This window comes from Ostrea edulis, chromosome 6, assembly GCF_947568905.1.
Source record: "Ostrea edulis chromosome 6, xbOstEdul1.1, whole genome shotgun sequence".
Lineage (NCBI taxonomy): Eukaryota > Metazoa > Mollusca > Bivalvia > Ostreida > Ostreidae > Ostrea > Ostrea edulis.
This window is the reverse complement of record NC_079169.1, coordinates 58,880,675-59,024,853: the sequence shown is the minus strand read 5'-3', so window position 1 is coordinate 59,024,853 and position 144,179 is coordinate 58,880,675. Positions and strand designations below refer to the sequence as shown.

Below are 144,179 nucleotides of genomic sequence, written 5' to 3'. Positions count from 1 at the left end.
TGTCCCTCTGGACTGTGTACAGTAACCACCTTTGAGATCACGGGATAAATTGATTTACCTGAAACCAACACATTATTGAAACTGCTACAAGATAATTCCATTCCTGACGAGGTACTGCCAATGTCTTCTAATTAGTGGTGTGATCAGGTGCTAAATCACTGTCGTCTGCGCCCAATACACGCATGTACATAACGAATGTACGCAGGCATGTATCTTCCTTATTATCACCAAACGTGTTACACTGTAATGGTAAGATATAGCTACTCAAATTCACCGCAGAAGAGCAAGTTACAGTATGTTGCAATATATTACAACTCAGCACAAGCAAGTTTGAGCTGTCCTTTTTAATTCCAGTAAATTTTTCACAGCACTGATTTAATTGCAACTGACCTCGTGAAATCTGAATGTAGTATATGAACACTTCAGTACAAAGCTATGTTTTTACACTGGAAGGCCGTTGTTCTCTTAGAAAGTAGACTCACTGTCTTCGTTCAGATTTATCAATTTCCATAACTAAGGACGTATAGTGCTTTTTCGGATTCTGTCGCTTTCATCTGTTCTATAGTAATGGGAATTTACGTAATTGAAGCTATAAAAATTTCTATCATTGCATGTAAAATGCAAGTGCACCAGACGAATACACATAATCATTCAAGTATTAAGAATTAGTTAACTGGCTGCCTTGATAACAGCAACAAGGCTTTGTTCGTGTTGCTTATTTGCCTTTGAAGCTTATAGATCACACTTGGCTACTCGAGATCTTCAGTAAAACTTTAAAGATACGCAGTATTGAAGCTCATTGTACATTGGGATTCGTCTCATTTACACGAAATGATATCCGTGCATACGCCATTTTCTCTAGACAGCAAAATTGTAAGCGTGCCGTACAATAATAAAAATCATTCTCAATGTTCCTAGACATGGTTCACAAATTGTTTTTAATTGTGTTCTTCATTTTCTATTATACGTTTTGTTTGCATGTGTGTTGTAGGTTAATTGAAATATGAAGCTGTCAGCAACAATAAATCAAAATTACCCTTCTGTATAAAATTCAATTTAGATATTGACGATGATGATATATTGTTTTCTTCGTGCCCTCCATTAAAGAAAAAACAACAAATATATTTTTGCATTTCACTTACTTTATTTCATAGCTTATTTGTGAAGGCAGAGTACAGACTGTAAAGTGGAGGTGATAGTCTTAGATATTCAATACAAATCTTCATAAAGTGGATTTACAACGTACATCCATGTGCAAGCGTTCCCAAAGCAACAGAACTAAACCACAAATATTCATCATCGTACCTCTTAATACATGTACCTAGTTTTTCAAATATCAATACTTGGTAAAGTTGGAGTTATGCAGGTTCTTCAGGATTTCTCCTTTCTATGAATGACCAACCCTCCATTTGGGCTGTGAAGGGTTAGGGGTTCGCATATTTGTTTCACCATGATTGACAACACTTTAATAGCCAAAAAGCAGGGAGTATTGATTTCCAAGAAAAGGGATTTATATCATCTACAATGTTCAAGTATAATGTCATGAAGAAGATTGATTACTGTTATAAACAGATAAATAAAATTTGACTGTCTTTTATGATTGCGACGGGACATGGAGAGCCCGCAGCGAGCAGTCGGCTTACCACCGAGTCTTATTGATGTTATCTAACGCTAGTGATACGAGAATGAAATAGCAATATTGATATTTGATCTTCTTAACTCTTGTACAAATACAGCATCATTTTGCTCCGGAAACTTCGTGGACGGAAGTAAACTCGTTACTTTATCCTGATCATGGCTGATGAACATCTATCTATCGCGTGCAATATACACAGAACTATACCTATAATTTGCAAAACCATATATTTGAAGCTTACAATACCCATGTGTGCACAAACATATTTTACACATTGCTTGACTTACATGTAACTAAATGCTGTAAATCACTAATCTATCGATTGATAGATAAACGGTCCCGTATCTTGTAAAAGATAATCGCTTATGTAACTGTCAAGTTAACATTCTGTGTCAGCATCAGAGTAAGCATACTCTGGATGTCACATCCACGGAACGTACATCAAAAAATTTAGGTGTATACATTGAAAATCTCTGCATAACTGATAACGAATCCGTACTGTATCCCAAAGCATTATAAATTTAGTTGTGCATTTGATACTGTAGCAGGGGACAGTTTTGCATTATAGGTCCGGTCAACTTTTAAAAAAAAAAAAATGGAAATACCCCATATTTGAAGTGATATTACATGTGTAAAAATGTATACAATAATTTTAGGATGTGTATGAAATGTAGCTGAGTGCTTAATAAAAATGTTGATATACAACATGTAGGTGTCACCATGATTCCTAGCATATAGATGGGTGCAAATACGAAATTAAGACACGTGGTCAGTTGCTGAAGAAATTCCTGTGAAAACATGCATGGTCCAGCAAAAGGTCTGTAGCTGAGGGGGAAGGTGGATGGCCCCATATGAAAGGTAGATTTTTAAGAAGGGTAAATAGGGTTCTTGATTGTGCACAGTGTCTAAATCCCCATGATGTTTGATACTGTGATGGTGTGGGGGTGGTGCGGATTAGCCGAAATAAGATAAAATCAAAGCAAAAAGGGGGCACCTGCTCAGAGCATGTTTTGTGCACCAGCACCAGTATGTATAGATTACATGTAATTTAAGGTCATAATTCATTAACTACACCAATATGAAATACAAGTATTGACATAAAAGGGAAATATGATTTTTTCATTAGTCTGTCATAATCTGACTTTGATGCATACCCCCTACCCACATGTTTCAGAACCAAAGAAACTCCCCTGCCGCCTAAATATATTTCATTTTTGAAAATACACGAGGGCATGAACTGCGACGCTTTACGCCAACATCCTTCAGCGCTTCGTGAAATGAATGCTGACGTGAAGCGTTACAGTTCATACCCTGTAGCTGAGGGGTATACATACAATAGCTTCGTGAAATGAATGCTGACGTGAAGCGGTACAGTTCATACCCTGTAGCTGAGGGGTATACATACAATAGCTTTAGAAACTTTTAAAATTATCAACAAAATGTCCCCATTTTTTTTTTTACAAGATCTAGTTGTTATAAAAAACCATTCATACAATTTTAGATATACAAATACAGCGGAAGTACCAAGACCTAGAACAACCAGGTACGGGATGAAATCTTTTAGATATGAGGCAGCAAAGCTCTGGAACTCTTTGCCAAACGAAGCAAGAAATATTACATCATATAATCTATTCTCAAATTATATTCAAAATTGGTGTGGGGAATTAAATTGTAAATGCAGCTCATGCAGATTCCAGCCTCTCCTGCCTAAATCTTAAAGTTTTGATCTAACTTCAAACTATGCTTCTAAGCTTACATGTACAAATTTAACTGTATTATTTTTACTCCGCTCTGTCTCTTAGGTATGCATATTTATTTAGTCTATGTATATATCCATAGTTTTATATTTGTGTTGCAAACTGTTTTCAGTGCTGCATGCGCATCTTAATATAGCTAGTCCCTGTGTATATATATGCATGACTTGTGATGTCTGTATACATGTATGCGTCCTGTTTTATTTCAAATTTCTGTTTTTATGTCTATGCATGCAATTATATATCATAAGTGCTTTGTGGGTTTTTTTTTAATGCTATATAGTCGGTTAAAGAGTTCTTAGCTCATGTTTATTGATTACCTGTATATAGTTCCGACTTTAAATAAAAATTACTTACTTACTTACCCTCATGTATTTTCAAAAATGAAATATATTCATTTTTTATATTTACCCTTCTGTCGGAATTCCTAGCCGTTGGAATAGATGAACTATATTTATCAAGATTCATTCGCACATTGTTCACATGTGTATCGCATTCATGAGGAAATGACCATCCTTACTAATAAAGATACCGAAGGCAAATATATTGCAAATGTAAATAAAATTGGATGGATGGATAGATAGGTGTGTTTGTTTGAAATGTCTTTCATTGAATTTAAACTACAAATTGCGCAGACTGTTGTACATACCTTTTACAAGTAGCAACTATACAATACAATATAGAGAGGGGGGTGGAGATTTAAAGTACCACAATTTTAGACCTATTCTTAACTCATAGGACCTTAGCAGTGAGGGTTCTTTAACGTGCCAACACGGGACCACCGTTTTAAGGTCGGCGAAGCTCACTGCTAAATGTCCAGTGTCTGGCAAACTTAAGGGTTGAGGCGGCCAAGGCACACACGTGGCTTGAACTCATGACTTCCCGATTACAAAGCGAACACTCTACCACTGAACTACCATATCTGTGTGTTAATTCTCATTTGCATTAGTTTCGGTAAATTCCTTATTAATCATCTACCCTCTAATGCAACAGTGTATCATTAGTCTTTATTTCACCATTAGTAGTTGCTTCTAGGACACACTTCGCGATAATAGATTCGAATTGGCAGTGTCAAGAATATAGCTTGAATGCAACTATATATTCTGATTTGAAATGATTGCAATTTCATTGAGAGGAAGGTTAGAATGAGATCAAAAGCGACTGACTTTAAGTAGCGATTTCTGCTTAAAAGAGGACATTTTAATATATAATGGCAATTTGTTTTCCGCTTTTCCACAAGCGCAATTAAGACTATCGATGATATTTCTTGCAAATAGACGAGAGCTTTAAGAAATGCAATCGAGCCGAAGTCTGTAGAAAGTAATGCTTTTAGTTGTTAGTCCTTGTTACCAGTGTATACTATTGCGATGGTTTCTTGTTGCCGAGAACTATTCCATTTTTATCAAGTATTGATAAATATTGATTTTATTTGATATTATATCGTAATACGTTACGGGTCGTAGTAAGAATGTTTCATTTTAATGGTTTGTTTTACGATTTATTTGCTTGATGCTTTGGATTGTCTTGCAGTGTTTACATGTTGTTCTTTTTCTTTCGTTTGTTTGGTTGTTTTTTTTTAAAGTGGCACGGATTCCAACATGAATTCAGGAGTGAATCTGTAAACCCTTTTTATAAAATGCATATGGTAAACATTACGTATAAATCTTCTGTGTTTTGAGTTATCAACCAGTTTAGTTATAAAGACTATGTAAGCGAGCTTGTTTGGTCACTGAAAGAGCTGGCTCCATATTCTTAGCACTGGATTACTTTCCCTACGATGTCCCCATCTTTCAGTACAACTTTAATAAATGAGAAATATAATTTCTCAAGTGAATTGTGAAGAATTCGAAATTATAGTTTTCTAGGGATATAGAGACATTGAGCGATAATGATAATGAGACTCGTGGGCTGTCTTTAGAGAAATAAAAACTTGGATATTTATGACTATTGACTTCTTTTAGAACTAAAGATGTGGAGAACACTGACGACAATGTACGCCTGGTACTGTAAATTATTGACTGTACTACATATATATATACACTTGGCATTAAGAGTAACAATTGTACTATAAGATTGGTACTAAAAGTTAGTTTATTGAAACCTTGAGAAACATCTCATTGGTATGGTACAGTTATATGATAATCAAGTAACAATTTACTAGTGAGTATAACCATGTGAAAAGAATCATGTGACCAAATATGGAGGATGGACAAACATATAATACCCTATAAGTTTCTTAGGCTCAGTGCCGTTATCAAAAACGTTGCTAAATTACAAAATGCTTTTCTGTTTCTTATTGAAAAAAGTTGCACAAATTTGAACATGGATGGTAAAAGTAACAATATACTATTAGATTGGTACTCAAATGCAATGCTTCGATTTTTGATGGATTGAAATCCACAAACCATTGATTACCTCGCTTAAATTACCTGTGTTTTACGGTCGATATTCATAATTTTCTTAGAATGATATAATATTCTTGTTCACTAGATTGTCTAACAATGTCTGACTCCTCAGAGAACATCTTTAATCATATATACTTTTGGAGTCTCATTACTAGGAAACAAATAGTACTATCTAGAAAGATAATAATAAAAATTGGGCACCGTTAAACCGGTACATGATACGCCCGCATACATTATTGACCCAGCAATTTGAACAAGTAAATCCATATCCAAAGATGATAATTTGGATCAATATAAAATGTTCTATGAGTTGCAAAATCAAAGTATTTACAAAGACAAATAATTTTTATCTAAACCCATGGGCTATAACTTCTTCATACACGTGGCTAAGGTTGAAATTTTTTCACAGATAAACAGACAGACCACAAACTACATGTATATGCAACCAAATGTTTGAGTCTGTTGGCATAAGAAATTACAAGTAACAATAAAATACATGATGAGTTGCATTTTCATTTACAGTCCAAGGGCTGTTACAGCTTCAAAAATAGTGGGACAGCATTTCCCTTGTAATATGTACATCTACACATTGTGGTCTTCCTTTGTACTAAGTTTCATTGAAATCCCCAAAGGGTTTAAGAGGAGTTGCGAAGACAAGGTACTGCCCTAACCCCTTCCAAAATAGTGATGCAGCATTCCCCTTGTAATATGCACATCTCAACATTGTGATCTTTCTTTGTACCAAATTTCATCCAAATCCCCCAGAAGGTTTAGGAGGAATTGCGAAGGCAAAATATTTTGAATAGAAAAAAACCCAAGTCCAAGAGCCGTGACTCCTTTAAAAACATTGGACAGCATTCCCCTTGCAACATGCACAGCTCCACACTGTGATCTTTCTTTGTACCAAGTTTCATCAAAATCCCCCTAGGGTTTAGGAGGAGTTGCGAAGACAAAGTTAAAGGGACAGACGGACAACAGTGGTATAGCATAATACGCCCGCATTTTTATGCGGGCGTATAAAATGTCATTAGTTGCAATATTGAATTGTTCAATTTAATTCCCTAAAAGGTTTAGCCATACATGTACATATAACATGACACATAAACAGACAGAAACGGTATAAGATAGTGAAGAAAAAGAAATGAAAAAAGTATGACGGTATGAATTTTTGTAATTCATCTTTTGCATTTGTGTCACATCATTTAAGACTTGAAGTATGCTTTTCAGTGAATATAACCTCATGAACTGCATTTGCTCTGCGGGCATATTCCATTTACCAGCATATAAATCACAATTCATGATGTCTTGTTCGATCATTCAATACCTCCATTTGTATTTTGGTTTTCCTTTCGAGGCCCTCGTATACGTCCTTCACATTGCATATATAGTATCTTTTGAACACAGTATATGCACTCTGTATGTGTACGTTTAGTATCAAGTGACTTGTATGATAGGCTGGTGATAGTAGCGTAGTGATTAGGGCGTTCGCTTTGTAACCGGGAAGCCCGGGTGTGATCCGGGGCTGCGTCAAACCTAACACGTTTAACATACATAATGACTGATCAATCGCCAAGCGCTCGGCATCCAAAATGAAAGCCACGGGTCTTATGGATACAACCTTAAGAACGGAGGTACCATGTCACAGTTGATGTTGGCACAATATTTAAAGCACCTTCTCTGGACTATTTCTCATTGCCTTAAGTAAACCAGCTTTGCAATAATTAAAATGACTCTTTTATTTATTAGTGCTATTTAATTTTTTCGTGGTTAGAGGATCTATTGGAATTTCCCCTCTGTATCAGTACGCACAACTTCAGGATTCTTAAAGGGTTAGGCTTCTTATTTGAAATTCTGCAATATATAAATTTAGCATGAGGTATAAATCTTATAATCCTGTGTCCCGACGCAAATCAAAGGCAACATGAGTATCAATGGGCATCGCTTCAGTTGTGAAGGGTGCTTGCATATTATTCTGGCAAATTCTTTTTATCTCTTTTTTCCACTTCGTTTTAAATTTCTGCAAGAATACCTCATATTTCCTCCCATAAACTCCCTGCAAGGAAATCTTGGCTTTCGCAAATTTCTTGGAGCAGAACTTTGCACCTTTCCCGAAGACCCACCCTGGCCCCGGGATTCAAACAACGCTAAATCTACAGTCATCTTCATCAGTGGATGTTTCATCTTGAGCATGGTTTGATAGCCTTGTGAAGATTTTAAGAGATTTTGTCCCATAAATTTCTTGAAAACTTTGCATTTCTACTTAAACAAACACAATTAACACTTTAAACGTATTATATCTTGTCCTTGAGAAGATTGGTAGTATAATGGCTACTTAATCTTTTACAAACCCAATGCAGTATGCCAAATCTAATAATCATGCACATATATTTCTCTTCCAAACTCGGCATCAATAATTGATCGTTTTTGGTCAGGATTTCCGTTTTTAATCTAATTGAAGGTTTAAGCTATTCCATAAGGAATTCCAAGATTTTTAACGTAATGTCAAATCACTACTTTCCTATATATAGACGGAAGAGTAGAATAATGTATTGTCAAGGGATCAGGTGAGATTTATTCTTCGATCTCGCAGAAAACATTGGAAGTGTCTCTCTTAACTAGCTGCAATTAATGGCAAGGAAAAGATCCCACAAAATATAAAACATCTGCATTACCGCTGGTGTCTTTTCATTAACTGAACTTTCAAGAAAATAGCTAGAGACAAGTTGTGCTAATTGCCATTGTGACTAATATCTTATATGGTGGCGTATTAATACATGGGACGAACTGTACTTTGCGGAACTGGTCTTGCACGGTCCAAACTCTGTGGTATATATGTAGAACAATTGCAGATGTATCATCTTTGTCCATATTTAGGCTTCTAAGTCATTTGTCATGAATTTCAGAATCTCATCTATACAATCAATGCTAATTTTGAACATTGATTTATCAAGCAGAGGAACTATTTTAAGCGTAAATTCTGTAATATAATACGGAAGAGAATTCCACTTAACTACAAAATCATTTCTCCCCATACACATCGCTCGCGAAGACATCACTTCTCAAAATATCAAAGTTTCTGTTTTTGAATTCCTAGACGTAATAAGCATTTACAAAATGCATTACTTACTTGGGCTTGCTTTCTATGCACAATATATATTCATCGTATGCGGGAAGCCTATCAGACATATTTCCTTTAAGCTGGATTGGATTTCTACGGTTGATTTGTTTTGACACCAGTTTATACTTCTAGTTTGTGTGTGAACACGTTATTGGAATAATGCAACATCACTAACCACTACAGCTGGTGACGTCTCAGTATGAGTGAAAAATCATCGACGGGTCGTAAACAAATAAATAACCAGCTGACCACTGCGTACGACATATTGATTTTTTTCTGCCACTATTTGAAATATTATATTTTTGGAATATACGCAGATTTATTTAAGAAATGAACAGTTCATTTCTTATATTTATTTTCATCTACTAAATCACCATTTGTTTACATTGCTTGAATAAGTCAGAAAATATTTTGTTGCCTAAAACGAACTCCTAAGATCCACCTATGTCACAGTCGTATTGTGACGTACGTCAAAACAGAGATTTACACTGCCTTTAATGTCAACATTGCACGGTGCACTGTATTTTGGAGCTAGGATACCACAAGATTGGGGTGATGATCCACGTAAGTTAACAATCTTAATCCGGGGTGTGACTTTGCGAGATCTTTGTAACACATGTTGTATTTTTTTCAAATCATTACGCTCTCTCGGTCGCGTGCTTTAAACTAGTTCATAATCCGTTCATAGTCAATATGAACGGATTGTGTCGCGTGCTGAAATTGGTTGGTTATAGAGGAAAATGCGATTTGTAATATAAATATATATGATGTAGATTACAACTATAGCGATGAATGTATGTAAAAACAAGAATATAAAGACACATTAGTACCATGCATATTCAACAGCAATGCAAATGTTTGGCACTAAGCGAGAGACAATGGAAACAACGGTATACACTTTCAGAAATCTAAATGTGCCACATTTTACAAAGGCAAAACCAGATTTTCAACCAAGAGAGCTACGAATACGAATCCGGAAAAGAACCAACGCGTGACATATGAGTACTAAAATCAGAGAAAGGGATCTGGAATGGTTGAACGGCATGCAAAGAAGATCAGCTGTAATTGTGAGACATGCCTTTGATTGGAGCTCACAGTGGGAAAGGAAGAGAACGATTAACCACAGCAAGGAGAGCTCATGCTGTAAGCAGAGATGAAGAGCATAGGCAAACTAGAGGGTGAAACAAAGAGTGTGGTACAAGATAGTATCCATTAGAGAGGGACTGTCAACGTCCTGTGTTTGGAAGAGGACAGTAAGAGGTGTGTAGGGAGAAAATTTGTTTAAGGCTCGACATTGTCTCCATTTTGTTTCCGTATCATGTTTCTATATTTAGACCAAATAGTATTAGGAGCTCGGTGTGCGCTGTATCTTACAATGAAGAGCCTTCAACGCTTTAAAGAATTCTAATCTTTTAACTAACTAAAACTTATTAACAATTCTTTTTTTCAGATATGTATCACATTACTTCCACGAGGCTGAACGTCCATTAATTAAACACAAAATACTTCTTCTATCCAATTTACAATTCCATTTTGATATCTTTCTGACTGATATGTATACCTCCTCATTGATCTGTTTACAAAAATCACAGCACATGTAAATTTTAAGAATAAAATTTGATGAACGTTGGAAAGGATATGAAATTGATTACCATCTCACACTGCAAGTACATAGCATTATTAACTTTTTCGTTACTACGATTTCCAAAGACCACGACAACAGAAATATTCAACGTTTTTTTAAATTCTATGGAGCTCGCCGAATTGTAATGAAGAACACAGTTTATAAGACAGTCTTTTTCTGTATAACGTGAAAAATAGCACAGCGCTAAGAATACTAGGGAATGGAAGAAACATGTTTTGGACTTTCTAGAATTTACGTAATGCGTAATACGTGTTCGGTAACTGGGTATACTTAAGTATAACACATCAGCACCCTGCGCAAGCACGTTATCATCCATTTATACAACGCCCTGGGTGATTCTAGAATGTACATCTCCTTAATTAAATAATGTTAATTTGTAATCAGTCATGACAAACTTTGTATAACCTCTCCAAAGCAAATGGTGTAGAATCAAGTGTGATGTGGTATTATTTTACATGACTAGGGGGTACCATATTTCTCCAACAGATAATTAAGTTGCGGTTGTCAAGGATAGAGTTACCCGCTATCGAAAATAGAGGTACCTCAGCCGCTGTCAAAAATAGAAGTGGCGGTTGTAAATAATAAAAGTGGCATCACGCAAGTCGGAGATAGAAGTGACAGTTGTCAAAGATAGAAGTGACAGTTGTCAAAGAAGAAGATGTGACGTCACAGTTGTCAGGGATAGAAGTGACAGTTGTCAAGGATACAGTTGTTAGAGTTTGAAGTGACAGTTGTCAAGGATAGAAGTGACAGTTGTCAAGGATAGAAGTGAGTTGTCAAGGATAGAAGTGACAGTTGTCAAGGATAGAAGTTACTGTCAAGGATAAAAGTGACTGCTGTCAAGAACGGAAGTGGCAGCTATCAGATAGAAGTGACAGTTTTCAAGGACAGAAATGACAGTTGTGAAGGATAGAAGTGATAGTCGTAAAGGATCAAAGTGACAGCTGTGAAAGATCGAAATGACACTGTGAAAGATAGAAGTGATGCTGGTACAGTTTACAAGGATAAAAGTGGCCGTTGTCAAGGATAAATGTGACGTCAAAGTTGTCAGTGATATAAGTGACAGTTGTCAAGGAGAGGTAACAGTTGTCAGGGATTGAAGTGACAGTTGTCAAGGATAGAAGTGACAGATGTCAAGGATACAGTTGTTAGGGATTGAAGTGACAATTGTCAGGGATAGAAGAAAGTTGTCAAGGACAGAAATGACAGTTGTCAAGAATAGAGGGGAAAGTTATTAAGAATAGAAGTGACCACTGTCAAGGGCAGAAGTGTTAGTTTTGAAGGATAGAAGTGACAGCTGTCAGGCATATAAGTAATGTCAAGGATAGACGGGAGAGTTCTCAAGGATAGACGTGACGCTGTTACAGTTGTCAAGGGTACAAGTAACAGTAGTAAAGGATAAAAGTGACAACTGTGAATGATAGAAGTGGTGCTGGTACAGTTGTCAAGGATAAAAGTGCCCATCGTCAAGGATAGAAGATTGATTGTACAATGTTGTATACTGTTTAACCTCCTTCTTGAGAATATTTCACTCATATGGAGACGTCACCATTGCTGGTGAAGGACTGCAAAACTTAGGCCTATGATCGGCGTTTATGGCCATTGAACAGGGAGGGATCTTTATCGTACCACACGTACTGTGACAAGGGACCTCCAATTTTGTGGTCTCAACCGAAGGCCCGCCCCATTTAGTTGCCTCTTACGACAAGTAAGGGGTTCTGAGGAACTATTCTAACTCAGATCCGCACGGGGAGTCAAGGATAGAAGTGACAACTGTTAGGGATAGACGTGGCGGCTGTAAAATAATTACATTATATGGTGCCGTCAAATAAACGAGTGACGGTCAACATTTAGCGAGCGAACATTGCAGATACAGATAATCATATGGCGGTCAAAAGATGAAATATTTCTATTACATGATATCAATAAGACTCGGTTCTTTCTTTTTCTAGACTGAATGAAGTGTCTGTAAATGATATATTAGAAATTATTAAAACACGAAAAAATCAACAAATGATACATTCTACCGTAACTTTATTTTAGTTGAACAAATGACCAACAGGCATATTTAAACATTTATCATGACAACATATACTCGGTGGTGGCGAAACAATAAGTCTGAAGTGATTTTCTCCACTAGATAACAATCTTGATTTCAATAATGCATGCAACACGATCATATACAATATATGTACCGCAGACGATGATCGACCGTTCTTATATCAGGTTTTCAACAGTAATTCAGACAAAATAAAACAAAATTGACAGGGTGTCGTGAGAAAGTGGCATTTTACTTTTAACAGAACTTACATTAGATACTTTATTGAAAAACTGCATTATTTTGATGTGATACAACACAGTAATTCTTTGACCTTCTGTTACACAGCACGAGGCTATAAACCAGGCGGGTTTTATTAATTATTTATCTACGGCCATATAAAAATGATATTGTCTTTCTCCTTTTTGAAGTTAATGATATTTGTATGGATTTGATATGTCATATTAGTAAAGGTTTCAATCAATTTGAGAAGAGGTTGTGGTCATACAAACATCGGAAGATTTACCGCCTGTTACAGAATCCCCCTGTATCATATTCTGTACTTCAGCGCCTGTTACAGAATCCCCTGTATCATATTCTATGCTTCAGCTGTTGTGTCTAACAACAGAAACGAACACGATAAGATATTAATAGTTCTAAACAAAACAAAGCGGTACCGTCCCCCATATTTCCCTGTCTAACAAATTTTAAAGGTAACTTACTCGCCATTTCTGAGCAGAATAATGATGCGCTTGATTGACTTTGTCGATTGCACCTCTCCTGTTATGATGCACGTGCTAAACGCAAGAGCTATTTCAAATGACGCACATTATGACAAGAGATGTGTACTTCGAAAAAAGTCAACCAAGCGTAACACACTGATTAGACCTGAATTTTTTGTAAACACTTCCCCGAAACTTGGGGCGAGGTCAATAATTGGATGTGGTTATAAACACTCAAAAGAACTTGATTTTCTTTACTTTTTAGCTTTATCGCTTGTTTTTTTTTTTTTTTTTTACGAAAATAGTTACGTGAATATCGAGCCTAATCAAAAGTTCGAGGAATGTTACAAGCACTAAGCTTTTTTAAAATATAAAAAAATAACGTTACTTTGTATCTTTTAGCTATCGATATATACATTGTCTTAAACTGTTTATATTTATATGTGAAGTAACAATTTTAGGTGCGAGGATACATCACACAGTGATTTCCACTTTTATGACAAATATTTATTTGCTGAATAAATAGATAAGAGTCACTCCCCAGTGCCTTATGTTAAGGAGAGGGACTTGTAAGTTGTCAGAACTTGTTTCTAATCCTTTTGATTTCATCAATAAAATATGTTCAAAACAAATCTTATGTTAATCAGCCGTCAGACTTTTATCAGTTGTTATGCATATAATTCATACTAAAATTGTTAATATAATATTTTTAATAGTTTTACCTTAACTCTCGCCTGGGCCCACTTGAAGCTAGACCCCCCCCCCCCTTTTTTTTTCTTCTTTTTTTTTTTTTTGCTCCTTTAATTCAATTTTTTCAAATGCCATATTAAACGGAAACCGTGCACATAAGACTTTAACTAGTACTTAATGTATTCGGAATGGTGTGGTAAAATTTGAGATACACTGGCCAGTATTTGCACTATATGAGAATGGATTTAATTATACATTGACGTACAGTTGTTTATAAAAACCCATGTTAAACCGCAGGCCTTTGGGCATAGGTCATGCAACGCTAACCCCATTCCCATTTTTATTTATTTTTTCTGATCTGGGATCAACACATTTATTTTCTTTTTACTTAAGCTTTGTAAATATGCATGAAAGATTTTCGTTTCTGTTTCGTATTAGTATGGGTCTCGTTATCGTCGAATGCTATTTTTGTTAACAATCGCTGAAAATTTCATTTTACTAATATATAACATAGACGGAAAATACATTTTAGATAATCCTTGATATATATTTACAATTCAAAAGTAACAAAAAAGTGTGTAGATCCCAGATCAGAAAAGGTTAGGGGGCGTGTTGCATGATCTATGCCCCTAATGCCTATGCATATAACAAAATACCCCTCGTGTAACCCCACCACGTGGTGAAATATCGAGCCCGAAACGTACGATTAAAAATAAGCGATAAATTTTCTGCAGAAAAATTGTGACGCGCAAACGCGCCGAATACAACTAGCCAAACTTGGACTTAAGTCCGAGATTTTGCTCAAATTTTGACTGCTCAAATAAAAGAAAACTCAAACTTAGGTTTGAGATTTTTTCGAGAAATCCAGTGTATATATGCAGTAGTAACTTAGTCATACATTATACAATACAATCAATGTTACAATAAAACTTGTCATTATTATTACGGATGCATGTATATTTCTTCATCGCATTCATGAGCAATGCTACAATGTATAGATTTTGTTTAGCGGAATGTGCTACAATATATATAGATTTTGTTTAGCGGAATGTGCTACAAGATATATAGATTTTGTTTAGCGGAATGTGCTACAATATATATAGATTTTGTTTAGTGGAATGTGCTACAATATATATAGATTTTGTTTAGCGGAATGTGCTACAATGTATATAGATTTTGTTCAGCAGAGTACTATTTTTTGCCTATTTGGCGATATAAAACCTACTTTATGTTATCTCAGATTTACTATCGTAGTACATCGTAATTCGTTTAACAGATTAAGGGACGTGTCCACGTTTGTAATAAAACAGCTGATGATAGTTATTACAGTTATTGAGATCGTTCGGGGTTTTCTTTTCCTCTCTATATACTTTTGACATGCTATCATATGGCTCTGAAAAATTGCAAATCTAATTCAATTTACAGCTTCTTGAAATTACAAAAAACAAAAACAAATAGCAGTTCAGCATCCGTTGAAAACACATTCCACCAACAATGACATATCAATTCAGAATCGGTATATCTATCTTTAAGACTAGCCGCAAGAAAAAATATTTCATACTTCATTTTGCTAATAGCCTCTGAAGCTACCTTGACTGTTTGAAATAGAATAGCTTCATACACGGTAAATCAAGCGCGTTGTCGACTTTATTAGGATTCAACTGTGTACCTATATCCAGATTGAAATCAAACGCTTGTGAGATGCTGCCACAGATAGCTTGATGAGGAAGCAAGATCAATCAAACATTGAGACTGCTGGCTGGATGTACGAGCGGCTTTGTATGCATAAACATATAAGGTATGTAATTTTTATCTCATATCAGATTCGTTTCAATGACAAAATGTTCTCTTTTTTTAGTTTAGAATAAATGTTTCAAGGAGAGGTTGATATTTCTAATGAACACCTGAGACATGCTCTTATAATTAAGTGTAGAGGTTTTAAGGGTATAAATCGATAGCACTTTATCTCGCCTAAAATCCTAAAAGGTAAGTGTCAATTTTAAAATTATGATTAAATTCAAACTTTTCACCAAAAGATTGTCGATTTTTTAAAAGTGTAATTCCATAAAAGGAGAATCATAATGAATTGCACAATCATATAAAAAATGGAAAGGGTGGATTTTTTTAATGCTAAAATGTTACTATCACGTTTACACGAATCATTGAAAGAAACAACGATCTACAAATTTCAGTTTGGGTAGCTACTGATGTTATCTTGCATTATTTGCATGATTACATTAGAAATGCAATTAGAATTTTGATTTCACTAATTCCTCAATAAGCGTATTATAACGCACGAGACTTATAGGGTCAGAACTTTTAAAGCCAGTGAACGCTTAGAGTAACGTTAAGAAAACTCTGAGATTAATTTCCATATTAAAAGCTCTATGCGGGAGGAGTTGATGCTCTCAGTCAATAGCCGGATGCTCCGATATAGCCTCTCATCATTATGTCAGGGAAGAAGATTTTTGAGGAAAATATCAAGGAACGATTGGGTCGGTAGCTGATTTGTTGCAGAAATTCAATTACAAAACAATGCAAGCAGTAAATAAGGCGGTTGGCCTTTGTCAATTTCAGCAACTTAGTTCTATATAATTTTACGATTTACCATCATGCAATCCTGCTATAATTTGGAAGATGACGTTGATAGTGTTCAAGTGCCTATCGTTTTAGAAACTACAAGTGAGAAGAGATGAGGAAACTTAATTAGGAGATTTTCAGGAAATTTATAACGGATCCATATCTACGGGGACTTTTGAGATTTTCTTACGTGTGGGAGAAAAACTAAATAATTTAAACGAAAAGGAAGAACCTTATAAACTGGATACACTTGGGAACTCCAGAAGGTATGTCATGTTTTGATTGTTCATCGGATAATTACTTCATTCATTGATTTTCATATTGTTTTTAATTAAGTTACATAAAATTCTGGGATTCGTAAATTCGAATCCTATTAAAAATATGTTAAGGCACAACCTTCATTTAACTATACAATATTATAGATTCGGTTTTCTCAATAGCACCATCATTGAATCGGTTTTTTTTCTTAATAGCACCATTATTGATTCGGGTTTTTTCTCAATAGTACAATATGTAACTTCAAATTCTTCTATTCTTTAAAGATTGTTATCGATTGCATGTATCAAATATTCCTATAGTCCTGATTTTTTTTAAACTTCTGTTTTTATCTTTTATTTTTGTTTTTACTGTGTCAACGGACAATGAAAATCCATAATACACCACTGTTAATCCATGTACATGTACTCCATCAAAACCATACTTATGAATTTAAATCCAATATAGATACCTGTACTTTCCTCACAGTACACATTACATCACGTACCAAATGTAACTGCTGAACAAAAATCAGAAAAATATTTAAAAGTTAACTCTTCTGAGGCATTTACAATCCACAATTAACACCCTTGTTAAGTGACACATATTCTTTAAGAATATAATTTTCAGCTGGGAGAAAATAACAACATTATTATGGTCTTATGGGGGGAAATCATGACCCCCCCCCCCCCCCCTGAGTGGTAAAGAACAAAACTAATCTTATACAAAATTATGTATGAAAGTTCTATAATCCTTTAAAAAACATATTTCTATAATTTAACTTATGTGCACTTTTTAAAATATCTCTAATACGTGTAGACTTCATTGCATAACAGGAGGGACAAATGCATTTACATGTATAAAAGTATTTGTTTAACAAAGATTATAATTATACATATATCCAGACTGCCTTTATATATAAAAAAGAGAGAACTTGCGTATAAATGATTTTTTTTTATGCTTACAGTGAACTTGACACTTTGAAAATCATCAGGTATTATCTCATTTCCACCGAGTTTCATCATGAAGTCATAAAGACCAATGGAGTCAGTATTATAAACAATTACGAAGTTTTCCATTCTTTGTGGTAAATGTAAATCAAACCATGTCTCTTCAGCTAAATATCAGCATGCATCCGTTTTTCCTTTTTACATTCATTTCAATCAAGATATTGTGGGAAGTTTTGTGTTAAGTTAGCAATTGTCGACCAGATCATATCTCAACAGAGAAAATTCTGATTCATAACATATCTCATATCATATAATTAAAATTTTGATCAGCATTTAAAATCAACTCCCCAATATGATAATAGTGTCATTTTACAATCAATAACATTTACGACATTATGCGTTACTTAAAGTTCAGCTGAATACATGTACCTCGTTGATGAACGGTGAAGATAACGAACAGTGATCTATCTCATAACTCCTAGAAGCAATACAAAATAGAGCGTTGGGCAAACACGGACCCCTGGATATACCACATGTGGGATCAGGTGCCTAGGCGGAGTAAGCACCCCCTGTCGACCGGTCACACCCGCCGTGAGCCCTATATCTTGACCAGGTAAACGGAGTTATCCGTTGTCAAAATCAGTGTGCCAAGAACGGTCTAACAATCGATATGAAACATGTCAGACAGCATTTGACACAATGATAGGTTGAATTGGCAAACTAGATCTTTATAACGATCATATAATTTGCGAAATGCTGACTTTAAACGAAACTGTTGGAACCCTTGCACCATCAACTTGTTTGTCAGTAGCCTGCTTTGATTTTTTTTTTTTTAAAAATGACCATAAGCAGAACAAGCTCTTGCGTATCGAATCAGTTGAGCGATATATACACCATATGCAGGTGATAATGGAATATTGCTACATAAATGTGGGAAGTTGACGATAAAGAAGCTGAAATCATCCCGTTTGTCATAAAGTTGAGTAGTCAGTTTGTCCTTAATATCCACTTTCAATAAAATATCTAAGTATGAAGCAGAAGTGGACGACTCTGTGGTTTCTTTTATTTCGAGTTCACTACGATATATCGAATCGACATATGAATGAAAATTATTGTTAATAGATAATACGTCATCGATATATCTAAACGTCGAATTGAAGGCCACAGCAAGAGATTTTTTCTTCTCACGTAATTTTTTTTTAATAAATTCTGCGTCATAGGCATATAAAAACAGGTCAACTAACAAAGGAGCACAATTCGTGCCCATGGGGATTCCAACAAACTGTTGGAAGAGATGATCATCAAAGACCACGAAGATATTGTAAATGAGGAACTCCAGCATATTTTTTATTTCAACTTCAGAGTACTTGTGCGTGGATTCAGAGTGGCATTTAACAAAGTAATTTTATGGATGACTGATCACTAGATAAGAATATTTCTGTTTTCCATTTTTGTTGAAGAAGCAACTGTCTATGATGTCAACAAGAGGTACTGTGAGAAATGCTCACTAAGAATACCCCCCGCTTACCCCAATCTCCCAAAGGGTGTTGGTAATAGGTATAAACTACCTCTTTTCTGAGTGTAAAAACAAATGGCATGACAAACCGAACCATATTGCTACTTCGATGTCCAGTGCGTGTGACCTTTGACCTTTTGACCCCAAAATCGATAGGGAACATCTTCATCCCATGGGTAGTCCATATGTATGATATGGTGACTGTAGGTGGAAAGGATAATGCTTTAGAGCCCGGAAACCATTGCGTCTACAGACAGATGGACGGACAGACAGACAGACAACCCGATTCCAGTATAACAACCCCCCCCCCCCCAACTTGTTGCGGGGGTATAAAAAGTCTAGTCATTAATTTATCGTGAGGAATGGTCGTGTAAAGTGTTGAAAAGTCATACGTTTTGATGTTGTTGATTTGAGAAAAGTTTTGCGATTTCAAGTTTACTAAACGTTCTTTAGAATTTGTTTTAGAATCTACATTTGATTAATACCACTTCTGGTATATGTAGTCGCACAGTACATTAAAGTTTCTCCTTCAAGGCTGTTAATATTTTCGTGAGGAGCAAAGATAGCGGCTTGGTAGAACATATACTGGATCCAGCAATGTATCTTTGTTTGTAAGGGTTTTTATGAAGTTTGGGAATCCAGTAAAGGTACGGTAAATCATATTCATCCGACCCATTGACTGGGATATTAAATGTGTCTAAAACTGAAACATGCTTTTGAAGAATTTCGTCTTTTAAAAGGGCAGTTGGAGTATAAATACGATTTCCAAAAGTGGAATTAATGACAATTTCGTTTAATATACTGTTGTATTACTAAGCCTTACAAACAAAGACAAAATGTTGTTACAAGCTTTGTCAGCCGGAACCAAAACATATTCTTCATGTAACCCATCTAATTCTTTTATCACTTCTGGTTTACTAAACACAGAAGGATAGATGGTTTTAATATTCCTCTTATACTTTTAATTCATTCTGACAATGTATCAAGTTCTTTTTCATATTTAGCCCTTGTATATCTATATTAATGCTACTGGGATCATTTCCTATGATGCGAAAATCTAAGTGGTTTAGTATATAGCTTCGTATTTGGCATTATAGTCTTCTGCCTGCAATGTACACCATAGTAATGACTGTATGATAAAGATATTAGAAGTATCAGTCTGGGGTTTTATTCTTGCACGAAATTTTCCAAGCACAATCCAAGAGACACGTAAATTGAATGAGAAAAATCTCCACCTAGCTTTCCTTCCTTCGTTGGTATTGACTAGCGGCATGACTTAAAATGCAAATCCCACGAACAATGACATGGAGTCATTGTAATGGCGAGGAATTGTTATGCTAAATTTCTATTATTCATTTTACACTCGCCCGGACGTTACTTAAGTTTCATTTGGTAGCACTCATTCTAGATGATTATCAAACATGGACTATTTCTTTAATAAATTAATGATTTTTGTCAGATCATGACAGTACACATAAGACCACCATTATCAAAATATAATTATACTTAACATGTTTGTTAGAAGGGAAACAAACCCTCCATAACTTCATCAATAAGTGTACATAAAAGACAAAATCAATCAATCGAACATTTCAGAGAAATTGTTAAGTGAATACAAAGGTTTATGTCTTGTATCAAAAGCTATATAACAAGACTCTGAAACGTCCCGATACTAATTGTCTTTGAATGTTGACATCATCAAAATTGGTACCGTGTAAGTTTTAGATTTGGAAGTTATCTGAATGCTACTTCATCCTCCTGTCTAACAAGATTTAGATCAAATGTGTCTCCTCCTTTTTGACATCAATGTATTAGTGTGCAATAGTGCGAAATAAATACAACTAGATGCTGTCATAAGACAGTGATACCCCCATGCAAGAGTGTGCCTTTAAATATACTCTCCGTTGTAATTGTGTAACTAGCAAAGAATCGACGCCACACTAGTTATTCTATAATTAACTTATAATATACATGATCAAATTTAGCATGAAATGCCCAGGAGAATATGACCTTTGGGAGGAAAATATTACCGCTATGTTGCCAGAAATTGTATTCAGGTGTAGTTTATACATGAAAGGTGAAGGTAACGAACAGTGATCAATCTCGTAACTCTTATAAGGAATACGAAACAAAGAGTTGGGCAAACACGGACCCAATTTACAAACATAAGGTCTGGCTAACAGTAGCGATAATGTATACTATTTAGCTGTGGTAATGATCATGTGTTGGTGATTTTGAAAATTCGTTGTAATTCGATACAACCTGGTTTCATGTTATTAATCTATGACGTAATAAAGAATAAATTCATACCGTTGTAAATAATAAATTATGTTTGAAAAGGAGTTGTGGATGGAAGTGTTTGTTTGGTGGGTTTTTTTTAAAAGTCCCTATTTCCACCACAAATACATTCTTGTTGTACATGACACAATGCACTAAGCACCAGGTTTTTGTTCGTCTTTTTTCTATCCCATTGCCCCTTAAGGTGATATTAAAAAATCTGAAAACGCATTGCACATTAAAAGGACACCACCAATCATCTCCCAAAATATGATTTATCGGCTAATGCATGAAATGTAAGAGGAGTTATAGGAACCAGGTTTTACTTTGAAAAAAACGTCGTTCTTTAACCCCCAATTGGCCCCCAGTGAAAATGAACATTCTCAAACATTGCGCATCTATAGGACACCGCCTTCCAAAGATTTGTCTACTGTGTAAATTGTAAGAAGAGTTCTGGTATATATTGCATATGATATCGATATTAGTGTAGTACAATATATTAGTATCATAAATCATAGGATGGTTCTCATCTTAATTAAGAGAATGCCTCACATTTTACTTTTACCTTTTTAAATTCATACAAGAAAGACTTAGTTATATTCGTCTCCCCCTGACAATGACGTACACCCAAGTTCAGCATGCGCAACACGTAACTTTCACAATACACTTAGTAGTCCTGTTTCACAATTACGATTCTGCAGGATCCGCCTTCCAGCTGCGAGGATAATATCATCCTCCCCTGAACTTTTCTTTTTAAATAGCAGCAGGAAATCGGTCTTGATTAAATTGATGTTCTAAACGTCGTACAATCAAACTATTGCTACATAAGTATAGGAACCTAATGATAGAGAAGCTGAAGTCATCCCGTTTGTCATGAAGTTGATTCTTAGTTTGCCGTTAACATGAAAAGGTGAATATAACGAACAGTGATCAATCTCGTAACTCCTATAAGAAATACAAAATAGAGAGTTGGGCAAATACAAACACGGAACCCTGGATATACCAGAGGTAGGATCAGGTGCCTAGGAGGAGTAAGCATCCCCTATCGATCGGTCACACCCGCCGTGAGTCCTATATTTTGATCAGGTAAACGGAGTATTTCGTAGTCAGAATCAGTGTGCCAGGAATAGCCCAACAACTGGTATGAAACACGTCAGACAACACTTGCCTCAATGATAGGTTGTATTGACGAACTAGATCGTTATAACGTCATAGAATTTGCGAAAAACATCAACTTGTTTGTCAGTAGTCTTCCTCGATTTAAAAACATACATCTCTTATCTATCTATTTTTATCTATCAACTGTCTATTTTGTATTGCTTAAAGGAGTTATGAGATTGATCACTGTTCGTTATCTTCACCTATATTTAATTCAGTATCCAAATATGAAGCAGATATGGAAGAATCTCTGGTGTCTTTTATTTTTAGTTCACAAGGATATATCGAATCGCCATCTGAATGAAAATGAAACACTGTTAATAGATAAAACGTCATCAATATATCTAACTGTCGAGTTGAAGGCAACAGCATGATATTTTTTCTTATCATGTAAAAGCTTTTGAATAAATTCTGCCTCATAAAAATACAATAAACAGGTCAGCTAATAAAAGAACACAATACGGTACACGGTAACCTTTTTAAAATGTTTATGTACTTTGATTCATAGTTCCATCGTGTGGCCTGGATTTCTCGAGAGAAAAAAACGGGCCATGGTTTCACAATATTGATGGAGTGCACAGGTTGTATTCTATATGTTCATAGTATGTAAATGCAGTTTATACCGTATTCAATATATGATCCGTAATGCCCGATGCTTTGGCTCAAACTTTGACCCAGGATTGGGCAATTTCCATTTGAACAATACATCCAATTTGTGTGTAATATGTTAAAGATTTTAATATGTTTTCACTGTATGGTCCATTTAACCCTGTCCGGGGGTCTGAACACCAGCTTCGGGGATCAGAAACACTTATTTCAGAGCATGGTGTTAGAGATTTCGAAGCAATGTAGAAAGACATTGCTAACGTATTACATGTATGTCAATTTATTTACTTTAATGGCAATTAATTAAAATTTGTGCTGGTATTGCTGTTTATGGACAACATCTTTTCCCAATTTGATAAAATGCTGGAACATTTTTTGAGTCGATAACCCTGGTTTATGAACTGGGAAACATAGTTTTCAAACTAGTTTCCAGGCTGTAAAATTAAGTAAACGATTTGTAAACTGCTGTTTTCGTCTGTGAAACCATGACATTCTATAAGGTATTGATTACGAATGCAAAGCTAAGTTCTCACGCTGTGAACTCCATTGCTCGTACACTATACCTTCACAATGGAATGGCTGCTTTAAGGGAAAATAGTTAAACGTTTTACCATTCCGTAACCACGATTTATCGTGATGGACTCTAGTTAGCGACGTCACAAAACTACAATATAGATTTAGAATTTATATCTAAATAAGTAAATTATCATTTGTTATTATACTTTAAGTAAAACAAAAACTATTGGTATAATCAATATTTGCTTGTTTTATTTTTCAAAATGTATGTTATATAGTATCCGTGTTGTAAAACGAAAGAGTTATTAATTAAATTTAACACTTGTAAATTCTAGTTGACGTCTGAATCTAATTGGTCTTAAGGAAATTATAAATTATGAAAATGTTCTGATAGATGTAGTTTGGGAAATGTAAACTGTAATTATCTGTAGCTCACACTACAAGAACGAAATATACATGACCTTTTCCCCTTATTAATAAATCTAATTTAGCGAAGGCAAGATAATGTTTCACACGTTTGTGGTATCCGCATGCCACAGTTTCTTCCTCATTGGTTTACCATCTTTCCCCTACATCCATACTGTACCTAAGTATCTATACCACAGTACGTCCCTCTACTTTTCATTGAGTCCACAGCCTCCCATTGTATTCAGAAACAATAAAGCGGCATCGATGTGTAAAAATTGTTACCTCATTATTGTGTCAATCTTGCATATTATTCCAGTATAGAGTTAGATACATCCGCCGGAATTACTCGTGATTCAATAACACATTCCCATACAGAGATTTCTATGGTACATTTTAAATGTATTGATTTTTATTCATGAGGATATTACTGAAAATTTGTGATCGTGTTCCTCTTAACACACGTAATTTGAACATTAGTAATTGTGAATTGTACCGTGGTAGATTTGGTAATCAAGAGATAATATTGAGTTTATTCCCTATATCCAGTGGCTGACTTGAAATAAGTAAATTTCCTATCTCCGTGTTCATATTATTTTGTAGTCTTTTGTGAAAGAGAACGCTATTAGCCTTTCTTCTTGAAAAAAGCCTTCATTCAACCGCAGCCAGCACTGAAATCCCCTAAAGAAGAATGTAATTTTACAGCATAGAGAAAATACGGCCATATGTCGATAACGGTACTGCGTAACTTGAAATGTTTCCTCTCTGTTTACCTCAACAAGATTACCACAGTATCGTTATAAAACATCTCGTTAAAACAAAATATACCCAAAGAATATAAAGGATACTTAGAATAGATCAACAAGGGCACCTATTCGCGACGACCAAACTTCGCGATGATTTACAAGAGTGATTTGCTTTATGACGACAAACGTTCGCGACCGCGAGGAATGCGCAAATTTTCTAGCCTTGAAACTAGGTTCAGAATAAGACAATGACACTATTTGTCATTTGTCTTGCATAGTAATATGACACTCTTTGATATTAAAAAAAATATTCATCAGTAACTGTGCCTATTCATTATGTGCGTTTTTTCTCATTAAAAAATTGTAACGGTCATTAGAATACTTGACCCTGTAAATGTAATTCTGATTAGAATACTTGACCCTGTGAAGTGTAATTGTAAAATTCATTAGAACACTTGACCCTGTAAATGTAACATTCATTAGAATACTTGATTTTGTAATTGTAATATTCATTAGAACACTTGACCCTGTAAATGTAACATTCATTAGATTACTTGATCTTGTAATTGTAATATTCATTAGAATACTTGACCCTGTAAATGTAATACTGATTGGAATACTTGACCCTCTAAAGTGTAATATTAATTAGAATACTTGACCTTGTTATTGTAATATTAATTAGAATACTTGACCTTGTAATTGCAATATTAATTAGAATACTTGGCCTTGTAATTGTAATATCCATTACAATACTTGACCTTGTAATTGTAATATCCATTAGAATACTTGACCTTGTAATTGTAATATCCATTAGAATACTTGTAATTGTAATATCCATTACAATACTTGACCTTGTAATTGTAATATCGATTAGAATACTTGTAATTGTAATATCCATTAGAATACTTGTAATTGTAATATCGATTAGAATACTTGTAATTGTAATATCCATTAGAATACTTGTAATTGTAATATCCATTAGAATACTTGTAATTGTAATATCCATTACAATACTTGACCTTGTAATTGTAATATCCATTAGAATACTTGACCTTGTAATTGTAATATCCATTAGAATACTTGTAATTGTAATATCCATTACAATACTTGACCTTGTAATTGTAATATCGATTAGAATACTTGTAATTGTAATATCCATTAGAATACTTGACCTTGTAATTGTAATATCCATTAGAATACTTGACCTTGTAATATCCATTAGAATACTTGACCTTGTAATTGTAACATTCATTACAATACTTGACCTTGTAATGGTGATGTTCATTACAATATCAGACCTTAAATTGTAATATTCCAGACCTTGTAATTGTAAATTCATAACAATTCTAGACCTTTAATTATAATGTTCATTACAATTCCAAACCTATAATTGTAATACAAATGGTAGCATTGGAAAGTACTGACCAAAACATGTTTTTCTCCAGTTCAAGAATTTTATATTTACAAAAGGTCATTAATTGGCAAAGCAGAACTGTATCTTATCTAACAATGTTTTAAAACGTCATAATGAAAAAACGCGACATTTTTTGTCCTGCATACTTGTAAAGAAAGACGTCATGGTTACTAATCACCCGTTAGATGTTGTCTCTGATTGGCTGTTATATCTTCACGACAATCAATATTGCTCTAATATTTTAAGGGATTGTTCTCTATAGTTCATACATAACCATTAAATTACTTAAGGACTCAGAACGGCTCAATTTTGATAATGAAATACTGATTCCGAACAGTAAGAGAAATAAATAACACATTGGTGTGTTTAATCAATTTTGATTTTGGTTTAGAAACAGAAATTCGACGTATCCAATGATATTAACACATTCCCTTTACGCTACAAGTCCTTTGAATAGTATTTCCACTTCTGACGACTTTTGAATTACAAATTCACAATTCATGGTATGTTTGGCAGTGATATTTGTCAATATTCTTTTGTCCAAACTGCACGTCAGCATAACCAGTTATAACATATCAATCATTGAATCTAAGGGGAAATGATTTACTTCTTTGGTATTTCGTTATTTAGTTATTATTTGTGTTCAGTAAATCATGAATGCATCCAGCGTATTTGTTCCTGTATGAAAAGTTCTATCATTGGTATATATCATTTAGTTTAATCTATCGTACCGCATGCTATTTGTCTTCAGCAAATCACCAAAATTGTACTAATTCCAACTGTATGAAAATCTAGGATATATCAAATTGTGTCATTTCTATGCATCTTCAACTTACCTTTGTTTTATCATTGATATATTAAACATCATTCTCTGTCTTCACGAAATCATTATTTCAATGTTTTCACAGTGAACATACTACTGCGCACGTTAATCTTTTCACAAATTTAACTAAAATTGACTTTTGCTAAGCATAAAAGTGGGACTCATTTCAAGGTTTTGAAGGATTAATAACTGTTGCCAATTTCAATAAAGATCACGACAAACACGGTATACACACTAAATGAATCGTATTGCCATTCTTCGATTAGGATATACACTTTACCTTTCTATGAACTGTGCCTAATTATTGGCGGAATCATGAGCTACATGTCCTAGAATCTCCCATATATAGTATTTACAATATATCTTTGTCTACAGTTTTCGATCATCTAAGGGAATTCATGCCATGCCTGTAAAATACATAAACAGAATTTGAAACTACCAAGCACATCGATGCTGCTTAATGTCAACATCTATTTGCTGTCAAAACGGATTCATCGTACCCAGTATCAAGTAATTGTACGTGACGTATTGAAGTGAGCTCTATTTCATGCAGATTATATGCAAAGGACGTTGGTGAGCCTAGTTGTTAAGGCTTTCTCTATAAATCATTTCAGACTTCCAAATCATCCTCATTTACAGGTGTTTTCCCCATCATGTGAGGTGGATATCGGATCGGTAAGTAAATCTTAGTGGAATATTAAAATCAAGGCATTGGAATAGATAGATAGATAGATAAAATAGATAGAGAGATATGGGTATAAGAGTGTTGTTGGTTTACTTTAGAGTGCATCTATCTATCTATCTATATGTGTGTGTTTATGTATGTGTGTTTGTGTGTGAAAACACGATATGAGATTATTCAAGTTTTTGTTTAGGAATTTTATTATTTTGATGTTACTCAGAATCTCATACAGATGAAGGTCGTCCTTATTCAGCGTGTCATGATGAATTTGAAATAGCATGTTAGAATACTTAATAAATAAACACGACGGCGAGGAACTGAGATGCTTTACTCCAGCTTAATAATAAGTATGCTGGCGTGAACAGTTACAGCTCATACACTCATGTATTTTCAAAAGGGAAATTTATCTTTTATATTTACATTATAGTTTACTTTCTTTTCCGGATTCCCAACGATTAAAATAGACGTTCTATATTCATCAAAATTCATACGCACGTTGTTTACATCTGCGTTGCATTTATGAGGAAATGGCTGTCATTACAATTTGTAAAGATATTCAAGGCAAAAACATTGGAAATGTAAATATTATTTGATAATGATAGATATGTTTGCACAAACACCCAATATCATTACGGAAAACTTGTTGTTACACGTTATCGATTTCATAATTAATTAGTAGCATCGGTTCTTCCAAAGGATCATTATTAGGTCACCTGAATTCATTCAGATGACCTATTGCTATCTGTTTTTGTCCGTCGTCGTTCGTCGTGCGTTAACATTTGAACATTTTCAGCTTCTTCTCTGAAACCCCTGAACCAATTTCAACCAATTTTGGCATATAGCATCTGTGGGTGGAGGGGAACAAAAATTGTGAAATTCGTGGTCCCTGCCCCCCTGGGGCCTGAGGGATGGGGCACAAACCATCAAAATGAGTGTAATTTTAAAAAATCTTCTTTACTCCTGGACATCAAGAAGCCAAACTGTGGGCATAATTATAATGAGCGTTGAGCCCTCTACCAAAATTGTGAAATTCATGGCCCCTGGGGCAGGGGTTCTTGTGTTAGGGTGGGGCTCTATTGGTCATATAGTGAAAATGTAGAAATTCATTGAAAATCTTCTTATATTGGTTTTATCTAAGGAGTAAATAACACTTTTCTTTATGATGTCTCAGACCTAGGTTTTTTAAAAAGGATTATTGATTGAACATAAAAATGACACATGTACTTCATGACCACATAGCTATTCAATGTTTCTTCCATCCAAAAGTAAAATTCTTATATTTAAACACAAACCTAATTCAAACATTGGAAGGTTGTTACATGATACTCAGGTGACCTATAAGGCCCCTGTGCCCCTTGTCGCAATTCAACGCAAAGATCTATGATTAAACATATTTGAACACAAACACCTCCAAATGATAAACAAATTAATTAATTATGCATTTGATTTATTTACTTCATTATAATTTGTGTTATGAAATTGAAATCAAATAAAAATTTCTTGACGTGGTACAAATGTAAATGACGATCCTGTGATGTTATCAAAGAAAAGGTTATACCTAATTTTTATTTTTAAATCGTTAGAGTTTTTAGGGGGGGGGGGGTGTGCAACATCGACTTCCAATGACGAATATTCACGAATGTACACAACAAGGAAAGGTATTATTTTTAATTATTTACTCACTAATGATGTCACGTGCATTAAATAAGATGACCTCCCATTCATCAATTAGCTATATTTGGAATGGTCATTTTGCAAGTATGCCTATCATTTTAAGAAATAATAAATGACGAATATCTTTTGTGAATTGTTTTGAAATGTAATAATGGATTATCAATATACAAATATAGAGATACCCATTATAGATAACGAAGTCAGTAGCTTACGGGTCTTATTATTGAGACAATCTCCTTATTTTACTTTCTATCGACGTTTTTGGGTAAAACTTGGTAGATACGTTAAACAGATACTAACAATAAATACAATCAAAAATCATTTGAGATACAATTCATCAATTTCTCAAAACGGTATATTTATGTCACGAAATCAGATATGTTATGAGGTTGATCACTGTTCGTTATCTTCGCCTTTCGTGGTGGAAATCAATACATTTTCGGTATTTCCAAAGAAAGAAGTGGGAAAAGAATTCAAATTTTCTACGGCATTTTTCAATACCATAGTGACCTTCTTTTGTGAAAAGAACCTGAGGGTGTTGCACGTCTCATGTTAATTTCCCTAACGGTGTTGCATGAAAGATCGAAAAAATTAAGTTATTCAAATATATGATTAAACCAATTGGAACGTAGGTCTTGATTCAATAATTTTTGAAAATAAGTTTAAAAGACGTGTATTGACAAAATTAGCCAAAATATTTCGAGTTTGAATCAAGCAATAAGCGATTTATATGATTTTTAGCGTTAAAATGGAGGGGTATCCTCGAATTTCAGAAAAACTGCCTCCGTGAAACAAAATAAAAGCATGAACATGTTCTTCGAGTTTTCCTCTAAAAAAAACTGTTGCTTTGAAATTTTGTTTCACGAGGGCATTTTCTTTCTTTTTTTTTTTTGTAAATTTATAAAAATGGAAACGACTTCACTGTTATTTTTAACTTCACCTGTACGTTAATTTTCCTTAGTAATGTATGGCATACTGCTTGGTTCAGTGGACATGGTCGTCAACTCATATGTGTAAAGACGTTTTCTATTTTTAAAACGACCGGGTTCGACTCCTTCACGAACACATTTTTTTTTTCATATTACGTTTTCCATCTAGATTTTTTTTTTCTTAATTGAAACACGCTTCTAGTTTTTATAAATGTTTCATGTCAATTTTTTTTTTATTATCATGTGCCGAGTTTGAAATAAGCTTCCAACCTGGACACTGTTTAGTTGGTGAATAGGACTCTCAACAAACACGCCGAATACAGCATGCAATACCTGTGTTTTAATAGTCAAGGCTGCTAACGAGAACTTGTATGTTTTTCTGAATGAAAGTTGTTGACAAATGCATGGTGCCTTTTACGAAAAACCATTGTGAACTATGGAAAGCTTTGGAAAAATTTTTTTAAGTCTAAACAAGGTAAATTACCGTTAAACAGTTTGAGTTTATATGTATTCCAGTAGCAAATTGCTATGTTGAATCAATTTTTACAGATGAATGTACTTAGAATAATGTTGAACTTTATTAATGCGTATCAAACTTCCCATATTTTGTTTTGTGGTCAGAGTCATATGCAGTTGCCAACTGTTGGTTGTAGAGAATAATACATACGAGTATAAGAGCGTTTGGACTGTAGTAGTATAGACTATTAAATATTGATACACTCGTAACATGTAGCCGTACACATTGTATCTGATAGCAGATACTCAGAAAAAAAGAAGACAATTTAATTTTCACAATTTCAAAATTTATCTTTAGACTACATGTATAATGTATTGACACATAAAATGTATTAGGCTTGTCCCTAGTACTGGGGAATCCTTCAGGTATTTAAAAGGCAAATACGCAATGAGTATAAATATGAATGAAGGTCAGTTCTACGTCACGAGTGTTGGCACGGAGCTCCGATTAGGGAAAATTCCCTCTTTGGTAGAATATCAATGACAAATACGAAAATCGTTTACCTTTGTTATCAAGCTATAGAAATCTATATACGATGGTGAGAACGAAGTTTGACGTCAAGGCGGAATAGTGGTCGTATATCAAATTATGTTTGGAGCTTGATAGGACTTCCGTTCAGACTAAAGATTGATTGATTGAATATTGTTTAACGTCCCTTTCGAGAATATTTCACTCATATGGAGACGTCACCACTGCTGGTGAAGGGCTGCAAAATTTAGGCCTATATCCCTGTGAACTCGAAATAAAAGACACTACAGAGTCGTCCACTTCTGCTTCATACTTTGATATTTCATTGCAAGTAGATATCTACGGCAAAGTAACAACTTAACTTTATGACAAACGGGATGATTTCAGCTTCTCCATCGTCAACTTTTCATATTTATGTAGCAATATTTCATTATCACCTGCATATGGTGTATATATCTCTCAACTGATTCCATACGCAAGAGCTTGTTCTGCTTATGATCAGTTTTTAAATCGAATCAGGCTACTGACAAACAAGTTGATGGTGCAGGGGTTCCAACAGTCTCGTTTTAAGTCAACATTTCGCAAATTCTATGGTCGTTATAACTATCTAGGTTACTAATACAACCTATCATTGGGTCAAATGCTGTCTGACGTGTTTCATACCGATTGTTAGGCAGTTCTTGGTGCACTGATTTTGACTACGGAAGAAATCCGTTTACTTGATCAAGATATAGGGCTCACGTCGGGTGTCGACAGGGGATGTTTACTCCTCCACATCATATTCAGGTGATAATGGAATATTTTTACATAAACATGGGAAGTGGACGATAGAGAAGCTGAACTCATCCTGTTTGTCATAAAGTTGTCATGAGTTGTTAGTCTGCCGTTAATATCCATTTCCCATAATATATCTAAGTACGAAGCAGATGTGGAGGAATCTGTGGTGTCTTTTATCTCGAGTTCACAGGGATATATCGGTAACATTAGTAGGTGTAATACTCTAGTATTTTTCACAAGCAATTCTAAATGCGCAATCCATCATAAACTCGATACACATAAACAGGAAATCGTGTTTGTTTTTACGAACACAATGTTTTCTTAGAGACCGTTTTCTGTAAGGTTAGGTCTGATCGGTATCGGCAAAGTGAATGGTTAACGACAATGGCTGAAAGAGTGAATTACACATTTAATACATCCGGCTAGACTGGTCCCCTATCTCCCTCAGGAGATAGAAGACTGGTAGGCTTGTTTACATAGTCAGCTCATAGGTTACAATTATCCGAAAACGCAAAAACGAAAGTAGAAATCCAACTGATGACCAAAATGGGCAATTGTCACAACTCGGACAATTAATCGCTTGCGGAAATGGCCGAGTAGTTACGATTGCAAAAAAAAAAGCGCCAAGTAAAGTGCGCAAGTGGTAAGGACCCTCTGCGTAAACATTGTAAAACAACCTATTTCTTTACTAGAAATGGCGATAATATATTTCGTATTTCATTACTGGTCCATAGAGGTCGTTATACAAATGACCCCCGTTATATGATAGACTCTAATAAGCGCTAGCGCATGTGCTTAAAAAGCAGGAAAATAGAAGGAATAGAAATTCTCCTCACATGTTTTCTGTACACTTTTGTCTGATTTTAACAATCAGAACTACGTCTATTCTAAAACACATTGAAATGCATAAATGGTTGTGATTAAAAGGCCTTTTTCTACTTTTGCAAGTTAGCAGCTTCTGGGTTTTGACTCCACACGTTCTTAAAGTTTTCGTCATTTTATTGATTGATAATGACGACGAGAAATACAGTAGGAATAAGGTCTAGTTAGAAGATTTAATTCCTTCCCTGCAAAATTTCTAGAATCCTTGCCTCCAATCTAGCCCAACCTGGTACCTGAGCCCTGGGATAATGAATTTCACAGTTTCGGTAGAGGGTTAAATGACCAATCTAATCAGGTAAACATTTTGCCTCCTTGATGTCCAGAAGTAAAGAAGAATATTTTCTTAGATATAATGCATTTTCAATATATCACGAACTTAGCCAAACCCAAGGGCATGAACCCAGGGTCATGGATTTCACAATTTTGGTATAGGGTGCATTACTTATTGTAATCATGCAAATACTTTGACTGCTCCATGTCCTGATGTAAAGAAGATTTTTGAAGATTACATAATTTTGGTGTTTTGACAATAACCATCAGGCCCCAGGAAGACGGAGACCATGATATTAACAATTTTTATTCCCTTTGACCCATAGATGTTATATACCACAATTGTCTGAAACTGGTCCAGCTGTTTTAAAGAAGAAGCTGAGAATGTTTCAAATGTTTACGAACAACGACAGACGAAAACATAACAATAAGTCATCTGAGGGACCCAGGTGACCTAACCATGAAGGTGGTACCTGCATATATTTGTAATACAGAACATAGAGTCGATAATACTGCATGTAGTAACATGAGGTTGACTCACAATATTAGACCAGTATACAATGTAACAGTGATGGGGGCTTTTTTGGCGGGGGGGGGGGGGGGGGGGGGGGCATTTCAGACTGGGTGTGTGATAAAAAGGTTCTATATTTGGATGGTTTACGTAAATGGTTGCATTAATATCGGGTTTGGTCTCAGCGTCGTCAGCTGTGAAATGATATATTCATGGTGTGGTATAAGTGGAATAGTGTTACCTTAAAGAACAAAGTAACTGTTTTCATATGATAGTCGTGACGTAAACATGAACTGTTTACGTTCTTTTATGATTATACTATTTCCTATAGTTAATAGGCTGTCTAAGGCAAAAAGTTGAAGCGGACAAGAAATTCAGTTTAACCCATTTTAATCGCAACAAGCGGCCGAAGTTCAGACAAGATTTCCCGAATCACTTTGTGTGACACTGGTCTGAGATTCGGAAGAGGCGTCAGTTCAAATATCCAGCCTTGACGAATCTCGCTGAGATTATCTAATGGGACGTAAAGCAGCACACACAAATCAAATACTTACCGAGATTAATGATGTCATCACTGGCGACCCATGTGTTCCTTAAAAGTGACACACCCAAGAACTTAGTCTAAAGATAGTTCTTTAATATTATATATTTAGGGTTATCAAATATCATGTCATCGCAGGAAGCATGTAGACGTCCTATAACACTCTCGGTTATTGGTTATATTATCAATAGATGTGATTGAAAGTTCTCGGACCGCACGTTTCTGTTACAGCGACCTATAATAACACAAGCCGCTGGAAAGTGCGGACAAACCCATGTCGATAGATCAAAAGATCAATGGCGTTAACATATTAGAATAAAGCAAACAGGGGGCTTATAGGCAATGTAAATAGTAACTAATACAAGGCAGAAACCACTGCCCTGTAAATGAAATTGTAGCAGCAATTTATAGCATAAGAGGGCAGGAGATGGAACGTGATTACGAGCTCGATATTTTGGTCGGCAATACTTAGCTGTTGGTAGAAGGTAACATAACGTAAATTTTGTTTGTTTATTGACATATTCTGACGTGTTAAAGGAAAAGGCAACTCTAACCACATTGTTGGTTTTATGAATGAAGTATTACTAACTGATATCGTAAATGACAGTCTTTAAAAACAAAAATCCTTGCTTAACAATTAAATCAATATTGATCTATCATGTATTTTAAATTACCCGCCGCTAAGAGAGCGGCCATTAATGTTTAATTTATGACGTCACACCGTCTGTTCCGGTTTATTTCATCAGTAGCACTGTAAACATAACAGGTCACGAACAGTTAAGTTTTCAGCCGTATAGATTTGAGCCCGTTCTTTCGCAAGAAGAAATTGAGAAAGGAAGACGTTCAATCGAGTCGCAGACTAGGCAGACGGTAAATGTTTCTTCATACAAATGTCTCGAACCTCAACTTGTCATTACGCAAATGATGGATCCACAGTTTACGTAGTCTTTACTTTTCAAATGACTTGGTTGGGTCGGGAATTTCGGGGGGGGGGGGGGGGGCTTTTTTCACGTCTCCCCTTCACATTAGTGTAATTAACTGCTTGGCAGGAAAGCATCAACCTATTTATTCGTAAGATCTACCACATGCACATCTTTGATGATCTTAGAATCTCATCAAAACCGGAACAGACGGTATGACGTCAAAATTATTGATTTTCGTGGCCTTGAATACAAAAGAGTTCCACATCATGGCAGCCTCTTTAGATCGCGGGAATTTCAATTCTTAACGTTTTCAAATTAGTACTGAAGCTTATCTAGGCCGTATACCAACAGAATAGTATGACAAATCTTTATCATATAACTAATCCTATCATTTATCATGTACAAATGTTTTGGGTTGCCTTTTCCTTTAAATGTTTTATTGTAAAGTAGTTCTTCCAGGTCAAATAGAAAAGAAAAGAAAAAGAAATACGGTATATTAATCTGTTTAAAGTTACTGCTCAATAATATTTTCCAGGTCAAATAGAAACTAAACGTTACTGCTCAGTAATATCTTCCAGATCAAATAGAAATATTGTACATAAACCTAAAAGTTACTGTTCAATAACATCTTCCAGGTAAAATAGAAACTAAAAGTTACTGCACAATATCTTCCAGGTCAATAGAAAATAAAGGTTACTGATCAATAATATTTTCCATGTGAAATAGAACCTAAAGGTTTTACTGCTTAATAATATCTTAAGTAATAGTTATTGTATACATGTATTTATATCGGTGTATCTTGATTTATTTGGACGAAGGGTGGTGACGAATGCGAAGCACGAGTCTCCGTCCTTCGTCCAAATAAATCAAGATACACCGAAATAAATATTCAATAACTTACTTGTATCATGACCAATTAGAAATGTAATATTTGTTAGGTGGCCAGTGGTTATTGCATGATTTTTTCAATTATCCCAATGAAAAGTAAAGTTTTTGTCAGGTGATCGCTTGGGTATTTTCCTCTTCCCACCATGCATGCTCATCGCGCACTTATCGTCCGATAGTTGGTGAGAGCGGATGTGCAGAATGTGTCTGATCAGATCACATCAACTATGATCATTGACGATTTACTCGATTTAGGTTTACAGTTTTTATTTAATGATGACCATGAGGATCTTCTCACAAGCATGTGAGGATCACACATTTCGTGAAATTAAACTGGGAGATGATAAAATGGATATCGACACTAGATCTAGTGAATTCTAATTTGAACTTCACCACGCGTTGAAATTGTCAGGTGGTGTTCAATAATTTATTTGCACAGCACAGTTTTAAAAAAATATGCAAATGATGGTTCCGCCCACTGGTGTATCTCCAGTTATTGTACACTTTTTATAAAGGGAAAAACACCACAGCCATGATACAAGTATTGATATTTATATTTCGAAGTGTTTTTTTTCTTCAGGAAATCTTCAAACTTTCAATGATTTCGTAAGAAAACGTGGGGGTCCGGCTTAAAATAGGTCCTCGGTACCCCTTGCTTGTCTTAAGAGGCGACTGAATGGGGCGGTCCTCCAGATGAGACCGCAAAAACCGAGACCCCGTGTCATAGCAGGTATGGCACGATAAAGATCCCTCCCTGCTTAAAGGCCGTAAGCGCCAGCCATAGGCCTAAAGTTTTCAGCCCTTCACCGGCAATGGTGACATCTCCATATCGGTGAAAAATTCTCGAGAGGGACGTTAAACAATATACAATCAATCAGTCATAAGATAACATCAGGGACCTGCTGTTCAGAGGAAGCTAACCTTAACATGGTATGATCTCAGTGATATCGTGTGTGTTAATATTAATACATGTTATGGTTTTTTTCTTCAAAAGCAAGTTCGTGGTAACTTTAGTTAAGTTTAACCCCCTCCCTCCTCCCCGTTAATAGTGTAAAATGTTAACACTATAATTGAAAATGGTCTCGTGTAATGTGAGCCACACTGCACAGTACACAAATTAGCACTACCGGAGGATTGATATGACTAATCATGTCTCTGTTCCTTTGGGAAAAAGATTTTTTAAAAGTATTTCCTTATACATTCTTATAAAAACTTTCCCCTGTTGTGACCCTCTCCCATCAGCCATGATATTTAAACAAACGTGAATTTACACTACCTGAGGATGCTTCGTTAACTTTTTATACCTTAACACACTGGTCATCTTTTGGGTGCATGCACTGTATTGGAAAATATCCTCATTAACATTATTATCGGTTCTCATATAATGTAGCACAATGAACAACTGATGATCAATTAGTTTATTATTCAATCCCTTTATTAATACATTTGCATACATTTTGAGAAAATATAATATGTATCGTGGAAAGGGAATAAGTGCATCTGAAAGAACTTATCTTAAATCCTACTTTGTTAGTTTTTTAGGGAATAATTAAATATTGTACATGCGAGGGAGATGAGATGAAACAAAAATCGTTACCTGTAGCAGTACTTAATAGCAAATATTGAGATACAGAAATTGATATGACTGAACACTGAATGATAATAGTATTTAAATATGACTTGGAGTTCATTAATCTGCCCAGACTTGCACGCACGTGTACTAGATTCATGTGCAATAGCAACCTAAAGATTCTGCATCAATCCAAAACACACGAACGCACACATAGCATTAAGAATACATAAGATAAAACCCTCTGAATTAACTCTAATAGTGTCACTGTCTGAATGTTCTCTATGTGCTGTATTCAGTGACCTTTGGGTTCAGGTCCAGATGAAATCGGTTCATCACTTTGATGTCGTTTCCAGCCAAGAAACCACAATACGCTGGATACGTGTGCACAACAGCCAACCATTCTTGCACCACATTTGCAACTGCAGTACCCCATACAAATGGCTTCCACGCCTTCTTTTTCAGAATCATACTTAACCCAAAGTCTGTTAAAATGTCTTGACCGACTCTTAGCTCTCAAAAGATTAGGGAAATCATGGCATTTCATAACTTCATAACTGCCTCCATGTTTAAGGTACTCGTAGGTGTAATTCTCGGCTTGTTTGTCTTCATAAATTTCTAATGTGAGAGTACGCAAGTCCTCAAGTGATGAGATTGGGAAATTAACCACCTCATTAGAGGCAGCAATAACTGAGTACACAGCATGACGTGCCAACATACGAACAACTAATAAAATACTGCTGTAGTATATAGTGTAAGCTCGCTCGGTATAGAGTGCTGGTATGTCCATCTATTTGTGTCCAGTTAACACCCTGTGTGTGCCGATGTTATATCTACAGTTCCTCAGCTTAATAAATCATTCTTGCCGATTTTAAATAATCTAACAATAGGCTTCGTGGTTGACTGGGATACATAAACTCCATAGTGGCCTGGAATATTTCTTCATGGATCTTAGATGGGAATTCCAATTATTTCATATATATCTAATCAAGATAAAGCTTCTTTTTACATTACGTTACACTTTTTTTTATATCAAAAATGTAAACCTGTGAATACGGTAAATATTAGGGAAATTGTATTTTTCTCTAAAGGCTGTAAAGTAAATGTGTATGATTATAAAGGCTGTAAAGTAAATGTGTATGATTAACCCATTAATCAGCATAGATTCTCTAAAGGCTGTAAAGTAAATGTGTATGATTAACCCATTAATCAGCATAGATTCTCTAAAGGCTGTAAAGTAAATGCGTATGATTAACCCATTAGTCAGCATAGATTTTGAAATAAGTATTGTACTGTAGCCATTTTCTATCATAGTGTTTGTTAACAAAAGAATGATTGCATGTTGTGAGGCGCATACTGGTAATAGATAGGTCTGGGGGCCGCATTGGGGCCCCCAGTGGCTCCTACCCGTGTCGGAACCGTTAGGAGTCAAGTATGGGGGTTACTATTTCTTGTTGTCATTATTAATCAGAAATAACATTAAAATGATGAAAATGTTAAGACCTTGAGGAGTCAAAACCCATAAACTCCTGCCATACAAAAGTAGAAACAATGCCTTTTAATTACACCCGCATTATTTGTTCTCTACATTTTAAGTGTTATTGGATAGACAATATGTTTGAGTTCTAATTGTGAAATTCAGTCAAGGACAAGTACAGGACAAGTGTGCAAAATATTCATTCTTTTTCCTTCATTTAAAAAAAATCATGCAAAATACACACGGATTTAAAAAAACAAAACAATAACTCATGATTACATGTGTGGTGGTCAGACCGGATCGAACTCCAGAATCCAGTTAGCTTAGTTGGTAGAGCGCGTGACTAGAGATTCAGATGCACTGGATTCAAATACTACGCTGGTCAGACTCCTTTTTATAGCTCCACTGACTCCAGCTATGCATGCAAATCTTGGTATTGACATTAAATCAAACTTCTGACTAGTGACTCTTTACTTACATGTAAAATGGTTATCTGTATATTGATAAAGCATGTAAATAGATATTATGTTAAACGAATATACGAATAAATATTCTGCATTTATGATTTTCGTACTGAGTGGGGTTTTTAAGTCGGTGTAATAATCATCATTAATTGATACATGGCTGCAAAATCGCCATTCTGAGACACATACTTAGTTCATTAAAGTATCAACAGAATATACATTAACTTATCCAGACCACGTGCATGTATTTGAATAAATATTTTGTGACATAACATACTCTCGTTTATATTTTTAAAGGGTGGTGTAAAAACCCTTTCCCGCCATCATCCGGTGCTTTTAAATTTAGTTTTGACAAATAATCCACGATTTCCCGTTTCTTCATAATCGGAAATGGTATATCTGTAGATATCGATGTAATTGCGGAAACGTTTTGATCTACGAATTAAGAAATAAAGACATCTTACATAAACAAGATTTGATGATTGTGGTTTGGAGATAACTATGTTTAACCTGTTCCGCTTATTAAATTTTCTTATCGAAACGTTTAATTTCTATTTACACATATATATAATGTACCAGAACTTACCAGTTATATTGAACTGATTTGTTCTGTATTAAAATAGAGAAAACGTCTTCACTTAAATTACATCCAAGAAACAACGTGAAAACTTACTCACAAAGCATTTAAACTTTGCTACTTTATATCACAATGTGTGTATGTCATACATAGATACAATTACTATTTATAGTAATGTCATTTATAGATATAATTACTATTTATAGAAAGTGCATACCAAGTGAGTACTAGGGCATAAAGTTACCATCTTCTGAGAATGGGCCAAATTTGACCCCTTCTGTACCTTCTTCTTTGACAGAAGCCTCCATGCTAAAAATATAGCAATGCACCTACTTTGTTTCCTACATTGTTTTATAGATGTTGAGAAGTAAAGAACATATTTACCGCTTTCTCATTATTACATTCCTATAGCCTCGACCTCTCATATGAACCCCCAAACCCAGGGACCATGAATTTCACATCAATTGTTTTTATGCCAAAATTTTAAACATTTCATCCCTACCCTAGGTCCCAAACGACAGGAATTCCGAAATTCACAATTTCGTTCCCATACTCGAAAAAAATGTTCCACAACAATGTTTGTGAAAATTGGACACGCAGTTTCTAAGGCATCAAATTATTCAAAAGTTAACGACAGACGACCCACGGCAACAGACAGGCACGGATAGCAATATCATTGAGTGGATTGGATGTCATAAAATTAGGGAGTAAATTAAACAAGGATTTTACAGCCTTTCGTAATTCTTCACTAGCATGAAAAGCATATAGAGAACAATGTTTTTTATATTGTCTGTGCAGCAAGAATATTTCCATGTACAGGAAAAGGTCGTTATTTTATAGGATGGACACTAGCGGTAACATCAGACTGTTTACTAACCGTTCTTAAGTATTTTTTATGAGACCACAAAAAAAGGAGGCCCCATGACACAGTTGGTGTGGCACGTTCAAGAACCCTCCCTGCTCAAAGGCCATAAACGCCGAACATAGGCCCAAATTTTGCAGCCCTTTACCGGCAATGGTGACGTCTCCATATGAGTGAAAAATTCTCGAGCGGGACGTTAAACAACATACAATCAATTAATCGTAACCAAGAGGGACAGGTTCGATCGCGCTGCGTTTAATATAGATAGTGATTGTTCCTTCCCTAAGAAGTGTATTTAAAAAAAAAAAGCACGGGTCTTTCGGACCTGACCTTAAAAATCGGAGGTCCCAAGGTTGGCATGATAAATCCTCACTACCGCGAGCGCAATACGTAGGTCAAACTTTGTGGCACTTCACCTCTAGCTGGTGACGTCTCTATATGGGTAAAACAAAAATGAATCCCGTAAAACAAAATCCAAACGAAACATGGAATCGCAGGTTCAAGTTCATTTCAAGGGAATTTAAAAAAAAATCACGTTATCTCTTTAAAAACAACAATACTATTATCAAATACTAGTTTAATCGTTGCTTGTGTTCAGATCACCCAAGCTTCGCTAACAGTCTAAATGTACAAGTAGCAGGCATATCTTATTGCTATCATACGTGTATGTTATTCAGGAAAGATCAAAAATAGGCGCTTTGTACATTCAGCTTTCACAAGACTAAGCGACAATACTCGCTAAACATTCCGGAATAGGAAAAATCAATTGTTTACGATTATCCCTCCTGCCATTTCTGGAAATGGTTTGGGGGTTTCTTTTCTGTTGCTCACAGAGTCAATTTCATTATTGTTAGTATCTTTCTGAAATATAGCTATATTAAAACCCCATAATGTTCTATAGTTATACATGTAGTCAATATCCGGTTGTGTAAATTTATATCATATTTTTCAATTTTTACACCCACCCAGTATATTAGATGAATTGAAGCATAGTATTTCTTGTGCTTGCGATCCTTCAAAATATCGCCAATTCTAATCTATGTATATGTAGAATGTGTAATGGATATCCAGGTATAAATTTTTATGAACAGTTTGTCTTGAATTTTGGGAGAACCAAATGCCAATGGATTGTTTAACTTCATTTGAAAAATTTCAAGATACATCTTAATCCGAAATTCGCACTCTGTATAATACTTCCACAACTTCTTTCAAGATGCAGGATTACACATTTAGAAATTCACCCCATTATTTTTCAAAACCTTCTGAATTCATAGACGACATCACAAAATAAACATCTTATTAACTATGGATATGAATATGCCTCAAGACAATTCAGTGAGCCATGCTATAACTGATTGGCCGCCTCTGAAGACTTCTGACGGTTAGAAGTATCAGCTAAGTGGCGGACTTAATTACTATAATGGTGTCGCGTTGAACTGAACTTGTCTACGCTGACCTCGTGAACCTGACTTACTTACTCTGGCCTCGTTAACCTGACTTACTTATACTAACTCGGACCTCGTGAACCTGACTTACTTATACTAATACTTATACTAACTCGGACCTCGTGAACCTGACTTACTTTGACTTCGTGAACCTGACTTACTTATACTTACTCTGGCCTCGTGAACCTGACTTACTTTGACTTCGTGAACCTGACTTACTTACTCTGGCCTTGTGAACTTGACTTACTTATACTAGCCTCGTGAACCTGACTTACTTTGACTTCGTGAACCTGATTTACTTACTCTGACCTCGTAAACCTGACTTACTTATACTTACTCGGACCTCGTGAACCTGATTTACTTCGACTTCGTGAACCTGACTTACTTACTCGGACCTCGTGAACCTGACTTACTTTGACGTCGTGAACCTGATTTACTTAGTCGGACCTCGTAAACCTGACTTACTTATACTTACTCGGGCCTCGTGAACCTGACTTACTTTGACTTCGTGAACCTGACTTACTTACTCGGGCCTCGTGAACCTGACTTACTTATACTTACCCGGACCTCGTGAACCTGACTTACTTTGACTTCGTGAACCTGATTTACTTACTCTGACCTCGTGAACCTGATTTACTTTGACTTCGTGAGCCTGATTTACTTTGACTTCGTGAACCTGATTTACTTACTCGGACCTCGTGAACCTGACTTACTTATACTTACTCGGACCTCGTGAACCTGACTTACTTTGACTTCGTGAACCTGATTTATTTACTCGGACCTCGTGAACCTGACTTACTTATACTTACTCGGACCTCGTGAACCTGACTTACTTTGACTTCGTGAACCTGCCTTACTTACTTGGGCCTCGTGAACCTGACTTACTTAATCGGACCTAGCGAACTGGACTTACTTACTCGGACATAGCGAACTGGACTTACTTACTTGGACTTAGCGAACAGGACTTCGATTCTTCTTTTAGACACAATATGTGAATTGTCATCGTTATAACGAAATCGATCACTAAATATTGATCTGTGAAATAACTTTGAAGTTTTTAATCTTTCTTACAAGTTTCAAATTACTCTTAGCTTTCTCGTAAATGTTCGATCATAAGAAAGACGGTAATTTTGTATTAGGTATATATCGCAAGATACATGTGGAATATCGCGAGGAGACTTACATTATGAACAATTTGCTACATAGAATCGTATTTTCAGTTTTTTAAAATAGAAAATTAAGACACTAAAGTTTTGACTATAATAAACTATTACCGTATCTTACTATCAATCTGCAGTAAATCAAAATATTTACTATAGTGAGTACATTTTACTGAAATTACTCTATTCCTTCATTTTAACGCTTGACTGTAATACATGTATTAGATTCACAAATGATATCATTCACGAAGATTGGACTTTGTTTAGCTACATGTATCTATGGTGGTTTAGCAACAATTATAGGGAGGTGAAAATTTTCTATTCAGTGTATGCAAGAATTATATGTACAATACAGCTTGGTTGATTAAATTTGCTTGAAAGAAAATCTTAGAAAATTACCTACGTGCAACTCCCTTGCATCATTAAAACATTCAAAACTGTTGGTGTGTAGCTTGTATGATATTTTCAATCAAAATTGCACAATAGCTTCAGGTATATCAAATTGGAATGCAATCTTGAATCTCCGTAACAAAGAATGGAAATATTGCATTATTTTCAGATAAACAATTTCACACTGCAATGGTTTCCGTATTGGATAAAGCAGAAGCTACAAATTCCTATTTTATTCAAAAAGCGAATTTCACATTCATTACTTATTGGAATATGAAAGAAGAATTTATGGAACATGAAAAAGAACCCCCACTGCTACCACCGTATGCGCCATGCGCATGCCCGGAATTGTGACACTTCACCCAAAAACTAATGACGTCCATATACGAATGAAAAAAACCTCGAATTTGGCTTAAAACGACATTCTAGCAAGTCAAAATAGATAACCAATCCTTCCATCTTTGATATTTTCGCAATAGAGTGACAATATCAATTATAGGTGAACCAGTAGTCTTATCACCATGATATATTGATTTCACAATCTTATAAACTTTCTTTACCTTCGATTCAGTTTCTCATTTTGTTAGTTCTATGTTAGATTATCTATACAGGCTTTCTAGCTAATGAAAGTAACATTAGGAAACCAGAGACAGCGCCAGTGTTTCCTTCCTAGCCACACACGCATGCGCCGTCTCTATATCACACCACCTTTTTCTTCTTCCGAGGACAATATGGGAAGATATTGCATATACCATTCAGTCAACACTATACGTAGGAAACTGATCTCGTGCAGTGTTGTACTTTCTGTTGGCAACTTATTTGAAATTGATAAGTGTTTCATAATTTTTCTTTTAAGAAATGAAAAAAAAAACCGATTCCAGGATTGGAAAAAAATATGGCAATGATCTTTGATGCCTGTGTAGTGGTATGATTTGCTTAATGTGATGTAATATAAATTGTCAAGTATAGATGATTGATTTAGATTTAATATTCCTGATATTTTGTATCCAATAAAACCAAAATTAAGCTTCCCATCTATACTATTATATTCCTTTTACGATGAAATATTTGAGATTCCAGCCGACATGGTAAGCTTGTTGGGAAATCACGTGACAAATGAAATGGAAATCGCGGACTCAAATGTGAATCGTTGCATTACACTTCAAAGAAAATACACTCCGAATATTACTATTTCCCTCGACGGACTACTCTCAGATTAGTTGTTGTAATCTTCAATGTAGTCTACATAAACACATACATACACGCATACATGCACGCATACTCTTGATAGGAAGGTATAGTGGATGCATACCACAATTATACTACTTCTCTTTTTTTCGTTACCACACGAACTTAATCTGATGTGTAAACAATTCTGATGAAATACATACACCATGCATGTAAACACTATTAAAGTAAAACTTTCTGACCAAAACATGGAGAGAGTAGATAGGATATATCCCCATTAAATACATTAAACACGATCAATCAGATGTCTCCAGCCATACGGCACCCCTACGTATGTTGAAGTCTGATTTTGCTGTATTTACGCTTTATTTATTCAGAAAATCACACGTAGAATTCTCTTCGATGATTAATTATAGAGACTAATATCATAACTGACAAATTAGAACTGGTTGTGTTTTTCATTAATGGATCGTGTTTTATCTATACGAATCCCCGAAGGCTTTCAGAACCATGAGAGCGTTATGCACTCTTGATCCCAACCTCGTAGATTCTGGAGCATTTGTATTGTTCACAGTCAAGTAATATTCTTAATCCAGACACTGTTTAAGAAATGTATTTATGAAATGTAGATATACACAAATATTGACCATCTTTAAGAGGTATTCATTAATGCAAAAATCATCCATGTAGCCTCTGGTGGTTAGATAATACACCTTTGTTCTCAGCTCTAATTTTTACAGGTTTCGTGTTTATCTCCGCTTGTTTTATTTATTTTTCAGCGTCTGTATTGAAGGTATATCCTACTTGTCTAACACCGGCACTGCGAGGCGTGATAATGAGCAGAAAATCGAACGTCAAGCTGACAATCAGTGTAGCGGGCGGAGGAGGTCCGAATAGCATCTATCGTGATCCAAGTTATCTAGACTGGGTACCAAACAGCCCGAGCGAATCCGACTCACCTTCGCCCTCTCCGAAAGGAGAGGTGAAAAAGTTCCTCAGAGTTGGATTTATGGATATGGAAGAAGGGAGTGACAGTAATTACAACAGAACGAAGAGAGATGTGGAAATTGATATAAACCGATTGTCGGGTAAAGGAACAAGGAGTAAAAGATTTGTAGAACCCAGGATGTCGTTATTAGGGAAACCATTAAATTATCGTCAGCACAGGAAAGATGCACGGATGCGAAGATTGCAAGCGAAAATATATAATTTCTTGGAAAGACCAAAGCAGTGCTTATCAGTCGTCTATCATATACTTATGTAAGTATCTTACGTTTTCAATTGAATTTTTATTGCCGAGTGTTATTGTCCCTTCTGGTGCTATTTTATATTATAAAATATAATATTTAATGACTACTTTGTCATATTGCAAATTTTATTTGATAAAATATGATATGTCAGAAAGGACAGTATGTTTGATTTCGTATTGAATTATCGCAATGGTAATACTTATATTTTGCATAACGTAGAATACTATGTAGCGAAGTTGGTTTACTGCATTCCTACATCAAATCAAGCAAACGACACAATATGCTATCTGTTTTCTGTGCATCATTTGATTTTCATTGGAAAGGTTTCTTACATGCCTGAAGACATGTAAAGCCAATGCCCTATTTCAAAATGCTACTGTGACATTTCCTTTCCTCTGTGTTAAAAGGCAGCGCCGTGTATTGGATGACATTAACGTACATGTATTCGTTATAACAAATCGCATGCTTGAAATTTCCCCCCAGATGGGTATACAGGCACTATTTTTCTCGCTGGATATGAAAACGATAACATTTTCTGACGACAAAATCATCACATGACCTACATTGAAGTAGACCTTTATTAGTATTCGTCGTTTCTGATCAGTTCCTTTGATTATGAAATGCTCATATTTCCTCCTACCGCAAGGATACAGATAAAAGTCAGCTTCAATGGCATCTTTTTTTCCACTTCTTAAATTGTTGTCTCAATATAAAAATGATGATTGTTAGCTTCATAATGTTCACAAAAATATAACAGTGGTAATGTCAGTATTTCAATATTATTTTGTTAATCTATTTTAATCGCAAAGGAGATGAAAAAAAAATCCACACTAGATAAGCTACTTCTGTAAACGTATTACATACATGTATTCTATTTAGCGTCTTCCGCGAGAGAGAGAGAGAGAGAGAGAGAGAGAGAGAGAGAGAGAGAGAGAGAGAGAGAGAGAGCATGTAGAAAGCGCTAAACTATATCTTTGCTAACTTGTTGACAAATCAATTTCCGCCATATACATGTATCGTAAACACTAAATATAATAAATTTACAGTTTAATACTGTTTACGAACAGATGATATTTGCTAAATAATCAGTGTTTGATTATTGAAGTCTTCCCATGAAGCCAAGATTCTGATCGCCGTTTCTATTTCACCTCAGCATCCTTTGCTTTGGTTAGACGCGTCCTATATAAAGATAATAAAATTGTATTTCTTCGTTGTATGTGGTACTTTAATTTTAAATACATCTTCAGTTCCTTTTATAGATTTATAGTACATTTCACAGTGAGGAGACCAGTTTTCAGGAATATCGGTTATCAAGTAGGATTTGTAAAGAGATAGTCAATCTGCAAATGGCCAATATGGCGCTTGCATTCAATTACTTCAGTGCCATCAAACGTGTAATTCTCGATTAATTTGACATGAAAGACTAAAACCTGCTTGATCCAAAGCAGACGACTGACGCGGTCTAGGTTTCTATGTCTCAGACATGGATACTGAACGCCATCTGGGACACCATAGTTCCGTGTATCTACCGGAAGTGTATCTTTATACTCCCGTTGTTACCCGTGGGGAGAGATAACGTTGAGGTTCACACTCAGGCTGTGTAATTTCTCCAGATTTAAGTGGTTTTAATCAACATATTTGAAGTATTCTTCATTTTTGAAAATATGAAATGTCATAGTCTAACTAAATGTATCGTCTGCACTGCTAAAGGTAATGGTTAAGTCATCAATTATTTGGTACTCTCCTTTTTTTCTGCACTCGAACGAAACAATTAATAAACCGGTTCATGCATGTAGTCCTTATTTTCATTCAGAATTTTAATCCTACAGACAATATGAGTTATTGTTATTTTCTTAGTTTTATATATATACTGATGCATGGGGTACTGGTATACCTGTGGGCAATATGTATCCCTTACACATAATGAATTAAATCTTGGTCGTGAAAAAAAGATAGGCCTTTTAAAAGATATGAAAAAGATATAAAAACGTATAAATATCGTTAGCATTGATATGACAATCGCCCCTGATATCAATATTACAGTTAACATAGAAAATGTCTCTTAGTGTACCATGTGCAGATATAATATCTGAAATAAGCATACACGAAAGGAAAAGGTGATACGAATCCAACAATACATACTGTAAGTCGAAAGATATATGTGTGTCTCTTATTAAATTGATATTGAACACCGATATATCAATGACATTTAGATTTATTACCTCACGAATTCTCTGACTGCAGAAATGCTAGCTCGCTGGGGAAAAGGATTGGGATATACCGGAGAGCTACAGATCCATATGTTCTAAAAATTCCTCCATTTAAGGCGCAACTTTTTTTCTGCACACGATGTCTGGACACAAATAAAATGGGGAATATGTTACGAGTTGTGGTTTTTTATTTAATCTTCAGGCGGCAATTTGAAAATTCAGCGATATAACTCGCCGTAAATCGAATATTTGGTCTATCCTAGTTTTCCCCCAAGAGCTATAGTTCTGCAGCTATGAAGTGTCGACAAACAGTTTTTGTGTATATTATCACTCATTTATTGTTTATAACCAGGAATTGTCGCTATCAGTGTGTTATTGACGTATTCGGGGTCTGTGTCTACTGCAATGCACTAAATAAGACCCGTGTTCTGGGAGCCGGAGCTTACTACATAAATAATGCTGTTTCATTATGTCGATGTATATTTTCCAAAACTTTGATGATAAAAATAAAGAAGTTTCATCCTTTACTATTTCAAAATAAATGAATAAAAATCCGGGTACATAGCGGTTATATCGGTCTATCTAAGGCGTGAGAGAAGAAATAGTCCCTTTGAGAGAAGAAATAGTCCCTTTGCATACATGTACGATCGGCATATCTTTTAAATGTACAAGGGGAAATTAGGATTTCGATCCAGTGGGTCCAAATAGAGATCAGAATAGATCTATTTTTATGGATGGTTTTTTTTTCATTTGAACTACTACTGTGTAGGATTTCGGCCTTATAATGGAGTGGTTGCGTTGAGCTTGTAAGGAGGGCAACAGGGTTTTCGGGCTGCGTTATGTTACCTGTATTTTTCCGATAAGTGATCAAATGAAAATTTCCATGGCAGGTTCAATCCCACGTAACTATATGTTCCACACTGATGAAAGTACAAGGACCTGTCACGGTGCATAAAATCAAAATTTTATGGAGATGCTGTCATTAAATCATATTTTCTGAGCGATTTTGGAGGCAGGTGTCATCCCTGTTAACTCTTTGTTCCAGAATCATGTTGCTTACAAACTGATACCTATTAAAGTGCTACACATTAAACTTGGCTTCATGCGCTGCAATTAGCCTATATTTTCGGGATGAATGACTAAGTGAAAGTGGAAGACTATTCAATTCTTTTAGAAATAGCTATCGATTATTTAATGATGAAATTTTAAATGGAAGCTACTTGTGAGAATAGTCGCGGTGGCTCAATGGTTACAGCATTCGCTTCATGACCGGAAGGTCATGGATTCGAACCCCGCTCGTATCACTGAAAATAGTGAGAGTCATAGATCTTTTAGATGAGATTTTAAATATCGAGGTCCCGTTTCCCGGCAAGATGACTAACTATTACAGCCTTGAGCAGCAGGCATGGGTCTAAATTTGTGGCACTTCACCTGAAGCTTTTGACGTTTTAATATAAGTGAAAAATTCCCAACGGGGCCTGATTAAAATCTGGTGACATTGCTTCAGATATTGAAAATGACTAATTTTTTTTAAAAGATTAGTTACCAAGGAAAACTACACCTAGAGATACTATAATGACGGGGGGGAAAAGGACGTTTATGAAAATATGTGAAAGCACTTACAATACCGTTCGTTTTAAAATACATGTAACAGTAGTAAAAAAAAAAACTGATCCTCACGTTGAGATATAAACACTAGGTGCGGATCCTCTCTCAGCATCTAGTTTATATTTCTTTATAAGACCATCAGCCATCTTGTTGCATTTTTCAAACTAAGTAGGTAAATATTGACCTTTAGCTTGGAAGGAGAGTGCTTGTCAACAAACATCGCATTAATGTGAATATACGTTCTTTCAAAGACGTCTTCATAATATGATTTCATCTTGTGCTTTTGTGTTGTTTCAATGGGTTGGAGCATCTAAGCTAATTTGATAATTGAGAAAAGACTAGCGCGAAATGTAATTATCACTGTAATATTGAACACTAACAAGACGGAATCGATCAATCCTATTTGCTGAGGGTCAGCCATTAAGCGCGGTGGTCAGATTTTACGACGTCATCAACAGTTTCCCGGGAACCTGAGATTTGTATTATTTCTTGTAAGTCATCTTTCATAGAAGGGTTTTGCAGTTGATTAGAAGTTCGGTCAGCTGGTTTGGGGTAAATCCTCTGTTTAGACAAAATACACACACAGTTTGAGCAAATCAGTATCTCGTTAAATTGTTAGTTTTAGCATGTGCTTCCAGTAGTAAGTATCGAACGAATCTTGAACACTTGTGGGGAATACAGTACACACAGCCATCTCCCGGATCTGTAAGTTACTGAGTATTGTGCCTGGATAGGGCCAGTAGAGTGCCTTATGATTTCACTAAGTCACTTGATATTGTCAAGATATCCTTGGGATGGAAACATGACACACCACAGACTTTCAAGGTGTGGGGTACAATCCCCGAGATTTCCTCTAGATCCGCTTATGTAATGTACATGAATTGCATATATCGCCAAAGACCTAGATAATATATTACAAAAAATTGATAATTTTTCAAAAATTGTTACTGACTGAATATAAAAGATATCCAATTCACCTAAATGATGATAGTGTATGCCGTATAAATGCTATAATTATAACTCTTAAATTAATATTTATTTTATAAAGCAATATATCAAGTTAGCCAGGTTATTACACTCATCCGGACATAATACAATCATAATGCAGCCTAATCTCCATTGTGACATTTGATCAGATGCACATTGATTGATTTCCGGTTACAACTTCCTTGTGCAATTTTGCAGTGAGATAACAGCGAGATGGCGTGTTGTGTAACAGCGCGTCTGCCTATTGTACGACAGCGTGACGACCTATTGTACGACAGCGCGACGGCCTATTGTACGACAGCGCGACGGCATATTGTGCGACAGCGTGCTGTGTGATAGCATGACGGCGTGTTCTGTGATAAACTGGTTCCACGCCAATTGGTGCTACACACAGAGAAGCGAGGTCAACAGGGTACCAGTTCATGTGTATTGTTAGGACAGCGTGTTTGATGGCGCGCTTTTGCACTTTGGTAGATAACTTTATATGGACATTATTGTGTACTTAACTTTATTCACAATTCGTCTTTCTGTTTGTCATTTTTTGTTACAATCTAGTTCTAATACGGGTCACGGTAGCTCAGTGGTTAGAGCGTTCGCTTCGTGACCAGGAAGTCGTCAGTTCGAGCCCACTTCTACATTGACTGCTTCAAACCTTCGCCGTAAAATATTTCTTGACTGCTCTTTCATCGAAGCCTAGCCTTGACATTTAAAAATGAGGATCGCGAATCTTTCAGATGAGACCTTGAAAACAGGTCCCGTGACACGGCAGCCCTAAGGAAGTTAAATAACTTTAACCCGGACTGCTAGGGCCCTGAGTGTCACGCATGCGTCTAAATCTGTACTACGTCATTGCTGTGTTATTTCATAGATCCATTTCTTTTATATATATATACTTTAATACTCAGGGCTGAAAAGATATTGTTGCTAGTATTTGTTCAATATTTGTAATCCGTTTTTATCTATGGTCCATTGAAACTAGACTCTTTCTATCAACTGAAGCCTCAGTTAAATTCAGAAACTTCTTTTACACTACAAAAAGACCAACAACAACAAAACTACGCAGGCTTGCGAATTTACAGTCTAAATTAAATTCGTAAAATATGTTTTGTTTGTTGTATTGTTGTTTCCCATTCGAAAAATTTACACTCCGATAAAGACGTCAACAGCTTTAGGTGAAGTGCCACAAATTTTGACGCATGCATGGCGCTTACGGTAGTATGACTAGATTGAAGAAAAGACAGTGTAAAATCAATTGTATATAACATTTTTACCTCATTTCATTTGTCCTATGGTCAAATGGAGGGGTTCATTCAGTAGGTACAAATGAAGAACAGGATCTAAATTTTCTGGTGTATGTTCTTTCCGGTAATCATAGTGCCAGTACTAGTGGTTGCAATGCATTTTTTTTCCAAATTAAGTATTATTACAGTAGTCATAATGCAGAAATTTTATTAAGATTTATGACAGTATTGATAGTGACAGTTATTTTATTCAGTTTTACGACAGTATTGATAGTGACATTTATTTCATTAAGATTTATGACAGTATTGATAGTGACAGTTATTTTATCAAGATTTATGACAATATTGATAGTTACATTTATTTCATTAAGATTTATGACAGTATTGATAGTGACAGTTATTTCATTAATATTTATGACAGTATTGATAGTGACAGTTATTTTATTAAGATTTATGACAATATTGATAGTGACAGTATATAACTGTGACAGTGACAGTAGTTTGTAATGCAGTCAATTTTTCAAATCAAGCATTTCGATCGTAGAGAGAGTAACAATCGTCATACTGATAGTAGTCATGGTGACAGTAATCATGATAATAGTAGTCATGGTGACAGTAATCATGATAATAGTAGTCATAGTGATAGTAGTCATGATAATAGTAGTCATAGTGACAGTAATCATGATGATAGTAGTCATAGTGACAGTAATCATGATGATAGTAGTCATAGTGACAATAGTCATAGTGACAGTTGTCATGATTATAGTAGTCATAGAGACAGTAGTTACAATGATTCTAGTCATAGTGACAGTAGTCAAATGTGGCTTTTATGAACATGAACATGTCACAAAAATATAAGCTTAATGTAACGCCTTACTACTTTAAACTTCTTCAGACTGTATGTAGATAGTCATTGAATACAAATGTTAAAAATGAAATCAGTGATCTTGCTTCTTGAATAGATTCCTTAGTTTGTCTGTATTTGCTGGATTGGTAACTTGGATAACAACGAAAATGTTTGAGCGAACAGTTTTATTGTGTTTCAAAAGAGAACTAATGTGCAACAAAGCATGCATAAGGGTCTAGATGGTGACCTTGACACAAATATAGACAACAACGTATAAGTCTGTAAAACATCCTGATGGAATAGAAACTACAGAGACGGGTATAATGAATTATAAATGAGAGCTGACATGCTAAGTGATAATTTGGTATCATGCATTACAAACAGGGTTTGAAAGTTTCGATTTCATGATTAGAAACAATGAATTAAATTGGGTTTGAAAAGTGTTATTGCATAATTGGAAACAATCAAATTAGGCTTTAAAAGTTTGATAACTTGATTAGAAACAGTAAGTTAAATCACGACCAACATACCAAGTGTCTGCCGAATTTATGACCTTGACATTAATGAGAACGACGAAAGAAATACATTTATGAACTTCAATTACTATGAGTATTTTAGGAACTTTCTGTACCTAGAATGGAAATTTGAGAACATTGCATCGATCTGTAATTCCTTTGGAGAATCGCTTTTATCTAGCTGGCATAACCAATAATCATGACATTTGTGTACTCCAAATCGGGTTCGCCCTTGTCGAGATTAAAGCATGGGTGCGTTAGAGAATGACCGATGTGTTTGAAGACAGTTGATAGTATGGGCTTCGAGCTACTACTAGGAGGTCGTGATTTCAGCCCCGTTCGTACCTTAATGCACCAAACAGAATATGTAAACATCATCTTTGTCAAGCGTTTGACATTTAGTGTCTTGAAAAGCATGATTTTTTGTCGTTGCTACGATAAAGAACCCTCACTGCTACGGCCTGGGCGCCATTTATTTGTTTGAATTTGAAGCACTTTGTTTACAGCTGGTGAAGTTTCGATATCAGGAAAAATTTCTAATGCAAATCAAAGAAACAAACAAAAAATATAATATTGTTGACTTCCAGCTATGATCTTATTGAATAATGTATATACAGAAATGGCTTGTATTTGTCATTGACAAACAAAATATACATGTACAAAATAAATATCTTAGAAGAGTAGCGTCATACATAACTATACACTACGATTTCCCGGATAACGGTAATTTGGGTAAATATTTCAAATTCATTGATTATTTAGCAGAGGTTAAGATAATAATTGATAGTTTGGTCAGATATAACCCCATTTCCAGTATATCTTTAATGTAGAAAAAAGGCTTAGATATGGTAATGACCGATTTTAAAGTTCTCATCAAATCAGTAATTACTGATCATAATGATGCCGAATAGGATTTTGATGTAAATGAAACACAGAGTATGTAGTTATATTTATTTGCTGAACAATGACCCTAAAAGATCAAGCAACTCAGAGTCTCGGAAATGCCCTGTTTTTAGTTACAGTTGAAAATTTTCCATTGCAAAAAACAAAACGTCTTTATAATCTGCCAACGTTTCAAAGCTTTCGATTCCATTTTACCTCCATAGAAATAGTGAATAAGACATTATATTCGTCTTACTGTACGTTAGTGATGCCGCAGTTTTCTCTTTCTTATCTCCTACAGTCATATCCACCCATATAGTTATTCCTGTCCTTTTCACGAATTATTGCTGGATTCTCTATCTGAGGAAAGATAAAAAACCGCAGAGAACCATTCATGATTCGTGTCTACAATATAATAGAAGTACCATATGTGAATAAATGAAAATGCATTCAGACAAACGGACGGGTTAGATTACGTCTCCGGTTACACAAAGAAGCGTGTAGGAGTGTTTCATTAAAAGAGGACATTGTAAGATGTAGGACACATCGTAAGATGTAGGACACTGCAAACAAAGACATTGTAAATTGTAAAGAGCCTTTGTGTAATGAAGCGACATCAATTTTTAATTAAATTATCACCAGTGACATGGATCTTGATCGGTCAATAGGAGATGCTTACTCCTCTCAGTCACCAGATCCCGCCTCTGGTGTTTCCGGGAGTCCACGTTTGCTCTACTCTCAATTTTGCATTCTTTATAGGAATTATGAGATTAATAACTATTCGTTATATTCACTTTCCTATCTTCATTTCTTCAACGTTGAATTGAGGAAATACTTGTTATGCATGAAAACAAGACACCTGGTCTTTCGGTCTAATTTAATAACATATTTGTACACCAAAATATCCGTATATGCTTGTTTCTGCTTCACTTGAAATACTTTCGTGGTGGGTTGTGTGTGCGGTGTTTTTTTTATTTGTGTGCGTGGGCTTTTTTAGTTTAGTGTTAATGGGGGGGGGGGTGTTTATTTTTGTTCCTTGTTTTTGCATACATTATATGTTTGGCCAGCACATTTCCTTCCGATAATTCGTTTTGAGTTTCTAGCATTACTAGCGAAAACAGACATCCTCTCCTGCAATTAAGTATATCATGTGTTGTTCAGTTTTGAAGGTACTCGCATGATTTTTCGCGTAAAGCAAAAGCACAAAAGTCGGAAATAAATATATATTTCCATTGATCTTGACTTAAAAAATCGGTATTTTATTTTATCTTAAAGATATCGTAGAAAAAAGAACTCAACCCTTCTTGCACTTAATTAATTAATTAAGATTGTTGTGTATATTTTGAGATTACTAACTTTGATAAGAGTAGGTTTCGGGGGAAATTGGGTTGTCTGTATATTTAGAATTCCACAAATAAACATAGCTTTCCTGTAAATAGCTCACATACGAAGATTAAATGACTTTTACGTACACAGGATCAAACTAAGTCAATATATTTACGTGTTTGAACAAGGTTGTGTTAGAAATTATGCATTTTTATTGCTGGTTACAAACCCAATCTGTACCCTTAACATTGTTGTCAGTGTCATGATTGGATGGGTCACGGAGCTTGTGGTACACATATCGCCGTTGTTCATTTCAAAAGGGATCCTGTTCATTCCATAAAAATCTCTTACATTTTTTATGGGACAAGGGAGGAAAATTAATATGCAAGTTACTGAATCAAATCCATTGCGATTTTTCATTCCTAGATAATTAATAAATCTATTAGAAGTATCATTTCGCTTTTAACCGAAGGCAATAGTTTCATCTTCATTTCGAAATTAACAGTTGTATAAGAAAAATGAAGAAAATTAATGTATGAAATAAGTGTATTTTTATATTCAAAATATTACATGTTGTTATGAATTTATCGTGTTCAACAGTAAATATATGGATTGTTTTCCAATGCTAAAATTATAGGCAGGTTTGTTTTTCTACAAAGTAATTATCACAACGTCTCGGCCACGGATCCCAGGCCTGATATTGGTCTAAGGCTAACAATGAGTGTATAATTTGAATATTACATGTAGATGAGAGTAACGGTGGAAATTGCCACGAGAAAACCTTTATCAACACAAATTAAACCATGGTTTTCGAGCGTTGGCAATTCCAATGTTATGATTATAATAAAGGTCTATTTGTAGATTTTGTCTATTTGTAGAAGAACTTTTCACATATGTATTTCAAACGTGTAAAGCATTTGTCTTGACGCTCTTTATACCAGCTTACGAACAAGCTAAATTTGTTTACGTATTTTACTCAAAAACTTTAGAGAATCTGTAAACATATAAGGTCATTGGCAGATATCTGTACTAAACATCGAGATGATTGCTTTGTTGTACTGATAGTACAGAAATACATGTACCACAAAAATTGAGCTCTCCGACCCATTGTCTTGACACTCTCCTCGAAAGTTGCAATGATAAAATTAAAGAAGCAATAGATAAAGAAATAATGCAGTAATTCCAACGATTAGGATATATTTTTTCACACGATTTCAATAAATTCGTAACGAATGAAAAAATAATCCTGAACTCAAGACCTGGTTCGCTTTAGCTTCTCGCTCTTTGTTCAGTGTCCCGTATATACCATGAACTAAGCTGTCCTCGAAGTAGTACGTTTTCGACCAGATGCTGCCATCAAAATCAATCGCTTCATACAATATTTTGTAACAAGACACTGTAATAAAAAAAACCCGAATAAAGCAAATCTATTTTTCTATTCATCTTGGTTTAAATATTAAACTATGTCATGCGCAGTTCTCTGTATTTTTTCATACTAGAACGGAATGCATCATCAAACACTCTAGATTCAACCCGTGAAAGCGTGGGTAACGTTGAACTTAGCATTAACACAGGAATTTACCTGTAATAAACTTTTAATTGCCTTTAGACGAAGATAGTCAAGCAAATCAAACTTTACAAATTTTACTCGTGGTTATAAGTTTGGGTCAACATTAGCGCCTAAAGAAAACACCCTCTCATCCAATTTTCCATGATATGAATATATACTGTATCATATGTTTCGTTACCATTTCCAAGCACTTGTATAATTCACCATTAAAAGAAACTTGCAGCACAAAATAGTCATGTTAAATTGGAGGTGTAGTCTTACCAAGAACATAAAATAAAGTGACATTCCAATCTAATGAAAGTACTGAAATTATAAAAGAGCGAAAAGGCGTGTATACATTTATAGTTACTTGATAACAGGTCAAGAACATACTGAAGAAATGATTAACGGAATAAATGAAGTGTAGTACGAAATAACGTGTCCTTTCGTTTTGTTTTGTTAACTGTCAAATTACCTCTCTTGGCGTGGATGACAGATTAGCCAATGAACTGTATCATAACATGTAATAAAGGAAGTATATCCCTAATCAAGAAGGAATGTTACTAAGGCGATGTTGCCTTGTACAGAAAAATTATTTCAAAATGTACTTCGTAGATTATATGTGAGAGTACTATTGACTCCAATTACGGACATTAGAACATCTATGGGATACTCTCTCTCTCTCCCTCTCTCTCACTCTTATAGATTCCTTGAGACACAACCCTTCGGTTCTCTGATCATTAGATCATTTATAACCAGGATATCGTTGATCATTTATTTCCTCCCATTGACACGTATTCCAGTACACTACACCATTCCATCAATATGCGCAATCATCAAATATGAATGAAATCGTCCTTTGACTGATTACTTTTGTCGAACATGGAAACTACCTCTCTATTTTATTATTTTGAAATCAATCTACTTCAATGTCAATACAACAATGTAAAATAGATGTTTTAGTCTTTTTAAACCCATATTCTCAGGAAGACAGTCCTTCAAAATAGACTATGGCATTGTTTCTAGTGGTTCAAACAAACTATTTGATCCCTTAGAATTTTGTATTAGTATTTGTACATTAGTATTTGTAGAGCCATGCTAGGACCACGGTAAGACAAAGTGTGCTTCAGAATCGATATAATTACATTTGATAAAGAAGTAGAATATAGAACACTGCGCCCTTGAATATATAATACGCAGTTTTGTGTTTTCATCCTCAGTTTCGTATTTAGCAGGCGGTGGCGTGCTGTTATTGCCTAATTACAGCAATATAAGTCTTGATGATCGGGGAGCAATATCTGACAAATGTCATAATATACCACTTTTTGCGATTTCCAATCGCCAGTATCTTATTACATGAAACAAGTTTATGTTCAATGTGTGGCTTAATACTCCTATCTTACATTTAACAATCCCATGAAAATATTAATCAAACAAGAACTCAATGGTTTTAATATTTCAGCATTTTCAATATATGCTATCTCATAAAATCTAGAAATTCTCATTATGACTTCTTTTATGTTAGTTAAAAATTCGTTGTCAAGTGAGTTTTTGGTTGAAAATCATAACGACGAAGACATGTATAGCTGAATTTATATTAACTCCATGTTCTGTAGTACTAGACAAAAGGAAGTTTATGCAATACAAGTTGAGTGTTGATCAACTGGAACTCGATCGTTTGCTCCTTCCATAAAAACATCCCAATCACCATTAGTTTTGTGAATTGTCATTTCTTGGGATGACGATGCAAAAGGGGAGATCACCAAGAAATATATCATACATAGGTACTCATCAAAGTTGCGTAATGATCTCCCCTGATATAATACAAAATGTAAAACATGTCAATATATGAAAGGAAGATCACCCAAAATTATATCATACATTGTTAATGGTTAAAGTTGCGTAATGATCTCCCCTTATATAAAACAAAATAATGTAAAAATTAAAGAAGAGAACAAATTTTAAGATATATATTCTGTACAACCTGAACGTTGGCATTGAAAAAGAATAAGGACAAAGGGAATTATAATAAGCCGTCTCATACATAAACCAGGTAGTATGATGAACGGCGTCTGGGATTCATTAGTCCCCTACCAGTTTGTATAACTGGAGGGGGCAATAGCTTTTTTCTCTGTTTGTCCGTCCTTCACTCTGTCTGTCCGTCTGTCCCATTAGTTTTCAAGACTATTTCCCGTTATGCTTGCAATTCATTTGAGACTTGTGGTGCAGTTTCAGAGTGGCAAACTACAGTTCGCAACATTTGATGGAGAGGTGTTAAAGAAATTGATTTACATATTTTACGTTTTATAGTAATCGGGATCATGTTCCGACGGTAAAGTTGTAACGTAAGACACCAGAATAGTATGGAGCGCCAAATTAACATAAACTCAAATAATTGAAGATATCTTCAATTATTTGAAGATATCATCAATTCATTTGATGCGCGCAACAATTTAATTAAAGATCTCTCAAATAATTAATGATATCTTCAATTCTGAATTATTGCGCGCATTAAATGAATTGATGATAGCATTAATTCTTCTGCTGAATTGATGCGCGCTTTAATTGAATTAATGATCTCTTCAAATGAATTAATGATATCAACAATTGAATTGATGCGCGCTACAATTCAATTGAAGAGAACAATAATTGATATAATGCGTGCATTAAATCAATTGATGAGAGCAATAATTGAATTGATGCGCGCATTAATTCATTTGATGAGAGCAATAATGGATTTAATGCGCTCATTAATTCAATTATTGCTCTCTTCAATTGAATTAATGATATCTTTAATTCATTTGAAGAGAGCAATAATTCGTTTAGAGAGAGCAACTAAATAATTAAAGATATCTTCAATTCAACATATCCACAATTGAATTAATGATCTCTTTAATTGAATTGTTGCTCTCTTTAAAAGAATTGATGCGCGCATTAATTCCTTATACAAAAGCATTGTAAATGATTAAAGATATCTTCAATTGAATTAAAGAGATCATCAAATTATTTATACCGAGCTCTAAATCAATTATTGCGAGCAATATTTCTACGAAATTAATGCTCTCATCAATTGAATGGAAGAGAGCAATAATTGAATAAATGCGCGCATCAAATCTATTATTGCTCTCATTAATTCAATTGATGCTCTCATCAATTGAATTGAAGAGAGCAATAATTGAATTAATGCGCGCATTAAATCAATTATTGCTCTCATTAATTCAATTGATGCGCACATTAATTCAATTGATGAGAGCAATAATTGAATTGAAGCGCGCATTAATTCATTTGATGAGAGCAATAATTGACTCAATGTGACCATTAATTCAATTAAAGAGAGCAATAATTGAATTGATGATATCTTCAAATAATTGAAGATATCTTCAATTATTTGAGTTTATGTTAATTTGGCGCTCCATAGAATAGAGGCAGTTGACGACACTCGGTCGCTGAACGTGTAAAAAATAATCACTTCATTTATTTAACATTTCAAACTCATTAATCGCAAAAGTAACATATCGAGGAAAATATATATCAAATCTGTTTTTCAGTAATCGGTCAGCGAAGTCTGATCAGTCGGCAGTACTCAATTTACCGCATTCCTCAGTTCGACAGAAGTCGCGGGTATCCGAAATCGGCTTTCGAACAATTGATAGTATGTAGGTTTGCGATCAGTGTTGAGAAGTCTTTTACACGTATTTAAGATATTCAGATATGAATGTTGTCAGTGTGTTGTTTTGTGTTCCATTTGCACGATTATTCAAATATTTCCCCCATGCAATTTGTGCAAAGATTTGTGCTAACTCCCAGATTTAAAGCTTTTCGAAGTACATCGAAACTAGGCAAACGGTCGATCGATGACGGAGTACCGAATTTTCTTGGTTGTTTTTATAATCATAAGACCATCGCCGTGGTCTAGTGGTAGAGCGTTCGCCCCGCATGCGGAAGGTCGGGTTTCGAATCCCAGTCGCGACAGACCGAAGTTGTTTAAACAGATAGTGACAGTTCCATCGCCAAACGTTCGGTATCGAGTGTAAATGTCACGGGTCCTTGGAGATGACCTTAAGAACGGATGACCCGTGTCACACTAGGTGTGGCACGCTAAATAACCCTCACTGCTCAATGGACGTAAGCGCCGAGCATAGCCCTTCACCGGTCATGGCGACGTCTCCATATGAGTGAATAATTCTCGGGAGGGGGGGGGGACGTTAAACAAGAGATAATCAATCAATGCAAGGTGAAGATAACGATCAGTGATCAATCTCATAACTCCTACAAGCAATACAAAATAGATAGTTGGGCAAACACGGACCCCTGGACACACCAGAGGTGGGATCAGGTGCCTAGGAGGAGTAATCAATATCGACCCAAATTTACTGTATATGTTGCATGTTTATGAATTATAGAGTTCTTACTAAGACTATTTCATCCCTGATGAAAACTACATGCATCAATTGTATTAACAACGAAATATCTAACTAATTCGATACTGGTGACTTGGTACCAATGTTTCAGGTCACAGTTCAAGGTCAAACAACATCAAAAGTACATTATCTCGAATACTGCATCAGTCAATTAAGGGGTTACCGGTAGGAGGTATGTACATGTATTCTCAGAATGCTTTGTTTCTCTTCTTTGCAAATTATTATGGAATTCGAAACATATCATTAATCTATATCATACTGTTGTTATTATTCATTTGTAATTATACAAACCTGTAATCAAACATATCTGTATGACCTTGACTATGTACTTGTATGGAGAAGACCTGTTGTCTAATCCATTTATGTCTATACATAATAAAATGTTGTTTGAATTAAGTGTTTTTAAAGTACAATTTCATCTTCATATGTGCTATTGGATTAATCTTGCATGCCATGTTTTGTAGAAATATTCCAGTCATTTACATTGTCTACACATAAATCCCAGACTTACATTTTTAATTTCACCATTTTGATAAGTTCGTAACCACGCTTTTGTTACCTATGATGCATAAGGGATTATTGTACTCTTGCCATATATTACCTGCCCGTGAGCAACTGGGTTAGAAGAGGTCCACAGTACCCCTTGCTTGTCGTAAGAGACGAATAAATGGGGGCGGTCCTTGGATGAGACCGCAAAAACCGAGGTCCTGTGGCACAGCAGGTGTGGCATGATAAAGATCCCTCCCTGCTCAAAGTCCGTAAGCGCCGAGCATAGGCTTGAAATTTTCAGCCCTTCACCGGCAATGGTGACATCTCCATATGAATGAAAAGTTCTCGAGCGGGACGTTAAACAACATACAACCAACCAACTAACCATGCATTAGGTACACGCTACAGTATAATTGTGCAGCGATTAGTTAAATTCGCTTTTCTTTAACTAGTGGAATTGTTTATTTTCGTGGAAACATAAAATCCGTAGATCGTTGGTTATACGAGGAAAGATACTTATCTTTATAACTACTTCTAGACAATAACTTGTAGATGTCTAAGGAAAAGGTGCAATTTACCACTGAAGATTCTTGGCAGATTATACCTCTTGTGTCTCTACATTTGTTGGGGGTTGGCTATTATAAGAGGCGTATTTTAAATAATGCACCCACGAAATTCCCCGACAAAAGAGAAGCATTACAAAATTTCAGTGCAACCAACAATGCAGGTTAATCGATTCTTTATCGGCTTACATTCTTTCATTCATTTTCTTAAGACTTGAGATACTACTTGCATTTATTAAAATAGCATGCACTAATTTACTGTTTTATCGGGCCTCAAAAATGTTTATCGCTGTCGAAAATATTTATTAATTTTCAATTTTTCATTCATAACTTTAAGAAGTCGATCAAGTAATGAATATCACCAGAGACAGATAAGACGATTAAGGTGTTTAATGTATAACAATCATATTTCACATCTGATAAATGGATGGTGTGCTTTTTGTACTCATGATACATGTATTATTTTGTAATGGTTTATCAGATAATAATAATCCACCACGGGAATTTACAATTTTTTAAAATTTAATTTAATTTTGATTTTGAATGCCTAATTTATCCCACCTTGAATTTCACATTGGAATCTAAGGGAAGGGCATGTTTTATTGAAATGTTTTTAAAAGACATTGTATTTTCATATAGATCTCTTGTAAAAAGTTATATAAACTTTCTCTTTATAAAATTTTGAAATAAAATCATTCATTTACCGCATTTATTTTGAAAATTAGATTTTTCATATCTTTATCAAGGGCAGATACTCTTCCAAAAAAGTTTCAAGTGCAAAAAGATCGGCTGCTAATCATTTACCAGTCATATGAATTTGATCTACATGTATTTCACTTTCATCATTAATTAAGAATAAATTTTTATTTTGATTCTAATCATTCAAAATTACCCAGTCTCCTTTTGTTATACATTAAATACCTTAAAATGAATATGTATTTCTTCATTAGGATGTCAACTAAGCACAATGAATGATTTTTTAGTTAAGTCTTCTTTAATCTTGATACGTATGCGAGTTGAAGGAAAATCATAGGTTTGAAGATGTGTAAGGATTTGTATTCTAAAACGAATAGATTGCACGGATGCTGAGGGCCATTCTTAGGGTAAAAGATGAGAGCGGAGCATGAGAATTGGCCGTTTCTTCTTTGTAAATGAGACTGCGTTACTCTATGATTCATCCCTTGCGTCTCGTAGGTCCTTATAAATCCAATGAATTGAAATACGCCACAAAAGGAAAATTACATTCATTGAGATCAAACATGTAGTAAGTAAAGAGTTCTACAGTGTTTAAAATGTCCATTTTACCAATCTAAACCCGGTTTGCATAGGTCTAATAATAGGAAATACCATGATTCCCATGCGACTTAATTCTTCAACATTCTAAAATATCTTTCTTTCTCTCTTTCTCTTTCTCTCTCTCTCATAGTTATTGTATATTCTCAGATTTGAATCTATTTTGTTTGTACCTCTGATTTTGAAATGTCCACTTCGAACATAGATCACTAATATTGTTGGTGCAAAATTCATCGATGCTTTTTTAAATATATCAAGGTGTATTTGTGGAACATTTTCCCGAAACGTGATGAAATCGATGTCCAATCGTGATTAATTAGAATCAAAAGGAAAAAAAACACATTTGTTCCCCGCTTATGGAAAACATTTAACGAAGCTCTTGGTGTAAAGTTTTAAGAGAAGATATCTCATCTGTTGGTCACTGAATTTAGCTGGTGACCTTCGGACCTAAATTCTCTAAGGTCCATCATCAACTCTCTAAAAACCATTCTGTTTCAAGTGAATATTTAATGCTAAAGCTCACACAGTATTTGACATATCGTACAGATACTAATAAAATAGAGGTCATCTTCAAGGCATGTAGTCCCGTGGGGATCCGGGTTAGAAAAAGTCCTCAGTACCCCTTGCTTGTCATAAGAGGCGAATAAATGGGGCGGTTCTTCGGATAAGACCCGAGGCCCCGTGTCATAGCAGGTGTGGCACGATAAAGATCCCTCCGTGCTCAAGGGCCGTAAGCGCCGAGAATAGGCCTAAATTTTGCAGCCCTTCGCCGGCAGTGGTGATGTCTCCATATGAGTGAAATATTCTCGATTGGGACGTTAAACAATATACCATCAATCTATGCAATCAAGAATCTTTATGCGAAGTTTCATTACTAAACTTTCTAAACATTTTGAGATATCAACTACAAACTGTTTTTGACGTATGTGGCCTGATGGGTTGCGTCCACAGAAAACTAATCTTTCATAGATATTTGGTAGAAAAGGGTACGCTGTACTTTTTGTTGACTTGTATAATGTAGAATATTTAGAAAAATAACGCACCGACTGATGGTATGTTATGATAATTGCAATATACTTAAATTGATTTCCCAAACCGAAATTGACTTCCCAATTTGAATTTCAAGGACACTGCCTTTACATTTCATTGCACAGCTGTTGTTATTCATCAAACACACTCAAAGATTGTTTTGCATAGTCTGCAGTTACAAGTAAATATTGACGTGATTTGTAACGAAGGAAAGCAATATTTTAAATATGGCTCACGCTATCCGACGCTGAGCATGTGCCTTGTTCTCCGGTGGTAAGATGAAACATATGACCTTGTTGTAATGATTCCACGGTATGAAATAAAAAGATAATTCATAAAGTTTCGAGCGAAAATGACATTTAGATTAATATTCTCGATTTTCGTTGAATAATAAATGTACATACACAACATGACAGCATGAAATTGTATAGATTAATCAATTAAGTAAATGCCATGGTGATAGAGTTACGAAATTGTATCATCTATTGAAAAAAATTCATTTAGATGTCCTACAAATTTTCTTTCATAAAATATCAAACAATTGTCAATAATTCATAATTTATACATAAGTATTTTTAAAATCTAGAGCAGCTTGTACATGATTGTTTGTAAACCGAAAGTGCTGTATTTCTTACATGTAACAGTATGTTATGAAACTTTCACAACAATAATAAGTAATTCACCTGTGCAATTTTAAAATCTTAATTATTACATTTTAGGTCACATAATATTGTTTACCTCCTCGTCATTTTCCACAACCAGCGCATTCAGTGAATTTACGTCTCCGCTTAAAGATCCATTTATCTGTGCATTTTAAAAAGGAAACCATTTCATAATGATTCTTTTTACACAATTTCAAAACTAAATCACTATATTTCAGATATCTCTTATAAGAGCTATGGTTCCCTACTCTCCCTTTGGGATCGACACGTTTGATTTTTGTAATATATTTCATTGCAAAATCTCAAATGGTGTTTGATATATTACCCACAAATAATTTCTTAACATTATTAACCCGTGACCTTTGCCGTTGTTTCATATTGAATTTTTTTAAAATTTACTAGTTGGGTGTAAATGCAAAAATTACAATATGAAATTTTTTGTATTTACACCCACCTAGTAATTTAAAAAATTACAATATGACAGTTGACCTTTTAGCTGCGGTCATCTTTAAGTCAGAAACACGTTATACCGTGTATGTACAGTTTCATGATATTTAAACAGTTTCATGGTATTTAAAAACTCATCAGGAAAACATTTCTTACCATGATATAGAGACTTTACCTTCTGATCCCCAAAACAATAAGTATCATCCATAGTCATAAAGCTTCTTCTTTTTTTCATGTGAAATTTGATTGCTAGAGCTCAAAAAGTATTTGAGATATATGATATCGTTTCGTTTTTAACTATATGTGACCCAACGACCTAGACATTTTGACCTGAAACACAGTAGAGTCATACTTTAGACATCAAAACTCATAACGTAAAGTTTCATATCTAAAATTTGAGATATTATGATGCAGTAACCTTGCTCTTCGAACTTCAAAAACAATATGGATACCCATAACGGATGAGATCAGAAGTTCAATGTCTGACCAAAAACTAAATTCACATAGTTTTCACCAAGACCCCCACCCCCTTAAAACTAAATATGATAAGTGTTTAAACTAATTGATTAACAAGTAAAAACATACGAGTATGAATAACACTCTGTCTACCTTTTCTACTGTTTATTCACAAATGAAAGTGTACATTAAAACTACCCAATGATCATTAAAAAGTAATATTATTTTGGTTTATAACAATCATTTGTCTTTTTTTTTTCTTTTCCACTAAAGTGTAATCGATGTTGGATGAAACTTACGGGAGTTTTTACCCCCCTCTCCCTAACTATTTGAATTTAGATTTTTATCCAACATCGATCTTTTGATCTCGTCCCTAAGTCATGGAGATTTTTCATGTAAAGTTCATTGCTGAAGCTCAAATACTATTACAGATATCATTGGAAAACAAGTAGTAGGTTCTTACGATATCTACCCTGATGAACTTGAAACTCTTGATCTAAAATCCAGTAAGGGCATCCATTAGACCATCGTCGGTTACCCACGGGTGCTTCTATTCGATTCTCTCCATCATCAGAGGGAGCGTGAGTGAACTCAAAACCGTGGTTTGCGACGATGCCATTAGACATGAAGAAAGTAATATATTCCTACCTTTGCTGAAGCGGGAGATAGTCCTCTTTATTTTGACGTGTACTTTCCTTCCACTTGTGCCTGTAGGTTTCACTGTCAGTACTTTCCTTCTACGTGTACCTGTAGATGTCATTGTGAATGCTTTCCTTCTACGTGTACCTGTAGGTTTCATTGTGAGTGCTTTCCTTCTACGTGTACCTGTAGGTTTCATTGTGAGTGCTTTCCTTCTACGTGTACCTGTAGGTTTCACTGTCAGTACTTTCCTTCTACGTGTACCTGTAGATGTCATTGTGAATGCTTTCCTTCTACGTGTTCCTGTAGGTTTCATTGTGAATGCTTTCCTTCTACGTGTACCTGTAGGTGTCATTATCAGTACTTTCCTTCTACGTGTACCTGTAGATGTCATTGTGAATGCTTTCCTTCTACGTGTACCTGTAGGTTTCATTGTGAGTGCTTTCCTTCTACGTGTATCTGTAGGTGTCATTATCAGTACTTTCCTTCTACGTGTACCTGTAGGTTTCACTGTCAATACTTTCCTTCTACGTGTACCTGTAGGTTTCACTGTCAGCATTTCCTTCTATGTGTACCTGTAGGTTTCATTGTGAGTGTTTTCCTTCTACGTGTACCTGTAGGTTTCACTGTCAGTACTTTCCTTCTACGTGTACCTGTAGGTTTCACTGTCAGTACTTTCCTTCTACGTGTACCTGTAGGTTTCATTGTGAGTGTTTTCCTTCTACGTGTACTTGTAGGTTTCACTGTCAGTACTTTCCTTCTAGTGTACCTGTAGGTTTCATTGTGAGTGCTTTCCTTCTACGTGTACCTGTAGGTTTCACTGTCAGTACTTTCCTTCTAGTGTACCTGTAGGTTTCACTGTCAGTACTTTCCTTCTACGTGTACCTGTAGGTTTCATTGTGAGTGTTTTCCTTCTACGTGTACCTGTAGGTTTCACTGTCAGTACTTTCCTTCTAGTGTACCTGTAGGTTTCATTGTGAGTGCTTTCCTTCTACGTGTACCTGTAGGTTTCACTGTCAGTACTTTCCTTCTAGTGTACCTGTAGGTTTCATTGTGAGTGCTTTCCTTCTACGTGTACCTGTAGGTTTCACTGTCAGTACTTTTCTTCTACGTGTATCTGTAGGTTTCATTGTGAGTGTTTTCCTTCTACGTGTACTTGTAGGTTTCACTGTTAGTTTAGGTACACGTATAACATTAATATGAAAAAATGGGTTAAAAATTAAGATTACATTAGGATTGTCTAGATCTTCTGGTGGACAAACAGATACATATGTATATAGGACTTCGATAACTATAGCATTGGAATTTCAGCACCAATATAAGAAATCTCAGGACTAATTTAAGTAATCTCAGGACTAATATGAGTCTGTGCTGGAATTTGAATTTGAAAACATGTTTTAACTACATTTCAAAAACTTGCATCCATTTGGCAACGCCATTGCCGTGATCCAATATACATCCAAAAACAAGATTCTTTGAACGACCCGGTTTTTATTTGAGTTCAAAAATTTCTTGATACCTGTTCATTACAATACTACTACTTTTCTAGTGAGAAAGAAATCTACGCGTACATCGTCCGGTTTCGTTCACATCATTGACAATACGTACAACCTTGACCAAATATTCTTTCTTTACTACATCGGTATACGGATAAATTTGTGGGTAAAACAAGCCAAAAATCGATGCACATGGATAATATTCTTAAGTCAATAAATACCGAACCCGACCACAACATTAAAGCTGTATGATTTTAAATGTCAATCACGTGGCTGTATTTGAGCAGGAGTGAATCAATTGCTTCATAATCGCGCGCTGGGGACTCATTCTCTATAAAATTTTGTGTTAAATGTTACACAAAATCATAACCAATATTTTAATGGAAATGGTTTTCAATTTCTTGGTAACATCCAGATACAGTGTGTTTTGACTTTGATTGCTGTTACGTGTAATTAAATTCAGTTGTGTATGAATATGATATTTTCTTAAATGAAGCAACGAAAGCAAAATGAATTTCTGAAATAGTCCTCATTGTTCTGTTAATTCAGCGGAATGTTGTATTAACTCGAACCCTTAATTTACGAAACGACCAATTCAGGAATACAACTTTAGACTATGAACAATGAAGTATGAAAATACGCCCTTTTTTACATTGGTGACATACTTACAATTCAAGATTGTAAGACATCGTTGAGTCTATAGAAAAAATATCAAGTGGCAAAAATCAGTATCCAATGTCACTCCGATACCAGTCCATGGTCCGCTGACTAATATTGATCGAAGGCAAATAAGACATGAGGTGCAGATTTTGCTACATGTATATATTGTTGTTTTTATTTCATAATTCAAACTAAATGAATATTTTCTTAGATTTTTAAAGAATACGATTTAACCTAACGAAGCAGTCTAAATGGAAGCGCAAATTGTCCCAAGTTAGAGGTTATATCCAATAGCATAGGAAACGATTAGCTACAATCCGTATGATTTAATGCAAAAAAGACTAAACTCAAGTCTTCGTTTATGAAAATGTGAATATTCACTGATAACTATAAAATACTTGCGCCACTCAAAAATTCACTTAGCAACTACCGAAGAAGTGTTTAGCTGTAAAGGCAGCCATTTTAGTTCTTCGTATAGCTGGAGCATGAAAAATATTTTTCACATTTAGAAACGTAATTATTAAAGATGGAATTTTCAACTTTGGTGATTTGACATTTATTTTTAGCTCACCTGAGCCAAAGGCTGATCGATTTGTCCAGCGTCTGTTATCGTCGTTAACTTTTTACAATTTCATCAACTACTGGGCCAATTTCAATTAAACTTCAAAGAAATGTTCCTTGGATAAAGGGAATTCCAAATTTATCCAGATAACGGACCATGTCCCCTTCAGAGGAGAGATAATCAAGAAAAGACGAAATCACAGGCAATTGTATCGATTAGGTTCCAATTTACTATTAAAGGGACATGGACTCGGATTTTAGCTGAAAATTTTCAATTCCCCCCCCCCCCCCCCCCCCCATTTTTAATGTTTTGAATGCTTAACTATGGTATTTCTAATGTTCAGCAAAACTTTGAACGTCAGTTGTCAAGGTACATGGGGAATACAGAGCTCACAATTCTATGTTATGTAAACAAGGCTCGTGCCATGTTTTGATTTACATTGATTAAATATACTTGTAAAAGTTTCGTTTAAAACAGAATTTTTTAAATTAAAAGTTAATTTTGAATACAGTTAAATATTTTTTAGTGTTTGGCACTTCTCATTGTGTTGTAAGAATGTTGTTTTCTATTGAGCAATCTATATGTAAACAAAAACATGGCACGAGGCTTGTTTACATAACAAAGAATTGTGAGTGCTGTATCTCACTTGTAACTCAACAATCATATTAAAATTTTGGTTGACCTTTAGGAATACTTTAGTTAAGCATTGTAAACAATAAAACTGGAAAAAATGAAATTTGAAAAATTTCAGCTCAAATCGTGTTCATGCCCCTTTAAAGAGTAGAGGTTAAGAACTCTAAATATAGGGTATCCAAATTAGCCGATGTAAAAACAAAAATTCAAATGGTATAAAATTCTACTATGTGCCCTGATGTAATCATACATAATCAATTTACATTTCTACCAAAGTTCATCCCGAAATTCCGTATACTTCTCAAGATATGCAGAAATGAATTCGGAAAATGCCTGTTGTATTTTGGTCGACTTTAAGCTGGGTCCTGGCACTATACGACTAAACAGAATGTTTGAGCATTGCAACAAGCTATTTCATAGAATATACAGCATTAGATATCAATTCTAAGTTGCATTTCTTACCCCAATTTTATAAACTGAAGCCCGTGATAGCTCCAAGTGACTGAAATTTGTAAAACCGTCTGCACTTTCACTTATCACAACCATTTTGACTGGTACAACTAATTACCCAAAAAGGATCAATGCACCAATAACGAAGTAGAGACTCAAATACTAATTTTTCATCAATATTAATTCATTATAGTACATAAATCATGTTAATAACAAGTCTTTATAAAGATACAAATGTCTTATTATGTCTATTTTTATCCAAACTACATTGATACGGGTGTTTGACGATTTATAATGATGTTGTTAATTAGGGTGGGGCCTCATTAGAGGATAAAATTTTACATGGGAAGATATAAGGAAATGTCTTTAAAAATCTTCATTTCCACAACAGCAGGGCCATGATAAAGCATACAAGCATCCCCAGGCAATGCAGATTTATGTTTGTTCAAATTAAGACTCGCCGAGGGTAGGTGGGGGCCACAATAGGGAATCAAAGTTTTATATGGGAATATATATGGAAACATCTTTGAAAATCTTCTCAAGAATAGCAATGTAATGATTTGTCATATTTGATATGCAAGCATCTTCAGGTAGTTGAAATTCAAGATTCTTAAATTCTGGGGTCCCGGTTAGGGTGGGACCACATAGGAGAATAAAAATAAAAATGAATAAATGTTTATTCGGTATATTCATACACACAAACACACATATATAAATATTAAGGATAACCCATGAAAGCTCGAAAGCTTATTTCCAATGGGGTCCATTGATGCACGGATGTTTGCGCTAGGGGGTCATTTATGTGGGAGGAAACCGGAGTATCCGGAGATCAATGTTTCATACAGGAAATTAATTAAAATAATTTCTTTTCAAGATTAGCAAGACAACACTAAATCATATCGAAATACAAACGTTGCTAAATTTTGTGGATTCAAGTGTTTTGTTAACCCCTATCGACTATAGTCGGGGCATACTACTTTTGTCCTGTCTGTCTGTCCAAAACTTTAATCTTGCTCGTAACTTTTGAAGGGCAAGTTTTAAGACTCTCATATTTCCTACATGCATTTCTTGTGATAAGAGCTATCTTCTGCTATGAAAGTTTTTGACCGTCTTACCTTAAGCTTGGAGTTTGACATGCTTTTAATAAAACCTAACCTAGGTAATATTTCCTGAACTATTTAAGGGGGGTGTTCATAATTTGTATGTAGATTCCTTATGGCAAGACCTTACATTTCATACCACGATCTTCGACCTTGTGACACGATTATGTCGTGATCCTTTGGGGCTAGGTTGGGCCCTAATATGGGGTCAGCATTTTTCATGGAAATTGTTTTTAAAACCCACAACAGCTGAATAACAGCAGGGACAATGTACCTTGCCTCAGGTGAGCGATGTGACCCATAGTCCTGTTGTTAAAAGTTGATATTGGTAATTGAGTCAAAACAGTGTTTCATTCCGTTGTGAAGGGAGAGTGAGTATAATTGCATATATTGCAAATCATGAAGGAAATATTAGTGGCAACATTTTTTTCTTCTGTAGACCTGGTCTATAGTCAATTTATCATATTCCCTTTAAGCAAATTGATGATGTCACAATAACCTGACCTGCAGATCACCTGCACCGAAATTCTCAAAGTGTAAAGATACATCATGATAACATGACACAGCTCTGGAGGTCTTCAGTTTTATTGTTCTTTCTTGGGTTTAACACTTTCATCTTTTCTGATCGATAAAAATCGGCAACTTGATAAGATCTTCGGTACGTGGTACATTATTTTTGTTCGAATTTTTTGACAAGAGGGGTAAACATAAATACTTTGTAGTGATTAAAACATTGTCTGATGGTGTATTTCTTATAATGTGGATTAATCGTCTGCACCTATTTCTCTTACGTTAGCTTAACGTGATTGTGTCCTAGGGGGGCAAACTGCTTGTCACTGCATGTCCGTTGGGATAAGGACACCCCTCCTCACGTTTTGAACATTTTCCATGTATAAAATCGGTAAACATTTGTTGTCTCCCTCCCTCCCCGAGCGTTGGAAATTTCTTCCAACAATCCTACAGTGATGTAGAGATGTAGTCAGGATAAGAAGTGGAATCAGGAAACTATCAGACCGATCTTCCTGTAAATAAGATGATTAACTCTAAGTAAAAGTACAGTTATGTTCTTATTCGTTTCACTCAAACGAACATAAATAATGAAATAAACACACGCGTGTAGGTATAGAATCTCTCTCATAAGTGCAGTTTATTACACAATGACAAAAAAGATAATTGTAGCATAATAATACAAAAATGGTATTTCCTTTTATACGTCTGATGATTGCACTGAGTGAGAACCTTCGAATGCGGGAAAATTGTATGCACGCCAGAGCGTGCGGATTCATTTATTTATATAACTACACTTCACATGACGTCACTATGTCCGGTGTAAATAAACACACGAGTAGACACGTGTTCGATGAAAACACGTGTTAATATATAACTATGATAAATACACGATTTCTGTCAATCTGGCATGGTTCTTTTACAACAATTTTCACCTCAAAATGTGTAATCAATATGCCATATTATATCAAAAAATGTCTACGTTGTCACGAAGAATGCCAATGCACCAATCAAGGCTAAGGTTGCTATATGTATCAGTACATGTAATTATTCCAACAGATGCCTAGGTATCGAACCATTTTCATCTAACATCGAATTTTAAATGGTCAATGAGTTTACTGAATTAAACATGTAAATTTAAAGTAGGATTTAGTGCTGTTATCGCATTTTTGCTTCAGTCAACATTCTAAACATTCCTGTTACCTCATGTGGAAAGTGGGGAAAAAACCAGTTCTAGCATTGATGTTTAAATGTCAAGTATAAAATACTACTGTGTCGTCAAGCTTTTAGAGAAATCGTTCTATTTAAGCTTTGTTTTGATACAAATTTCATTGATCAGAAAATACATCAGCAAAGTCGAGCTGATTGACAGATATTTTCTGCTCACTAAATAAAGACAAAATCTTCAGATAGTTACATTCACCAATGTATTTGTCTGTAATAACTCTTTGTTGTTTCAGCGGGTTCATTTCTCGATGAAGGCACTGCGAATCGCAAGTGACCTTTTAACTTGACATAAAGGCAACACTTAAATGTAGAGTTATTCTCACTAAATATTTTTATACATGGGTGATATGAAAATAGTGGAAATGTAGAGGTAATTTCTGTATAATCAGCCTTGCCTATTATTCAGATTACTCATGCTTTTACCATTTATTTACCCCTCTGATATAAATCAACTACACATTTTCCCTCAATTATAGTACGTGATACTATAGTGCTGTTTTGTTTCAGAGGGCTGGAATCCATCCAGTTAACTTGATAAAACTGTTGAAGCATTCATTATTAGTATTGTTTTGTACTTTGAAACTGGTGTGGCGGATCAACGGGTGTGTATGAATTTCATTCAACTTCTGCGCATGTGTGTCGCCAACATGGAATGTGCATTACAGCAATATAGAGATGTGTGTTCAGGTAGCGTAGTAATAAACACACTCGCTTCTCGTTGCTGCGACCAGGGTTCGATTCTTTTGATCGGCAGTAGTTGTATGCGAGAGGGTATTGTAGTCGCCCAATCGGACACGTGGGTTCCCTCCTCGTACCCCAGTTTCCTCTCACATCAAAGAGTCTTTCGCGCCAATACCCGAGCCGACGACAAAACCATTATATATAATGATATAAGTTGTAAAATTTGTTTTCTAATCGTCTTAAAATGAAAACAGTTTAAAGAAAAAAAGATGTTGCATACTCTCTTTTTTATGTTACATATATTATCTGTTCTCTTAACAAGAGTATTGCAGACGGTACAACATACGTCCGTTAGACCTTCAGTATTACATGTATACCTGTATCCACGATGAGAAAAGGTCTAGAACACTATGTGACCTATTTTTAGTCCTAAAGTAGGTCACAATGAACCACTCAAGTTGAAATGTGAAATGATTATGTATTTCTTTAAGAAGGAGGTTGTGACAAAATTTCAGGGCAATAACTGTATTGATAGTGAAAAAATCTGAAAAATGATATGTATTTCTTTAAGAGGGAGGTTGTGACAAAATTTCAGGGCAATAACTGTATTGATAGTGAAAAAATCTGAAAACTGATTATGTATTTCTTTAAGAGGGAGGTTGTGACAAAATTTCAGGGCAATAACTGTATTGATAGTGAACAAATCTGAAAATTTGTTTGGCCTACGTTTACCTCTAAAGTAGGTCATGGTGCATCAATCCAGCTGAAATGCAAACTGAACGTATATTTCTCCGAGAGGGAGCTTGTGACTACATTCCAGGACAATATCTGTATCTGTAAGGAAAACAAGCGTTTTCTACTAAGTAATACTATGACCTTGACATTTGACATTGAGAAACAGTAGACATCCTCCGCTTGGCATAAGGTGTATGTGTATCAAGCTTGACAGTCTTAGCCCCAACAGTTCAGTCTGTATCCTGCCTGCATTGTTTAACTATTAACTGATACTATGACCTTGACCTTGAAAAATAATAGTCATCTTCCTCTCATGATGGTGATCAAATGTACCAAGTTGTAAGACACTGGGGTTTACGGTTAATTTTGCATACAAGGTCCGGACAGACAGACGGACGACGCAATACTACAATATGTCCCGTCTTCGGCGGGCGTATAAAAATGAGACCAAAACGAAATGGAGATAAAACTATGTGTATTCTAGCGACATCAAACATGACGTGGGGCATGCTATATTACTATCGTACATATGTAAGTAATGCCACGCCCCATTATGGCGAATTCGTCCTTGACATATGACTTTCACTCTGACTTAAAATGAATTTATTTACCTTGATCGTTCAATTTACCAAATGTGAGGTTTCTGGTATTATTCAGAAATCATGCCCAAGAATAAATTTCTGGACATATGAAAATACATGTCAAATCAATTTTACCTTTTATCCATAGGGCATGAACTATTCAAAACTCTCTCTCAAATGAAAAGCAGATTGTAGATACATTTATGGAATTTAAAATGGGATGTACAACCAACAGGAAGACGGTATACAGGAGAAAATAATTACCAACTACTCCTTAAACAAAAATATGTATTAAACATTAAAGGAAACGCTTTCCGAACTTTTCATTTCTTAATGGAACTTTTTTTTCTTTTGGAATAATGGCTTCCCATGATAAAAATGTATAACTGAAATCCTTAATCTGGCGGATCTCTGGAGTTAGAAATCTAATTCTGTTTTATGCTGCCATCCATCGGAATTTCTCCTCCTAAACAGGAATTTAATCTATCAATTTCTCTCACGCTGTTTAATAAAATGGGGTTTGTGCCATTTGGAGAATCAAAAAAGGCGGGCACATTTTGTACAATTAAACTGACAGAAGACATCCAATTCTTTGGATGCTATAAACGCAAATGAAACGATATGTTGCTGTTAAAGACATTGATTCCTCAAGTGATACCAATGAATGTACTACATGAAATGGAAGAGGGACCTTCCGATAATAAAAGCATAAAACTTGATTTTTCCGTCATGTTCATAATTATTAGTCTACTAGTTTACTTTAATTGCTTGAAGATATTTTTCAAGTGTTTATCTACTTCGATTGAAGTAATAGTTTTCTCTTCACAAGCATTTACAGTCATATTTGGTAGTTAACGGATTTTCTTTGAATTTATCATTATCTATCTATTATTATGTGACATTTAACGTTTATTGGGTAGAATGTTATAAAATCTTCATTTTACAGTCGAGTGAATTGAATAATTTCTATACACACTTGTGAAATCAAAGATACATATGTACCTGTGCTCATGGCATAAAATTGTACAATTGACCGTGACACTGATATTCTCTCAGTATTAATTTTATACGTAACAATAATAGCATTCAATGTATTCGAATATATTGCATATATTTTAAAAGAAAAGAGGTACAATGGACTTATACAATCATACATAGCGCATGTAAATCAGTATCTGAACAATCGCACTGCATCAAATCACATTCATCGCACTTAATGGTAGTGATGTCCCGAGGTTTCGTATCCTTGATTGAATCCTTGGGAAATATATTGCTCTTGAATGTCATCCAAGTTATTGTCGTCTTTCTTTAAAGTCTAAAGAACGTGTAAACTTATAGATCAGGTAGTGACGGCAATTGCGAAAGGACTCAATCACCAGGGACACATTTAGTGTTGAACCGCCAAGTAATAAAGTGCCTCAATTAGTTTCTTAATGCGGGTTCTGTTTATGGGCGTATGTGTTTATTGTTCAAGGGATTAGTCTTGTCTGCTATTAGCTATTAGACTATTTGTAAAACCCTTAAAAGGAATGCAGAATATAACGTACATCTTGCTAAATTTAGGGTCGTGACAAGTGTCGAAACGCTAGTCGGAACTGGGATCCGTTATTCGTTTGAAAATCTTCACAAATATTATTAATTAGCAGTCTGCAAGGGCGAATTTAAGGGGGTGCAATCCCCCCCAATTTTTCAAATTTAAGGTAAATCATGTTCTCTTGTTTAGAAAAAAATAAACATTAAAAAATTTCCCATTCAATGTTTTGAAATATTGTGCCTTCTTTTATCAATTCACGAATCGCAGTTCTGTACATAATGTGTCCACAGTTACTTAAATATCCACATTTCCGATCATGAAAAAGCAAAACAAATATATTTGACTAATTTGATGGGGGCAAAATGTTTGCATTAATTTGAAATATATTATTTTTTGTCACATAAATTAAAGCTTTTGGTAAAAGCCATGCATAGAAAAAAAAACCACATCACGAATTAAATGACACAATCTTTTGATTTATTGTTACTTATATTTTATTCCAAAATAAACTTTGAATTTATGTCATTTTGAAAATTTAACCTCTTTAAAAAATGACAAAAAATATTTAAAATTACTACATAGGAGACATATTTCAAGCTCTATAAAACTTATAAAATCCAGGAGCTTCTGGGCCTTCGCCCCATAAACCACCATCAGGTCTTCACCAGACCCCCTGCCTCATGCAGTTTCGCCCCTTCAGTTTCTCGATCCACCCCTGGTCTGTTTCATTTTTAGGGTTATACTAGGTAACGGATGTAAATTATTATGCGAAATGTATATCTATCATTAATTGAATAAATTGTAGGTTTTCCGAATTCATCATGACCATTCTGAGAAGAATACTACAGTGTTAGGTTTTCAAAATGTTTATTTATTTTTATTCACGCACATGAGATGAATTTTGAAATATGACACTAACCAGCTGATGTGTTGCTTTTGATGATTAACGTGGTAACCTTGATATATGCAGTCGGGTTAGGGATTTCATGACTGGGATGTATACCAAGCCCCTATCTTTGCTCCTTACGAAAATATTAACAGCTGTGAAGGAGAAATTTCAAACTTAATGTGCCACTACATATGCCAAAAGTGGTGTAAATCAAATATAGATTCTAAAACATTCTAAAGAACTTTTAGTAAACTTGAAATCGCAAAACTGTTCTCAAATCAACAACATCAAAACGTATGACTTTTCAACACTTTACATGACTGTTCCTCACGTTAAATTAAAGACTAGACTTTTTGACATCATAGACAGTTGCTTCAACAAAAATGGAAAACGGAAATATTCATATCTAGTGATCAGTCATCCAAAAAATAGTTTTTTAAATACCACTCTGAATCCACGCACAAGTACTCTTAAGTTCAAATAAAATATTTACTAGAGTTCCTCATTGACAATATCTTCGTGGTCTTTCGTGATCAGGTCTTCCTACAATCTGTTGGAATTCCAACGGACACAAATTGTGTTCCTTTGTTAGTTGACCTGTTTTTATATTCATATGAAGCAGAATTTATTAAAATATTTCTACGTGAGATGAAAAAATCTCTAGCTGTGTCCTTCAATTTGACATTTAGATATAATGACGATGCATTATCTATTAACAATAATAATTTTCATTCATATGTCGATTCAATATATCCCAATGAACTCGAAATAAAAGACACCACAGAGTCGTCCACGTCTGCTTCATACTTAGATATTTTATTGAAAGTAGATATTGACGGTAAACTAACAACTCCACTTTATGACAAACGGGATGATTTCAGCTTCTCCATCATCAACTTTCCATGTTTATGTGGCAATATTCCATTATCACCTGCATATGGTGTTTATATCTCTCAACTGATTTTTTTACGCAAGAGCTTGTTCTGTGTATGGTCAGTTTTTAATCGAGGCAAGCTACTGACAGACAAGTTTATGGTACGGGGGTTTCAACAGTCTCGTTTAAAGTCAGCATTTCGCAAATTCTATGGTCGTTATATCGATCTAGTTTGCCAATATAATCTACCGGGGGTATTATTGGGTCAAATGCTGTCTGACGTGTTTCATACCGATTGTTAGACCGTTCTTGGCACACTGATTTTGATTACGGATAATTCCGTTTACCTGATTAAGATATAGGCTCACGGCGGGTGTGAGCGGTCGACAGGGGATGCTTACTCCTCCTAGGCACCTGATCCCACCTCTAGTGTGTCAAAGGGTCCGTGTTTGCCCAACTATTTATTTTGCATAGCTTACAGGAGTTATGAGATTGATCACTGTCCCTTATCTTCATTTGTATCTAAATATGTATTACAGATACATGTAACAGGTAGAGACGAAATAAAGGAAGAATTTCGAACGGAGTGCAGGCCACGTACAACACTTAGTTTATGTCCCTGGTTCGACTTTGCGTCTATGACCTCCTAAACGTCGTTGACGATTGGGGTTATATTGTGTTGGTGTGTTTATATAACAAATAAAGGAACACTACAACGATTATATTGAAAAGTAAAACGCACCAAGCAGGGTCATTTTCCTCTTCTTTTTTTAAATTCATAATATATATATGATAAACGCCAGTAATGAATGCTTAGCATAATTCATGAAAGACGTTGAATTTTGATTTAATTTTGATGCAATACAACATGTATTCTCTTCTTTTTCTAAACAAAATTGTTGTCGATATGGCGGATTTCCGAACTGCAAGAAACCTGTCTGATTTGTGAAGTTCTGTTCTAACTGCTGGGATTATAACAAGATATTGATTAATCTCATACTTCACAGATATATATCAGCTTACTTTCCTGCAGTATTAAAGGGACTGATTACAGCTGGGACAGATTTACAGTATATGGTGTTCTTGCTATCAAAGCATCCCTGTGTGAACTGTGGTCTTAGATGTGTATAACTAGAGTACCAAAGATCCGGAGAGTATTGGGGTTTGGGTGTTTTTTTCCTTTTGGTATTTTTGTTTTTTCTTGTGGGCAACATTATCCTTGTAAGTAAGCTCTTGAAATAACTATTCCAGATTTGTACCATAAATAGTTGGTCTTATAAGAAGCTTGTCTGGGATTCCTATGGGGGTCGAGAGGTTAAAGGTATGGCGCAAGTTACTCGAAATAAATATTTGGTTTCTGTTCATTGAAATCTAGTCTGAATAACCTCTAGGTCAGAAGGTCAAAGGGCGTCCCATCTGTTACTAAGTTTCTTATCAATATCTTCAATATTCAAATTTGCATCATGGGTTGGCGTAGTAAAAAAAAACTTCTCTGTTATTTTCTTTGGGATTAAAGGGCTTGCCATCTGCTATGAAAAATAAATGTTGATGTCTTTTTCTTTTCTTTTTTATGCAATGACCCTCTTTCCCTCATGTGATCCAAAGTCACCAAAGTTCACATTAGAACTTGGTCATTATCCGGGCATTTAAAACAAAAAAATCTTAAATCTTATTAGTGTTTTCGTAATCAACGTATTCATTCAACTACCAGAACAATATGACTCCTATAAAATGACGCTATAGGCTGTAATAAATAACATAAACAAAGCTCTCAAATCTCGAAACCAGATAAAGTGGAAATTGCTGTATTTACGCTACGTAAGTAGACAATGTGTGAAGATGAGGGTTTATACAGAACTAGCAGATATAAGAAAATTCCATTACAAATCCGCGCAAAAACTGAGTACCACTATTAAATATCTGGCCAGTGAAAGATTACTCAATTAACAGGGAAAATCGATATCTTATTTGAAACAACTTTTGAAAAATAATAACAATGTATCGCGATGAAAAGATCAAGGAAGCAAACTACACTGTCCCCGTGTTATCGTTGTATACTCACATTCCGGCAAATGGAACGTGCTGAATTGATCAAAAGTAGTCGAGTTGAGTAGAATACTCGATAGGAATAAACTGTTGAGTGAGTAATGAAAACGGGTCTAAAGGATGAAAGCATTTACATGAACGTGTAATATTTATTGTCTCTTGGACAAACACGACATCGACATACGGTGCCCTGTATTTTTCTGTACTGACTCAATTTATAGATAAAACTTTTAATATGAAACTTTTAATGATATTGTCAAACATACTTCAGAGATGAATGTTTTGTCTATACTTCAGTGAAGCACGCATTTGTTACGATATAAAAGTACAGTATATTATTTTTGGCATGGAATGTTTAAAACGTGTACTTCGTGGATTCCCCATTAAAGTATCCGATCCATAAAACCCCCATTTTTTCCAATACTTAATCATTATGCAATACAAAACTTGGTATCAAATGAAAGATAATTAACATACACAGTCATTCATCAAAAGAATTTTCAAAATTGACAAGACATATAAGAAATATCTGTTATAGAGATTAACATTAATCCCTATGAGAAAAACACATTTCTGACATATAAAGTCAATTAGAATATAATTTCCAAAGAAAGCTCATGTTGAAAAGATTCTTATCACCATGGTCTTTCGAAATATGCGAAGAAAAGTAAAGGTCACCAAACAAATTATAAAGATATTCATTTTTTTCTACATTTCTACAAGGGGAGATAACCCTGACAAAAAAATCTAATTATTCACTATAAATAGATGTGGCATCATCTACTCTATCTCCCATCTTTATCTCACTAACATCAGGCATTTTGTTTTCACGAAAGATTTAGTGCTAGAGATATTGACTTTTTGTGAAAATAAATGCTTTTATGGATCGGATACCTTAACAACTTTTGACAAAGACATGCAAAAGAACAGAAACCAAAAATAAAGACTGGATAACCCCCCTTTCAGTGTAAGTGTTAATGTAACAATAAAATAAACCTGGATAACGCCCCTTTCAGTGTAAGTGTTAATGTCACAATAAAATAAACCTGGATAACGCCCCTTTCAGTGTAAGTGTCTATTTCACACACAAACACACACACACACCAAAAAAACCTCGGTCGTTTAAGGTAACTCATTACACTAAATTTTACTTAATGGCTCGTTAAAACAACTCTTATGAAGTATGATTTCCCCAACGAAAAAGTGATACAAGCTCTCAAGTACTAGTACATGTATGTTATCTGATTTTTGTTGTTGTTTTTTTTGTGATTTATCCCGGGATGATAATAAAGGTACTTTGTTTGCAAATGAAATACTTTAGAGTCCAAATTTCGCAGTGATTTCATACATAATATGAATATCTAAGAAAATATGCCTAAATGACTCAGATAGACGTTCTAATTTTTTTAATAAAAAATATTTGTGAAAATTGAAAACGTTACTTGCGAATATTTTTTTAAATCTACGGATAAAATCTTTTAAAAACAAGAGATGTTTGTAAAACACATATGCCCCCCATGGTGCAAAATTGAAAAGGGTTATACACACACACATCAATTTAATTGAGAGTAGTATCATCAATTCAAAATATTGAGCAGACAATATCTTCCTATGTCAAGAGTGGATTGACCATGTGACCTAAAAATCAATAGGGGTCATCAACTCCTGAAGATGTACCAGTGTACCAAGTTTGATGTCTGTCAAGCAAAGGGTTCTCAAGATATTGAGCGGACAGTATATTCCTATGTACAGTTTGACCCTTGACCTTTGACCACGCGACCTCAAAATCAATAGGTGTCATCTTCTCCTGAAGATATACCAGTGTATCAAGTTTGATGTCTGTCAAGCAAAGGGTTCTCAAGATATTGAACGGACAGTATATTCCTATGTCCAGTTTGACCCTTGACCTTTAAACATGTGACCTCAAAATAAATAGAGGTAATTTCCTCCTGAAGATGTACCAGTGTACCAAGTTTGATGTCTGTCAAGCGAAGGGTTCTCAAAATATTGAACGGACAGTATATTCCTGTCTAGTGTGACCCTTGACCTTTGACCATGTGACCTCAAAATCAATAGGGGTCACCTTCTCTTGAAGTCGTATCAGTGTACCAAGTTTGATGTCTGTGAAGAAAAGGGTTCTCAAGATACTGAGCAGACAGTATCTTCCCATGTCAAGTTTGACCCTTGACCTTTGACCATGTGACCTCAAAATCAATAGGGGTCACCTTCTCCTGAAGATGTACCAGTGTATCAAGTTTGATGTCTGTCAAGCAAAGGGTACTCGAGATATTTAACGGACAGTATATTCCTATGTCCAGTTTGGCCCTTGACCTTTGATCCTGTGACCTCAAAATCAATAGGGGTCATCTTCGCTTGAAGATGTACCAGTGTATCAAGTTTGATGTCTGTCAAGCAAAGGGTTCTCGAGATATTTAACGGACAGTATATTCCTATGTCCAGTTTGACCCTTGACCTTTGACCATGTGACCTCAAAATCAATGGGGGTCATCTTCTTCTGAAGATGTACTGGCGTACCAAGTTTGCTGTCTGTCAAGCAAAGGGTTCTCTAGACATTGAATGGTCAGTATATTCCTATGCCCATTTTGACCCTTGACCTTTGACCATATGACCTCAAATCAATGGGGGTCATCTACTTCTTAGGATGTACCAGTGTGCCAAGTTTGATGTCTTTCAAGCAAAAGGTTCTCGAGATATTTAACGGACAGTATATTCCTATGTCCAGTTTGACCCTTGACCATGTGACCTCAAAATCAATTGGGGTCATCTTCTTTTGAAGATGTACTGGCGTACCAAGTTTGATGTCTGTCAAGCAAAGGGTTCTCTAGACATTGAATGGTCAGTATATTCCTATGCCCATTTTGACCCTTGACCTTTGACCATATGACCTCAAAATCAATAGGGGTCATCTACTCCTTAGGATGTACCAGTGTGCCAAGTTTGATGTCTTTCAAGCAAAGGGTTCTCAAGATATTGAGCGGACATTATATTCCTATGTCCAGAGTAGATTGACCCTTGACCTTTGACCGTTTGACCTGGGGAAAAAATAAGGATCCTCTTCTACTCATAACTAACCCACATATGAAATATCATTATCATCAAGTGAATGGTTCTCAAGATATTGAGCGGACAACACATGGTCTAGAGACCGACAGACAGACCGACCGACCGACCGACCGATAGGTGCAAAACAATATGCCACCTCTTTTTCAAAGGGGGGCATAAATATGTCAGAAAAAAGATATATCAGAGAAATATGTTTCAAAAAGAAATTGAAATGAAATGGTCAAAATTCAGAAATATTACGATTTTTCAAATTTGAACCAAGCCCGATCGGAATTGTAAAAAAGTAGTCATAGAGAACATTGTAATCAAAAAACCACATTTCCTTGAAGGAAAATGATTTACAAATTAAACGACTTTATAAAGGAAACTAATTTCTTAAATTTCTACCAATTTTGATCGGGATCCGTACTTTTTTCTCCAGTTTGAATAATATGGTAATTTCATTTCAATTTCTTTTTATATTATATTTCTTCGATATATCTCTTATTTTTGAAGATTTTATCCGCAGATTTAAAAAAGTATTATATAAATATTGCATGTAGTTGAGGGTAACATTGAAAATTTTCACCCCGAGAAAACCATTGTCAACCGAGGCGTAGCCGAGGTTGACAATGGTTTCTCGAGGGGTGAAAATTTCAATGTTACCCTCAACTACATGCAATATTTGTTTTATTATACTGAATGTTATGTAAACTGGAAAGCAGAAAAACTTACGTCTGTTGACATTTGATCAATCACTGTCATGTGATATTTCGTATTTCGATGCGGGTACTCGCGTTTATTACAAACGTTCAAACGACGTCGTCTAGCAATCTACGGCGAACCGTACGCGCATGTGATAATTTTTTATAATATCTGGGGAGCGTGTTTTTTGTTCTCAGAGGGTAACAATATGTTTTTTCAAATGCTTCTCGACCAATCAGGTTCGAGTATTTTACATGAAAGTATAATAATAACAAATATCGTTTTCAATTTTCATAAATATTTTTTCTAAAAAATTAGAACTTTTATATCTGAATCTTTTAGGCATGTTTCAGTACATATTCATATCATGCATTAAATCACAGTGAAATTTAGACTCAAGGATCTCTTATTTGCAAACAAAACACCCTTTATATCATTCCAGTAAAAATCACCAAAACAAATAATATAAAATAATTGAGAGCTTTTATCACTCTTTCGATGGTGAAATCATATTTCATAAGATGTGTATTAACGAGCCATTAGATAAAAGTTTAGTGTAATGCGCTACCTTATAATTAAGTCCCGTGTTCTCGTTTCTTTTCTAAGTGTTTCTACAATTTTCAAACCTTCCAGAATAATTTATTTTTTGTCAAGCTGGTTTATTTTCAATATTATTCTCTTTTCTTTTAAATTTCATACAGTGTAGTGCACCTGTGAGAGAGAGAGAGAGAGAGAGAGAGAGAGAGAGAGAGAGATCAAAATCAGCTCCAATGTATTATTCAATAATGTAGTCACTATTATCGATTTTTGTTATGCAAAAGTTGGAGTAAATTACAGCAATAATGGCTATTTGATTGTATTTTTAACTATATTACTCTCCTTTCTCTTTGGAATTATATTTATCTATAGTTTGCAGTGACATTTATAAATATTGAATATACCCTACTCAAAGTGAATTCGGTTACGATACTCAGACAGTCTTTGTGGTTCGCCATGCATTTCAATCCGGAAAAGGTCTTTGGTTTTCAAATGTCGACGACCGCATGGCCAAAGTTTACAGCCTAAATGGCAACTTTCAATAAATAATGAGTTTTTCTTATCTTGATTCAGGCCGATTATAATCATTAAATGGCATCTTCATTTCGAATATTGTTGAACTTATAAAACAGGTTCTCCATGCAACATTTACTGTCATATAAAGCGGATGATACTTGTCATTATACTAACAGATTCTCCATTGTCAAACATTTGTATCTATGCATGATATTCACCATACGTCCTTAAACTACTCTCATTGTTGATAACACGTAATAAGTAATAAGAGGTTTCTGTTGAATATATATATATATATATATATATATATATATATATATATATAGTCCTATATATATAGTCCAACAAACTGGCCAAAGAGACTTAGCTTCCTATTATATTCAAGCAGGCTCATGACAACACCATATTAAATGAAAATGTCATTTATTCATGAATATATGTACATGTATATACAAAACATACGAATATATAGGGTTCAGGAGTAAACGTTGTGAAAACAACAACATATTTGTCATTGTATTTTGCAGTCAGACCCCATTTCCATAAAGAATTAAATAGTAAATAAAAGAAGAAAAAGCAATAGAAAGTTGACAGATAGCACAAGACGAACACTGCCATCTTTAGACGAGCCCAAGCAAAACAGCGATCAACCTTTTCCATCACTCTATTGATTCTGTCACCTTTGTGTGTGTACGTCCCTTGCAGTGAAAGCTTCTGTGAAGATAAAAAATACACAGAGTAAAACTTGAGGTCCAGTGTGCAACAATGTTGAATTGAATTTAAATCACTCTTGTCAAATATTTCTGGTCTAAGACAAGTTGCATGGTAATTATATATTTATAATAGTGCATATATAATTATAAGTTTAGACATTAATTCCTAGCAAATTTATCAACCAGGAGTGTCGTTGAAGATTGGCATTCCATTAACGGCAAATTGTACCCTTCGACATTTATCTGTGCCGTCACCATACAAAGAACTTTAATTCATTACTTGCGTTGCATTCCTTCGAGTCTTTTTGATGAGGACAACTCAAGATGTGTCAAAATATTAATCCGGGGGTTTATCCAAAAGACGTCTATATCTTGATATGTGGCCCTTGGCATTATTCAGAAATATCTTATATTACAGGCTGCTGTTCTTTAAAAAGGACTGCAATTACGTGGACTATAGCTATGCGTTTCTAACATATACTTGACATTCTAGGTTGAAAGTTTAAAAAATTCTTTTATCTTGAAAGTTAAATATTTCATTATAATCCTTATTGCTAATCAAAGCTTTAATGATATATAATGGATATGAAATATTGGTAGCTTTGACCTTTAACCTCAGAATTAAGATCAGCTTAAACAGAGGATATAATCTGGTCTTGAGAATAACGTTTGGGTGAAAAAAGTGAAGAATTGCTATGAAGAACAAAATAAAATTAAGAGTAGGGTAAACACGGATTCCTGGACACACCAGAGGTAGGGCCAGGTATCTAGGGGGAGTAAACATCCCGATTTGACTGGTGTCGGCCTTAGAGCAGGGAGGGATCTTTATCGTGCCACAGCTGTTGTGACACGGGTCTCAGTTTTTGTGGTCTCCTTCGAAGGACCGCGCCATTTAGTCGCCTCTTACAACAATCAAGGGGTACTGAGGACCTGTTTTAACCCGAATCCCCACGGGATCGTTGCTGAGGTGAATGTATGAATGAATGAATTAGACTCCATGACAATAATGTTTTAGTACAGATATTACTGTAACCGAGCAGCAAAGAATAACTAAAGACATGCGTAGTCCAGTACTTCAGTTTTACAGAGACATGCTTAGTCTAGTACTTCAGTTTTACAAAGACATGCTTAGTCCAGTACTTCAGTTTTACAAAGACATGCTTAGTCTAGTACTTCAGTTTTACGTGATTTTATTTCATGGCAAATAAGGCATTGATCTGTAAACAAAACAAATAAATTAGACAAAAAATACAATCTTATACTTCAGATTTCATGAACCGTTGACATTAGGTAACCAATAATACAGCATACATTTATAATAGAAAAATATGTACTATACGAAATTGACCTTTGAACTTACAAATTCTGAAAATATACTCAGACAATTTTAACTGCACGAATACAATAAAGTATAAACGTTGAAATTAAAAATTAGTGTCATACACAAATGTGTTGTAGTAAAGTAAGACATGTGTAAATATGATTGTTACATACCACACGATTCTGCTGGTACAGGCTGGATGGATCTTCGAGTACATAAATGTACACTGCTCTGTCTTACACAGTTTGAATGGTAACTAACATGTATATTTACACAAGAAATCAACAAATCAACTCACTCAGATGCGCAATAGAAATCCTACTGAATCCGACAGAAGAATATTTACAAAACTTTACAAAAATATAATCAACCGAAAAATGAATAAATAAGAAATAAATGAAAATAGATTTGCACTACCACATAGAGAACACTAAAACTGTTTTTCACCAACCATACAGAACAATTGGTTTTTTTTATTCTCTTAACAATTGTTCATGAAACAATGCCGATCCCGATATACATTGTACATGTACCTGTGTGTGCGCAAGCTGACTTTTCCTCCATTGGTACGGTCATGGCGTACCACCCTGTTAGAGTTTTCCTCACAGTAGCCGGTGAATCCCGATTCAGATAAATGTGCTGTTTAACCTCGCTAAATACATTTTCTGCATGGACTCAGGGTTCACGCAATAATGATTAATTTACATATGATCTTGGTCTTTGTTTTATCATTATACAATGTAACTAATTAAAAAAGGTATCATTTTTGTTTGAGATTATCATATTTCCCTGCACAAATCAACACAGTTTACGCAAAGTTGTTACTTTTATTCCATTTCCCTTTTTATGAATACCACAAGTACGTAAGCGTGACTTTAACACCGAGTACCACTGACTTAGCGACATTCTTATCTCCCAAAACTCATCACATAATGAAACATTCATCGTGTTCATGTCATTCAACACTAATGAAATGTACGCCTATGTCGTAAGATAAACGAAGTATACATTCTATAAAAGGGCCAATTTAAAATTTTCTAAACATGGCTTAGTGAAATTAAAACTCTAATTGAAATTGTAACACTGTAAACGTCAAGAAATATTCTGCGTTTGCGACGAATATGACCTGCTATTTTACGTCAGATTCTAGATCGGAAAAGTGGATGGCAAAGAGAACAAAATTTCGTTTGAGCAAAGGCCATGTTGCTTTATTGGGGTCTACACCGAGGGATAGTAAAGCCGATTTGGTCAAAGTATATGGAGATCAAGCACTTTCACGTGTGTTGGTGTTAAGGTGGACATATTGTTTTAAATCAGGCAGAAAGTCACTGGAAGATGATCCTCGTTCGGGTTGGCTGTCGTCAGTATATAGTGGAAAAGAAAAAGAAAATTTAAGACATACCGCGGAAGACCTTGCAGAAATTACAAACATTGATTCGTCAGCTATTTCCAACATTCTAAAAGAACAGTTAAAGCTCAAGAAAGTTTGTACCCGGTGTATTCCCCCATCTCGAAGGAGCAGAAACGCATCCGAGTAGAAACTCGGTATTTACGAGGATTGCGATCAACGGCAATTAATGAGATCGTAACTGATGAAAAAACCTGGATTTGTTTTTGATTTTGGATTGGAGAAAACGACCAAAGGTCTTAGATAGCCCACTAAAACAAGTGATATAGCCTTTATTTTCAACCCCAATGTCCCAGTCGCGCAAGTCTCGGTTTAAAACATACGAGTGTTACTGGTCAGATTTAGACTGGAAATATTCTGTCCAGGGTTCTGGAACATTATAAAAACGTTCCTCCAGCAACTGGTAATGCTGAGATCTAGATTCTCCATGACTATGCACTGACTCACAAATCATCCATCGTAATAGACTATTTGAAGGAAAATGAAATTTAATTGTTGTTTTGCCACATCCGCCCTATATAATCCTGATTTAGCTCCATGTGATGTCTGAGAAGCCATACGCGTCGACGATTTGACGGTTGTCATGTCGTCGGAAGTGCTGTTTTCCAGAGTACATATATGAAGGATATGGCTAAAGAGGCATACAGATCAGCATTTTTTATGAATAAAAAGATCCGGAGAGTGTACCCAAGGAAACGTCCAGGGGCTATGAAGAAGACTCGGGAGAGTGTATTCAAGCAAACGTCCAAGGGAATATGATGAAGACTCGGGAGAGTGTACCCACACAAACGTCCAGGGGAGTATGAAGGTGACTCAGGAGAGTGTACCCAAGCAAACGTCCAAGGGGGTATGAAGAAGACTCAGGAGAGTGTATTCAAGCAAACGTCCAAGGGAATATGATGAAGACTCGGGAGAGTGTATCCACACAAACGTCCAAGGGAGTATGAAGACTCGGGAGAGTGTACCCAGGCAAACATCCAAGGGAGTATGAAGACTCCGGAAAGTGTACACAGGCAAACGTCCAGGGGAATATGAAGGATTGGTATAAACATTGATAAGATAATAGCTCATACTTTATACTGCGCACCTACATGTATATTCAGAACTTTTGAATGGACCTTCAAATGATGTTTATTCTCCAAGAATAAAGGTATGGTTTGTGTATATCAAAGTTGCTTGACTCCAATACTCTGCAAGATGTCAGTGTCATATTATAGTTAAGAAAAATACATATCTAGGTGGTTTGGATTCTGACGAAATCATGAAATAGCCTGTATAATTGACAAAGGTGATAATATCCCACGACTCCATTGTTATCAAGTCCTCCTTACTTGTATTTTGTAATATTATCATTAGGATAGGTCTTCAAGTTAAATTGAAATGTCATTTGCTTCTTGATATTATACATTTGTTGAATTTTTCTTCAAATTTTCAATTTAGTATTTGGCCCGATGTTGACGTAATGAATTGTTCGATCATATAATTATGAGAATTATAAATTTCATATCTATTGATCAGTCATTAAGAAAAAATTACTTTGTTAAACACCATTCTGATTCTACGCACAAGTACTCTGAAGTTGATTTTTTTTTAGAAAAAAGATACAGGGGTTCCTCATAGGCAATATCTTCATGGTCTTTGGTGATCAATTTTTCCAACAGCCCGTTGGAATTCCCATGGTGTCGAATTCTGCTCTTTATTAGTTGACCTGTTTCTATATTCTTACGAGGCAGAATTTATTCAAAAACTTCTACATGAGAAGAAAAAATATCTTGCTATGGCCTTCAACTTGACATTTACAATTATGAAGATATGCCGTCGACGTTTTATCTGTTGACAATAGTCCTTTTCATTCATTTGTCAATTCGACACCACAGAGGTTTCGTAATTAGATATTTTATTGAACATAGATGTTAATGGCAAACTAACAACTCAACTTTATGACAAACGGGGTTATTTCAACTTCCCCATCGTCAACTTCCCATCCTTATATAGCAATATTCCATTCTCAGCTCCATATGGTGTGTCTCAACTGATTCGTTAAGCAAGAGCATGATCCGCGTACGATCAGTTTTTAAATCGAGGTAGGCTACTGACAAAACAGTTGATGTTACAGGGGTTTCAACAGTCTCGTTTAAAGTCAGTATTTAGCAATATGTATCTAGTTTGCCAATACAACCTGTCATTGTGTCAAACGTTGTCTGACGTCTTTCATATCAATAGTTAGGCCGTTCTTTGCACAATGATTTTGACTGTGGATCACTCCATTTACTTGATCGATATATGGGGCTCATGTTGGGTATGACCGGTCGACAGGGGATGCTTACTCCTCCTAGGCACCTGATCAACCCTCTGGTACATTGTATGTCCAAGGATCCAAGTTTTTCTGGATTTCGTATTGGAGTTATAAGATTGATCGCTGTTCGTTATCTTCACCTTTTCATCAAGTGATTATTACTGGCAATATTTTCGTTAACGCAAACAAAACGTATATTGACTAAATGCTGTAAAATTTATATAATCCGTAGTGATTCAGGTTTTGGGATTTCTGCAGTACTAGTATATTATACCTATTACTTTACATGTACATTTAGCATTTATAGTAAACTTTCCAAGTGATTTGAGATCCACTAATCTGTAAACCATGACACCCTCTATACACAAATGAAAACAGACAATCACACTGTTGTAATATTGTACTTATGTCTTTTAGAGAAAAAAACCTTGTGCATTCGTAATGACATTCAAAAAAATGTTAATGAATGAAAACAAGTGCAAGTACCGATGCCTGAGGGGTACTTTAAAGTTTTGTTGTATTTTTTTTTTTATTATTATCATCTGGAGAAACGATATTGGGAGCTAAAAGAAATGTAGTGTTGAGTTTTTGAGATTTACAGGAATTGCCATTTTTACCATTGCTAAAAGAAATTTCAGCAAAAACTAATCAAATTTGGAATTGCAAATCGAGTCTGTAAGAGGAGAAAATTACCATGTTTCATTCGAAATATTGTACTTCCGGCAAAATTTTTAAAAGACTGATAGCATTCCGATTTTGTCTCCAGGCAACAAGAATACCACCAACGTGCATAATACCAAGGTTCGACATTCACGCTCGTCACCTCGTCATTTCCACCCCGAAATGATTTTTGACGACCCGTTTATTAACCGAGTTCGCCCAAATGGCGACCTGGTGACGAGTTTGGATTGTGATTATAATTTGTATATATTTAGAAAATGAATACAAATCAAAATAATGTGAAAAGAAATAAATCCAGTCGGTAAAACTTCGTTAGTGTTTTGGTCTGGTATGATAACGGAAGTTGTTTATTACACACGAGCAAAACATCCGGTTAAACAATGTGGGAATTCGATCTTGTTGGGGTAGAGAAACTTGGTTACCGACGCCTAAACAATATAAGAAAAGATTAAACTATAAAGGAAACCTTAAAAAGGGGCCGTTTAAGACATCGTTCACCCAGTGGCGTCCCTGGCTCATTTATGAAGATGAGAAAATACTTTGTTCTTGCTGCCCGCATTATCTTCGACTTTATTCAGAGTTCAACATCGGTCGGACTTTAAGTTATTGCTTATAAAACGAAATATATAAGCTACCTATTCCAGACACAAGACAAGGACAAGTGTATACATTTAATAGGTTGGAATTTTAGTTGAAACAAAGTGAAAAATCTGAGAATGAAAACGGTTCTTTTTTTTTAAAATTATTATTTAAGGCCTTTAAGGCATACAAGAACAATAAACATACATTAAGTAAACTACAGAGAGGGGGGAAATCTAAATGATAGACATACATAAAATGTCCATTTGAAATATAGTGTGAATGAAGTTGCGAAAAAGGTGAATGTTTGTCAGAATGAAGTGAAGAGAATGTAGTGGTAGAGAGCATGGAAAGTTTTGGAGAGAATGAGTGATAATAAGGAGATGGTTGAGAGTGAGAAAATTATATTTGCAAAGAGAGAGTTGTTGAGATTCTGTTTGAAATAGAAATACAATAAATTAAAAAAAAATAATAATACATTTGAAGTACTTTTTGTTTGGGCAACCTGAGACCCATTTGGGCAACCTGAGATTAATACCTAGGTTGCCCGAATGGCGAGTCCAAATTCTGACGAGTGTGTAGAACTTGACTTCAAGTAGTATCAGCAATCACCAGGGTGTGACAACTTTCTTTGCATAGTAAACAGACAAATTATGTACTCTGTGTAATATTTTCACTTGGCATAAGATGTATGCGTACAGAGTTTGATGTCCCAACGGTTCGGTCTGTATCCTGCTACTACGACTTTGACCTTGAAAAATAATAGTTATCCTCCACTTGGCATAAAGTATATGTGTACCATGTTTGACGGTCCTAGCCCCAACAGTTTGGTCTGTATACTGCCTACAAGGCTTGCCTTCTGAGTGATACTGTGACCTTGACAACTGACCTTGAAAAATAAAAGGCATCTTACATGTACCCTCATTATGGTGATCAAATGTACCAAATTGCAATATCCTGGAGCTTACGGTTCGCTTTGTATCCTGCTACAAGGTTTTCCTACTAAGTAATACTACGACCTTGACCTTTGATTTCTGACCTTGAAAAACAACAGGCATCTTTTTCTCATCATGGTAATCAAATACATCAAGTTGTATTATCCTGGAGCTTACGGTTCGGTTTGTATCTTGCCCACAAGGTTTTCCTACTATGTGACACTACGACCTTAACTTTTGACCTCCGATCGTGAAAAACGATAGGTATCTTCCTCTCATTATGGTGATTAAATGTACAAAGTTGTAAAATCCTGGAGCTTACGGCTCGGTCTGTATCCTGCCCATAAAGTCAGGGCAAACAGACGGACAACGCCAAACCATAATACTTCCTGTCTTCAACAGACGTATAAAAATGTATGAAACTACATGTATTATACAGTATCTATTAAATGGAACATTTAGATGATATTATTTTATTTCAGGTTTCTCGCCATTCTAAGTTGTCTTATACTAAGTGTTTTAGCTACCATAGAGGAACTCAACGAAGAATTCATCACACGAACAGTTTTATATATTGTAAGTATAGAACGTAAGTTATGCTACTGTCATATGCCTTTCTTCGGTGCATGTACACTTGACTTTTTACATTTTATCAATAAGTTTGCTATTACCAGTATTGATGCTTTATGTAGCTCAAACATAGGATAGTGATGTTTTGTTTAACAGTTTTGCATGGTTCTGATATAGTACTTGGTTGTGCAATTTGTATTTCATAAATCCCTTACATTTATACTGATAAAATTTCATTATAAATGCATAGCTGTCGATATTATTAATGATTCACAAAATCGCTGGCACGTAAGACGTCTCCGTTGTGTTTTGAAAGGAGTAGGCTCATTTCGGGCTGTCGCATAGAATTTCACCACGTAAAATCGACGTAAACACTATTTACACCAATCAATCAGTCAATTTATTTACTAGAATCAAAGCTAAGTAATAATGCTGATAGAGTACCCGAAAGAGGAACGTAGCTATAAAGACATATCATGTGACGAAGCACTATAAACATATTCCATGACTAGTACACGTGATTAATCTCTAAATATCACATGATTAAGTCTATATATAATATACAACGTGACTGATGTTTTAATGTTCATTTTTAACAAAAAATTTTAGGAACCAGTGATGCTAGTTTGGTTTATCACGGAGTTTGGGGTGCGGATCTGGGCAGCAGGTTGTCGGTCCAGATATCAGGGGTGGAGTGGGCGTATGCGGTTTATAAGACGCCCTCTTTGTATTGTAGGTAAGTCTCAGTAGCGTATTATTGAACGTTCTACAATTCTATTAGGAGACTTATTTCAGGATTTCTTAAAGTCTGTGAGAATCATGAGCGTAAAAATGTTCACAAATACATATTTCTTTGAAGCAAATTTTTTAAATATTCATGGTTAATTCTTATTTTCCTTCACGTGGGGATCCGGGCTAGAATAGGTCCTCAGTAGCCCTTGCTTGTCATAAGAGGCTACTAAATGGGGCGGTCATTCGACTGAGACCGCAAAAACCGAGTCCTCGTGTCACAGCAGGTGTGGCACGATAAAGATCCCTCCCTGCTCAAAGATCGTAAGCGCTGAGCTTAGGTCTAAATTTTACAGCCCTTCACCGGCAATGGTGACGTATCTATAGAGTGAAAACTTATCGAATGGTACGTTAAACAATATACAACCAACCATCTTTTGTTTTTTCCGTAATCGCACTAAATCGTTCTCCGACATATCGTCGTACTGTTGCGACGTGTTGGCAGACCTCTAACGTACAGTTCAAAAATAAATTGTGTATATTTATGTACACGCATGATATGAGGAAAATATGTTGGACCTCCCTACATGTACCTCAACTTTACTGGCTTCAATGCTCCGTCTTTAAGGCATCAAGACATTTGCAGGCAATGGCTTCCTGATGCAAGAAGTTTCATAAACGTGTGATGTCAGGAAAAAGAGACTGGCGATAAACAGAGATTCTAGCATAGGGTATTTAAAAGAATTTCTCTAGCAGGAATCATGTAAGTTGCTGGGATGTCAATAAGGTTATTCACGATCCAAAACACCATCACAGCCTCTATATATATGTATGTCCTTCGCTCCTGCAGTCTGCCAGTGAAATTGGTCACCATGGCTGTAACAATACCGGATGTATCACACAACCACATGATGAATCTTGTTGATCTCCGCACAATTTGCTAATTCTCTGTGTTGTATGGGGTCCCAGTTAATTCCATCATATACCATGATAGGATGGACATTTGAAGTAAAACACAAGGCGTCGATTTAGCTTGGACACTTGAAGTCGTTCTTCTGTAAGAAGGCCCTAATGGTATTCACTTTGATGTTTACTTGCCAAATATGATGGTTTTAACTAAGCTTATAATCAGTTGTGACTCCTAGATATTTTACTGCCTTCACCTCTTCTAGTTGCGTGTACAACTTGAAATTTATGCGGCTTGAACTCCATAAGCCATTTACTGCCCCAGTCCGGCGAGGGTTCCAGGTCTGGTGTTTAACGGTGATCTTACCTGCCTTCCTAAGATGCTGTCATCTGTAATTTATGGTGACTGATTGGTACCATTTTACAATTAGTCGTTCTTTCGTTATTTCGAGGTGAAAAGACGACAAAACGAAGATTAGCGACTGTTCGCCCCTAAAAAAGTTGAAAACAACATACAAGAAACCCGCAGATTATCGACAATGGAAACGTTTAAGTACCTTGTCTTGTTCACTGAAGATCAACATGTCGATATTAAGAAGTCGTCATGTCCCTGATTTTAACATTTATGACTCAACAAGTCTCCAAATTTATAAACTGAACGGCATCTTTTTCTCGCCTTGGTTGTAGCAAAATTATAGCTTATCACCAAAAAATAAGCCAATAAAATGATTGTTGTCCTAGATAATATACGACAATTTGTAGTACATGTAAGTCGCCGAAAAGATGTCGACAATATGTCAATTCTTTGTTTAAAATAAATAGTTTTTGGCGATATCATCTCATTTAATCAACCGAAGGACTTAATGAAATCGGTTTTGAATGTTGCGATTTGTTTTCAAAAGGCGTTATCAAAATCGCTTTCATTCAATCAATGAGAAGATATTATAAAGAAGATTCATTTAGAGCATAAAATTGACATCTTGTCGACATCTTTTCGCCTACTTACAACAAATTTCTGTAGAACGCATGTCACTATGATAAATGGTTTATTTACTTATACCCTATGCATTACTATTGAGATGTACATGTACATGTTACTTGACGAGGCTATCGACACAGGTAAATTGGAAACACTTATATAAACTGAAACATATTAAAATCGTTCCCTTACATACCATACAAACCCTGATACATATTCATCTATATTGTGGATAAGCATAGAAATATGGCGGACACTGATCATTCTACCATTTTTAAGAATTCAAGTTATCGTTAAGTTTCAAATCGCTAATTATCGTTCTCTCGTCTTTTCGCCTCGAGAAAACAAGACGACAAAAGTCGCATATCTTCATTCTGTTGTCTTTTCGTTTTGTCGTCTTTTCACCCCGAACTGATGACAAAACAAAATGGCCCAAATCGGCAACCGCAGTAATTGACCACGGTTATTTATCTTCGTCCTCTTTGATGGTAAGTAAGTAAGTAAGTAAGTAATTTTTATTTAAAGTCGGAAACTATATACAGGTAAACAATAAACATGAGCTAAGAGCTCTTTAACCGACTATATAGCATTAAAAAAAAAACCACAAAGCACTAATGATATATAATTGCATGCATAGACATAAAAACAGAAATTTGAAATAAAACAGGACGCATACATGTATACAGACATCACAAGTCATGCATATATATACACAGGGACTAGCTATATTAAGATGAGCATGCATCACTGAAAACAGTTTGCAACACAAACATAAACATATGGATATATACATAGACTAAATAAATATGCATACCTAAGAGACAGAATGGTATACCTAAGAGACAGATGGTACATACCATTCTAGGATGGTGGCGAGATTGGTGGTAATGAATACCCGCATTTCTACTATAATGGATGTGACATTAAATTGGGTTCGAAGTCTGCCATGAACCTAGAAAATTCCTCTTTCATGGAGTAGGTATCAGCATGATTAAAGAAGTTAATCTTCCTCCGTAATGTCTTATTTCGGATTATAAGAAATGGATATTCCACAACACAAACACTGGTATGGCCTGCATTGTCAGGAAGTGCAGTATATACATTGACAAGGTTCGGACGATTGGTCTGGAGAAGAACTCAAAGTGCTTCCAAAACGTGTTGGAAAGATTACCCCTTGTACAAGAGTGCATTTTGGATATTGTCATGGAATAAGCAATACATCGGTGATCCAGGATTGATGAGACTTTTGGCTTTATCCTCCAAAGTTAAAAACTTATTCTTGTTGGAATGGTTCAGATATGATAACATATAGATTAAAGATCAATTCAATACAGTATCACTGTTGGTTGTAAAGATATCAAATGTTTACATATGTATTTATATCATTGGTACAATGCAAAATGTGTAGCTGATTTTCATTCTTACATATTTTCAGACATGGTTGTGATTGCATCTAGCGTATTTGTGTTGGTCCTCGGAGCAGGAAACCCCGTATTTGCTGCGTCTACTCTCAGAGGTTTACGATTCTTCCAAATTCTACGGATGGTCCGAATGGACAGACGTGGGGGGTCGTGGAAGTTGTTGGGGTCAGTCGTTTGGGCACATAGACAGGTAATTCTGTCCTGTAAAGAAACATTTAAAAACTCCTTGATATTTTATACACTCGCTATATAAAGCTTCTCGAGCATCTTGTAGTTGATATACTGTATATAAGTAATAAATGATTGTTGAATATAATGAAAACAAAAATAAGTAATGGCAATTCATGAACGAATAGTTACATCTGTATATCTTTTTCTCTACAAATCTTTAAGGGGAAATGGTGTGTGTGTGTAGTTGTACATTCTTTGATCACACTCTGTATCACATGGTCAAACAGCTACAACGATATTTACCCTTTTCTTTTTAATAAAATATGTTTAGTCGTTAATTTTTGAAAGCGGAAGTCCACCAAGGAATCCTGCAATATTCGAAATAACAGTATGTTATAAGGCCAACGCGAGTTATCTCTAAAAGACTACATATACCACACTAGATTTTGTGTTTGATATTCTATTATATATAGTCTTATGGATGTACAACATGGAAATCATATGAGTTTTGATAGACCGTATGAAAGATTTGAAGTTGTAAGGATACTATGTAAACAGAATGATATTTATGTAACATTACATCGATATGAATGTCATATGACGGTGGAACCACATTAATTGTCTTTCCCTTTTCAGGAATTACTGACAACATTGTATATTGGACTCCTTGGACTGCTATTGTTTTCGTTTTTGGTGTACCTGGCAGAAAAAGACGGCGATAAACCTAAATTCAGAAGTTACGCCGATGCGTTATGGTGGGGTGTTGTAAGTGAAGTGTCAATTATACGTCGTCGATATCAAATTAATGAAGACGCAAAATAACTTGTGCTTACGTTATCTATGAAATGCATCTTTTTTATGGCTATTTTTGATGGAAAATTAACTTTTATCAGTGATGAATCCACATATTTCTGAACGGACAGTAAACGGACTTATGTTTGGGACTATCCTGATGTTCCCAATGGGTCCAGGGCCAAGTCCTGGTAGGGGCCAGGGGCTGAAAGTACTGAGTTCTGACAAAATAAGACATATAAAACGTTGTCGCCTGCAAATGGTGATTATGTATCTCAAATGATTCGATACGCAAGAGCTTGTTCTGCGCATGATCAGTTTTTAAATCAAGATAGGCTACTGGCAGGTATGTTGATGTAGCAGGGGTTTCAACAGTCTCGTTTAAAGTAAGCATTTCGCGAAGTTTATGGTCGTTATAATGATCTAGTTTGCCAATACAACCTATATCATTGGGTCAGATGATGTCTGACTTGTTTCATATCAATTGTTAAGCCATTCTTTACACACTGATTTTGACTACGGATGATGAAGATATACATGTAGGGCTCACGGCGAATTTGACCGGTCAAAAGGGGATGCTTACTCCTCCTAGGCTCCTGATCCCACCTCTGTTATATTAAGGGGTTCTTGTTTGCCCAATTCTCTATTTTGTATTCCTTATAGGAGTTATGAGATTGATCACGTTATGCTATCTTCTTCTTTCAAGTATATATTATAGTGTTCTTGGATATATTTCTATGAAAAATGGATTGTATTTGTCTGGGAGCGTGACCCCAGCGCTGAATCCGCCACTGTATATGTAATTTCATTTCAGATTACATTGTGTACAGTTGGGTACGGGGACGTTGTTCCTACAACATGGGCAGGGAAACTCATCGCAGCCTTCTCTGCCATTCTGGGGATATCATTCTTTGCGCTTCCAGCTGTAAGTTAGAAAAGAAATGATTTGAAGAATAATACATTAGTATTTGTTGGGAAGTATAGTGTTACAGATATCTGTCAACTATAGAGCCATTTCGCGTACATGTAATGAAACGTAACAGTTAGGCAAACATATTGTAGCTGTACTTGGAGATTGTATATTGTAGGGGATACTGGGATCTGGGTTTGCCCTTAAAGTCCAGCAGCAGCAACGTCAGAAGCACCTTATCAGGCGCCGTGTTCCTGCAGCACAGCTCATCCAATGCCTTTGGCGCTGTTACGCCGCGGACGCCAACTCCATGTCTGTGGCCACGTGGAAACCCCACATGATTCCATGCCCAAGCCCTACGTCGTACGGTTGACAAATTCCTTATACATTAATGATCATGGTATCTAGGCATTCCGTTTGTGTTAGATTTTTCGTCTTTCACACTATGGGGTCTAGGACTATCAAACTTTGTCAGTTGATGTATCTTCGGGGGGTAAGTGTATCGCGAACCAAAAATCGTTCTCTGTGATTTTACGGCTATACATACTAGTGCTTAAATCGTGTCCGGATCATACTATAGCACCATCATACTTGGTCATTTGATCTTGGGGAGGGGATTGTGACGTGAACCAAAAGTATTTCACGGTGGCTTCATTTTAGAATTCTATGGTTATACATATACAAATCATTCCGGACCATATCTTTCACGCTATTGGGGTCTACGTCAGCTGATGCATCTTAAGGAAAATGGTTGTCATTGACTCAAATTTTGGTCACTGTGACCTGAAATTGTATAGCTTTACGTACTCAGATTGTGTCCGATTGATTGATTGAATATTGCTTAACGTCCCTCTCGAGAATTCTTCATTCATATGGAGACATCACCACTGCCGGTGAAGGGCTGCAAAATTTAGCCCTATGCTCGGCGCTTAGGGCCATTGAGCAGGAGGAATCTTTATAGTGCCCTACCAGCTGTGACATGGGGTCTCGGTTTATACGGTCTCGTCCAAAGGACCGGCCCATTTAATCGCCTATTACGACAAGCAAGGGGTACTAAGGACCTATTCTAACCCGGATCCCCACGGGAGCAGATTGTGTCCGTATCATATTTTCATGGGGGGGGGGGGAGGCTTCAACCAAAAGTAGGTCACTGTGGCCTTATTTTGAAAATGTTATGGTTGGGCATGTCCATATAGTGTCCGTTCATATTTCGAGCACTGTGAGACTTACATGTAGGACCTTCAAACTTGGTCAGTTGATACATCTAGGAGATAAGGTGTGTCGCTACCCAAAATTAAGTCACTGATCTGATTATCAAATTGCGATTGATAGCCACAGCTTTTGATATCAAGCATGCAAACATAGATATACATGTACATGCAAATGCAGACGGGAGTATTATGTACCCTAGCAGTGCTCTTTATTATGTTAGTGTAGTTTGTATGACGATTGTGCATTATAGTACGACAAGCAGATCTCAATAGGAGTCAAATATATACAATGTAGTATCATAAACTGGCACTATAGTTACTTTAGTAGTTTTCTTTTCTAAAAAAAGGTTAAAACATACAGCACAATGCGTGGGTCCAAATCACTCATCGCAATGTAAGATTATTAAAAATGATTTTTGTTATCTGAAGGCAAAAAAAATCTTTCCATAGATATGATGAATATACCATATATTAACAAACCGAACATGTTGTAAAATATATTTTGATTTTGATTTTTTTTTTTTTTACAGCGAACGTCCATTAAAAACAAACGCTTCGTTTGTAAGTCGATTTTCCACAAGACGAAGAGATAGAACATGTTCCTCTAGCAACAGTTCGGCTGTGTCCAATAGTTCACATTCCCCTCTTCTACCCCGAAAAGATCACAGTAAAAGACCAAACGGACCAGATATATCAGAAGACGGTAATCTGGCGATCAACAGGTGAATATTGCTGTGTGTCGTAATGTTTCGTGGTTGTGTGCCCAATAATTAACGGCTTGGACCGGTGTGTTTGTAATCTCAGCCACATTAACATTAACACCTGTAACTCCTTCAGTAGCTTCCACTAAGATATCTTAGAAATCCAGACACGGAAACTTCTGAATGCGAAATACCTTTCTAAAACTTGTTTAACTCTTTCTAAATACACATACTTACGCACTATTCTACATGGATATTTTTAAAGAAAGGGTATCCTTTATTAAGATTAAATTCAATACCATTGAATTTTAATCTTGTCAAATAAAAAAACCCAGACTTACGACATCTGATTGTCCTAGTTTTAATTCATAGCATACATATATACATACATACAATATCCCAATTTGCTTCGATTTCACTTGAAACTTGCTATTAATGGCAATTAACGTCTTAGGTGTTTATTGCCAATAAAACGCCCAATTATTTTCAATAGACCTTCGTTAGAAATGCAGACTACTGTATATATCCATAAGATATGACAAATTTCTCTCCTTTCCGACATGCAAAATACTGTTATCAAGTTCCAAACACATATAATGATTGTGTTATTTTGGTGGGAATATCAGCTTGGGTTTACAAGCATGTTCTATGACATTTATTCAGTGACAGAAACAGTTTACTTAATTGTAGCAGTTGCATTTGAGGATAGAATGTCATCTCAGACTTTTTCCTTGTAGCGAAAGTAGCATGTCCGTAATAGCAATGTGTATAAGGTAACATGTGTATACAGGAAGTCGTTCTCTGTGTAGTCCAAAGTCACGTGTCTTGTAAACATAGAGCACATGGTCTGGGTTTTCAACAACTTCAGTATAACACGCACTGCTTTCCTAATTTTCCTAGAGAATACAGAAAGAAAAAAATATGTTATCACTAAACATTTTAGAAAATACACTTCATAACGATTGTAGACATAAAATCGACGTTGGCATTGTTATTTTGAACAAACACAAAGTATTTTAAGTAGAACTACGTAAATTCATCACTGATGTCAATTGTTTTCATAGATTTGTCAATTTCGTATATATCATTCATAATTTACGAATTTTTGTTGCTATATTTTAGCTTAGTTAATCGAACATGGTAAGATCTGACTATCATTCGTGTTATCTGTGGAAGTGTTATATTCAACCATTTATAGTTTAGAGGACATTTTGTTTGCCAAAAGTAGATATGTGCCTTCTAGCTACATGTATTTCATATACCTTTATCATATTAGCATGTTAGTTTGTTCAAATCTGAAATTTCTCATTATTTTGTTGACGATCAGGTATCGTTCTGTCGCTGTATTTATCTAGGTGCCTTTTATACTGATTTTAAAGCACTTATTATATATACATGTAGTTTGCATGTATAACACAAAACGCATGCCAGAATATAAAGAAAATAGTTGTTGATAACAGAAGAGATTGCAAAATTGAAGCGTTGCTAAATGAATTGCGATGATGAATTAAAATGAATCTTAACTAGAAATTGCGGTTTTTATGCTTTTCTTTTCTTTAGTTGTTACCAAGATTTCACCCTACTTGTCCAGTTCTATTTTAAACAAACGACTTTAGGTGGCATTTCGACGGCTATCGTCAAGACTTAAGTCGGATTCTGATGCTTTTTCAATGTAGAAAAAAAAACCAAATAGAGGCGTGTAAAATTCTAATTCACATCATTTAGGTGGTAATGGTATCAAATGAATTCTATTTTAATATCATCTAGATAGTAACTAGTTGCAGATCTGTACCTCTCTGGGAAAATATTGGGCCTCCCTTATAAAACTTTCGATTTACGGCGCAGAAAAAATGAGCACGGTTGAGGCCTAATATCGTTGTATTCTTACATCGCCGTCTCAAACATTCTATATATCCTAAAATTCCTAACATATTTTCCCACTTTATTTGTGTCCAAATTTACCTTCAAATATCCATTAAAGCCCCATACAACCCCAAAACTCACAACTTCTAATCATTTTGTTTGTTGATGTAGCCATGTTAGGTAGCCATTCAAATCGAATTCCGTTGATTTATGTATTCGGTCTTCATTGATCATGGACACAAATAATTAATGTAACATGAAAAATGCATAATTTCTCTAGATCTAATAGAACCTCTGGAGTATCCTGGTATTTTATGAAAGCCAAGTCTGGTCTTCGAACCCACTACTAATAGAGAAGTGAAATGAAAGCCGAGAATTTAATTATACCCCACGCAACGAAGTTGCGAAAGGTATAATGTTTTTGACTCGTCCATCAGTCCCTTTTTTGTCAGCGCAACTCCTCTGAGACCGCTCAACAGAATTTCGTGAAAACTTGTAGTTAATAAGGACACACTGTGTGAATGTGCATATTCCCAGGAAATTCTTATTCAAATTTGTTCTGGCAGTTATGCCCCTTTTGAACTTAGACTTTCGAGCCCGTCTGTCCTGTTTTTGTCAGCGCAACTCCTCTGAGACCACTCAACAGAATTTCGTGAAACTTTGTAGTTAATAAGGACACACTGTGTGGATGTGCATATTCCCAGATAATTCTGATTCAATAATTTTTGTGGGAGTTATGCCACTATTAAACTTAAAATTTTGTGCCCGTCTGTACTGTTCTTGCAGTTATGCATAGTATTACTATTCATTATGTGAGGTATTGTCAAGCAATGTTGGAGCGTCGGGTATGTGAGCTTGCTCACCTCTGCTTTCTTTTTCAATACTCAAATCTATTTAACCAACTATTTTTAAACGAATTGGTACAATTTCATCCAAAATATTTAACTAAAAATATTTATGGGGATATTTGTTCACATATAGCAAAAGTAATATTCCATTGTCGCCAGCAATTGGTGTTTAAATCTCTCAACTGATTCGATACGCCAGAGCTTGTTCTGCGTATGGTCAGTTTTTAAATCGAGGCAAGCTACTGACAGACAAGTTGATGGTACAGGGTTTTCAGCAGTCTCGATTGAAGTCACCATTTCGCAAATTCTATGGTCGTTATAACGATCTAGTTCGTCAATACAACCTATCATTGGCTCAAATGCTGTCTGACGTGTTTCACACAGATTATTAGGTCGTTCTTGGCACACTGATTTTGACTACGGGTAACTCCGTTTACCTGATCAGGATATAGGGCCCACAGCGGGTGTGACCGGTCGACAGGGGATGCTTACTCCTCCTAGGCACCTGATCCCACCTCTGTTGTGTCCAGGGGTTTGCCTAACTATCTATTTTGTATTGCTTATAGGAGTTATGAGATTGATCACTGTTCGTTATTTTCAACTTTCGTGTAGACATTATTGTTTTAAAAATAGTACGAGTATGGAAATGAACGGGGTTAGAATTGACTGGCTACCTAACATGACTACACATCAACAAACGGAACCATCTAAAGCTGTATTTTTTGGGTCTGATGGGGCTTTAATGAATATTTGAAGGTATGTTTAAACACAGGTATAGTGGGAAGTATGTTAGAAATTTTTAGATATCAATTTTTTTTAGATGGTGATGCAAGACTACAACGATTTATAATATGATTGTGACGTAAACCTTTTGTTTGAATTCTCCATTCTATAGGTTATTGTTGTGCTAACTCCATAAAAAGTCCATTAAGTTACCTGTAAGTGGGTTTTTTTAAATAACTGTCCATTCTTTTAGGATTGGACAGGGTTTTTTTTCAATCAGAATGGACAGTTACAACAAACAAAATGGACAGTGACAGGTAAAGATTGGAATGTACCCAAGGGGGAAAAACAACAAATACATTAAATGCAACATTTAATTTACGTGTCTTCAAAACTTGAACTCGAAGGAAACATAGCCAGATTTGATTTTGATTTCACTAGTGGTATTTCCAGTCCCTGGTACTTTCACTTGTTTCTCTTCATCTGCATTTTGAGTGTCACTACTTTTACATGTAACATTCCCATGAGTACCGTAATCTTGCTGATGTCTCATCACTCATTTTCAAAATATCTTTTTGTGATGTAAATCCAAATGAATTCTGACCCAAGATTTGTTTCCTGTTCTGCTGCCAAGTTTCAAACAATGATATATCCCACCTCGCCTTTCCTTCTGTTTTCTTTGATAGTCCATTCTTCAGTAACTCGTCTAATTCCTCTTGATTAAGCGGGTTAAGAAAGCGCTCAATATTTTCAATATTATCAGATTATGGCTAGCATTCGTAAGTTCCTCATCAGAAATTTCCAAAAATGAAACCACCTTCAGGTCGAAGTTTGCCTTATTTTATGTTTTACTATTTTCCGTTTCTAGGTCCAAAATGTCACTTAATATACCATCAGTTTTGTGCTCGTCTTCAGTTTCCTTGAATTTTGACTGAGTTAAAAAAAAAAACACTTTCATTACCAGAGGAAGACATGCTTACATGTATCTTACGAAGACGAACTTTCAATTGATTCAGAAACATCACATACTTGTATAAATATTTACCAAACCCCACCTGTAAGTGTCCATTCTTTAGACAAAGGCTTTTGTTATGTAGCATAATGTAACACAATAGCCATTTAACAAAATGCTGAGCACCCTTAACCTACCTGTGACTGTCTATTCTGTAAAGAATGAATTTACTATTGCATATATGCTACCTGGAACAATTCATTCTAAATACAGTAAAATATCTGTATCTCGAATGTGGTTTATCTCGAATACCCCGCTTGAGTCGAAGTCGACCGCTGTTCCCGGCCGTATTCCCTATATAAATGATTTAAAAAACTTCGGATATTTCGAACACGGTAATCTCGAATACCCTGCTTATGTCGAAGTATTTTCAAGGTCCCATGCCCTAAATTCACCTGGTTTATCTCGAAGTACAGTCAATTTTCCGCTCTGCTTAGCATACCTGGTGTCGTTAAGTCCCATATTCACGCCCGAGGCTTCGCCAATCGACTGCTAATCCACGCTTGCCTTTTTCGACTAGACCCAGGTCGCAATAATTGGTTCAACAGCTTGGGTAATTAGTGAGGCCTTCCGACATTACGAATTAAGTCCACCTCCAATTATGAACTAACACGCCCGATTCCAGGGACGGTCTTTAAAATGATACACGCTATATCATTAACATGTGGTTTAGATAAACGAACGAAATTGTCGAAGTACGCTTGAAAAAAAAGTAATGCCCATAATTACGAAAACGCATTTGATAATACATGCTTCATCATTACATTAAAAAAAATATTCAAGATCGAATTTGGATATCTCGAACCCCTGGATATCTCGAAGTTTTTTCGAAGTCCCTCGGACTTCGAGATAGAGATATTTTACTGTACAATACAAGTTTTCTACATTTTGTTTATTTAATTCCACCCCACAAAAAAAAAATAATATTATAAGTAGGAGAAAGGCCTCAAAATGTCCATTCTGTATGAGAAAGAACTAATCTTGGGCCTGCGGCCCTCGATTAGTTCTTTCTCTCACAAAATGGACAGTTTTCGGTCTTTCTCCTTTACATAAGGCCTCAACCGTACACATTTTTTCTGCGCAGGTTTTTATAAGGGATGGATTTGTAGCTCTCTGGTCTGTCCCAATATTTTTCCAAAGAGCTAAAGATCTGCAGCTAGACAGTAACCAGGTGTTAAATCATTATGTACCCGTATATTTTAAATTAAAATCATTTAGACAGTAACCGGGTGTTAAATCCCTTTATCCACCTCCGTTGTTTTTTCTAAAAAGAAAAAATTCACAGCAGGATTGGAATGTTTATACATTAGTTCTCCGAGTTAACGAACTAGCAAAGGAGTGATGACGTTGCAATATCCAACGTTATCGGTAACAGTTTGAATGATATAGAAAAACAACAAGAAATTAAAAACACGAAGCGTTATAATTTGTTCGAATGAGACCATGTCTTTATTAAAATCACTGTGTCATTCACTTTTATGCGATCTCTTCTTTTGCACATTTCAAACAGGTGCTAAATAATTTATTTCTATTTCATACTCAGTAATGATATAGAACTATGATAGGAGTTGGAATGCAATTATTATTATTATTATTATTATTATTTTGGTAATTGACAATATTTAATGGCTATATATCAAGTAAAGTTAGTAGAATGCGTGACTGTAAAAAGATTGATTTGTGTAAACGTATTGTATAACGTACGTGAATGATCAATAATTTGTTTTATTTTAAGGAGCCATTTAAGTTTAGCTACAGGTATATCTGACCACAAAGTTGATCATCTACCAATCAGGAAAGAGACTTCATCTCCCTCACTTTCATACAGGGACCCATATGACGGTATAAAATCGATCTCCAAACCGCCCTGTAATAATAATTTATTTCCAACGGGAATTACTTTTTATTTAAAAATCGGAACTGCAAATGAAAAGCACTATACTATGTTGCAAATTATTCGTAAAAATTCCCAGTTTGAATTACATAGGTAACTTCAAAGTTTACTTTTTTCTGATGATTGTCTTAATTTGTCATTTATATCTTGCTACCCTTGTTTTGAACCATACACTTGGCTTTTTTTTTTATTTCCAAGCTCGACATTTTTCAGACGATTTTGACGTCTCGCCTAACATGGTACAATTAACGGAGACCCACAAGACTGTGATAAGATCGCTGAGAAAAATAAAATACTTTGTGGCCAGGAAAAAATTCAAAGAAGCATTGAGACCTTACGACGTCAAAGACGTTATTGAACAATATTCTGCTGGTCACGTGGACATGCTTGGGCGGATAAAAAGTCTCCAGCAAAGGTTATTGTCTGTAATATGATTTAGTTTCTGTGTTTAAAATAACGAAATTTGGAGTATGTACTCTAATATAGATATCCCTTTGGTAGAATACCGGTATTTTGCCTTTAACTGATGACATAAATGTTGAAAACAAATATTACAACAGACTCCAGTAGCAACATCGTATTTCTCATAGCTATACACTGTAGCGTTTGCCAGTAAACACTTTTGTCATTTTCTAGAGCTGGAACATTTGTATAGTTAACAGCAGTTAATGCTATTTATATGGAATGACCATTACATTGTACAGTACCATCATCATCAGGAAGGTTATATATATCGAACTGTATATCAAGTTTATGTTTCAGGCTTGATGTTATCCTGGGAAAGGTTGGAAGTAAAAGAAAAGACGTTTATGACTCCAAACAGAGTCTTGCATCTAGGATAGTGAAAGTTGAACGATCGGTAAAATCCAATACCCCGACTCATTACGTAATGTTTAAGTGTTTTTTAAACATACATGTCAGTATACCCTGTTGGCACTAATCTATCTTCTTTTTAGGTAGAAGATATCGAGTCAAAGTTGGATTTACTGATTGACTTGTACAAAGAGGACAGGAAGTCATTGCTGCAACACTGTCAAGACTGTTACCAGCAGAAGAATGTGTCAAATGAAAATAATCAAACGGAAGTGACGTCATGCCTAAAGAATCCAATCGTTCCAAAGCCAACTACTCCTCGTTCAATTCTCTCAGATAAACATTGTAGTGAGCCTACCAGTCCTACAACAGCTCGAACTCCGGATAAGACGATGCAAAGAAATTTATCTGACCTTAGTCAACGAATCAAAAAGCGTGTCACATACAGACTCCTGTCTCTGAATGACCAATCGGAGACGAAAATTTCAGACAATCCATCAGGTCCGAAACGTCAAAGAAGTGTTTCAGTAGACTGTACCGATACAGTTCTCTGTGATACCACAAACATCGAGACAAACCATGCAGAGGAGGCCCAGGAATGTGAGGATCGTGCGGCACAGGATTTATCAATCAAAGACCCACTGTCCTTTAAAAAGAAAAGATCACAAGCACGAAGTAAGAAAAACACGAATCAAAACGAACAAGAGTGTCCTGACTCTTCAGAACCTGAAGTGCCGCAAAAGACTACTACTGTGTCGCCAGATGAGGTGACACTTGAACTTCTGAACATAAATCACACAGTCTCAGACCGTGCTGATTTACAGAACTTTCCAGGGTATAAACCAAAGGCATAGTACTCACTGACATTGTAATTTTGATATTGCAAATTATATGTTGAAGCAGATTAAGGTTTATATTTAAATGCAATATGCCAGAATGTGAAAGACAATGATTAATTCAGACTGAAATCAAAATCAGGATTTTATATAGTCTTAAATTCCATATTTGATATTGTTCTGTTTAAGAAGTACGTATTTGATTTTACTTTAATTAGTTCACATTTTTCTATTGCTAATATCATTTAATTTATTTTATTACTATTTGTTTATTCATCAATAATATTTAGTTTAAGCATCGTGGATTTTTTTCTATTCCTCGTTACAGGTACCTCCGATATCTGAAGTTTGTACATTAATATGCTATTATTCAGTACTTTGTATAAAATCAGTTCAGTCTCTCTCTCTCTCTCTCTCTCTCTCTCTCTCTCTCTCTCTCTCTCTCTCTCTCTCGTCCATAGTCGACGTAATCAGGTTGGTGGACTTTTGTATGCATGAATAATATACCTTCATTTACATTATACAGTTATGGACTGGATCTGAGGACAACAGTCATTTTGTTTGACCCAAGAGCGGATCTATAGCCCGAAGCTGAAGACTGTGGGCAACAGATCCGTTCGAGGGTTTAAAAAAAACCAACTGTTCCGAAACTTCATTTGCTTCATGTAAATAAATATACTTTGAAAATAATGATGCTGTGTCACCACCATATTACACGTTTACTTATAGAATAAAACGATTTCTCTGGTTCAAATATTCACGAAAATGTCGGGATTTTGTGACACAACACTCTTTGTTGACAATTGCTAATCGTAAACTTTGTGGAAAATGCATTGGTCTCGCTCTCGAGACTTAGAACGAGTTAGAGTCTGGTACGATTCCTATTTTAATTTTGTGACCAGTAGTGGCTACTACTTATAAGGATATACGTTTTTTGTTCGTTACAAAGCAAACAGAGATAGTTTATTGTGTGTTGAACTAAAATGTCGTTTAGCATTGATAAGTTGAAAATTAAATTTCGCCTTTGTAAAAAACTTTGACAGTTGCTTCGAACTTCAGTTCATCAATGTTTCTCTATCAGCCAATCGGAAACAATACCGATTTCTTGGCAAGCCTCGATTTGAAATCACAAAAATAAAATAGGAATCGTACCAGACTCTCGCTCTATCAAAGTCTCTAGAGCAAGAGTCTGGGGAAAGCGAGACCCCCAAAAAAATGCATGTAATAGATCACGTGACGTATGAAGACAATAAACATAGGGCAATTAGTCAACATTTCAATACTGGTCAACTGTTCATGACTATTGACCAGGGGCTGGTCAACAGACTTGGAATTAAAGAAATTTGGTTTGGTACATTTTTAAGTTAACAGTCAAACTAATATATATTCAATTTCTTTTCTATAATTTTATATGGGGAAAAAATAAAGGTGTATAACAAACTTAATTATTTTGCTTATAAACCAAAGTATTTTTGGTATTGACCCCTCTAGCACTACTTGTATCCCCGCATATTGAATAATGATGACAATTTGTGTTCTTATTAGTCGGTAAGCAATTTGTCAACATGACAGTGAAATTCAAGCAGTTACAGTTTGGGTTTAGTTTAGGTTACTTTGAGGGGTTTATTTTTTTCTGTGTGTGTAACAATTGAATGGCTTGCAAATTTATAATAGCACTTCTTTATTTTATGAAGCAGTTCTCCAGATCCACTTAATGTCGGAGCTGTAAAATGATCTTGCTACTGTGCACACTGTTCATGTCCTTGTATTACCTCGGTACTTCAAACTACTGCGTGATATTGTACATTCCTGTAACTCTGTATCAAAAGGAGCACATTACGTTGTCATTTTGAAATCATGAAACTCGATTTAAGTGTATTTTGTTCGTTTTAGAACATAAGTATATTATTCAACAAGTAATTAAGCATTTTACAATATTCCCTACAAGTTGTATACCTATAAGAATTTTCTACGTTTGTATTGTAATTTTTAAAAGAACAGTTTCAAAAATGCATGATTCCTTGTTAATGTTTTATTATTGGTTGTAACAGATTGCTAAAAATGGTTATACCAAATAAACACGTTTTTGTTTTTATAAGTTTTCCATGTGCGTCTGTGGCTAGGGTTTCTTGCATTGGTGGATTAAGAAAAACAATAGATATTGTTTGTCGTCTACAAATGATGATTTAGTGTATGTTATGAGATGTACAATTTTGTTCAATGATGATGGGAGAGGGCCTACATAGGCTATGTATGTTGCCCGATCCTTTTCAGTTTATAAATAACACGAAGATAACAAACGTTGATCAATCTCATAACTCCTACAAGGGATACAAAATAGAGATTTGGACAAACATGAATCCCTGGATATACCAGAGGTGGGATCAGGTGCCTAGGAGGAGTAAGCATCCCCTCACACCTGCCGTGAGCCCTATATCTTGATCAGGTAAACGAAATAATCGGCAGTCAAATCAGTGTGCCAAGAACGATCTACCAATCAGTATGAAGCATGTCAAACAGCATTTGACCGAACCAGACTTGGGTGAAGGATTTTCAAGTTTGTTCAAATGAAGGGTCATGCCTTCTTCAAAGGGAAGATAATCACAAAAATAAGGTGGGGTCATTTAAAATTCTTCTTCTCAAGAACCACTGGGCTAAAAGAGCTGACATTACTTGAAAGCTTCCTGACAGTGCAAATTCAAGTTTGTTCAAATCATGGCCCCCGGGGGTAGGATGGAGCCACAATATGGGATCAAATGTTTACATACAAATATACAGGGAAAAGCATTAAAAATATTCTTCTCAAATTCCACTAAGCCAGAAAATCTGAGATTTACATGAAAGCTTTCTGACATAGTGCACATTCAAGTTTGTTAAAATCATGGCCTCCGAGGGTAAAATGAGGCGACAATAGGGGATCAAATTTTTTGCATACAAATATATATGGAAAATTTTTAATGTAAAACTTGTACGGTACCAATTTTGATGCACCAGATGCGCATTTCGACAAATAATGTCTCTTCAGTGATGCTCAACCGAAAGTTTTGAAATCCGAAATAACAAGAAACTTGTAAGAGCTATTATAGTAAAAACAGAGTGCCAAAAATTGAGTCAGAAAACCTGAGATTTACATGAAAGCTTCCTGACATAGTGCAGATTCAAGTTTGTTAAACTCATGACCCCTGGGGCTAGGATGGGGCCACAATAGGGGATCAAAGTTTTACATAACTAATATAGAAAAAATCTTTAAAATTTTCTCCATTGGCCCATAGAAGTGTACATTTGCGTGAAAGCTTCCTGACATAGTGCAGATTCAAGTTTGTAAAAATCATGGTCCCCGGGGGTAAGATGGGGCAACAGTAGGGGATCAAAATTTAAATACAAATATATAGGGAAAATCATTAAAAAATCTTCTGAAAAATCACTGGGCCAGAAAAGTTTACATTTACGTGAAAGCTTTCTGACATTGTGCAGATTCAATTTTGTAAAAATCATGTAGGTTGGGTCCACAATAGGAATCAAAGTTTTAGATGCGGATATAAAGGGAAAAATCTTTGACTTGGGTGAGCGATGTGGCCCATGGTCCACTTGTTATCAGGATATATTTAGTAGAACACATCTTCACTAGCCAAAAGTTATTGATTCGTTACCTCGCACTAACCACCATTCAAAATATGGGCTCGATACGGAGCGTACGATTGGTTTGTAGCATGAGGCCAATCAGACAACGGTTTTATAATCGATCGAAAACGAAACTAAACACGCATGGCGCGGCATTGGCAACATAGTGCAGAATTAGTGACCGTCGATTGATTTTCAGAAATTTATTTTTTAAAGAAATAATTAGACGAAGTTTTAGAATAGGAGCCGCAAAAAAACGATGGATTGCCCAAGTATGTTTGTCGATTGTGTTTTAACAGATTGAACAAGTTATTTAAAATTGAAATGTATTAATAAATAGCTACAACATTTAAGGTGCGAAAATGTGAATGATTAATTACGCTACATATAAAATCAACACGCGCAATGTTCATGATGTAGAGAAAAGTACCCCCACGAAGACCATTGTTTTCTTTCTGGGGTTTTTTGTTTTGTTTTTTTGTTGTTGTTTTTTTTTTTTTTTTTTTTTTTGCTCTTTCCAAACTTGCATCTTAAAAAGGGAATCTCACTGGATGATTTAATTTTAGCTTATTGCAGTCCCAAACCCACGATTTGAATGGTGACTGATGTCAAGGGTTAGTGCGAGGTAACAAATCAATAAAACTTGACTTGTGAAGACGAGTAGAACAGGTATTTTTCATCGTTGACTTTTATCAATAATTTCGACGTCTAAATTAATTAGTTTCTAAATCTAACATGAAATTATTTGTACAAATCAACGCATTTACATCACATTGTTACCAAGAAAGTCCGAGAAAGTGAATACACACACACTCTATTTCTATCTATCTATCTTTCATGCACTTTTGTTATTTACAGTCCTACTTCGTATGTGTACGCATCGCCCTTGCTATATTCATTCTGATACCCAACAGTATATATAATTATACAACAGTTTCCTGGATCCTTTTCTCTTTTACACAAGTTTTCGGGTTTGCAATGAAGAGAAACTTAAAATCTTCGTTAGACATGCATGTACCTTTTTCATGACAAGATCAGAGAAAAAATACGAACCATACAGCTTCAAGGCAACGTACTGTATTTTTTTCTAATGAATATATCCAGTTTTATGTTGTACTATATGAAAGTTTTATCAGATGTTGAAAACTCTTGATGCAACTCGGATCATGTCTTGAAAAAAATAAATATTTTTCAAAGGAATACCGATCACTTTAAAGTAAATACATGTATATTTTACGACCGTAAAAAACGTTTTTTTTTTTAACTGAGAAGAAAAGCTTCGAGAAATGATAATATGTACGTACAATAACATCATCTTCTATGCCCACGTTTGGGAGCTTTTTTCTCTCCCTCAATACATACAATGCTTGAGTTATCTCTCTTTGAAAAAAAGGAAAGCGCACTGTTTTAAAAGTGATATTATTTAACATCATAATAAAACAATTGCATCAGAATACTTTACAAGATATCGTCTTCTCATAAACATTAAGTTCTGACATATTATCCTAGAAACAACTCTAAATATATTATTTGTTAATTAAAACTGAACTCCCTCTAGTATGGTTCATTGCAATGTTACACATGGACAAACTTCTGAAATGAAAATATTCGCATCTACATACATGCATTACTAATTTTGTTCTCTTCTTGTGTCAAGATTTGTATTGGAACTCTTTAGTTTATGAGATAAGGAAAAAATCCAGAAACTGCCATCGCTTATGTCGAGAGAATTATTCTACTTTCGATTCTTCGGTGCGCCCCTTTGTTTTGATATTTGCTTCAAAGTAATGCTTATCGCACATGTTGGACAACAAAACTAGTTAAAAGGTATAAATTCAGGAGCAAAATTCTCCGAATAAAAACCCTTATAAAAATATATATTGCATAATAATATCACATACTATCAATTATTACATATCACAGATAGTTGTTCTAAATGGAACAGGAAATATTACATTGTAGTTTAGTGTGGCATCAAGCTGTTCACGTGATCTGCATCTGCAAATTACCATACATAATAAACAGTGTAATATCAAAAGAATCTATAAATTAAAATTACAAATATAAATACTACATAAGAGAGAAAGATTGAAAAAAATACGATACATGAATAATTTCCCTATAAGTTCCATTCGGATAAATTCAATACTTTTTTTTTTATTAATTAGCTAGTTTTGACTCTTTTGTTCTATCAATGACACCAATTCCTCCAGTTTGTTTCTAATAGTGTTGAGCTGTTGATCGGTCTCATCCATTCTTCTGTTAACCTTTACAAAATTTTCCCGAAGCTGATCCTTATTTTGTTCACCTTCAATATCAAATGTTTGGCCATATTTGTCTTCAAACTGTTCTGCAGTGAGCACTATGTAATATTTCTTAACCCCATAATCTTCACCTTCCCCTGGAATACTTCGATGTTGGATTTTAGAAAACATTTTTGGTAGCCATGGTAATAGCCTCTCTATATTCACGCCTATTTGTACTGAGTCCACCCGCCAATGGTATTTCTGAACAGCAAGCGTTTGAGAATATGAGTCATTCATCATTGCAATGAGCATATTTAGCAGCACAATGGTTGCCAACACCAAATAAATAACATAGACAGCTTTGGCAAACCATGTCGTTCGACCGACGTCACCCATACCCGTCTCAAAATTATCATCAAAAATTTCACCCATCCCTACCATGACATTGAAAACCAGGAATATGGTATCAGCCATCGTTGGATATGTACTTGCAATTGTGGAAGATATCTGGAAAATAGCATGGAGAGCGAAAGCAAACGCCAAAAGGACGCAGGCATAGACTATTAGGAACCTTCGGACATCGCTTACAATCATGTTGAGAATCATTCTCCAAAAATAGCTGATAGCTTTGAAGCCACGAGTGAAATTGATTGTGTATACCCACCCCAAACAGAGGCATATAGCCAAAATGTAGTCCTGGTAACGTTCTTGGGTTGTAATAAGCACCAACCAAGCGATTACCAAACAGGAAAAAGTTAGATAAAAGATAAAGGGCAGCACACGCGACACCGGACGAGAAAAATCCCCGCTTTTGAATGTGGCAATGACCGTCAAAAGAAAATACAGCAGGAATATGAGCGGCTCCATCGGTACCACTGTGTATGCAAGAATATACACTGCGTTGTCTGTCGTGATATTGATCGGGTTTTCACGAAATTCCTTCGATAGTTCCAACCCTGCATAACTGAAAAGACCCATGTACAAGATGTGTAACACAGTTAAAACTGAGAAAGTCAGTGCGTTTAGTACGTTGTATATTTTCTCCACTTCTTTCATTGATGGAATATCTAAAATTCGTGTCGCCCTTTCCTTGTTTGTTCCCCTCATTAGAATTTCTAATCCTGATAGTTCAGATTTGATTTTCCCAGTCGAGTTAACAGAGAAGTATTTCTGTGACAGATCCTGGGCAGTCATGGGCATGACATTTGTAACATCAAATAAAACATTGTCACCTTCGTGGAAAACAGTGAGGTTTTCCGTCATCAAGTAACGGGAAAGAATTTCATGGATTCCCAGTTTGCATGCTAAAGTGAAAGGCGAAAAGTTCATATTGTTCTTCATTGATGTCATCAGATAAACCATCGCTTGACGTCTGAAACGGGTCATATTGTTTTTTCCAGTATCTGAAACCTTGTAACTTTTTTTTCTCATCCACCAACGGGCGCATTCGTCAAAAATTGTTTCATACGACTTCAAATAGCGGTTACAGTGAACTGGGTCATTTGCCATTGCGTATATCAATTTGTGAAGCACTGTATTTCCACCCTTATCTTGTGCATCCAGATCAGCTCTCAGATAACACAGACGCCGAATAGTGTTGTGGTATCCCTCCAATGCAGCCAAATGAAGAACGGTCTCTTTATTGTTATTTGGTTCGTTGACATTTCCGTCACGATCCATGACTTCGAAAATGTCCAGCATAGTTTCAAGGCCTTCGGAATCTTCCCCCTTTCGGACTGCCTCGTGCAAAGGTGTGTTTCCATCTTCATCTAGATCCTTAAATCTCAGATAGCGAAATTCCCAGAGAACATCGGGTTTAGCAAACTTAGCTGCGATGTGTAGCGCGTTGTTTCCAAATTTATCAACTGCGTTCAAACTTTCCCAATCGTGGGTCTTTATTGTGTGATCCACCAACATTTTAGCGACTTCTGGTGTTGTGTGCTTGGACATTGCAGCAATATGCAATATATTTTCTCCTCGTGCATTTGGAACATTTGTGCTGGCGTTGACTTCAAGGAGCGCTTGAGTACACGGGACAAACCCAGCATTAACAGAAATGTGGAGACAAGTTTCTCCCTTATCATTCTGTGTATCCACTGGAATATACTTGTGAAAAGTTTTAATAACCTCGATTTGGTTAAATGAAACGGCATGATGAAGAAAAGTGTTGCCATCACTATCACGATCATTTGGGTCATGGCCTGATTTAAACAAGTATTTTATCTTTTCAATGTGACCATGACCTGCTGCAGTGAAAAAGTGAGGACGTCCGAGGGGATCCCTGGACACTCGTAATTCTGAGGATGAACGACTTCCATATTCCATAAGCACCTTTAGCAAAGATAAGTCCTTGCTATTAATTGCGTAGTACCAAGTGTCCTGTCCCAAGTTATTCCGGCGAGCAGGGTCATCTTCAAGATCCAACAGGATGCGTACTATATCTGCATTACCGTATCGTGCAGCAAGTAAAATTGCACAATCTCCTTTATCATCTTGAAAACGAAAGTCCGCTTTATACTTGAGTAGCTCTACTACTACTTTAACATGACCCTCTTTGCAGGCAAGATGAAGCGGTGTCTGACTTCCTGGTATCACGTGATCCTTATTGGCACCATGTTTCAAGAGCATTTTGACTATTTCAATGTTACCATAAGCTGAAGCAAGAACAATTGGAGCGACAAGTCCTAACTTTCGTTCTTTGTGAATGTCCACCTTCTTGTGTCTGTTGTTCAAAAGTAGTTTTACAATGTCTGTGTGTTCGTAGCGAATAGCCCAATAAAATGCCGTGGATCCTTTGTCATTCCCCTTATTGGGATCTGCGCCCTGTTCCAAAAGAAAAGATACTGTATTTATATGCCCGCATTTCGTTGCCCACAATAATGCTGTATCCTTCTTCTTATTGGGGAAATCCACTGAAATTCCATATTTCTGGCCATATTCCAAGTAAAACTTGACAAGTTCTGTATAGCCATAAAATGCAGCTAGATGAAGACAGGAGAATTCTCGGGGACGTTGGTCAGTCATCTCGATTTTAGTGTTTGCTGTCATGGCTTTCTTGGCATCTTTCAGACGAGAAAGGATCTTTTTGGCAAGGTCAATCTGACTGGTCTCGGTGACTTGGAGTAAAGCAGTTTTCGTTGTAGAACCAACCGAAAAAGCATTCTGTAGCAGAGTTTCGTCCCCTCTATCGATGATTAGACTAGCTTTTTCAAATAACTTCTTTGAAAGGGCGTAATTCAGCACATTCTCGTTATTTTTTGGATTTGTCATTACCGCATCTGAGAATGGTATTAGCCTATTGACTTCCTCTATGCAACTAACCAGAGAATCATTATCGTCTTCTTTGACGGATTTGAACATTTTTTTTCGGAGATCCTCGAATTTCTTTTGTCTACTTGCAGAAATTGGTCGAGGTCCGTTTGAATTATGCGATTTTTTGTTGTGTCGCACCTCGGACATTATCAACTCAGGCTGAATTTCCAAATTCTCATCTTTTTCCAGTTGTCTTTCCTTCCGTCGCTTCTGTGAAACAGAAATACACATCAAATTACATTAATTTGTTTTGTGTATACTCATCGGTTTACATAAATGTGAATAGTTATTTACCTCTCGGACTTTTCTGAGTTGTTTAAAGTCGCCATCTTCCGTGGACCCTCCCCCGGAATTTTCGTTTGCCAGAGTCAGCTCAGTATTGTGTTCTGCCTGGTGAAGGCGGCGTGAACGCCCCAAAAGATACGCTGGGATTTCAGTCATTCTGAAATACAAAAATTACTAAATGTACTTCTATTATCAATTATGGGCGTCATCTAGCAGCTGATATAAAAGTATCGTTTCAAATGTATCGTATTCCTATTTGGACAAGTACTTCGACTAAAGCGTAATTTAACCTAAATATTCATACTTTAATAAGTTTAAAATCAAATCATTCACTGGATCAAACAGAAACATTTTACTAATGTTAGATATCAGTAACAAATTCATTACAACACACAACAGAAGATCACGTGGTAAGAAATTGGAATTGTATGCTGAACAAATTTCAATCTGCATTGCAATGTCAGATTAACAGAAACACATGCACACAAAATGATATAAGAAATTTTGCCTTTTACTCTGACGCCAAACAAAAGCGTGACTAAAGTTGCAGAAAAAATTCTTGATCAATTTGTGGCCCAAAAGTATGTACATGTAGGTCAGGTTATTTTGAAACATAGAAATGATTATATAGTGAGTGTTTTATGACGGAATACAGCACTACGTTTCAGCCAAAAAAAAGCAAATGAGGTCCATGGACGTAAACTAGCTCATTTACAGACATCCATAGCATACACCCCTATCTTATCGACATTCTGACCTAGATATCCCTTATTCAAGGATACTTTGTACCATGTGTGGTTGAAATTGGACACGTAGTTCCGGAGAAGTGGAAAATTTAAAATGTTTACGACAAATGACGGACAAATGATTAGCGTAGGCTCAAACGAGTAACGAACATGAGCAATATAGCTTCATCATCAGGTCAGACCGGTTGTCCTCAAACCCAGTCGATTATAGCGCATTACTGGGTGGTCAGTCATATTGTATTAAACATCTCAAAAGTCCAATACAAATATTCGAATTCGATTGCAATATCATATAGAATTGGCAGATAAAGAAAATATAACAGTGATTTTAACACATGAACATTGTGGCCAGTGTGATTGTTCAAAATCAAAATGTTGTTACAGAACCAATATGTGCGACGTCATTCAACGTTATTCATTCACTTTTCATGCACAACTTCTAAAGGAACATATAACAACGTTATTGACTCCTTGCAATCGAATATGCATGGGCAAAATAGCAATCATTTACAAAATCTCAATCAAAAAGCAAAGGCCTAAAGGGTCAGAAAAGGCGTCGAGTGCAATATCATACACATCAGGGTTATCAATAAAGCTAGAAGTAGCAGGTGAAATTAGAAGAAAAAAAGATGATGAGAAAGTCGAAGGAGGCATTTCCTAGGGGTTTTTTGGGGGGGGGGGGGGGGGGCATTTGTAAAATGTCAGCAAAATGTGTTTATTTACGTGAAAAGAAATAAAGAGGAGAGCTTGGGTTGAAGTTGTTTATCCTAACATTGCAATGCCCTCCTCTTGCTTGATAGTATACCCTCAAGCCTAGTTACTTTACAAAGGTTATAATCAATAACTTCAAAATACAGACGAATAATGCTGAAAAGAATATCACTGTTTCAGAGTGAGACGACTATAAAGTCTGGTGACCAATTGTTCACTTCCGTTCATGTAAAATGAACAATGTTAGAATTAACTCTTTGTTTTTGATAATAAATCTAACTATTCAAAAGTTCAACGTAACATGTGGAAAGTTTCTTGTTTAAACATGAATGTTGCCTAGTCTAGGTTTCTTCGCAAAATAACCTGTTTATTTTCTTCATAAGCACGCTGTTTTCGTTTTGCTTCATAGAAAATCGGGATTGGGATAATTACCGAAAACAAAATCGGAAATAGTCTTTGTGATTGACAGATTACTTGTCTATCATTGCAACTTCACCACTTTAGTATAAGTTATCCGTCTCTTCCGATCCGGCTCTTGATAAAACTACGAGAATACAGATATGTCTTACGACGTGACCGTGTTTGAGGACGAAGCTAAAAGTACTGGCTTTAGTAAATATATATCTGTTACTGGACAAAAAATATCCCGAAGTTAGCGCCTAACGTTCTATCAAAGCATAACAACACCATGTTACACGACTTTAGACATTTGATCCGCCTATCCATTGAACGCGGGAAATATAACGCAGCTAGTTGATGTAAACTGGGCGTTGCGACGTCATATTCAGCGTCGATGTTTAACTTAGGCTAGTGTGAATTTCTCTTAGCAAACAATCGTTATTTAACTATTAGACAATGCTATAAACAACATCAACAACGGAACTTCTATTCAGCCTTAATCCTAGAACAGTAAGAAACTTTCAAAAACGGTATAGGCACTGATTTCATTTCGCCCATTGAGATTGGTTGAATGGCTGTGGAGTGGCAAAATCCTTTCTGATCGCTAAAAGGCTCTTGAGCAAGCTCATCGCCTACAATAACAATGTTCTCTAAAATTACGTCAAAAATTTTGAATAATACATGCAGTATGTGCACAATTATTGCTCTAAATTTTAATCTTGTTGCGCGACGAATAAATAAAAGAATTGCGATCGCAAGAATAATGAATAAAATGATACAATACTTATCATTTTATTATTGAATTCCATGAAAGTTTATATATTTTTGTCATGTCTTGATATTCTAACCAGAATGAAAACTAAAGTGGTTTCTATTTTGCAATATATTTAATTTATGCTCTTTTAAATTTCAGAGAGAGAGAGAGAGAGATGCTCACTCTTCCAAACAATACATGCTCGAAAACATCAACAGTGATCAATGTGGTTGTATAAAATAAGCATCTAAGAACTGCGAACATAGTAGTTTCACTATAGAAATCAATGGAAAACGATAAAAATAAATTTAACCCCCCCCCCCCCCCTGAAACACAAATTCTTTTTTACAGGTATTATAAAATTGTCATTTAGCATATTCATGCCAAAACTTTTGTTGTTTCACGGGGGGAGGGGGGGGGGTCATATGTTTGCAGACCAAAACACGGCGAAAATGTTCATTTGCATATTTTTAAAGCTATCAAAATAAGTTTTTTTTTTAAATGAAGATTGACCATTTTTTTTACTCAATAACTTAAAGTGATTTGACATATGAAATGGTTATTCATTTATTTCAATAAGCATTTTCAAATAGGTGAGCCTGATATTAAGGTAGCTCCATCCTCATGTGATTTATTAATATCAATGGTTAAAAGTGGAAAAACTATATTAATTCCCCACTCAATATAGATTAATTTAATCAATAATCAAAGAAATGTGTATGTTGCCACCTTTTTAAAGATGTCAGACATACAAAAACATCAGAGAATCTCATATTTTCGTTAAACAGAATGATGAAAATAGATAAAAATTTGTTAAAATGACAAATTTTAAATGTCAACAATTTTTTTTAAAAAAAAACCCTGCTAATTCAAATTAAATTAATTGGGGATATTAGGGAAAGCATTGTATATCACAGGGGCTAAGCCCGTTTTGGGCCCCAACTCTGTGATACCATAAATATATCGATTATCTTTGATCCGCTCCGTTATTGTTATGTCGCTACACAATAACGGAGCGGATCAAAGATCTTATTTTAATCAGATTGCACAGAGTTCGGGCCCAAAATGGGCTTAACCCCTGTGCATTTTATAATAGTCATACAGTAGAAGAAATACCAGCATAGGAGTTATTGCCCTTGACAACATCTTTTAAAATTCTAAATAATTGATTTTTTATGGAAAATATAAACTTTTTCAGTATCAATAGTTTACCATATTTTTTTTTATTTTTATCTGTAAATAATATTCCTACAAAAGATATACTTTTATCATGCGCAAAGGTTGATTAATTAAAGATTTTGCAGAAACCTATGACATCACATATTTTCTACCCCCCGAATCAAAAGGAGTTGTAATTAAGAGTAATTAAGTACATGTAATTGGCACTGATATCAAAGTTAATAATCAATTACTAATGAATTCTACTTTGCATTAAAAAATATCATTAGCAAAATTGCAACGCTTTTTGGAATATACGAGTTGAAAATGTAGGCGGAAATCCAGAGTTAACGTACGTGGTTCTTCCTTGCAGCGACACTTGTTTTTCAGACTCAATCTCTACTCAAAGTTATCGTTCCTTACACTCACAACAGTGTTAATTATTCAGTGGCGTAGTTTCCATTGAGGCAACCGAGGCAGCGGCCTCGGTAAAAAAAAAAAAAAACACCTTTTACGTTGTTAAAATGTCGATAGCTTCGGTAATATTCAAACCCAAGCTACGCCTATGTTATTGTACGTCTAACTTCACTTTTTCACTGTTAATGAAAATAAAACTAAGAACTACTTCACGAAATATCAGGAAAATGTATGGGCAAGCAACTTCTTGTAGTTTTTAATTCCCATGACAATGTGTATCTACCTATATAGTGTAATCGAACGATATCCGCGTTTCAACACAATTCAATGCTTCTTGTGTCACAGAAAGAATTGCTCAATATTGATTTATTTACATATATTTTTGCAACTAAAGTAGAAACCCTGTTTTATTTAAGCATTTTTACTCTTCAACAAGAATCTTGAAAACCCTCGAGATATGTGAGTGTAACGAACGATAACTCTGGGTAGAGATTGCTTCAAACCCACGTATCTAATGCAAACCGCAGATGATGGGATTCTAATGAATAAATAATTATAACTGGATTAACTAAAATTGAAATAGTATATGCAATAACTGTTCCTCCAAAATAATTCCTAATGGAAGTGGAGGGCGAAATACTTGTGTAACTACACTGTTGTCAGCAGCCTCGCCTCCTCGAGTTGTCTGCCGCGAGATTTTTAAAAACGTATCAGCGAAATCAAAAGGATTAAATGAAACGTGGTCTACATCAATATAATAACTATTGTTTATATTTATATCATATCGTTATAGTATTAGAGTTGTATGTTCTGTATTTTCAGTCAACAACCACTTTATTTTAAGACAATTGTTTACGTCACAATTAAAAAGAGACGTCGAAAATGGTGACGTAAGCTAACCCGCGATTTACGTTAAATCCTGCATTTGAACAGAAATAGCACAGTTGCACGAACTTGACGAAGATGAATAAAGTTTAAACAGCTAACCTCTAGTTAATACTACATTATAAATGTAAGCGTTTAATAATGCAAGTTAACAGTCTGTTATTTAAAGTTAACCAACTGTCGTGCAACGGGGTCCTGGACAACATAAATACTTTTTATAAACTGGTCACTTAATTCCACTATTTTGCCGCGGGTAACATAATATAGATGTCCGCTTTACCTGCTGGCTGTAGTTTGTTCTCTCACGTGTTCCCCTGAAGTATTGCAGTCTTCATCCTGGACTGCTATTTCTATCCCTGAAATGGATTGGGTAGTATTTGACGACTCCATTTCGTACATATTTCAAAGAATTAAAAATCCACCCTGTTCAGCTAGAATAAGAAGCCTTAATCGACGATGGGATTTCCGAGTATTTGCATTAAGGTCACCACTTTAACGGTTCGTTCCACTTGAAAGGATAAAAACGAAAACACGTCTAGAAGGATGTGTTTACTCCTTAATATGCAGTATATAATCAGCATCTACATGTATATATGTAAATCCATATCATGTCGCGTGAATGTAGGCGGATTTAAATTCATTTACAAGATACTGAAGTGACGAGAAGATAATAATATGCAACTTAAACTGTCATTCTCCTGAATTTCCTTCACATACCACGATACCGGTATGCTCGCCCTAATATTCATCACCATGAAGGTTTCAAGTAGACGTAGGCTAAATGTTCATACCGCTTGTCCACAATGCGTGAAAAAATTAGAAAAATTTGAACTTAAGCAGAATTGTCCGATCTTAATCTAATAGCGCAACAAGATGGTATTCATTTTGTGTAAGAAACTTTTAAAAAAAATATTTTGGAGAAAAATACTGTCAATGTCATGAGTTCATTTGCTATTGATGAGACATTTTTCAATTCGAGTTTTCTCTTTTCAATTTAACAATTTCTCTTTTTGTTTGACAATTTTAGGATCTATCTAATTGTAACCCAAAGATTTTAAGATACATGTATATACTTTAGTTAGCAGTGGCGTTGTGACGAAGAGGGGCAGGACCCATACAAATTTCCAGACATGCCCAAAAAAAGGTAATAGAGAAGTAAAGACGGAGGAAAGAGGAAGTGAGTGTCTTGTCGGCATCTGTAATTATACCAAGCATTCATTTCTTTAAGATACAGCTATGTTTTTTTATAACAATAACCCCATCCCCCACCCCTTAAGAGGGAGGTAGACTGTACTATCTAATTACGTGCATATATAACGTGTAAATAGTCCTGAATGTTCCCTTACCTTAATACTTGAATGTACATTAATACATTTGTACATGCATTCAAAGAGAAAATCTGATGTAGTCTAAAGAGGTTGCTTCAGCCGTACCATTTAGATGTTCAATAATAATAACAACACACATACACTCTGTACATCGCTTGGTCTGAAGCCCGAAAACAATCCTGCATTCGAGCAATTTCCGATTGTCTTTTATAAAATTTACTTTTTGGGGTTAATATCAAAGCAAAATTGACAGAATGTGGCTCTTCTTTAAAAAAGGGGTGTGTCCGCTGCCCCCTTTATCTAGGCTTTTGCGTATGAAGGAAATTTTTTTTAAAAAGTTTTATTTCACTGGAAATGTAAACAGTAACACCCCCATCCCCCCACACCCAATATTTTAAATCGTGTATGTTCACTTGAAACACTATTTGAACAATAATGTATAGCAAAACAATCCATGCACCCATTACCTAGTAAAACTGACCAAAGGACTTAGATATATGAAAACATGAAAATTACCATTTGTAGATAATTATGGCGCGCCAAATTCACAAAAATGAGCTAAACATAGTTTCACAGTTGATAAACTAGGTTTATCGACTGCAAACTATAGTTTACGGACCGTAAACTATAGTTAACGACGTTAATCTATATTTCACATCTGTAAACCATAGTTAACAGATAATCTATGTTTCACAAGCGAAAACTATAATTAACAATGAAAACAATCGTTAGCGATTGCAAAACATAGTTTATCTGATAAATACGGTTTCACGATTGTAAACTACGGTTTACAAGTCTAAACTATTATTAACGAATGTAAATGATAGTTTACGGTTTGTAAGATATAGTTTATAGTCATTTAATGCGCCGAATTCACAAAAAAGTGATAAACACAGTTTTGTAAGATATAGTTTATAGTCATTTAATGCGCCGAATTCACAAAAAAGTGATAAACACAGTTTTGTTTAATATAGTTAATGAGTAAAAATGGCAGTTAGCTATAGTTTATGATCAAAAACTATAATTAACGAATGTTAAACATAGTTTATCTGATAGATATAATATCACAATTTGTGAACTAGGATTAACAATTGTGAACTATAGTTAACGAATGTAAATTATAGTTTACAAATGTGAATCTGTATTTATCAGCAAAATCTATTGTTTACGTTTATTTAAAGACAGATAAACTTGGATTAGCATTTGTAAACTATAGTTTACAACCGTTAAATATAGTTTTACGGATGAAAACTATAGTTAACGAATCGTTAACTATAGTTTACGGTCCGTAAACTATAGTTTACAGTCGATAAACCTAGTTTATCAACTGTGAAACTATGTTTAGCTCATTTTTGTGAATTTGGCGTGCCATAAATAATGATGCGGCTTATATTTTGACAAATAGTTACAGTGTATGTTCGGTACACACGATGTTATTTATGGCTGAATGGGCTTTAATATACAGTGTGCGGAGAGTGTTCTACTTCTGTAGCTATTTATTTGAAGAGATCGCGGATTAAAACTACGAAATATGCAAGTGCATTGCAAAATCTTGTATTGTTTGCCTGTATATCCCCGACCCCAACTATTCTCATCTCGCGAAACTTGGCACCGTAATGTTATGTTTTGACTACAACGAAGAATGAAGCATGTGCGTCATTAATATATTTAAGTATGTCAATTCCGGTAAATTTTGGAAACTTGACAAATTAATCTTATTGTAGATTACTGAAGTTCTTACACTTACCTCAATGCATGTCTACTAAAACAATGAAGGCGTCGACGTAAAAAGTATCTAATCGACGACTCCTAATATACAGAACCCGTAAAAAACGCCAGTGGGAAGTTTGGAAATGAAAAATCTATATCCTTCCGTCCTTGCACAATGTACCCCAAGTTTAAATGCCGGGTAGATTTTTCGATGAACGTGAAAATACAGGTCAATTTAACTTCTAAAGGCAGTATAATGAGCCAGGCTGGTTACCCGTGCCAACTACGTACACAATAAAACCAATTAAAGTCCCATGTCATATTGCTAATTTACATTCTAATCATATCAATCACTGTAAATGTGTTGCATTTAAAGTCAAGAAGTAAACACATATATTCATTGACTTTTGATCGACTTTCGCAAATTCAATCGATACCGAGTAATTGTAGATTGGATTGGTTGCAGACACATACTCTTTGTAGATCACTCTACATCTGTAACCTCCAACAATCTATGACCTTATTCGTAAATTGAAAACTCCCTTTTTATTCCTATATATATTATTTTTATTCTCTTTTGCTTTGATTTAATGCTTCATCAGAAGTCGATTATCCCAACCCACACTCATTGATGCAAAGTCTGACATGCATGTTTTATGAACCAGAATAATTCATTAACATCCGGTGTTTGCTGTTTCTTAATCAATATCTATATAGACTTCTCACCTTTGTGAATTGTGATATTATATTTCATTATATATTTATAAAATAAAATAATAGATATTGCGACAGACTGAAGCCATCCACTATATTCAAGGTTTCCAGCATGAAATGCGTACATCGCTTTGGGTCATACAAAATATTTATGTAGAGCCATGGCGCACTTACTAATTTAAATATTTGGACAAGTAAATTTATTATCAATCCAGGGATATGATAGATATCTACGAAAGTGTGTGTTTGTCTTTTGTTTGTTGGGGAGTTGAGAAAGGGGATAAGAACCAATTACACATTTACTTTTAATTCACTGACTTGAAAAAGCGCGGTAAATCTGCCGAAAAACATTATGTAATTCCCAAGCATAAAAAATCCAAACTATTTACATTTACTAATGTTTGATTAATGATGATTACCATGCCGTATCAATGTAATATATTTCTCGATAAAAGCACGAACCTTTCAAACCTGTAATAAACAAGTTACAGGTACATTACAAAAGAAAGACACGAGGAATAAAGGTGTAGGGAGTATGTGTATTATGGGGGATATGAAAACATAGGTAATCAATAAACATTTTTGAAAATATACGAGGGCAAGAACGTCAACGTTTCATACCGGCATACTTAATTATGAAGCGCGTCCTATTGTCTATACCTAATTGCATTTAAACTTTTTAATATAACAAAACCTTCTAATTCTGCGAGATAGCATAGCTAATCCGCGAACAAAGCCTTAGCAGGTCAACAGAAAACCAGGGCAGTACACCCCTTGTAAAATTCAAAAGCGCCTCTGAACAAGAAACGAAATATGTATCAAAACTTAATTAATTGTACACCTCAAATATGTTATATTTTACAAGAAAGAAGTAAAAAAAAAAAATGAAATTCAAAACAAAATGCCTTAAATCGAATGTTTTATCAGATCAGGTCATTATAACCCAAAACAAGGTCATTGCACACCTGTCATTTTTTTCTGTCAAATAAATATTCCATGCATTTCACAATTGCTTTCTATAATTCTTTTAGAAAATGCTATTACTGAGTATATCAAGTCAAAAAAGTTTGGTTAATGCACTTCGTAATCTTATACCGGTATTTAAAAAATGTATGTAATCAGGTCTATCATACACAGGCACTTGTTTCTGTAAATAACTTACGACCTCTATATACTAATAATAACACGTGTTATTATTAGTATACAGAGGTCGTAAGTTATTTACAGAAACAAGTGCCTGTGCTATCATAACATTATACAATAAATTTTACATTATACAATCAGATTATACTCTCCCAAGAGTTTTCAATTTGAATGGAGTATTAATGTTAAAAGTATACTGGGGAAATATGTATTCTTTGATATCAAATTCTTGAAACGGCAATTTAAAAAGGAGATATCATATATAGAATAAAATAATATCAAAACCGTGCACAGAAAAACGTTGCGCCGTAAATTGCATGTTTGTATAATGGTTGGATTTGTAGCCATTTTATTTATTCCACTTTTGCTCCAATGACCGCTATATAGCTTTGTCCTTCTTTTTCGTATATATATAGATCAAGATGTAAATGAATATCATATAGCTTTTATTATCACAACAAAGCAGCTAAGGTGTATAAAGTTTATTGTTACCGTTTTCATCATTTATCGCGCATAAAAATCATTTCCTGTTTCTCAGTGTAAAATTTCTCTGTATAAAGAGTTTACATGATGAACACTTATAAGTGACACATATTTCACGAATACACTCTTTTAAATCACTTTACGACCATCGCAGTTTGCTTTGCCGCGCATTCGTTGAAATTTAACACACGGTAGAGTTGTCTTTCTTGCATCGTGGGTTACATCTTCGCCACTTTGACAAGAGTTATCTCTCTTTCATTAGTCAATAATTAATGCGTGTCCATCTCTGCCACATTTGTCCGTCAATCTTCGTCATCGTCGTTTTCATTTCGCGTATCAGCAGTGGCTGCATTCACAGCAAGTGCCAAATCTTCATTACTGGCCTGCAAACGTTCTCCTGTAAAATAACGCCATATTTTAAAGATATCTGTCACTCTGCATGACTAGAGAAGTTAATATCATTGAATGACATTTACAATAATTTAATATTTTTGCTGTATTTAAATATGTTTCGATCCTGCATATCAAATTTATTGGGATACCATTGAGTAGAAATATTATTCATATCATACAAGAGGTCCGTGGGCCTTATCCGTCGCTCGAGTATCAATTATAAGTATTACATGTACTTGCCGCTATGGAATCTATAATAATAATGTCTCTGTTTTGCACACATAAGCTAATTTATAATATTCAGCAGCAGTATAAAGCAAGATGAGTTCTTAAAACCTAATGTCCCCCGAAAGTGCCCATACTGATGAAAGAGACTTTAAGTAATTAATGTTATATTAACACTACCTAGATAGAATGTTCTATCGTTAAAGTGACAATGTCCTACTGACCGGTCAGAGCCTGTCCAGAGACACAGTTAGATTATTCTAACTATATTACGGGTATATGGGAGGCATTCTAACTGTAGTGAGGGCCTGTCCCGAGACACAGTTAGATTATTCTAACTAGACCTACCCTAGAGTCAAAACCCTAAGGTTGCAGAATTCAAATTTTATAAATCCCTGTCTGCTTTTTATACATACACATTTAGGTTTTACACAGTATCAGCAAACTTACAGAAGTCTTTCAAATGACAATCTATATATTCGCATGTAAAACTTTGGTCTTTATTGTGGCCCCAACCTACCCCCAGAGGCCATGATTTTTACAAATTTGAATCTGCACAATGTCAGAAAACCTTTATGTAAACTTCAACTTTTCTGGCCCAGTGGTTCTTGAGAAGAAGATTTTTAAAGATGTTCCCTATATGTCTGTATGTAAAACTTAGATCCCCTATTGTGGCACCATCATACCCCCGAGGAAGGTAATGTTACAAACTTGAATCTGCACTATATGAGGAAGCTTTCATGTAAATGTAAACCTCTCTGTCCCAATGGTTCTTGAGAAAAAAATTTTTAAAGATTTTTCCTATATATTTGAATGTAAAACTTTTGACCCCCATATTGTGGCCGCAACCTACCCCTGGGGGTCATGGTTTTAACAAACTTTATTCTCCACTATGTCAGGAAGCTTTCATGTAAATTTCAGCTCTTCTGATCCAGTGGTTCTTGAGAATAGTTTTAAATTACCCCACCCCATTTTTGTGATCATCTCCCCTTTGAAGGAAGCATGGCCCTTCATTTGAACAAACTTGAAAGCCAAGGATGCTTTTCACCAAGTTTGGTTGAAATTGGTGTAGTGGTTCTGCAGAAGAAGTCAAAATAGTTAAAGTTGACAAACGGACAGACAACAGGTGATTGGAAAAGCTCACTTGAGCTTTCAGTTCAGGTGAGCAAAAAGTAGATCAAACTCCAAGGTCAAAAGATCAAAGATCATTGTGTACAAGGTCTTGCCATTTAGAATCTATATTCAAAATATGAAAAAGCCACACCAAAAATAGTTCCGAATATATTCAGTAGGTTATGTTTTATTAAAAGTAGGTCAAACTTTAAGTTCAAGGTCACAAGGTCAAAGATCATGATATGAAATGAAAGGTCTTACCATAAGAAATATATATACAAAATATGAAAGATCTACCTTAGATAGTTCAGGACATATTTTATAAGTCAGGTTTTTATTAAAAGTAGGTCAAACTTCCAGGTCAAGGTCACAAGTTTCAAAAATTTGAAATGTACATGCAAAATATGAAAGCCCTAGCTTAAATAGTTCAAGAAATATTACTAAAGATTTTACCTATACATGTATATCAGCATGTAACACTTTGATCACATATTGTGGTCCCAACCTGCCCTCAGGGACCGTCCATGAATTCCACAAACTTGGATGTATTCTATGTCAGGAAGCTTTCATGTAAATTTGTACTTTTTTGACCCAGCGATTTTTGAGAAATTTTCTAAAGATTTTCCCTATATACTCGAATGTAAAACTTTAATCCCCTATAGTGGCCCCACCCTACCCCTGGGGTAATGATTTAGAACAAACCTGAATCTGTTCTATGTCAGGAAACTTTCATTTAAATTTGAACTTTTCTGGCCCAGTGGTTCTTCAGAAGATTTTTAAAGATTTTCCCTATATATTCACATGTAAAACTTTGATCCCCTATTGTGGCCCCATTCTAAACCCGGTGGGGAGTATGACTTGAACAAACTTTAATCTGCACTGTCAGAAAGCTTTCATACCAATCTAAACATTTCTGGCCAAGTGGCTCTTGAAAAGATTTTTAATTATTTCCCTATATATTTGTATGTAAAACTTTCATGTAATTTTCCAGTTTTGTTACCAAGTGGTTCTTGAGAAGAAGATTTTTAAGTATAACACACCTACGGATAAGTTCTGTGTAGGGCTGTCACGGTTGCAAAAATTTTCGGGTCGGGTCGGTTCTAAATTTTTTACTTCAGGTTCGGGTATTTCGGTTCGGGTCTATATAACTATTTTAAGAATCTAATATACAGTTAAAATCAAAAACCTTTATTGTATTTGGTCACAATAATTACTCGGGGACGTGGACTGAGGTTTACACTCGACATCCATGGTACTAGAAACAGCATTGTCACTTCTACTCGTTTCCATCCATGCTTTCAATGTTTTGTCATTGACAATGTTGCTCCTGTGGCATATTTTCAATGCGTCTGACATATCTTACATATACTGTTATTATTGACAGTTTTGTCGACAATGCCATCATTTAACAATTGATCAAAATACAGCCACCTTTGAGGATTTTGGTGACATAATGATTCTATTTTAAAAACCAAACCCGAACCAAAATACAGAAAAATGGAACTGAACCCAACCCGAACAACACGACCCGCGGTTTTCGGTTATTTTGGGTACCCGTTGCAGCCCTAGTTCTCTGATATCTTATATAACACACATACTGATGAGCTCTGTGATATCTTATATAACACACATACTGATGAGCTCTGTAATATCTTATATAACACATATACTGAAGACCTCTATAATATCTTATATAACACCCATACTGATAAGCTGTGATATCTTATATAACACATATACTGATGAGCTCTGTGATATCTTATATAACACACATACTGATGAGCTCTGTGATATCTTATATAACACACATACTGAAGACCTCTGTAATATCTTATATAACACCCATACTGATAAGCTGTGATATCTTATATAACACACATACTGATAAGCTCTGTGATATCTTATATAACACACATACTGATGAGCTCTGTGATATCTTATATAACACACATACTGAAGACCTCTGTAATATCTTATATAACACCCATACTGATAAGCTGTGATATCTTATATAACACACATACTGATAAGCTCTGTGATATCTTATATAACACACATACTGATGAGCTCTGTGATATCTTATATAACACACATACCGATGAGCTCTGTAATATCTTATATAACACACATACTGATGAGCTCTGTGATATCTTATATAACACATCTACTGATATTTTCAGTGCATCTTATATAACACACATACTGATGAGCTCTGTGATATCTTATATAACACACATACTAATGAGCTCTGTGATATCTTATATAACACACATACTGAAGACCTCTGTGATATCTTATATAACACACATACTGATAAGCTCTGTGATATCTTATATAACACCCATACTGATAAGCTCTGTGATATCTTATATAACACACATACTGATGAGCTCTGTGATATCTTATATAACACACATACTGATGAACTCTGTGACATCTTATATAACACACATACTGATAATGATAAGCTCTGTGATAATCAGATATCTGACATATGACACATACTGATGAGCTCTGCAATAGCTCGCTGGGTCTTTCTCTCTAGCTTCTCCAACTTTTTGGCCACATCTCTTTTAAGATCCCAGTCAGGCTTTCTGGGGGCCAGGTTTATCAGATCCTGAAGAGAGAAATGCAACATCAAACACTTTATTGCTGAACCATGGGATAATTTCTACATTATCGATAAATCATATCCTCATAATACATGTACATGTAAAACTGAGGAGGCCTTCCAGTGTACAATTCATTACTTTCTTAACTTACCATTCCCTAGAAGCTGACTCAATTACCACTTTCACTTTCCATTCTCTAGAACTAAGCTGTTCCCACTTTCAACTTTACTGAATCTCTAGGACTAAGCTGCTGGTTCTCTCTTACTACTTGCACTTTCACGTTCTCTCACCAGAGAGTGTTGTACACTAGCTTCCCTTACATGTCTCTACGCCTTTGTACAAGATATTTGCACAACTTTTAATAATGAATTCAACATATGCTTGATGTTTTTTGACATAAAAGTGAAATAATAAGTCAAAACTGGAAACCAATACATTTGAGTTAATATTGTGGAAGATTCTCACACGTGGATCTAAAGTTACAAACAGAAATAAAAAAAAATCTCCAGCACTGTGGTGGTCATCATCAGAATAATCATACATGAAATATGTCTAGTGAAGTAATAGATGTGGCTGGCATTGCTATAAACAAGGTACAAATTAGAAGATTTGTACACATTGTGAATTCGCTTAACAGTGTTAGTCTATACAAAATGTAATTCATTCACATTTTTTGTAAGTTTTGTATGACATAAAATATATAGGTGAAAATGAGATACAGTATAATGTAATAAAAATAAAATATCCAATGGATAAAAAATGTTGTTTTAATTACACCATGTGAACTCCTCTTATTTTCCCAAACTTCAGATTATATCATAAATGAATACACATCAAATTCCACGTAAAAGTAAAGAAACCCACGTGTCCAGAAAAGGCAGAAGAACAACAGTTTAACATTTCACATTGTATTTTACGCTGTAAGGAAAAATTTACCTATGGATAATGGAAGAGTTGTATAACTCAAACACGGTTCCAGTCATCATAGTGCTATATCTGATGTATTTTATAAAGTCAACATAATTCAGACAGACCAAAAAAGCATGTGAGCTGCACGTCCTATCATTTGCTGGTTTGACTAGGAACCTTCATTTTGCAGTTTCCTATTGTTTACTTTACAACTCTTGTTTTCAGTGGCATGCTTGTCACATTGTGTGGATTGCAAATTTTTTATCCATCATTTCTATTGTTTACACCATGTTTACACCATGTGATTTAAATTGTCACATGATGCAGGAACTATTTTCTAAGCGTTGACAGAAGTGGAAGTCAAATTTGCATAATGCACCCTCTGGTGAGAAAATGCCACTTACCACTCTCTGGAATTTAGCTGGTTCTCACTCATCACTTCAACTTACCATTCTCTAGAATTTAGCTGGTTCTCACTCTCACTCATCACTTCTACTTACCATTCTCTGGAATTTAGCTGGTTCTCACTTACCACTTTCACTTACCAATCTCTGGAATTTAGCTGGCTCTCACTTATCACTTTTACTTACCAATCTCTGGAATTTAGCTGGTTCTCACTTACCACTTTCACTTACCAATCTCTGGAATTTAGCTGGTTCCACTTATCACTTTTACTTACCAATCTCTGGAATTTAGCTGGTTCTCACTTACCACTTCTACTTACCATTCTCTGGAATTTAGCTGGTTCTCACTTATCACTTCTACTTACCAATCTCCATTCTCTCACCAGAGGGCGCGTTACGCAAGCTTCACACCTCTGTCAACGCTTGGAATCATGTGACAATATAATCACATGATATAAACAATCATTCTCAGTTTCCTTTCCCTTTAAAAGTTCAGGTAACAGGTGATACATCAGGCTCTTTTCATAGCCAACTGACATTTTAATAAGTTCATATTTACCATTTAGTTGTTTGTCTCTTATTTTACAAGTTTTATCGTATTTTTTCAGCCTTTCTTACTTTTGATTCCATGTTTACATTTAAATCTCCACCCCGTGTATATCCTACATTCATACGCATATTACGAAGTAGTTCCAAATTTATGATCAGAAAACGACGATTTTAAACAATTTACAGTAAGTATCAATTTGATTGCACCAAAAACTTATCATAATATGACTAAATATTTAGTCCAAAACATAAATGTTGGATCAAAGAAACTTTTACAAGATTTCTGTAAAAAGCCGTTGACAGAGGTATAGTGCGAGAAGCGCACGGAACTCTGGGTAGAGAATGACCAATCTCTGGAATTTAGCTGGTTCTCACTTACCACTTCCTCTATACCTGTATCTTCTGTTGCAGCTTCCAAATGTGATTTGATCTTGTCAGTGACTGCAATATAAAGGAAGATTTGTTTAAATCAAGACATACCAGTTTATGTATGTACTTGTAATGCACTAACTTCAGTTTTACAGGTTAAGGAAATAATTAAATTACATGCTCATTACTAATTATTATAGATATCAATCATTACAATTTTATAATATCTGATTAGGATTAATTATAAATGAAAAATGAAACATAATGAATTTGAACTATCAATAACTCTCTCAAGAAAAAATACTGAACCAGTTTGAAGGCAAATGCATACTCAGATACCTTATATTCTTATTAAAGAACAAGAGAGGGGTTCAATTTTGTAGTAAATAAGTATAGTCAGAAAGATTTGTTTAGAATTGTAACAGAATATTTTAAATACCAAAATATTTAAATATAGAACTTCAACTCTACACTTCCACATTGACATAAAGTAAATGATACATTCAATAATTAGGCAAAAGTATAGTCTAATCAAATGTGTAAAAAGTAAGTTCATAAACTGCCATACAATCATCATTCTATATGTTGCAGGGTCAAATTCTGTGGAAAAGAATTAACCTGAACTGAAGTAAAAATTTACAATAGTAATGTAATTGGTCATTTCCAAATCAATATATTTTTTAATTAGTTGCTCGACTATATTGATGAAGCTTTAATCCTCTGGCCGGTGGACAATGAAAGCTCTTAAAAGTTGTCTAAGAGCAATATTTGCTGCAGAAGAAATAGAATAAAACTGTCAAAAATCCAATAGGAGATGAAATTTGAGCTGCCAAGACAAATTATGCCCTGGTCAATTAATTGATGTATTGTCATTGAGGGGGTTTCAGATGGTAAGAAGAAAATTAGATTCCTTTGTAGTTCCTGATCATAATGTTTCCTGTAAGGATGTACTGTTCATTTTCTCTCAGGTCTTTTTCTTGGAACTGTGATATAGGAAAGGAGAAAATCGATGGCTGAACAAGGAATCGAACCTGGGACCCCTGCATTACTAGTCAGGTGCTCTAACCACTGAGCTACCCAGGCCAATACCCATGGTCCATATCAAGCCCTAACTACTACATTTCTCCCTTCTTTAATTTGTCTTCGCCCTAAAAAAAACTCCAATCCAGATTTTTTTGCCCCTAACGGGCAGGTAGGGCTTTCACCTGAAGTCCAGAGGTGGTCAATGGCACCAAATGTAATATAGGAAAGGAGAAAATCTATGGCTGGGCCAGGAATCAAACCTGGGACCCCTGCATTACTAGTCAGGTGTTCTAACCACTGAGCTATCCAGACTGATATCCATGGTCCATATAAAGCCCTAACTACTACATTTCTCTCTCCTTTAATTTGTCTTCACCCTAAAAAAAACCCGATCCAGATTCTTTTTGCCCCTGACAGGCTGGTAGGGGCTTTCACCTGATGTCCAGGGGTGGTCAACAGCACCAAATGTAATATAGGAAAGGAGAAAATCTATGGCTGGGCCAGGAATCAAACCTGGGACCCCTGCATAACTAGTCAGGTGCTCTGACCACTGAGCTACCCAGGCCGATATCCATGGTCCATATAAAGCCAGAACTTACCATCTGATGGCTTCACTTGTGGAAGTTTGGATTCTTGTAAGTTTTCATCCATTGGTTTGTAACTTCGAAACACAGGTCTATAATTTAAAAAAATACATACAAACATGCAAGGAAATTAGATGAGTATCTTAAATAGGTTTTAAATACACTTGAATTATGTATTAGATCTAACAAAAAATATGTTTATCATTATCTGACCAAGCCTATAATTCATGTGTCAAAATTTTGGACATAATTTTCATCAAATGATAAATTCTTTCACCTTCATCATTTAAGCAGTTCTCTGACAAAAATACATAGATAATATCTGTCAGCACACCTGCCAACTGTCCCAATTTACTTACATGGGAGACTCCCACAAAATTGGTCAACAATATACAATTATTGACTAAGTTCGAGGACAACAACTGTTTTGTTTGACCTGAGGATGAATCTGTTGTCGGAAGCTGTAGGCTGAGGGCAACAGATCCGTTCAAGAGTCAAAAGACAGCCGTTGTCCGAGGACTACAGTCTATAACTGTTTTGTTATACACCTTCATTCTTTTAGGTTGTTTTTACTAGATGCACATGGTTTGTTGACATTGAACTTTAACAGGACAGCATGATTGCGTACATAATCATTTATCACCTTATCCATTAATTCAAAAGAAAACATACCCAATATCCTAATTAATAATTATATCTTTTGTGTTTAATAAATTCTGTATTTCATCATCAGTTAAATCAGTGAACATCGCCATTACGTAAACAAAGCAGCAGACCAAGAATCACATGATTGTGTAGCCAATGGAAACAGGGCAGACTATTGATTGCGTACATAATCAACAGTTTACAAACTGTTGACTGGTCAATAGACCACAAGTGTGACAGTTGGTTTAACAGTTTTCTTTCCTTGTTTCAAATTTCATAAAATGCTATATGAATATCACACATATGATGTAATATAGAATTCGATATAAGCCTGCAAATTAGACTCCAAATTGCAAAATGTAGAAGCAGTTAAAACAGCAATTTTAATCCCTTCTTTTAGATTTGAAAACAAGAAATTTTTTCAAACTGAAAAAAAGATCTACATTTGTGATTAATGTTTCCATATAATATCATACATGAAATGCACGTACCTTTTATCTTCATTAAGAATACATGCTATTGTATATCATCACTACATGTAAGCCATTTTTTTAACAAAACAGTATAAGTCAATTTCTGTGTCAAATTTTGTTTCTTAAATACATTCAATTCATCTATGATAATACTTGCTTTTTGAAGAGAAAAGAACCAATGTTTAACATTGGAAAGGAACAAAAAAATTGAAAGTGGAGTTGGATTTTTGTGTTCACTATGTATTAATATATATTAGAATCATCTCTAAATTACCTTCATCCTTTAGTACAACTATAATTTTGTCACTGTAAAATACAGACACTGTTAGTACGTGATATTTGAGATACACAGTAATAATTACTGTTTAAATGGTTCATTATTCAGAACCTTCAGTGAATTATTTGCAAAACCAATTAATCATCATCACTCGGGTGTGTTGCATATCTAAAACCCTATGTTGGCATAGGGAGTACTCATAAGATAAGGGTAACCATATTAAACAATGTCTTTAACAATCCTGGGAGTTCAGAGTGTTGCCAGATGTTACAAGAGCCTTGCACCTCTTAACTATCACAGCGTAAAACATATTACATGAAATGCACCACTAAAGAGTTTTTGAAGGATATCAATTTTTGCGTAATGTTTTTCCATTGAATATGCATGTAAAGATTTGTGAATGATACAAAAATAAAGTTTGTTTTACTGGAAAAGCCTGTAGCAAACATGGTTTGGGCAATATTAAAACATTTACAAATAGTTTTACAAAATTCTTTTAAAGCTGCAGCAAGTTTTTTTTGGGGGGGGGGGGGGGGGGGGGGGGGGGGTTGTTATCTTATTCCAAAGCTGAATTGCTGATATATCCGACAAAAAGAAGTATAATACTGTGTGAAGCTCAGACAGGCCTTCGGGAAGGCTCCACAGGTAACATGTATGGTATGTAAAAGAAAAAATGAGAAAATCAGCAAATGAATGGAGATAATCTCTACATACATTCACTGAAAATTTTGGGATCCATATGGGTGTCGCCATTTTGTTTGGTTCATTAGTTGCTTCTACAGTAATTTGTGTTTTAATTTTGAATGCCAAAAATATGAGACTGGCATGCAGTTTGTAATCAAACACTCAGTTTGTTAAAAATGAATGGTACAAATTATCAATGTCACAGTTTTTAGCCAATCATCAAATAGAAAAACAAAAATATAACTAAATAAATGAACGAGTTTACGAGTTTCTTTAAATAAAAATGTACGATATATTTACTCTTTCCTTTTTACCACTTTGAATTCTGTTTAGTTTTAACTGTCTTTTAAATTGCAAATGGGATGTATTGTTGTTGTTTATAATTGTTTGATTTGAAAGAGAAAAAAGTCTAGGCTGAATGTGACGTCACAATGCCCAGTTTACGTTGGCTAGCGTTATATTTCCGATGGTAAATGACTAAGCGGATCCTGTATTTCTCCTCATATATTCCCTCTTTTGATTAACATAAATTTAGATGCTACTGGGCGTTTAGCGCAAGAGGAATTTCATATATAAAATAAACATATATTTTAAAGTGAATTCTAATTTACAGTACTTCGAATTATGAACGCTAATGACCATTCCATGCTTTGCTTGGTCCAACAGTCAGACCATATATATAATGTAACAGGAAGGGAGAAAATGCAACGGACCAGACAGGGGTTTGAACCCAGGCAACCTGAATCTCTAGTCAGGTGCTCTACCAACTGAGCTATCTGGCCACCGGCGATCGAACCTGGCTGACCACTACATTCCTCCCTCCTTAAATGTCTTCAAACCTGAAGACATCAACCCAAGATCTTTATCCCCTGGCAGGCATTTTCACCTGTCAGTTCCCGGGGCTGGTCTGAGCTATCTGGCCACCGGCGATCGAACCCGGCTGACTGCTACAATATTATAGCAGAACATAGGGTGTATGTATGATGTATCTAGCTGCGCTCGCTTATCGGTAGCACCATCAACACATGATAAAACACGAAAAGATTAAGAAGGAAAAAAATATGGGTTTTTTTCACAACACTTGGCTTTTGAATGGCCGTACTTTGGTAATTGTTCTTCCTCTGATGGCATTGGTGAGTCTGATATTTCAGTCCTCTTCTTTTCTTTCAACGCTTTAAGGCGTTCTTTCCTTTTCAGAGCTTCATCTTGCATTTTACCGACCGATTCCATGTTAATGTTTCTTATACGATTCGTCAATGTAAAAGTGAATTTTATATACACCTCTCCAAAATATCTTCGCTTGAAGCGCTTAGGCAACTAAGATGATTTTAAACTATTTTTAGAACTGTTATCGTTCACTATTAGTATTTCCGGAATTATGACAAAGGTCTTGTTATATATTGATTCACCAATCATGTTGGCATACAATCACGTTACACAATATGAGATATATAATGATAATAAACTAAATACAAACAGTTCATTTACATATATGTATATACAAGTATATATACTTAATTGTATACAATACTCAAGTAAGCTGTCTTGAATATATAACATCTGTATATGGTATGCATGTGTACATATTGTGGTATCATGTATTTATTTTTGTGTGTACTATAAATAAGCTGTCTCAAACACTTAGGGTACAAGACTGCCAGCCTGATCGACTTGGCTCAGGCACCGTTCCTTGGTACCATCTGTGTTTGTGACAACATTTTATAATATTGTTTTACTTTACTTCCCATGTAGCACACTTATTGTACAGTACATTTCCAATCAGTATTGTGATGATAATTCAATACCTACCTATGTCAATGTATATGGTACACACGTGTAAATTGTATCATGTAGTTATAATGTTTAATTGTTAATTTGTATATGCCCCCTGAGGGTTCTTAATTGGTGAATAAATATAAATATATATACCTATATTTGACATGTACCTATGATCACAGGTATCTGAATTTTAATCAATAAATAGAAAATAGGGGGGGGGGGAGAATCTATCAATATAAATTACTTAAATACATTTACATATGTTGATAGATTTTTTTTTCTATTTAGATTTATTTATTGATTAAAATTCAGATACCTGTGCTGTGATATTAGGCTGTACGTATGTAATTTTACGGAAGCCGATAGGTGCCAGGGTATAGAATTAATATTTATTTAACTGGCGGCCGCCACTTAATTTATATGGCGGCCGCCACTTAATTTAACTGGCGGCCGCCACTTATTATCTGGCGGCCGCCATATAAATTAACTGGCGGCCGCCACTTATTATCTGGCGGCCGCCATATAAATTAACTGGCGGCCGCCAGTTATTTTATCTGGCGGCCGCCACTTAATTCATATATGGCGGCTGCCAATTGCAAAAACAATGTAATTCGTATCGCTGAGTGATTATTTTGGAAAGATTTAGAATAGTACGCAAACACGCAGCATCGTTTTTCAAAGTGTATACATAGGGACAGTCGGAGGAAAAATTGTCTTCTACAATTGTTGACAAGCGAAAAAGGAACCTAAATTGTCTCTTTTGTCCAAATTTCGTACTCCTAAATTGGAGGGAGGGGGCTCCGTTCATTCTTCAATTGATCAGTTAATTCATTATTACATTTTTACCATTCATTACTACCACCAAAAGAGTGGGGTGGGGGCCAATCCGCCAATTAATCTTATTTCACATGTGAAAATAATTATAGTTTGCATGTGAAAATAATAGAAATTGAACGTTGTCAAAAAAAATGGAGGGTCAGCCCCGTGGTTCTACGTATTTAACAGTACAATAGAAAAACAATAATTTAATGCTCTTAATTGTATATATATATCACATACATATTACTAAGCATTGGGAGGGATTGCACCCCTTTCATTTTGAGAGAGAGAGAAAGAGGAATTGAATAACTGTTGACAGCCATATAAATGATTTAATTTGAGTCTCGGCCGCCATATAAATTAAGTGGCGGCCGCCACTTAATTTATCTGGCGGCCGCCAGTTAATTTATATGGCGGCCGCCAGTTAAATTAACTGGCGGC

The 144,179-nt window shown here is 35.3% G+C and overlaps 3 protein-coding genes across 3 annotated transcripts; 1 reads left to right on the top strand and 2 right to left on the bottom strand.

The window, feature by feature from the left end:
* Positions 1–27,885: 27,885 nt before the first annotated feature.
* On the top strand, positions 27,886–113,066 carry LOC125645982 (potassium voltage-gated channel subfamily KQT member 1-like). The gene is made up of 14 exons (XM_048872041.2): positions 27,886–27,929; positions 46,226–46,706; positions 95,072–95,165; positions 95,769–95,895; positions 99,209–99,384; positions 100,002–100,130; positions 100,972–101,082; positions 101,246–101,430; positions 102,809–103,000; positions 103,717–103,752; positions 109,161–109,267; positions 109,518–109,734; positions 110,082–110,178; positions 110,276–113,066. The coding sequence occupies exons 2-14, from the start codon at positions 46,282–46,284 to the stop codon at positions 110,984–110,986; spliced, it is 2,607 nt and encodes an 868-aa protein (XP_048727998.2). The 5' UTR covers positions 27,886–27,929; positions 46,226–46,281; the 3' UTR covers positions 110,987–113,066.
* Positions 113,067–115,991: 2,925 nt separating this feature from the next.
* Positions 115,992–128,808, bottom strand: LOC125645981 (ankyrin-2-like). The gene is made up of 4 exons (XM_048872040.2): positions 128,578–128,808; positions 125,783–125,858; positions 120,442–120,589; positions 115,992–120,357 (listed from the first exon to the last, which is right to left on the bottom strand). The coding sequence occupies exons 3-4, from the start codon at positions 120,586–120,588 to the stop codon at positions 116,758–116,760; spliced, it is 3,747 nt and encodes a 1,248-aa protein (XP_048727997.1). The 5' UTR covers position 120,589; positions 125,783–125,858; positions 128,578–128,808; the 3' UTR covers positions 115,992–116,757.
* A 2,018-nt stretch (positions 128,809–130,826) lies between these two features.
* On the bottom strand, positions 130,827–142,442 carry LOC125647862 (coiled-coil domain-containing protein 12-like). The gene is made up of 5 exons (XM_048874682.2): positions 142,243–142,442; positions 139,077–139,153; positions 137,465–137,526; positions 135,117–135,228; positions 130,827–131,277 (listed from the first exon to the last, which is right to left on the bottom strand). The coding sequence occupies exons 1-5, from the start codon at positions 142,368–142,370 to the stop codon at positions 131,183–131,185; spliced, it is 474 nt and encodes a 157-aa protein (XP_048730639.1). The 5' UTR covers positions 142,371–142,442; the 3' UTR covers positions 130,827–131,182.
* Positions 142,443–144,179: the final 1,737 nt, after the last annotated feature.

What these genes read in the sequence shown, in the direction of transcription:
- LOC125645982 (XM_048872041.2), top strand. Translation starts at nt 46,282, where the DNA reads ATGAGCAGAAAATCGAACGTCAAGCTGACAATCAGTGTAGCGGGCGGA. An exon ending in CATTCTTTGCGCTTCCAGCT is followed by an intron (nt 101,083 to 101,245) that starts GTAAGTTAGAAA and finishes TGTATATTGTAG; the next exon opens with GGGATACTGGGATCTGGGTT. An exon ending in GTAATAGCAATGTGTATAAG is followed by an intron (nt 103,753 to 109,160) that starts GTAACATGTGTA and finishes TTTTATTTTAAG; the next exon opens with GAGCCATTTAAGTTTAGCTA.
- LOC125645981 (XM_048872040.2), bottom strand. Translation starts at nt 120,588, where the DNA reads ATGACTGAAATCCCAGCGTATCTTTTGGGGCGTTCACGCCGCCTTCAC. An exon ending in AACTCAGAAAAGTCCGAGAG is followed by an intron (nt 120,358 to 120,441) that starts GTAAATAACTAT and finishes TCTGTTTCACAG; the next exon opens with AAGCGACGGAAGGAAAGACA.
- LOC125647862 (XM_048874682.2), bottom strand. Translation starts at nt 142,370, where the DNA reads ATGGAATCGGTCGGTAAAATGCAAGATGAAGCTCTGAAAAGGAAAGAA. An exon ending in ACAAGTGAAGCCATCAGATG is followed by an intron (nt 137,527 to 139,076) that starts GTAAGTTCTGGC and finishes TTTATATTGCAG; the next exon opens with TCACTGACAAGATCAAATCA. An exon ending in ATACAGGTATAGAGGAAGTG is followed by an intron (nt 135,229 to 137,464) that starts GTAAGTGAGAAC and finishes TTCTCTCTTCAG; the next exon opens with GATCTGATAAACCTGGCCCC.